Source organism: Labrus mixtus, chromosome 11 (assembly GCF_963584025.1).
Source record: "Labrus mixtus chromosome 11, fLabMix1.1, whole genome shotgun sequence".
Lineage (NCBI taxonomy): Eukaryota > Metazoa > Chordata > Actinopteri > Labriformes > Labridae > Labrus > Labrus mixtus.
The window spans coordinates 19,173,166-19,308,769 of record NC_083622.1 but is presented as its reverse complement, the minus strand read 5'-3'; the positions used below and the strand labels follow the sequence as shown (position 1 = coordinate 19,308,769).

General features: G+C 40.2%; 12 protein-coding genes across 20 annotated transcripts in view; 8 read left to right on the top strand and 4 right to left on the bottom strand.

The window, feature by feature from the left end:
- Positions 1–12,964, top strand: part of ptpn3 (protein tyrosine phosphatase non-receptor type 3) — a 15,253-nt gene extending 2,289 nt beyond the window's left edge. Inside the window, exons 4-27 of the mRNA XM_061050587.1 lie at positions 242–376; positions 535–577; positions 749–830; positions 2,208–2,252; positions 2,347–2,399; positions 2,546–2,663; positions 2,767–2,854; positions 2,938–3,026; positions 3,117–3,180; positions 3,534–3,739; positions 3,828–3,953; positions 4,140–4,301; positions 5,208–5,310; positions 5,417–5,494; positions 5,645–5,701; positions 6,253–6,409; positions 6,533–6,708; positions 6,885–6,975; positions 7,165–7,226; positions 7,349–7,495; positions 8,212–8,340; positions 9,796–9,941; positions 10,074–10,209; positions 12,328–12,964. Of these exons, the coding sequence (XP_060906570.1) occupies positions 242–376; positions 535–577; positions 749–830; positions 2,208–2,252; positions 2,347–2,399; positions 2,546–2,663; positions 2,767–2,854; positions 2,938–3,026; positions 3,117–3,180; positions 3,534–3,739; positions 3,828–3,953; positions 4,140–4,301; positions 5,208–5,310; positions 5,417–5,494; positions 5,645–5,701; positions 6,253–6,409; positions 6,533–6,708; positions 6,885–6,975; positions 7,165–7,226; positions 7,349–7,495; positions 8,212–8,340; positions 9,796–9,941; positions 10,074–10,209; positions 12,328–12,387 (2,553 nt within the window). The 3' untranslated portion in view covers positions 12,388–12,964. The remainder of the gene's footprint in view (positions 1–241; positions 377–534; positions 578–748; positions 831–2,207; positions 2,253–2,346; positions 2,400–2,545; positions 2,664–2,766; positions 2,855–2,937; positions 3,027–3,116; positions 3,181–3,533; positions 3,740–3,827; positions 3,954–4,139; positions 4,302–5,207; positions 5,311–5,416; positions 5,495–5,644; positions 5,702–6,252; positions 6,410–6,532; positions 6,709–6,884; positions 6,976–7,164; positions 7,227–7,348; positions 7,496–8,211; positions 8,341–9,795; positions 9,942–10,073; positions 10,210–12,327) is intronic.
- A 1,093-nt stretch (positions 12,965–14,057) lies between these two features.
- On the top strand, positions 14,058–33,819 carry epb41l4b (erythrocyte membrane protein band 4.1 like 4B). Of its 2 annotated transcripts, XM_061050585.1 has the most exons (23): positions 14,058–14,951; positions 17,961–18,065; positions 18,151–18,193; positions 18,736–18,814; positions 19,103–19,147; positions 20,721–20,773; positions 21,622–21,742; positions 22,418–22,505; positions 22,588–22,676; positions 23,514–23,583; positions 23,685–23,854; positions 24,545–24,654; positions 25,343–25,376; positions 25,847–25,880; positions 25,993–26,096; positions 28,254–28,396; positions 29,178–29,299; positions 29,398–29,511; positions 29,592–29,647; positions 29,739–29,891; positions 30,040–30,160; positions 30,335–30,468; positions 31,798–33,819. In XM_061050585.1, the coding sequence occupies exons 1-23, from the start codon at positions 14,670–14,672 to the stop codon at positions 31,859–31,861; spliced, it is 2,334 nt and encodes a 777-aa protein (XP_060906568.1). In that variant the 5' UTR covers positions 14,058–14,669; the 3' UTR covers positions 31,862–33,819. The 2 variants fall into 2 exon arrangements, with proteins under 2 accessions (XP_060906568.1, XP_060906569.1); XM_061050586.1 differs by lacking the exon at positions 30,335–30,468.
- A 908-nt stretch (positions 33,820–34,727) lies between these two features.
- Positions 34,728–47,363, bottom strand: esrp1 (epithelial splicing regulatory protein 1). Of its 5 annotated transcripts, none has more exons than XR_009674895.1 (16): positions 47,008–47,363; positions 46,399–46,569; positions 46,175–46,291; positions 45,673–45,784; positions 44,978–45,193; positions 44,361–44,415; positions 44,143–44,253; positions 43,481–43,613; positions 43,303–43,345; positions 42,444–42,763; positions 41,440–41,664; positions 40,733–40,985; positions 39,133–39,313; positions 37,811–37,952; positions 36,727–37,363; positions 34,728–36,390 (listed from the first exon to the last, which is right to left on the bottom strand). XR_009674895.1 is itself a non-coding variant. In XM_061050580.1 (16 exons), exons 1-16 carry the CDS (start codon positions 47,137–47,139, stop codon positions 35,978–35,980), a joined length of 2,436 nt encoding a protein of 811 aa, XP_060906563.1. In that variant the 5' UTR covers positions 47,140–47,363; the 3' UTR covers positions 34,728–35,977. The 5 variants fall into 5 exon arrangements, 4 of the variants coding, with proteins under 4 accessions (XP_060906563.1, XP_060906565.1, XP_060906566.1 ...); XM_061050580.1 differs by having other exon boundaries at positions 34,728–36,112; positions 37,274–37,363; XM_061050582.1 differs by having other exon boundaries at positions 34,728–36,112; positions 37,274–37,363; positions 40,745–40,985.
- Positions 47,364–48,426: 1,063 nt separating this feature from the next.
- Positions 48,427–63,517, top strand: virma (vir like m6A methyltransferase associated). Of its 2 annotated transcripts, none has more exons than XM_061050578.1 (27): positions 48,427–48,528; positions 48,992–49,104; positions 50,729–50,815; positions 51,956–52,004; positions 52,103–52,265; positions 52,408–52,527; positions 53,389–53,595; positions 54,154–54,884; positions 55,218–55,355; positions 55,449–55,675; positions 55,773–56,303; positions 56,400–56,554; positions 56,647–56,729; positions 57,259–57,352; positions 57,918–58,306; positions 58,413–58,568; positions 58,672–58,907; positions 58,997–59,246; positions 59,333–59,550; positions 59,633–59,765; positions 59,954–60,094; positions 60,181–60,335; positions 60,527–60,623; positions 60,936–61,102; positions 62,132–62,481; positions 62,851–63,000; positions 63,113–63,517. In XM_061050578.1, the coding sequence occupies exons 1-27, from the start codon at positions 48,466–48,468 to the stop codon at positions 63,334–63,336; spliced, it is 5,427 nt and encodes a 1,808-aa protein (XP_060906561.1). In that variant the 5' UTR covers positions 48,427–48,465; the 3' UTR covers positions 63,337–63,517. The 2 variants fall into 2 exon arrangements, with proteins under 2 accessions (XP_060906561.1, XP_060906560.1); XM_061050577.1 differs by having other exon boundaries at positions 53,389–53,625.
- A 915-nt stretch (positions 63,518–64,432) lies between these two features.
- Positions 64,433–70,321, bottom strand: rnf41l (ring finger protein 41, like). The gene is made up of 7 exons (XM_061050579.1): positions 70,224–70,321; positions 69,188–69,447; positions 68,891–69,097; positions 68,646–68,785; positions 67,314–67,476; positions 67,097–67,217; positions 64,433–65,423 (listed from the first exon to the last, which is right to left on the bottom strand). Exons 3-7 carry the CDS (start codon positions 69,094–69,096, stop codon positions 65,019–65,021), a joined length of 1,035 nt encoding a protein of 344 aa, XP_060906562.1. The 5' UTR covers position 69,097; positions 69,188–69,447; positions 70,224–70,321; the 3' UTR covers positions 64,433–65,018.
- Positions 70,322–70,399: 78 nt separating this feature from the next.
- Positions 70,400–84,916, top strand: rad54b (RAD54 homolog B). 3 transcript variants are annotated; one of them, XM_061050574.1, is made up of 16 exons: positions 70,400–70,547; positions 71,096–71,243; positions 71,373–71,550; positions 77,437–77,676; positions 78,439–78,738; positions 79,021–79,183; positions 79,371–79,596; positions 79,844–79,930; positions 80,032–80,152; positions 81,059–81,198; positions 81,293–81,583; positions 81,703–81,866; positions 81,940–82,201; positions 83,419–83,485; positions 84,029–84,226; positions 84,400–84,916. In XM_061050574.1, the coding sequence occupies exons 2-16, from the start codon at positions 71,097–71,099 to the stop codon at positions 84,639–84,641; spliced, it is 2,826 nt and encodes a 941-aa protein (XP_060906557.1). In that variant the 5' UTR covers positions 70,400–70,547; position 71,096; the 3' UTR covers positions 84,642–84,916. The 3 variants fall into 3 exon arrangements, with proteins under 3 accessions (XP_060906557.1, XP_060906556.1, XP_060906558.1); XM_061050573.1 differs by having other exon boundaries at positions 71,093–71,243; XM_061050575.1 differs by having other exon boundaries at positions 71,069–71,243.
- On the top strand, positions 72,805–76,628 carry LOC132983990 (fibrinogen silencer-binding protein). Its single transcript, XM_061050576.1, has 2 exons — positions 72,805–73,966; positions 75,499–76,628. Exons 1-2 carry the CDS (start codon positions 73,560–73,562, stop codon positions 76,064–76,066), a joined length of 975 nt encoding a protein of 324 aa, XP_060906559.1. The 5' UTR covers positions 72,805–73,559; the 3' UTR covers positions 76,067–76,628.
- Positions 84,917–92,092: 7,176 nt separating the features above from the next.
- gem (GTP binding protein overexpressed in skeletal muscle) lies at positions 92,093–94,616 on the top strand. Its single transcript, XM_061050572.1, has 4 exons — positions 92,093–92,868; positions 93,234–93,310; positions 93,426–93,630; positions 93,716–94,616. Exons 1-4 carry the CDS (start codon positions 92,514–92,516, stop codon positions 93,997–93,999), a joined length of 921 nt encoding a protein of 306 aa, XP_060906555.1. The 5' UTR covers positions 92,093–92,513; the 3' UTR covers positions 94,000–94,616.
- Positions 94,617–95,882: 1,266 nt separating this feature from the next.
- On the top strand, positions 95,883–110,999 carry cdh17 (cadherin 17, LI cadherin (liver-intestine)). The gene is made up of 20 exons (XM_061050571.1): positions 95,883–96,008; positions 97,681–97,737; positions 98,248–98,343; positions 98,476–98,613; positions 98,706–98,841; positions 99,830–99,988; positions 100,340–100,492; positions 102,569–102,774; positions 102,894–103,025; positions 103,116–103,266; positions 103,861–104,067; positions 104,160–104,236; positions 104,482–104,670; positions 106,168–106,412; positions 107,521–107,651; positions 107,868–108,092; positions 108,199–108,309; positions 109,921–110,037; positions 110,128–110,342; positions 110,610–110,999. Exons 2-19 carry the CDS (start codon positions 97,690–97,692, stop codon positions 110,214–110,216), a joined length of 2,610 nt encoding a protein of 869 aa, XP_060906554.1. The 5' UTR covers positions 95,883–96,008; positions 97,681–97,689; the 3' UTR covers positions 110,217–110,342; positions 110,610–110,999.
- Positions 111,000–113,976: 2,977 nt separating this feature from the next.
- On the bottom strand, positions 113,977–121,562 carry pdp1 (pyruvate dehydrogenase phosphatase catalytic subunit 1). Its single transcript, XM_061050570.1, has 9 exons — positions 121,426–121,562; positions 119,324–119,588; positions 119,073–119,240; positions 118,344–118,555; positions 117,895–117,976; positions 117,145–117,239; positions 116,874–117,042; positions 116,570–116,788; positions 113,977–116,059 (listed from the first exon to the last, which is right to left on the bottom strand). The coding sequence occupies exons 2-9, from the start codon at positions 119,573–119,575 to the stop codon at positions 115,679–115,681; spliced, it is 1,578 nt and encodes a 525-aa protein (XP_060906553.1). The 5' UTR covers positions 119,576–119,588; positions 121,426–121,562; the 3' UTR covers positions 113,977–115,678.
- Positions 121,563–122,414: 852 nt separating this feature from the next.
- tmem67 (transmembrane protein 67) lies at positions 122,415–132,558 on the bottom strand. Its single transcript, XM_061050569.1, has 28 exons — positions 132,340–132,558; positions 130,269–130,357; positions 130,039–130,129; positions 129,818–129,917; positions 128,434–128,497; positions 128,264–128,335; positions 128,107–128,169; positions 127,847–128,001; positions 127,632–127,746; positions 127,418–127,504; positions 127,158–127,223; positions 126,904–127,057; positions 126,710–126,830; positions 126,495–126,600; positions 125,599–125,655; positions 125,405–125,503; positions 125,212–125,310; positions 124,821–124,907; positions 124,636–124,735; positions 124,396–124,535; positions 124,156–124,296; positions 123,974–124,054; positions 123,768–123,884; positions 123,541–123,657; positions 123,325–123,456; positions 123,027–123,129; positions 122,780–122,922; positions 122,415–122,698 (listed from the first exon to the last, which is right to left on the bottom strand). Exons 1-28 carry the CDS (start codon positions 132,542–132,544, stop codon positions 122,618–122,620), a joined length of 2,985 nt encoding a protein of 994 aa, XP_060906552.1. The 5' UTR covers positions 132,545–132,558; the 3' UTR covers positions 122,415–122,617.
- A 2,962-nt stretch (positions 132,559–135,520) lies between these two features.
- Positions 135,521–135,604, top strand: part of rbm12ba (RNA binding motif protein 12Ba) — a 2,293-nt gene continuing 2,209 nt past the window's right edge. The window contains exon 1 of the mRNA XM_061050564.1: positions 135,521–135,604. This exon is cut by the window's right edge and continues 101 nt beyond it. The gene's annotated coding sequence lies outside the window, so the exon portion shown is untranslated.

Below are 135,604 nucleotides of genomic sequence, written 5' to 3'. Positions count from 1 at the left end.
TAACCACAGAGAGTGGTGCAGCAGATGGTCTTTTGGAAATCCTATTATCATCTGAATATATTTATAACTTTTTTAGATGTATTACAATTTGTATCTTTCAAATTAAGCACAGGGAAACCCACAGATTCTAAAATTCCTGTCTGATATGGCTTGGTATCTTTAGATGTACAAGTTGTCCACGGTTAGCTGCCACTCAAGGTTTTGGCTGATACTGATGTTGTTTGTTGTCTCCATCCTTCAGAAGCAGGATGAAGGTGTGGTTCTGTTGGACCAAGTATGCAACCACCTGGGCCTGCAAGAGAGGCAGCTCTTCAGTTTGCAGATCAGAGAATCAAGCACAGCCATCGCCTCAATCGCAGCCAACACACACTCTCCGGTGAGCTTGCTGTTCATCTGCTGCACATTTGGGCTGAGATTGTTGTTTGATTGGTTGTTGTTTAGAGGATGGCACCACAGGGCAAGCTTATATGAATGCTTTTTTTTTTTGCGCCAGTTAGTGTTTACACTTAATGAATCTCTCTCCCTCTCTGTCAGAGATGGTTGGAGCCTGAGAAACCCTTGAAGAAGCAGATAAAAGGTATCCTCTTGAGAATGTACTGTCTTTAGCTAGAATCTCTTGACAAATGCATTTTTAGTTAAAAACATTATTAAAGGAGAGTTGTAAAAGAGAAGAGTTCATGTAGATGAATATGGGGAACTTACAACAAAAGATCTGTTTCATTTCTAACAAGATGACATTTCTTTGCAGGTCTTGCTTCTCCCTTTTATCTGAACTTCAGAGTAAGATTCTTCATCTCTGATCCCAACTCTCTGCAGCATGAACAGACAAGGTTAGTATACCTGTACCTCTCTGTTATTTGGGTTTTTGTAGCAGTGATATTTCACCAGATAATTTATCTGAAGAAATTGTATTCCCCAGAAAGGTCCTTTTTTCAATGTGATTATGGAGGAAATTAAGGATTTAGTGTTTTGTGTCTTATTTATTGAACTTTCATTCTCTTGCTCACCTCTTGGTTAATTTATTAAATTTAAAAAAAGCTGTTTTTATAACAGTAGAAGCTGTTAATGAAAGCTAAACCAGTGTAGCTGTGACGCAGTCGTGTGAGGCTTTACTTAAGAACTTCAGTGCTATAAGCTGAATGCCAACATGCTCATAATGACAGTCTTAACATGTTAGTAGCCTGTTTAAGTTTTGTCTCATTAGCATGCTAACAAAGCTCCTATTGCTCTATAATCAAAAATTATGATCGACTGATGGGGTCAGTATTTGCATGTATTTTGTTATAAACCACCACAGTATTGGAATATTTCAAATTCTAATGTGACAGAAGTCAGGGGATCATCAGTGTTAATGCAAATGATTCTGAGGAGGACATGAATGTGTGCGCAAGACTTCACAACAGTCCATTCAACAGTGGTTGCAACATTTCACTCAAAAACCACAAATGTCAGCCTGTTAATGGAGCTGTGGCTTCAGTCAGAGATCATTTATCCCCTGGGAATCTTAAATATATGTTGAAAGTTTTGAGGTAATCCATATTGTAAATGTTGAAATGTTTCTCATTGTAAGTGAAACTTTTTACTTGCTAGTTGAACAAAATGAAAAATCGAGGGATCATCAAATCAAGTAGAAAAGATCCTTTGTATGCCATGCTTGACTTTAGATGTTTTCAATACAATTAATTCAGCTGATTTTCAAACCAGATAAAAGTTGCAGAGTAACTTACTGACAAACTGATTTTGCCATCCCCAGAGCTAAGCCACTAGCTTGGGAAAAAAAAAACAATATGAGATTGGGACACAGGATGTTTTCATTCCCATGAAAGTTGCTAATGAAAGGTGCTTGAAGCTATGACGTTCAACTTAGATGCACCTTATGTATGCTTCAACTTTGTGTTACCTATTGAGCGTGTGCACTCGGATCTTCCCCAAATACTGTTTCTTATGTTTGTGGTTATGCCTGTTCAACGCCCTCTAAGTTCTATTGAAGTGTTTTTACTCGGAGCTTGATGCACCTAAAAAAAGAACCATCAGCCTTTTTACCTACCTCTCTTTTTCTATGTGAGTAAACATGAAAGGTCTTTTTAAACCGCTGTGCATCACATTAAGCACCATGAAGTTGTAATCACAAGGTTTTAGGACACTTTCAATGACCTATTGGAGCTTGGTTTGAGTTTTGTAAAGTTCCCCTTGTGTTTTCCCCACAGACACCTCTACTTCCTCCAGATCAGGAGTGACATTAAAGAAGGGCGGTGAGTTGAGCACAAACATGAATTCTATCACCCATTCACTCGGTACAGTTTGTATTTATCTGTTTCAATATGTAATCATGGAGTCTGATTGCAGGTTGCAGTGTCCTCTGAGTGCAGCTGTAGTGTTGGCCTCTTACGCTGTCCAATGTAAGTCCCTCGTTATAGAGAAGGAAAAAAAAGATTAAATAACTTTTAAAAAAATGCCTGTGAGCAATCATCCCTGATGAGGATGCTCTCAATAAGCAGCAGATGTCAGTGTGTGGGTGCTCAGTGTTTCTGTTAATCACCCGCAGCTGAGATGGGGGATCACTGTCCGTCCCGCCTTCCCGGTTACCTCTCAAAGGGCTTCTTCATTCCTGAACAGGATGAAGACTTCTTCTCTAAAGTAGAAGACCTGCATCCTCAACACAAGTAATGCAGACATTTAATTACCTCTATGTCACTAAAAAAAAAAACTGGTTTGTTGTGTATTTGGTTGCTGTTGTTGCATGTGAGAATCTGGGTGTTCTCTTAGGGGGCTGAAGCAGAGTGAGGCAGAGCTGTGTTTCCTCAACACGGCACGGACGCTGGAGTTGTATGGAGTGGAGCTGCATGCTGCCATGGTACTCCCTTGATTAAACTTTGATTTAATACTTCCTTTTCTAGTTGAACCTCCTCTCATATATGACACTTAACTGTTTCTCAGGACTCTAACAACACCCCTCTGATGGTGGGTCTGACCTCCAGCGGTGTTGCAGTATTCTGTAATATGATTTGCTCCAGTTTCTTCCCCTGGTGAGTGATAATGGTGTCACTAATTACATCTTCAATGCTTATATCTTGTATTTTCTGGAGTCTTTAACCATGAGCCTGCTTCACATGCAGGGGGAATATCATCAAGATTTCATTCAAGAGAAAACGCTTCGTTATACACCTTAAACGCAAACATGTGAGTCTATCTATAGTTTATTATTTTCAAAACTAATTCTGCACTGATTTTATCGACACACAGTTTCTGATTGCTTTTTAATGACATCTGGTGTATTAATACCCAATATTAGAGCCGTAGATTTTTAGCTCATTAATATTTTACAACAAAATTTCACAAATACAAACTTAGGTCATAGACGTGACTATGGTATGACTAAAAAGGTGCTCCTCCAGACTTTGGCATTAAAGAAGTAATAAATCATTCATGAAAGATACGGGACGAGGCAGTGTGTTATTGCCTGATATTGATTTAGTTGTGTAACAAAGATTTGACCCTCAATAATTGACGTACACTCCCTGAACATGTTGCAGGGGGAGACCCAGGATTGTGAGGTGTCCCTCATTTTGCCCTGTCCCAAGACCTGTAAGAACCTGTGGAGGTCCTGTGTGGATCACCACTCCTCCTTCTGCTCCAACCGGACCGCGTGGAGCCCCAAAAACAACAACAACAGCACAGTGCAGTCCTACAGAAAGCTGATCACACAACACCTAGGCCTCAGCAACAGTAAGACTGAGAGGTGAGAATGTGCTGAGACATTTATGTTCACAAGTTTCATTTGGCATTTAGACAGAATAGTTTTACATCATATGCCTGTTTATTTGCAGTGGTCCAGTCTGCCACAGAGTGGTGGGAGGGATGGTGTGGAACCCAGTGATGCGGAGGTCAATTTCATCAGAATATCTCGAAACCAAAAGTCTGCCTTCTAGATCGCCCCCATCCACCCCAAACTGGTACGACCTCAAGGATCATCCACAACTACGGAGGGGAAATAGAACTGCTGTAGCTTCTATAGCTCATAGAGATGCTGCAGTTTTCCTTTCCTTATAGTATAGTTATGATATAGTTATGTCCTGTCATTTGATCTAACCTTGTTTTGAGAAAAAAATATTCTGTCTTCTGGTTTGTCTCTCTGTTAGGAGAAGTCCTCGAATTCGCCACGGCATCCGCAAGCCTCGGCCATCCTCAGTTGAATTGACCAATGACTTGAAAGATATGTCGGAGGGGGAGGACGTCTTCTACACATACAGGGCGTCTGTGACCAGCAGCAAGGACAGTGAAGGAGACTTCTCACCACACTAGTTAGTACCAATTACAGCAGAAATGTCTCTCTTCTTCTTAAAGAAGTCATTTTGTCATTTCAGTGGGCTTTGTAGGAATGATGTATGTTTATCATTTTTTTATTTAAAATTTGACCGAAGCATCTGTTATAACATCGTATTAGCTTGGTATTACAGCTGTTGCTTGCCTCCAATTTCACAAAGATCAAGCTATTAACATGAGTTTCATGAGTTGGCTAAACAGCCATAAGAAACTCCCAGCTGTTTCTGGTTTCATGTACACTTCTAAAATAAGTAGCCATTACCAAAGATGCTTTATTAAGACTAGAAAATACACCACCCTGTATAAATTGGTATCCTAATGTTTTGACGGACAAAAAGTGGTTAAGTTGTGATTCCTCAAAGCACATCATGTTAACACTATAGACAAGAAGATATTCAACTTTTTCCCTGAATCATTTAGCCGTGATGTTTGTTGAACAACATATCTGTTACAATTCTACAATTCACTTAGCAGACGCTTTTATCCAAAGCGACGTACATCAGAGGATAAGTACAACACAAGCAAGGATCTAGAAAAAGGAAACAATGTCAGTAAGAGCAAACGATCAGCTTTGAGTCCGATTGGACACACAGGTGCTGACAGGCATTGCACAGAGGCAAAGCACAACATTGACGGCAGTTCTTGAGAGCTCTAATCAGTATAGAAACCATCTTATAAGTCGTCGTTATCAAACAAAAACCATCTTCATTACCATCATCATCATCAATAATATGGAGACCATCATCATCAAGTTAGTAGGTATTCATGAAAGAGCTGGGTCTTTAGCTTTTTCTTAAAGGTGCAGAGGGACTCTGCAGATCAAATGGAGTTTGTTAATCAACAATAAAATAATTTAAAGAATGTCTTCAATTAAACTCTTTCAGCCTTCCTGGCACTAACAATCATGGAACAGACGAGGCTGTGTTGCAGACTGACGACAGTATAGGAGAGGAGGATGGTGACCACAGCTTAGAAATTTACAACAAGGTCTGTTCTTTCATTATTAACTCTAAACAGGTGTAATACTTCTTACATATTTGTTCAGGTGTGTGCATAATAAAGGAGTTGATTCTGAGCTCTTGTGTCCACACAGGGTGCCCCGGGCGACGGTGACTTGATGCTAATATGTATTAACCCTGATCACGAGGGCAAGTTTGGCTTCAATGTAAAAGTGGGTCTCTTTCTTCCACTCTTTTCTATTTCTCTTATCCTAATATGATCCTCATGTTGCATATTGATAATATATACCTGCATTATGTTTGTGTTGTCACTACTCCTCCTCCTGATCTATTGCCCCATTTCGTTTCCTAACTCCTGTCAGGGTGGGGTGGATCAGAAGATGCCATTATCCATATCCCACGTTAAACCTGACTCTCCGGTAAGAACAGACTCTGACATGTTTGTGTTTTGATTATCTGGTCCAGGTTTTGTCACAATAACCTTGTGAGGAAATAGAAACACAGTCTGGACAAATTGATTAATATAAAGCAGGATGTACTGGACAGAAATAGACTTGTATTGATAGGTCAATTCAAGTTTTTAACTGTTGGTTGGATAAAACAGACTTTTTGAAGATGTGACATTTGACTTCCAGACATTGTGGCTCAATTAAGACACATTTATGGATGAATAAGAAAGGATTGTGCAACCTGACTGAAACTTTTTAAGGAGATTTGGTGTACAAGTGATGATGATTCTTATTACAGTTAAAAAAACAAAGTATTTAATGGTGACACTGTATCTTTAAGTATCTGAAACCTAGTTTAGAATTACTGGAATTTCATGTTACTTATCGTTTGTCATACACTGACATACTGATGCTGATAGATTTGCAATCGGCTAGTGATCAGTTGTTGCTGTCAGTACTGTGACATGGATTGTTGATTCATGTGGAGAAGTCAGCATTGATATCAACCTGTGATCTTGTAGGCAGGTCGATGTGAGCCCAAACTCCTGGAGGGAGACCTTGTGGTACTCATCAACGGTCGAGACATTTCTGAACACACACACGACCAGGTTGTCATGTTCATACGCGCCAGCAGAGAGTCGCATTCCAGAGAGCTGGCCCTGCTTATCAGACGTAAAGGTGCGTGTTTGTGTGTGGGAGACAGAGAGATGAAACCACTGAAGCTGCGTGTGATTCAAAAGTGCTCACTGTCAAGTTCTCTATGAATATTCATCATATCCTTCAACCGTTCTTGTTCTCCAGGACCTGGCCGGGTGGCGCCTTCGCTACAGTTGCCTCCTGCTCTCACGCTTAGTGGCGAATCACAGGGAGACAAGTCGCTGTCCTCTAGCCAGTCGGAGCGGGTCACTACAGTGGAGGAATCCATGAAACAGCTAGAGAGAGGCATACAGTCAGGCACACTGTGTTTCCACTTTGAGGTACTTACAATTATTTTAAGTTTAGATATCAGGACAGATGTTGGCTTTAATCTTCACTTAGACTCCTGACCGTCTGAGACAAAGAGGCTGTGATCAGCCTTGAATTTGTATGTTTTGTTTGTGTATGTATGCATGTTTTTACTCGTTTGTATGTTTTTTGTTTTTACAATTTATAGAATTTATACAGGAGAAAGCCTGGTCTGTCTATAAGCTGCGCCCGGCTGCCTGAGAACATGGATAAGAATCGTTATAAGGATGTTTTACCCTGTAAGTGCTTCATATTCTGACTGTCTCTATACCTGAGCCCTACCTGCTCCCTCTCCTCCACCCCCAGCTCTTTGCCTCCTTTCTAACCTTGATGTGGCGCTAACGGCTGTGGCATCTCATGAAATTTAATTGGTGGAGCCTGCAGTTCTGTTATGACCCTCACACACTGATGTCCTGCTCTCCTTTCAGACGATGCCACCAGAGTGGTGCTGAAGGGCCAGGAGGACTACATCAATGCCAGCCACATCACGGTGTGCATCGCTGATATAAAAAAAAATGACCCTTTGACGTCTCCCTGTCCGACATTTTCATGTGAACTCATCCTCTGTGTGTTGCGTGTGCATCTGTGTGTATTTATTTGTCTGTCTCTTAGATGGCGCCCCCGGTGTCTGGTGTGTGTTTACGTTATGTTGCAGCTCAGGGTCCGTTACCACAGACCTGCACTCACTTTTGGCAGACTGTTTGGGAGCAGCAGACACATACCATCATCATGCTAACAACTCTGACAGAGAGAGGACGGGTATACATTCTTCTACACATTCACACTTTCACACAATAAACAGCAACATTTATACAGAAGAAGTAAAAGAGTAGGAGAAACACTTAAAATCACACAGCTAAATATCAGGAGTTCATTAACAGAAGTATTACTGCAGCACTATTTTCACATTATTACGAGCTGCTTCATGTTATTTGGTATTATTACAGTAATTACAAACTTCTATGGTGGTGTTTGCACACAATAACAATTAATTGGCACCGTTGTGAATAATTAGAGGGTTTCAGAGAGGAGAGAAAAGCTAAATATGAAGCGTGAGCAGGATGTCGGTGAGATAAATCATCTGAGGGTGAAAACACATCGACAGAGACAGCGAGATATCAAGGTCTTGTTGCATGAATATGTCTCTGTCTCAGTTGCTTAGTTACCAGATGCTTTCATTAATTGATCATTTTCCTGATGATAGTCAAGTACCTTGAATTTCTCTCTACTTCAGGATCACACACACACACAGAGACATACGGAATAACACAAATAAACTGTGAAATCAGTTCACATCCTGCTCCTGATGTATTGTCTTTGTTCCTCAGACAGCCCCGAACCTACAATGCTGTTGAATATGAGTTGATTTCATGAGAATTGAGCACAGCGGATACAGCAGGGGCAGTAAATGGTTTTCTGACTGATGACTCATGTCAGGTGAAATGTAATTTGTTACTAATGTCATACACTTTCAGACGAAGTGCCACCAGTACTGGCCACATCCGCCGGAAGTGAGGGATTATGGGCACATGCGGGTGAAGTGTCACTCAGAGGAGTGCAACCTGGCGTACGTGACGCGACAGTTCACTCTGACACACACACAGGTACAACAGCAAATAGTGCTGCATTGATAATAAGTTGGTTAGTCAGTGGAAATTAATTTGCAACTATTCTGATAATTGAAAAATGCAACAATATTGAAACACTATCTTGTCTTAGCTTTTCAAAAGTGAAAATGACCTTGTCCAAACATTGTAATAAAAACAACTAGGATGTGGGGGTTTTGCAAAGAATAAAAAAACCCCTTCTGACATCACTTTTGGCACTGTTTTCTGATCCTTAATTGGCCAGACTATTTTGGGACTGGGGGAAATAGTTGGCAGATTATTCAATTATGAAAAAATGTGGCCCCTGCTGGCAAAGTTATCCACATAAAATATGAGCACATCTTGAGTATGGCCACAAAAAAACGGAGCTCTTCTGTTTGTATGTGTACAGTGACATGTACCATGTTTATGCCATATGTCACATAACAGAGCTCACCACAAGCAGCAAACTCTGCAGCCAACATACAGTCACTTCTGTGTGGTTTGGTGTGTGGGTGGCTGGGTGCTTTACTGTGTATAAACAAATTCTTTTAGCACACCTGTAAGCAGGTGCATGTGTAGAAAAACATTGTTTTGTTTTGTGTTTTGTTGTGAAGCTCTTTCTGTCTGATTATTATTATGTTAAATAATTACCTTAATTAGGGGCTGCTTTTCATATGGTGGACAGGTAAATAAACACCTAATGTTCAAGGAGGCATGAAGTCAGAATGCACACACATGCATACACAGTTACTGCTGTGTGTCCATCTGTTCTTCTGGCGGAGCGAGTTAATCCCTGCATGGAATAACAGGCCACATGACCAGTATGAACTCTAAAATCAGCCATTCTCCTCCCTACCTGCGATTATTTAAACTCCAGTCTATCCTCTCCACACTGCAGCGTTTTTTCTGTTTTCATCTCACTGTGTACCTCTCAGTGTCCTAATCTCTGTGACACCTACTGGTCACGTGCACTTTTGTTCTGCTTACCTGCTCTGTTATTCAACTCTGGATTTCTCTTTTAAACCACATACTGAATATTGTCTGTTTAAGCTTGCAGTGCTGCAGGGAGTCTCATGTGGGTTACATGTTTTTCACTTTAAATACAAGTTATGCAATGCCTTAAATCTCCTTGATTGTCTGCCCTTTTGTGTGTGTGTGTGTGTGTGTGTGTGTGTGTGTGTGTGTGTGTGTGTGTGTGTGTGTGTGTGTGTGTGTGTGTGTGTGTGTGTGTGTGTGTGTGTGTGTGTGTGTGTGTGTGTGTGTGTGTGTGTGTGTGTGTGTGTGTGTGTGTGTGTGTGTGTGTGTGTGTGTGTGTGTGTGTGTGTGTGTGTGTGTGTGTGTGTGTGTGTGTGTGTGTGTGTGTGTGTGTGTGTGTGTGTGTGTGTGTGTGTGTGTGTGTGTGTGTGTGTGTGTGTGTGTGTGTGTGTGTGTGTGTGTGTGTGTGCGCGCGTGTGTGCGCGCGTGTGTTAGCTGGATGAGGAACGTGCAGTCACACACCTGCAGTATGTCGCGTGGCCAGACCACGGCGTACCCGATGACCCTTCAGATTTCCTGCTGTTCATCAGCTCAGTGAGGGAGAGGAGGAAAAGTGAAGAACCACTAATGGTACACTGCAGGTAACATACACACACACACACACACACACACACACACACACACACATACACATTCACTATAATTGAACATTGCAAGCTTCTACATTACCTACCTCTACTATGCACTGAATCTGTATTTGAATCACTTTTCAGCGCTGGAATAGGTAGAACAGGTGTTCTTATCACCATGGAAACGGCACTGCGTCTGTTGGACGAGGGTCGGCCAGTGTTTCCGCTGGACATCGTCAAAACACTGAGAGACCAGCGAGCCATGATGGTTCAGACCACGGTACAGAGACACAGAAAAATGATTCAGGATTATACATTCAGCTTCAGTGGTTGTTTTATGAAATAATTTGTAGCTGGAGTCAAATAGTGTTTACAGGAGTAGCACCTTGTAATGCCATTAGCCCTGCCCAGGGGAAATACCTTTATCTCATTATTTCCAATGTGACATCTCAGGAAGTCCTGGAGAGAAATTCTTCAGATTTCGGGCATACATACACTTAAATGAAAGAATAAATTGATTCACTTAATTGGATGAAATAATGAAGTGGTGACATTTTTTAAACCAAGGGCTAGCAGGTCAACTTCAACGTGTCATCCAAAAGTCCTGGAAAATCACTTTTCTGGCCGTTATTGTCCTAAGGTGATACCTCGGGAACATTATGAGTGTGCATCTTCAGATTTTGCACTACATGTGTTCATATAGACTCAGGGATTAATGGATTTTGTTGTTCAAAGGTCAAGGTCACTGTGACCTTGTGGCTGTCCCATTCTTGTGAATGTGATCAGCCAGGGGGAATTTTATTACACCTTGCTTATTCTTATTTTTCATCATGATGGTTGAAAGATGCCATCCACGATCGATTAGTGAGAAAAAGCACCTCTTGTTCTACCCCTCGCATACCTGTTTGTTCTGCTATCGTTTACAATGTTAGCAGAGAAAGAGTGTATTGTTTTTACATATTTTGACATACCAATATAACGCTGTATCAGCCACAGTCACACTGTGAGACACGTTGGATAGTTTATAATTCATGGCTTTCATCCTAGAATTAGGAATATCTGTCGTGTTTTTTTTCTCCACTAAAGGGCTTGACTTTAGGTAAGATGTAAGAAATGACTGATTGTTGTGGGCTACTGTTTAAAAATGTTCCATCAACAGAAACGTTCAATTACAGATAATTTAGAAATACTGGGTAAAATTAGGTTCGATACTTGTTATCTTTCTTTTTATATCTTAAGAAATGAACGTGTGTGCTGTATTTGCCCTTTTCGTCTAACATGTTAGCCAAATGATGAGTATGTGACAATACCGTTGTTTTAAATTGTAGAACACTTGATTTGATCTCAGTGAAGTGAGTGTTTGGTTTCTAGAAAATAATATTTCTGAAAATATTAAGAGAATTTCATGGAGACCCACTAGGCCAAATTAACTCTGCCAAAATGTACTCTTTTAGAGGTCAATGTCGCACTGTTCTACATACCATGGGTCTGGTCCTCCTTGACCTTAATTCATTTGAAGACACATGACTGCGGCAGGCTAACACTGAGGGTTGTTGAGAGAATGGATGGCGTCTGAGGTCTGGAAGCGGCGCTCTGCAGCCGCTCGGTGGTATCTGTCAAGGGAGAGAAAAGTGTTACTCATTGCTTTGAAACGAGGTAGTGCTGGGAACATGGCAGCCCTCCAGTTAGCAGCCTGCTTCTAGGCCACTACTACCAACACTTTCACCCTTATTTTGAAAGGAGATCCAGTCCCTGCAGGCTTTTTCTCTCTGATGTTTTTGTGCTGATGGAAAACGTCCTCAGGTTTCCCTGAAAGCCAGGAATAAAAAAAAAACAAGCACAGGTAGAGGACAAATCTTCCCAGGTATAAGGAAGAGCCCGGCATTATTCTGTGTTCTTTCTTTTTTTTAACAAACCCCATAAAAGACAATGTTTTGGTTTCATGTCTAAAAGTTTCAGGCATTAATGGTTTCAAAATTACAAATTCTAATTCATGTTTCGATCATCTGACTTTACCTTATGTTGACACAAACTATTATCAGTCAAAATTAACATTTTCCACAATATTCAGTTTTCCCACGTTAGTATTGTCATTGCATGTTAGTGGGCTGACTTCAGCACTAAGCTCAAAGCACCGAGAGCTGCTAGGTGCAAATTATTTTTACAGTCACCATTTTCATTCTTCCTTAAGCATCATCATAAGAAAAAAACAGGTCTAAGGTCATTTATGTGAAATGTTTTCAGTAACTGTTGTAAATGTTTGTACATTTCTTCGTTGATTTCTTCCTTTTATGGACTATTAGTTTACGGAAAAGGATACCCTTTTATCCAGTATTACCATTTAAAAACAACAGTGTTAGCTAAAAGCTAATGAAACTTTCCTTATCATGTGTTTCAGTGTCAGTTCCAGTTTGTGTGTGAGGCTGTTCTCCGAGTCTACAAAGAGAAACAGGACTGACCTACAGTGCCATAACCCAAGTCAGCACCAGGACCAGAACAGACTCACGCACCGTTTCTGCCTCATGTCATTTCCGGTAACCTCCGCAGAGGGACTGCCAAATATTAACCTCTGTCAACACCTGTGGGACTCTCGGAAAGACTGGATAATGAGAGTATAACTAGCTTTAGAGCATAGCAGTCTGTGATCTGTGTAGCCTAGATTCAACGTGAGAGTATGAATCTCACACCCAGTTGGCCTTTGTTTTAAACGATGCTTGTAGAGGCTGCAGTCTCCATAGAGACTGATGTGAGATGGATGTGAGCTGCTAATTTCTGTCCACGAGGCCACAGGTATATAGTCTCTGCGTAACAAGCTATGTGGGCCATGCCACTTCCAGAAACAGGGCAGCAGAGGCAGAAGGCCAGGATTGTTATAATCTCCGGTCTATCTTTGCGTCAAAAGACGACGAGCAAGGCAGGCTTTATTTTCTCTACAGATACTTTAAGGTTTGTGGTGGTGCAGCCAGAGAAGCATCAAATGCTCTTTCAAACCCTCTTAAATTATTAAGACACTAAATAAACACACTGATTTATAATGATGTGTCTGCTTGTGTCATTTCCTCTGATGGTAAACGTTATAAATTAGATCATTAAACGGGTATTTGTCACTTTATTTTAAGAGTCTTTGCTGTCCTAGAGGCAAAACAAGCCCCTTTCACACTTTCCTGCAGAGTGAGGCTGCTCACTGAAGTGAGAGTAGTCTGCTGATTTAACCTTTAGCTGAGTGCCTCTAAAGCTGGCAACATACCAGTGACACTATCTCAGTAACATAAATCAACCCAAACTATCAAATGTTAACTTAGAGGAAGACACTCTACCAAAGCAATATTGCAGTGAGGGTTTAAGTATCTTGGCAACTTTATGATCTGCTAAGATCCTGTGTTATAATATGTTGTACTGTGAATATAAATGTTGTTCATTATGTACTTTAGAGAAACAATTCATGTACATTTATTTTAGAGATAAAAAAATATATATATATATATTGAGTAGTTTATTTTTGATTATTATGTGAGAGAAACTTTTTTTGGCTGAACTCATTCATTCCCCTGTATGATTACGTTATCAGTTTGCACATAGGCTATTTTTTCATTCAGATCTACAGAACTGATTCTGAATTTCAGGATGTAAAAATGTGGAGTCAATTAAACAACTACAACATTTTTTTTAATTTGCTGGCCTATTTCTATATTTACTAAAAGATGTAGCCAATGCAATAAAAAACTAAGATATGTTTCGGGGCACAATTGAAGGCTACCTCTTTCAGCTTGTGAAGATGATGTTCAAAATATCACTGAAAAGCTAGAAAAATACATTTCAGTGTAAAGATTATTCATTTTTTAAATGAGTCATGAAGGGGTGTTTGGGGAATAGACTCCAGTTAAGACACATAAAAAAAAGCTTACAATATAAAAGACACCAAATACAAAGCACTGTATAAACTAAAACAAATAATTCAACGGGCCTTGGGGCACCTTGGACCACTTGGGAACCACTAATCTGCCATGAAACATTCCCACGGCTGACGGGCCCGTGACAGACAGGTGGCGCTGCTTGTCAGTCTCTGATGGGTCGTTTTTTTTTTCAGTGAGGACCAGAAGTTTGTTCTGCGCTGTTTACGCAGGCGCAGTTCACTCTGTTTGCCCAGTTTCGTTGGTTGACTTTTTACCTGAGAGGTAGTCTAGTTTCGGTTTGCCCAGTGTGGAAAAAAAACAACCCAAAAAAACAACCACCACGGAGGTCCGGCCGGGGTCCAGAGGTGTCAAGACTTTCCTCCTCCCTCCCCGGACCTGTGTGATTCTGGAGCTCCTGCTGCGGAGCGTCGTCCGGGATTTCTCCGGGATTTTAGAGTCGCAACAGCGAGCAGAGCAGGAGGCAGGTGCATGGGAGAGGACAGGACAGGGGGAGGAGGAGGAGGGCTGCTTGTATTTCCGTAACAGTCCTGTCGTCCACACCGCGGCTCAATGATCAGAAATCAACTGGTTGGCTTCACGGTGGTCGATTTGTTTTAGTTTCATTAGTATGCGGCCGGAGTGCCCCCGCTGTTGCCGACACCCAGCCTGAGGAGCGATCGGAGCCCTGAAGTGTCCTCCGAGCCAGCTGAGAGACTCCTCGCCCTGTGGAGGACGAGGGGGAGGAGGCGGCCGCAGCAGCAGGATCAGGACCCCGGCTTCACAGGCTGTTGTACGGAGCCGCTTTCACGGACACAACGCGGACCTCCTCGCCTTGTGGATCAGGAAGATGATGGGCTTTCTGCGCCGGACGTTTAGCCGCCGTTCCCGGAGCCGCTTTCAGACTAGAGAGAGGGACGAACGGGACGGCAAAGGGATTGGAGAAGGAGGTGGAGCAGGAGGGGTGACCGGGAACCCTCTGCTCCTGGCCCATCAGCAGCAGGTCGTTCACGCGCCCGCCGTGGTGACAGGGGGGGCGTCGGTCCACATCCCGGCAGCAGGGACCGCGAGGACCACCATCACCTGCCGCGTGCTGCTGCTGGACGGATCGGATGTCAATGTGGATTTGCCTGTGAGTGCGCTGAAGCCTGTCCGGTGTGTTTACACTGACCGGCACAGTGTGTAAACAGAGTGCATGGAGCAGGACTATAGGTGGTAGTCTAGGTCAGTGTGTGCCCAAGTGTGGCCCCGAGACCCCTTTAGTGACATCACAGGGGTTTCTGGTGGTCCCGCGCAAGTAAATGAGACAGGATTACTGCTGCTGGAATTTAATTTGCCATACTTCCCCATTTTATTTCCCTTTTCAATCTGAATTCTAACAACTACATTTTAAGGATAGTAAAAGTTGAGTTGCATCCTGAAGTGGGTACATGTAAGGGAGTACTTTTTTCGATCACTACTGCAGTTAAAATAGCTCCTTCTTGCCCCTGAAATGTGAAGATTTTCTGCATGTCTCCTTTTAATTTTGGAGTTGTGGTTTGATTGCAAATAAATTAAGAAACTTCAGGACCTCTGATTAGGCTTGGCTAAAAAAATAATCAGTGATACAGATCTCTAGAAGTAACATCTCAACTTTAATTCAGCAAAAAAAAGTGTGTCTGAATTGCATTTGTCAGCAGATAAGATGTCACACAGATAAGGTTAAAAAGTTGTGCCATGGTGGCCTATATTGCATTAGTGTGTGTTGGCGAGTGGGTCTCTTCCGGTACAGTAAGAGGTGCAGCTCCAGATGGCGTTATGATCAGCCAATCCGTCACATTACTTCCCCATTCTGACTGCAGGGAAATCTGAGTACCGGGAAGACAGACCTGAAGCTGCACCCTCGTGTTTGCTCTCCCACAGCATCTCCCTCTCACTTTTTTTCTTTCACTCTCTATTTTACTGTATCTGATCCTCTGCCAGCAATCTCTCCCCCCCTCTTACTCCACTCCTAATCTTCTTTCACACCCCCTCTGTGGCCTGCTCCCCTTGCTCATCATCTAACTCTTTCACACTCTGCCTTCTCATCTTCCTCCTTCGACATTCTCCTCCTCCTTTTTTTTTTCTTTCTTTCTCCCATCCATCTCCCTCTGTCTCCCTGAATTCCCTAACTCCCAGATCAGATTTTTCCACTGTGGGGACACTGTGTCACAAACGAGCGCCACGAGTGTGCGAGGGGGCAGGTGGGCTGATTAGCGAGTGTGTGGGCATTCGTGCGTAAGTGGCTTCTCATAAAAAGGTTGTCATTTTGAAGGTTGTGTGTGTCACCAAAGCTGTAGCATGCATGCGTCACCTCCGGCCTGAGTGTATAGTGTTCTCAGGGTAGAGAGTGTGTCTCTTACCTACCTACAGGGAGATTACAGCAATAACAAAAAGCCACAGCGTCTTCTGAGGTGTTGCCGTTTCAATAATGAAACGACAAAGAGCTTGTCAAGCTGGCCGGCTTAGTCACAGGTGTGTAGGAACAAGTTTGTTCATGTCAGGTGCAGTGAAAAGAGCTGAAACTCAACTATAAGAGCTCATTAGTCTGTCACTTGAGGCTGAGTGAAGCCAAAACACAAGAAAGGAAAGGGGAACAGTTAAATATCAACTCTCTGTTTGTGATACTGGCAATGATTTCAATCAGCCTGCTGCAGAATGAGCAAGCGCATTCTGTTGTTTTTTTTTTTTTGTTTTCCTTCTGTCTCCAGTCACTTAATACCACTGATTTCCTCATAGTTTTTTTTTACACAAGTTTAGGCGGGCTATCAGGAGCTAAAGTACAATGTTGTTATCATTCTACACACCCACTGTGTGTTATATGGGTCAGACCGGGGTGAGGTCTTCACAAAGGGCAAATGAGAATGATCTGCTCGTGTCTGCTCGAGTTTGGAACAAAATGTTGCTACTGCCGTTCTGCTTTAGTGCCGTGACTCAAGTTCTTGGTTGTGTGTCTGTTATTGCCAAAAGCTTGAATGATGGCCTTTACCTTACGGGTTGTTTCTTCTCATTATGACCAAGATGTACACCCACAATCACACAAACAAATACTTTCACATCCACCTCAAATCATTTTGCTTTTGGTTTTGGACAACAAGTCTGCTTGTGATTTGTTTTCATGGCTAATTTGATGGTACATCCAGGATCCACCTGACTGGTTTACAGATTCAATTAATTTAAAGAGATCAATTCTCATCTTCAACCCTAAAGCCTGACAAAGTTTGCCAATTTTTAGTCTGAAAAGAATTTAGAGGGATTTATACACCTACAGGAGATCTGGCAGCTGATTTAAGCACTTTCGCACAAAACTCCTGAGTATTTATCTAAATTTTCCTGGATTGAGCTTCAAGGTTTCAGTCCATTTATTGGTATATGGACTTTTTACTACCAGCCACACTGAAAGAAGTTGGAGTGAACTGAATGAATGCAGCAGGTAATATCCAGGAAAAATGTACCGTGGTTTCATTTCCCATCCTTGATATATTGTTATTGTCACACTGTGACTTCTGCATCGTCCTTTTAACCTTATATCCTGGCTTTGACAGACTTGTGAAAGAGCAAGTCATGAGGATTTCAGCAGCAGGCCCTCCTGAAACTCTCTTGAAATTTTCAGGAGGGCATGTGTGAAAAGGCCTACAAGGAGTTCATGAGCTTGAATGAAAATAGATTTTCTTGGTGGGTTTTACACTGATATGACTTTGAAAAGGTCCTCAGAAGGCTGCTTTCTTAAAACGTATCGAAGAGTATTTGAAATTATTATATGCTGTCAACTAGTTCTAGGGAATCCATTAATCTGCTTAGCTGTGATGCTCTGTGACATGTGCTCCACAGAGAGTACTTTAAGCTTGTGAGTTGGCGTGTGCTCAAATGGAAAAAACTGTGTAATGACAATATTTCTCACTCAATAAGTCACCCCAAACATTCTGCATTATTCCTTATGGGGGAAAAAGTTTTCACATCGGCACATATCTCCAAAGATATATGCTAACATAAATATATCTGTGATAGGCGTACTGATATCAGGAAACTGATATTTCTGTCTGGCTCTGGTAACCATGGAAGATAGATTTATATAAACAAACAACCAGCTCAAGCTTTTGGTCTTTTATTTGTTCTTTTGCAGAGTAAGTGTAAAGGCCAGGACCTTTTTGACCAGATCATGTATCACATAGATCTGGTTGAGACGGACTACTTTGGGTTGCAGTTCATGGACACAGAACAAGTCTCGGTGAGTAACAAGATCTTAATTCTGTCGTATTAGACCTTAATGTGATCTCTCATTTTCACCTTATGTTTTTCTTTCTCTCTTTCAGCATTGGCTGGACATGACCAAGCTTATAAAGAAACAGATCCGAGGTAAGGCCATGCCACCTGTTTTCAAAGTGAGCCATTATTGTGTTGTGTTGTGTGTGCTGGAAAATCAGCAGCATGCTGTATATGCATGCAGTAAGTGCATGTAGAAGCAGGTGAGTGGGGATCAGGTGTTGCATTATCCACTGTTGACATGGTAATTAGCACGTGCATTAGGAGCCGAAGCCTTGTTTGCTCACCAGCTCCTAACAGGGGGCATGAATAGATGGGTTAATGATGTTCTACTTGTCCGCTGTTCCTTTTTTCATTGTGAGAAATTCTCTAAAAGAAAAGGCTGATTCATGTAGAAGTGAAACAGAAAAGCAGCATAAAAAAGAAGGGTACAAAAATGTGGTTGAATAAGTCAAATGACCTGGTGGCCAGAGATGGTAAAAGAAAAACTAATATAAAGTGGATAAAATAATCAAATTAGGTTTGATCTGATTGATTTTGATAATATACTTCCTAATCATTTCATGTCTTATTGACTGACTAACTTGTTTTTTTACACTTCTCCCCATCTATCTCCCCATATTTCTTTATTTCAGATGGGCCTCCATACAGACTGTTCTTTAGAGTGAAATTTTACTCTTCAGAGCCAAATAACCTGCGAGAGGAATTTACAAGGTAAAAATCTCAAACATGCACACACATACACACACACACACACACACACACACACACACACACACACACACAGAGTAAAACACACAGTTTTCTCCAGGGACCCATGCAGAGGTCCAAGGGGGATGTTGGGCTAATTACTTTGCTGCTGTGGGCAGATTCAAATCAAGGCCGAACGGACAGAGACTTGTTAAAACAAATGATGTGTTAGAGAGGAGGGTAGGCCAGTGATACTTGAATTGATTTATGTCCATGTTCAGCCTCTCACCCTTTTTTCCCTCACACCAACAGGTATCTGTTTGTGTTGCAGCTTCGACAAGATATTCTGTCTGGAAAGTAAGTTCCTTTATCGATTTTAATGCACTTTAATCTGACACATAAAAACATACAGTAAAGAATAGCTTACCTTTTTTTAACAGACTGGTAAGAAGAAGAAACAGCTAGCATTTCTCTAATTTATGTTACAAAATTCCTTTCAGTTCCTCAAAAACAGAGGCTTAAAAATGGAAAAGTTTCTGTGTTACATTAAGTCAACTGTCTGTCATTTCATTATGAGCTTTTGTAAAGAGCCTAATCTCTGTTTCTAATCTTTGTGCTTAGCTAATATAACTGGTTTAAAGCTCACTGGACAGACATTAGGGTGATCTTGTTTTCAGAAGTTAAAACTAAGAATTTATTGATGAGGGAGAGGAGACTCGAGGCTCTTTGGAGAAAGTAGGTAATAAACAGATCAGGTACAGGTTTTAATGGAGGCCTGGAAGAAGATGTGTCACCTGAGCTGATCATGAGCCCCTTGATAAAGGAGAGATATGTTAGGTATGCTGGGTGTGAATGTGAATGAAAGAGAGAAAATGCAGGCAGGAAGCTAAAAGGATTCAAGAAAGAAATAAACAAGAGAGGAAGGGTTAACAAAGCATTACATCAGAATGTCTGACAAATAGCACGAGGTGCTTTTGTCAACATAGTTCCTGGATCTAATAAACAAGTAAGGCCATTCCTCACGAATAATCAAGATTTACTGGTCCAAACAAAAAGAGAAAATGGAAAAAAAACACTGATGTTGCATTATTGCTATTAATAATTCATCATGGAGACAAAGAGTCTCAGACTGCTTGCTTACGTAAAAAGTAAATAATTACTTATACCTGTAAGTCTTGTGAAAGTGAAAGTGTAAATAGAATGCTAAAGATAGGTTTTAGGAGAAAAATATTTAATGCCATCAAGCTGTGGCAAAAATGCTTTAATTTGACCTTGACATAACCTAACTGGAAAAGAATAAAACATCCACATGCAGTTTCAAAAATGATCTCCCCATGAGTGTGAGAGAAGTGCTCCCCTAATCTATGAAGTCTTCCAGATCTCCCAGGTAGAGTCAAACCAACTATAGTCACACACATACCTGTGGTATTTTCCACACAGGTCACCTACATTACAGTTTTTCTGGGGACTTCTGTACAGTGGAGCATGCTTTTTCACGCACATAAACACAAACCTGTGTGCACACAAACACACACACACACACACACACACACACACACACACACACACACACACACACACACACACAGACAGCATGTTACCCCACTCCCTCCTCCCGGCTTTATCTGGGCCATGGATCCCCAGAGTCCAGCTCTATTATAAAGCTCAAGATCAGGAACAGGAGAGGGTTGCTTATTTTAGGAAAAGGGTTGCTCCTCTCCTCCTTGACACACACACACACGCACACACACACGCGCACACACACGCACACACGCACACACGCGCACACACACACACACACACACACACACACACACACACACACACACACACACACACATGCACAGTGTAGGGCATTCAGATACTTTTATGCCTTTCCAACACGTTTATGAATGCAGCTCACCACCTGTGTCTCTTTTTCTTTGATCAGGCTGAAATGTCCGTATGATCACTCAGTTGAGCTGGCAGCATATTGTTTACAAAGTAAGTAGAGTTCATTTCACTCATTTATATTTACTTATTTCATTTTGTTTTTCACTAATGCCTATGAATCATGCATCTTTCACATCACTGTGAACTGTTCCAAAGCATTTTGATTAAATTTTGATGTACCGAGAGGGTATTAATCAACATTCATTACGCTGTGGTGTGAATTTTGACTTGAAGAATTGAAATCTAAAACTTTTATACATTCTGATTATTTATTTATTATGAAATTTGACATGCGCTGGTAAAGCAGTTGGGAGCAGAGACTTGTTTCAGAGCTCTTTCTCAGAGTGTAGGCTTTTTTTTGACCAAATGGTACAAAAGAGTTTGATCTGAAATCAAACACAAATGGATGACGACAGAGCTAAGAAGGATGCAGGGTCGATTTAGCGCATTGAAAAGGTTGCTTGTCTGTAGCCGAACCTCAAATCTTAGATGTCAAAGTGTCCTGGGATGCACCAACACAAGAAACTGTTGCTTTTAAGTAAAACCAATGAAATGATTGCAGTGGATTAGCTACAGTTTCTTTTATGTAAAATGCTATAGCATGTTCATATGATTGCTGCAAGTGAAAACTACTGCACTATAGCAAATGGTCGTGTTACAGCAAGAAATGTAAGGGAGAAATGTACAGTCCAAATTTCAAAGCATGACAGTTACACAGCATCTTTAATTCCTAAGAAAGCTACCAGTATTAATGATGTGATTTGGATTATTTAAATGGAGATTGTGTCATTTCATCTTTAAACCAAGTTCATGTTGTAGACTATATAGACTTCTGTTTGGCGCTACCCATCTGTTACTTGTTTGTATCCGTTTTTGTGAACTTCTTGTTCCATTTTCAGGTGAGCTGGGAGACTGTGACCCCTTGGAACACTCTCCTGTGCTGGTGTCAGAGTTTCGCTTCTCTCCCAAACAAAGCGAGGCCATGGAGGCAGCCATCTTCGGCAGGTGGTTGGACCTCAGGTAAGTTTGTAAGTTGTCATGAATTATATTGTCAGGCTACATTTCTGATTTCAGAAATTAGACCAATAAAACAGAAAAAAACATGTTAACATTTTGATACTTCATGGTGGGCGTCCAGCAGCGATTTGACCTATGGCAGGTTGATCGCCTCAGTGGATGAAAATACTGGGGCAAAAAAGCAGAGCACAGAGCAGGGAGAGAGTCATTCTGCTGCTTACTTCCCACGCCAGCGTCCTCCCTGATGAGGGCGTCTAAATTTCACTCTCCCTCCCTTCCTGCCTCCTCCTCCTCTGCCTCTCTCTCACTGGCCTGTATGAAGGATTAAGGGATTAATCCCTGGAGGGTCTTGATTGATTCGGAGCAGTATTTAACCCAGTCTGATTGCTCCCATCTCGGATTAGATTACATTCACATATGCTGCGCTCCACTGGGCTGACTGAGCGACACATTGATGGAGCCATGCTACATGCAGAGTCATCCTTACACACAAGAAGTCTGAGTCAGGGAAGGTTATACTCTCAGCATGTCCCTTAGAGCTAACACCTTGTACCAGCAGAGGTCATGAAGTGTCGTTTATGATACATTTCTTTGTCACAGTGTCAGTGACGAGGTGAGGGAGGGAGTGATGTCGGCGTTGTGAAAACTCATCGTGGTGTCTTATTTTTACATTCACAGGGGACAAAGTCCATCGCAAGCAGAGATCTCGTTTCTCAACAAGTGCAAGTGGCTGGAGCTTTACGGAGTAGATATGCACTTTGTAAAGGTGTGTTTCATTTTTAAGAAGTGTCACTGTGTTACAGGTGTGTTAGAGAGTGTGTCTCTAAAGATGTGCGCTGTGTTTTCAGGGCAGAGATGGAGGAGAATACGCACTTGGTCTCACTCCTACTGGCATCTTAGTGTTTGAAGGCTCCAACAAAATCGGCCTTTTCTTTTGGTAAGAACTCATCTCTGATCTAAAGCTTCCTTAAGTGAGAACCTTTAAAAGCTGAGTTAAAACAAATAGTAAAGTGCATTTTAACATGTGTCTTTAAAAATGGCAGTTAGGGAATGACTTGTGAATCCTGATTTCAGATGAATTAACCTGTATTGAATGTTAGCATATTGTTACATATAAACAGAGATGACCCTGCTAGCTAGCTCGTGGGCCATGTGCATCATAGGGGAGGGGCATAACACTTTTGTTGAAGATATTCTTCGGACGCAACAATTTTCATACCCTCCTCCAAGGCAGGATGTGTCTTCAACATTTTTCATGGATCTCTAGAACTATAGAAAAGGCCTATCATTAAGAGGACCTAAAAACAAGCAACTTTTGTCATTGTAGATTAAAATCAGTCTTTAAGTATTGTAATTCAAAATAAATCCTCTCAAATCTTTTTTGAATTCCTTGACATTTAATTTTTGTGGCACTACCTAAATAATAATTGTTTTATGTCTCAAACACATAACATGAAACAGTTAACACTAACATTTACAATATCCTTATTTTAACATTTAAAACAAATACTGAATTGTCAAAATGCATCATGCCATCTGGCTCCTGACCTTTCAGTGTTAACAGCAGTGAAAATGAATTAGTTTAACATTTTGTAGTTCATCCACTCATCAATAAAACCATAAATTGCTGACTACTTTTGAACAATTGAAGGAAGAGGTCTTACTGTATGTCTATGTCTGATGTAGGTAGACAAGGTTGGGAGTACAATGAAATATCGGTCAGACTTTGAGGCGTAAAGGATCTTTGATTTGTGTGTCTCTGTGTGTGTTTCAGGCCCAAAATCACTCTGCTGGACTTTAAAAAGAGTCGACTCACGTTGGTCGTGGTGGAGGATGATGATCAGGTTTGTCCTATCCTCTCACAGGCTCATCTTTGACTGAAAAGAAGCCCATGCACACAAACACACACATCAGGTGGCTAACAGGTTGTTTCCTGACCTCACAGGGTCGTGAGCAGGAGCACACGTTTGTGTTTCAGCTGGCCAGTGCCAAGAGCTGTAAACACCTGTGGAAGTGTGCGGTGGAGAGCCACGCGTTCTTCCGGCTGCGTCAACCAACCACAGGCAAGGCCGGCCACAGCGATTTCACACGGCTCGGGTCACGTTTCCGATTCAGGTAGAGCACTTAAACAGACCAACACCTGCTCCTTATACTTTATTGTGTGTTATTGAGTGCTGAAAATGTGCTGAAGAAGTATAAAAGTAGTTTGCTCGCTCAGGTAGATGGGGCCAGGACTGATACTAGCACAGGGGGAAAGTGTGTCACATAAAACCTTTGTATCTATGGATACAGTGTATCCATGGTTACATGAATCTGTTCCTAAGGCGACTGAAATATCCCCTTCATATTGTTTGTTTTCTTCTGACAATTATTAGAGACGGTCAAAGAAAGTCTTACACCTGACCGGCACTTCTTGTCATTTGTCGGAGCAGCTGAGCAAAAGCAGTGTGAAGTCTGTTTTACATTCAAGTTGGTGGATTAAATACTACAGGTGCTCTGAGTAAAAACTGGAACAGCTGTAAAGTGTAATATATTATTGTATTAAAAATACACCAGTGCCACTTTCCTGGAAGTGGAATAATTATTTCAAATATTCCTGACTTGTTTTTTAACAACTTTATTCACGTTTTTTGGTATTTTTTTAGCTTCAGGTGTGGGCTCATTTATTTTTAAACATATATATTTTTACCCTGCAGTAAACTATGACTGCTCTGATTTTGACATGTAAAATTTACCTGAGGTCATAGTGTATTGTGCTCAAAGTACAATAACCCTTTCACCTTCGGATGTGTGTTTATTTCTCAGTGGTAAGACAGAGTATCAGGCCACTCATGGAGGCAGACTGAGGAGAGCCAGCACGTTTGAGAGACGGCCGAGCAAAAGATATCCCTCCCGCACCCAGTCGCTGGGCAAAGGTGAGTCTTATCACCACGCTGGCAACAGCACCTGTTCATGCACCTGGGTGTGTTATATCATGAAGGTCACTTACCGTTTTAATGCATTCTAATTAATAACACATTTTTAGTCCAAAGTGGCTGTTGAGCAAATCATTTTAATTGTAAATGAAGAAGAGCCTGTAAAATTGACAGCCTTTTCTAACAGTTTTTATCGAGAAATATCTCAAAATAAAGGATGGTTCAACAGGTTCAGGAAATTCAAAAAAGCTATTTTTCTTTAAAAAATAAAGTGCCCGGTTGTTTCACTTAAGTGTCACCCTTCTACTTTGTCAGAGGCACCTGCAGCACTCGTCACTCCTCCACACTTGCCACCCTCTGTGATCCACAGCAGCTTCACAAGCCCACAAGCCTCTTTCTCTCTATTATACATGAATGATCAAGTGCAGACTGTAGACTGTATTTACTTCAGGGCTGTTAGTGCTGACGTCCACACACCTTCTATTTGTCTTGACGGTTTTGTCTTTGAGCCCTGCTATAAAGAAATGAATGAAGATTCAAGGGCTGGGGAAAAATGAGAATCCAAAGACTGGTTTTTAAAAAAAACAGCTGGACACTCAATAAAAAAAAAAGCAGATCAAGATAAACAGACAAAGCGGTTTCCTTTTCTCTGCTCGTCTCGAACTAATATTGCGTCTTGTTCTTTCAGATGCCCGTTCACCAGCAAAGCCATCACATATCAGGTATAACAAAAACACACAAAACACCCACAACTATACATACTATAGTACATACATGAACATTGACATTATTTTTTTGACCCTTATTCCTTATCCTCTTACCTTGACCTTTATTTTTTTTTTAAAAGGCTACACAACTTTGATGATATTGATGAATGTTGTCAGGTTTGCTCACGTCATGGTGAATCCCCTAGTTATCTGCTCATTTATATAGGTATTTTATTTGTTGAATAGTTCCTTTTTTTGTTTGTTAGATAAAACAAAGGTGCACACTGTAAGATGCTTTGAACCAGTTAGTCTTCAACTCAAAGATAATAAGAAAAAAACTGCTTAGATATTCTGACATCTAAGACTAAAATAGTCCTTTGTTACTAAAATAAGAAGTGGTGATCAGTAAACATGCTCAAACTAAAGAAATGCTGACAGTTATTGTTTTTGTTCTGCTATTAGTGATCATTCTCATTCTTTTCCAGCTCTCACGCCAGCCCTACACCCAGCCTACATCCAGTGAGTGACTTCAGATAACCCAAATATATCAGCTGCTGCTGATCTGACTCCGGCCTTGTGACAACATTTAATTTAAGCTGCTTTTCAATCTGTCTTCTCTCCTCCCCTCCAGTACCAACACAACATCCCTATTGGTAAAGAGTCGTGGCACCCGCCCCACCCTGCTCTTACACCTCCAGTGTACCTGCAGCCCTCTGGACACACACCGCCACACAGGTAAGAAGACCCGCTTCTCGACAGAAGGGCAAGTTTCTATTTAAACACTCATTTGCGTTTTTTCCTCCACAACATTGTTTATTATTTCACCATTTGTCAGATCACTCATACACCTCACGTGTCTGTGTCTTGTCTACCACTATGTGTGTGTGTGTGTGTGTGTGTGTGTGTGTGTGTGTGTGTGTGTGTGTGTGTGTTTGATCCTCATCTCCCTGTCATACCCAGGCCTTCTGTTGAGGCAGCAGGTCCCATGTCCAGTCATCCTCCCGCCCCCGAGCGAACCAGCGGCACCTTCCCAGGATCCATCAGTGTGGTTTACAGGGATAAGGTCATGACTGCATTCTGACCCCTGTTTGAGCTGGGAATCTGTTTTCAAAACCCAGACTCTTAACTCTGAGACTTAACACAAACTGGTGTCCCAAAAAAGGAAGCTATGCTGATGGACTTAAAGGAAGAAAAAATACTTTGTTCATCCTCCTCATAACCTCTGTCATCGTCTATTTGTCACGTCTCGTCATGTGTTTCAGTGTTCACCTTCACCAGACAAACTCCCTTCATGTGGGACCCAGGGAGAGTTAAAGGGGGGACACTAACGATGATACGTAAGGCAAAGATACTGCATCAGATGAAAGGGACGGACGCTTAATAATGTTCTGAAACAACCTGTAGCTAGTGATTGTACTGTACCCAGGTGATCACAGTGACCCATAGCTGATGGTGGCAGTTGAGGATCTCTAAACCCTCAGCACTCCCTCTCTGGGTCATAGCTCAGTCAAATCTGGACAAACAGATGTAATAAAAAATAACTTGCGAGGATTTACTTTATTTACTTTTTCCATTTGAATCAAGGCCATACATCTGGTGGGAAAAAAATTGCACCCTATAACTACAGATCCTCTCATAGAAGCATAGTTTCATTTTTAGATTTTCTTCGGCATTAAAGCAATCTGGAAGTATATGTGTTTTTACATCAATGGGTACATTGCCAAGAGGACCTACTAGTACCTCATTTAGCATGTAGTTAATTCCAAATTACTAATACCTACATGAATTTGGGCTAAATAACGGATCAAGTTGTAGTCCACAGCAAACTCACCAATACAATGGCATCATTATACTTCCCCAAAGCCCCCCAGTTTAAGGCTTGGTTCCAAAAGATGGAGCATGATTATCCCGGATTATCTCGCAAATCTAGTCGGTCAAATCCTAACACTAATTCTGAAATACCCACTCATTTATTTTTGTGTGATGCACAGTCAGTTTCTTTTGCCTTAATGAGTATCTGAATGTCCACTCAACCTGTTTCACATCCCTCCAACACAAATACTCTCTTTTATTCCTTCATATATAGATATACAGTGTAAGACTGACATACACTTAAAAAACAACATAACACACGAGAAACTTTATCTTGGTTTGGCTTGAACATTTCTGTGTAGGTGTGATTTATTTTCCAGTGCCTGGATATGTAGACTACTCAGAAAGTTTGTGACAACTAATTTATCCAAATCTCTTTAATTTAGGTGAAATTGAGTGATTGTAAGTGTCAATGAGGTTAATCTCAGCAGGTGAAAGGGATGTTCTGTTTGCTGGTTTAGGGATTAAGCTGCTTTAAGACGTATAGCATATAGTTCAGTGTGAAACAGAAGCATGAACTAGACTAGAGTCATATATGGTGTTGTGCTTTAAAAAGTAAGGAATCTGAGTGAACTTATAGCAGGTTACGATATGAGAATCAACTGTTTACAGACAATGTGGCCAATGTATGTAATTTATGTTAATGTGTGTGTGTTTGTGTGTGTGTGTGTGTGTGTGTGTGTGTGTGTGTGTGTTGTCTTTTACTTTACTAGAATCACAATTTGCCTAGGGATGTTGCCATTTTAATTTGTGAATAAACTGAATATTTTTCATTGCAAAAATAAAAAAACAAAGATCTGTCATTTGTTTTATAACTTAAGCCCAATTTGTTTATAGTAATATTCTCTCTTATTAATTTCTAGTGAATTTTCAAAGAATATGCTCCTTAAATCAAGGAGTTAGAATGGTTAGACGTTAGTCAAAGAGGATTTAGTTGGAACACACGAGCATGACACAAAGAGACAGTTCAAGTTGAAGGTTTGTTGAAGGGTATTTGTTTTGATCACATGCCATCTTCAGTTTCCCTTTGAGTGGTCCTGCTTCAGACCATCAGTTCAGTGTCGAGGAGAATGAGACTTCGTATTCCAGCAAGATCCACCACCATCACCGCCGCCACACACACACCCAGGACACGCTCTGCCACACGCACACGCATAAGAACAGTGAGTACTCTCAGTGTCTGTCTGCAGATCTGTGATATGACTCTATAGTACACTGATGCACTTGACATGTTTGTAGCTGTATGCTGGTTAGCAAATCACACAAAAACTTTTATTTCCCACTTTAAAGAAAGATTTTACATCGAGTCAAGGTCTCATTTTACTCTTACACAAGTTGATTTAGATAGATCTGTTAGGAATCTAACAAACCTACTATCTTGTCATCTTGGAAGTTTCTTTTATATTTCACCAGATTGTTTCCTTTCTCTGATCCCAGGCATATCTAGCCATGCAGACAAATTAGGTTAGGCAGATATGTAAATATACATATTGCTAGAACTTTGACCATAAACCTAATGTAGTGGAAGATTATATGAATATGAATATTTTGCTGCAGAAATTATGTCATTTTTTAATGGGGAGTGTAAAATCTGTGAAAAGCTATATGTATAGCCAGAAATTCTATCTGAATATCACTGCTGCTGCCGAGTTTGTTGCTGTTCCTGTGATCTGACCCTGTACCACTGGGGTTCAATGGGAAAATTATGCTTTTGGCATTTATATGATTGACCCCTTTTTTACCATTTTATTTCATCTTCTGAGATTGTTTCTGTCTTAACTCCTTTGTTAAGTTTGTGTACCAAGGCAACTGTTGATAATCTTACTTATTAATTTAACACATAGAGACTGTTGAAAGATGTAGATACTAGTTTAGCTTTCCCTAAAAAACGAAACAATTTCTTCTATACCTTTTTTTTTCCTCATGAAAATGTGTGTGTATCAGAGTGTCGAGCCCCTCCCTGCCCTGCAGATGAGTTGGACATCTCTCAGTCTCTGCTCAAGGCTCTGGAGTCAGACAGTGATTCTGCCCCGTGGCCCTCACTGCACATCAACATGGACAACAAGGTCAACCACTTTACCCACATGCTTGTTTTCCCATTTTGCTCACAATAAGAACTTGCGCCAGTTTCTTAACCTTCTTTCCTGCTCTGTTCCGCTGCCAGGGAGAAGAGAAGCAGCTGTCAGAAAAATCTCTGCACCCACCTGCATCTCCGGCGATACACCCTGACCATCTTAAGTGTAACATCCTTAAGGCCCAGATGGAGGCAGCTTTCAGGGTGAGTAACAAACTTTCATCTAACTCTAATCCTTCTGCAGAGTAGCTAAAAGCAATGTCCTTCTCTCCTACGTGATGCAGAAGGAAGCACCAACGACCCCTAGAGGCAAGAACTCAAACCAGACCCTGAATGACAGGCCAGTTTTCTCATCATATCTACACCTTTTTACTCAAGTCTCTATTCGTGCTTATTAAAACTAAATGCTCTTTTTAAACTCTTGTCTTCAGATATCAGAGCTCGTCCCAAGACTCGGCTGCATCCAGTTTGACTGCAGACAAAACACCACATCGGCATGACCGAAACCTCACCTCAGAGACACAACAGTCAAAGTCCAACACAAGCACCGCCCGCCGAAAACGACTGGTCAGACAGTTCAGCTTGTAAGTACACACCACCTATGATGACTGATATTGCACTTTGGACATAAATCTTTCATGCAAAAGAAATGCTATCTCCATTCTGACATTTTTCTCACAACAGTCTGCAGCTCATGTGAGACTCATTCTCTCTAAATTTGATGCTCATCAGTAACCATGAAGATGAGGATAATCTCCCAGAAGCACTTGCAGCCATCTCTTCCCAGAGTACAGTGAAGTCAGGGTCTACAAGCTCATTGGACAAACAGATCCAGCCATCAATATACCCACAGGTAACACACACTGTATTTCATGCCTACACACTTTAAAACATTTTTTTTTAAATGCATGTATATTTTTATGCACAACGCTTTACTTACTTTACATCAGATTAGTCTTTAAGCATCACCTGTAACTACACAAAAGGGATGTGTGTCTGTATGTGTGTACATTGATGTGTATTCCAGGCGGATAATATGCCGGCCCTGGAGCTGGGTGGTCCATGCTGTCCCTCTCCTTTGCCCTCTCCCCACTTCTCTCCTTCATACTATCGTAGCTCCATCCCTCACCTGGTCCCTTACCTTGCTGAACAAAATGACAGGTAAACCCTCCATGTTTCATCAGAGTCACACAGTTATTCTAGCCTATCAAAAACTGTTTAAAATAGGCAAGTATCTTCGGCTATCCTGGTAGCCTGATGGTTCATATGCATACCAGATATCTGGCATCAATTAACTTTATGCTGTTCTAATAATCTATGAATCTCATTAATTATCAAAAGTAAAAATTGGCTCTTATGATACCCCACACACCTGATGATGTCTTAAAGTCCTCCTCTTTTGTCTGACAGAGAGTGAGGGATCAGAACTTTATGTCAGACAGGCCGAAGCTATCCCAAATTTGACATCTGAGCTTAGAAAAATACTAAAACAATTATTTGTTAATATAAGCCTATCAAATGCATGTAACCTTGCCTACTCCATAATTTTAACCAGTTTCATTCCTGTAGAATAATAAACAAAGAAAAACATTAAAAACTTTAAAATGGAAATGCATTTGATTTAATCGTAGCCTATTGTTTTTGGCATTTTTCTAACGCTTAGATTGTTATTTTAGATAAGCCTAACTTAAGTATCTCAACTGGATAGTGCAGGCCTACGCTATGCTATAAAGCTAACACACAAATACTTGTATTTATAAAAACAATTTTTTAATGAAAATGTGTAATTTGTGAAAATGTGAACTTAAGCTAGCACTCTTGCTTGTTATGGGGATCTAGTGCTTTGCCTGCCCTGTCTTTCCTCTAGCAAATCAAGTTTGATGCTCCAAAACATAAAGAAATGTTATTTGTGCACAGTAGCCTATAGACCATAGCCAAATCAAACCATAATATTGAAAACCAACACAAGGTAAGTCTTGCTAAAGGCTAACATGCCTAGCTTAGCAGAGGAGCAATAGACCTACTTGGCCATCTCTCAGCAGAAGATTAAAGCTGTAAATGATTTGAGGTGGTAGGTCAAAATCATAGACTGTAAATCGATGGTCAACATATTTAAACACAAAGTAAATTTCTAAAAGCCTTTAGTTCAATCAGATTTGTATTGGCTAGCCTCCTTAGTTTGGCTAACCTTTATGCTTCACATTGTTTCTTCTCATTTTCCTTTTTTTTATGATATATCTCTTTAAAACAGTTGAACTCTTTTGCTTTTTTGTGTGATCATTTTTGTTTCCAACATTTAGTTAAACTGAATTTTTGTCCATTTCTCCCTTGAAAAGGAGGATTTCCCTCTCAGAGAAACCGTTTACATTATAGTGAATGACATTTAAACAGTAGGACTACTTTTTTTATCTTGTGACATTTAAACAGGAGCACTTATGTAGATTTATAACTTAAACATCTGTAACAAGATTATGATCTTTCTGTTTACAGTGGAGAGGAGATGAGATTGGACAGAGAGAAGATACTAAGAGCCCTCCTGATGACAGAGCTCTGAGCCATTGATCGTTGACCCCTTTGACATCTTTGCCAGGCACAGCCTGATCCGGTGATAAATAAGGAAACGGAAGACTCAAAGTTGTTGCCTCTAATCAACATTTGTATATTTACATAGAACACCCTGCAGCTATAAATATATATTTGCATAAAGGCAATTGTTATATTTGCTCAATTGCTATTCAGAAGGACATTTCTTTATATTTAAACTGAAACTGTTAAAACTATAATGGAGATGAAACAGATGGACTTAAATGGCTAATTGACTGACTCACACACTTTACAGATAAGGTACAGATGTGACTGGTGCTGCCTGCATGATAAATATGTTACATGATAAAATATTTATCTGATTTTCTTTGGGGTTATGAATAACCATTTAAGTTAATCAACACTGTGTCTAAGCTAAACTGTGTTCAGACAGTGACTGTTGAAGCATTGATCTCTACATTGAAAAAAAAAAACGGGCTGAAGTAAAAGTATTTTTAACTTTCAAGACAGTTTGTTCAAAATGTAAGTAGACGTTGTAATTAATAAGCTGACAAAATAGCTTCCTCATGCCATAGATCCATTTTGAGAGGCCGTAAACTTTTCAGCAAAGGAGTTTTAATACATTTAATGAAGAGAGTAAATTGAATGTGAACTCTGCGTGACTACAATATTTACAGTCTATGGTAGTTACAGACTCAATCCAGCCACTAGAAGGAGACAAATCTGCAGCCACAGCTCCTGTTGCAGGTGAACACATTGATCCTGTTGTCAGATCATGGATCACTTTAGCTATTTTTTTGCACACCGTTTTTTTCATCATAAGCCTAATGCACAACCAATCTCAGAAGTCATGTTTTTGGAACAAAAGCTTTTGTTTTATTCATAACCCTGCTTCTTTAACAGCTTTATTTCAGCTCATGTTTTAGCACAACCACACCTGATGCAGTGTGTGTTATGCTGCTGTTCTGTATGTGTTGACTGTGTTTTTCCTGCCCCTGGTTGGGTCATAATAAAAGCCTCATCATCTGTTTGACAACTACGGCAGCATCTTTGGTGTCTGCGCTGACAGTGGAATGTGGATTAGCCTCGCCCTGCGTGCCTGAGTGGTAAGTGTGTGTGTAAGCCTCTCCCACCCTGTGAGAGAATGTAGTTATAAAAGATGTTACTGAGTTATCTGTCTCTACACACCTCCCAGGTACAGTGTAGTGAGTAAGACTGTAATTCCCCCTTTGTTGTGTCCTTCAACGAACACCTTTACATGAGATAATTAATCTTTAAGATTGCAGATTAAGTGCAGAAAGAGGCTCCAAAATGAAGGCTGCAAATGACTTTTAAAGCATCACCTACTATTCGTAGAACAAGGGAAAATATAGAAAGGGACTGGCTGGAAAAGGGGCTGACTCATTTAGTCCAGCTTCAAAAAGCAAAAACAAATCTCTTTGACCTGGATCCTGCAACCTCTGCCTTGTAATTTTTCAACTGATCACAAATGTTAATCTTAAAATCTCAATGGAAGCAAAAATTAACCTTCTATATCTACTAATCTAAATAATTCCTTACATACATTTTGGAGTGGATACGAATTTAAAAATGATGCATCTGTTTAGCATTCAGACTGCTCACTACGTTTAAACTAAGCACTACGAAATGAAGATTTCATCACTGTTAGTTAAAGTTCTAACAAGATAAACAACCCTAGGTAAGGTTGTATTTAAGATACAAACAATTGTGCCTGATATATTTAACCACTGTTATAATGCAGGTTCAAGTAAATGTTTTTTTTTACACTGGAAATTAATTCTTCATTCTAAGGAGACAATGTTTTATTTCTTCTAACTTGACATCTTGGCTGTCATCTATCATCTATTGCTCCTTTGACAGACCTGATTTTGAGGTTGCTCTTTTGGTGTATATTATTTGTTATTGCTTTAAATCTTGCATAAAAACATGAAATGATGTCATGAGGCATGAGTCAAAAAAAACAATACATTGGGCAAACTGGACAAAAATATATAATTTTCCCTTTTTTCTGACCTCACTTCTCCTCTTTTAAGTTTCAGACCATCACAAATAAGCACTGGTTTGTATTTAAGGAGGAAATTATTTGTATTTACTGCCACTCCTAATTCCCAAAAACTGTTGTAGCCTACACTCTAAAACTTAAGAGGCAATTGTAATCTAAAAACTTAAACTATTTAAACTAGGCCAACAAGGTTGCAGTTCTGTCGGACACAAGGGGAAATATCGTCTTTCAAAACTATGTGGAGTCAAATTGTATGTAACTAGTTAAAAATGAATATATTTTTTTACGGAAATCTTGAAAAATTAAAGTGATTAAGATTTAAGAGGGGGAAAAAAACAAGTATTTAGGGCTTTGTTGTATGGGTATTAAATGGTATTGCTATGCTGATTTAGACTGTGTTTTTATGTGAAGGAGAATGAGTGAGTGCATTTAAAAGGGATCTAGTTGGGTGGGGTGCACAAGATTGTATTACACAATGCCAAATCTGCCCTGAGGGGGTCTGCCATGGTTTTGTGTGCCTTCCGTCTCTCTTCCCCCTTCCTGCACTCTCCATTCTTCACTTTTTCAGCCTGTTGAAAAAAAAGGGCTATCCTCTCAGATAATGTGTTTAGTGTGTCTGAGTGACAATAGCTTCTTTGCTATAGCATGTGTGTGTGTGTATGTGGGAAACAGAGGTAATCACTGAGGACGGTGTGAGGGAGTTCTCACAGTTTCGCCTCCAGCCAAATTCTGTCATCAGACAACTCCACCTGTGTGTTTGTGTTCCTGCATTTCACACACCCTCTGTAAGTACAGAGACTCACAGTAATTGCACGGCAAAGTAAAATGAAATTAAAAAAAACAGGTCGAAGAGTGAAATCAAACAGGTGAAGGATGGCAGACTTCACGTTATGTTTATTGTTCTTGTTTTTTTGTTTTTTTTTCAGCATGGCCATAGCAGGATGTCCTGAGCAGCAGGAAGTCCTACAGTATGACATGTTTACAGCAACTTTGGAGGGCACAAACAACAATTCACAAGATGTATGTCAGAGGTGGCTTCATTACCTTTCCTTTTCAACTGTCCCTCTAATCTCAAGATGATTTAATTTATATCATCAAATGACAAAGGGATTTCTACAGGGAGCATGTTTACCTCGCTGCATTAATCCAGCATAGATGGTAGAGAGAAGGCAAGAGAAGTGTGATGGACATGTAAGACTCTGTGGAGCAAAATGTGTAATAAAATCTTTTAGAAACCCCCTTTGGCTGCTCAGATTCACTCAGTTAACTTTGAGCTTGTGACACGAGTCCTCTTAATGATGGTAACTCTGGTCAGGTTACAAAGGGCCGGGACGGTCCTCTGTTCAGATGTTGGTCGAAAACAAAAGGCAAGACAACACTGGCATTACACAACATGTACACATGACATATAAAGGAGGGAAAGTAGGGGTAGGTGTGAGATGTCACATTTTTGTAAGTGAAACCTGATGCAAGAATTAGACTACTGACAAACTCACAGTGTAACAAAGATACTGCTATGATATACATTAGTAGTCTTGTTTATTAACAGTGCATTGATATTTGGCATACTGTAAACATCTTAAAGTTTAACTACTTACTTCATCATGCACTAAAGCTTCCAATACAATCACTGTATACTGTATCAAATGTATATAAACACAGTGTTTTGCATTAACAGATTTAAGTATAAAGAAGCATCGACACAGCTATGCATAATACTCACTTTTATCTCTTTCACACTAAAACACACTCACACACACATTCTCTCTTCACAGACTTAAGAAAAGAAGCTTAAGGAAAGGTTTGCGCTCAGATTCTAAGTCATTCTTCTCTAGTTTGGCTAGCAAATATATCATATTAATCACAATATCATAACATGTTTAAAAAATCTCTATAAAGCTTTTAAAATACAGACTGTGCAATATAAGACAAAACAGCTATGTTTGGCTATAAGGCCACAATGATTTTGGTATAAAATAGATTAATTTCTGTTCTTAAAGATATAAATATCACATCTAAAAGACTACTTTTCAAAAGCCTAAAAAACATTAAAAGTCACTGATGTTTACCAAATTGTCACATGACCTTTATGTATTTGCATCTCTACAGCAGGGTCAGGTCCAGGTACTGCCCGGACGGCTTGGTCATGAGAGCGGGGAGGGACATGAGAGGAGCATCACCTCTGCTGGACTGACCGATCAGACTGCTGTTCAGGAGAGAAATGGACTCCGCAGGACTCTGGAGTGGGTGGGTGGGGGTTGGGGAAAGGAGAGAAAAAAGAGACAGATGAGTATTATCCTGGTGTAAAAGCATGAAACACAGAGCCCTAATACCAGCACCAGAGTTACCCATCACCTTCTCAACCACCTGAAGGATTTACCTGTTATTACCCATCTATTATTACTACCACAACAGCAACTGACTGTTAGCTTAGCCCTCCAGCCCAATAGCTACTGGTGCTATGCCTGTCAAGCTTTTTGTTCTTACACAGCACATAGTGCCATTTACCATGACAACTGTGGCGGATCGACACCTCAAAGTTGGAGGTATTTATGAAACAAATAAACGATTTCATTCTTTTAAACTTCCAGAAGGAAGTTACATTTTTAGTGCTATTCATTTGTGGATCGTGAAAAAATAAATGGCTCAGTTTCATGAAAGGGAAAAGTGAAAAGGTGTGGTGTTGGGTACACCTTGAGCCGCCTTACATACAACTCAAGTACAAAATAATTATAACAATGAATAGTAATTTTTTTTTTTTTTCGCACTTATCAATAGGATAGCTGAAGAGAGACAGGAAACATGGAGAAGAGAGAGAGGGGCAGAGAGTAATTGGTTTCAAGAAAGTTGACGAAAAAATTCACCAATGTCCACACTCCTTAGATACAGATTACAGCTAATCTAAGAGAGCAATTCACAATGTTTTGGAATTTGAAGAAATACAAAGCTTGACAGGCCTGCTGTACCTTATTTCAGTTGCTTAGCTTTCATTAGACAATCGCTTTTTAAAGGCCGGCTAAAGCAAATTCTCTACAAGCCCTGTTTTTTTTATGTCTAAATAACATATTGATAGCACAGAAATGTTGTAGTCAGTAGTTGTTAAAGTGTGTGTCCATAAATGGGTCTTATTCTGTCTGTGAAAGAAAAGAACACCATATCTTAAATCATTCAGTAAATCCAGCCATAATTAAAATAAAAGAAATAACCCAATCATCAAATGTGCCCATTCTTGTAGTTTGTGTGTGTGAATAGGAAATGCCTTGCATTGGCCCATATTCCCCAGTGGGATGATCAAAGACCCAAAACCAGTGCTATAGCCCCGCTCCAAACTAAATCCCCCTCACAGAGCCCTCAGCCAATCCTTACCTGCCACCTGCCTCAGACACCTTAAATACACACCCATTCTTTGGGATGCGTAAGCAATGTCCCGGTCGGGTCGTGAGCATGCACAGGCCCGTGAGCGTGCATGAGAGCATCCTCGGGGGCATACTGTTGTGTGAGGAAGGGGGAGGAACAACAGAAACTGAGAGATAATCAACCTTAGACACTACCCTAGAGGCTTCATGAGCCTGAAACTCCAACATGGTGGTAAAAGCAGACTTGTAACTTCTTAGTTCACGTTTGTCTCCTAGTTTTGTTACATTTATCATATCCATTTGAGTCTTAACTGTCCTCCAAGTTTAATTTAGTCTTGAGTTCCTCCATTTCAAGTCTAAGCAAGCAGTAGAGCATGTGTGACAGAACAGGGAGACTAGACAGGATAAACTTGTTTGATGGCCTCTGGGCAAACACAGTGGATACCTGACGATACACACCCATAACAGGAGGAGATTTGAATACAACACTTAGTGCTACAGAGAGATATGTGAACTCTGGAGGCTTGCACTTGTGAATGAGAACTGTACTACTAATCGGTGAAGAATATACAGCTCTTACCTGGTAACCCTGCATTGTGCTAATGAGGTCCTTGACTCCGGAGCTGCTGTAGGTCAGACCTGGCATGCGCACCAACCCCCCTGGGGTGGAGAGGGAGGAGGGGGAGGGGTAGAAACCTAAGGTGGTAGGTGAGCCAGGTGGGCTGCAGAAAGGAAAAAAAAGCATCAACAGTATGTTATTGTGAAAATATCAGAGACACAAAAAAGAACAACTTAATGACTATGCTGCATGTTTCTCAATAAACCAAGCAAATGCATGATGCACAGAAGTGGGAATAACCTAAAGGCATTTTCTTAATGACAGAGGTCTAAGAAGGTATACTCAGAGGTCAACAATGTTTACCTGTTCCTCTGATACCACAACGATCAGTTATTAACTAACCTTGTAACAACCTTTCTCCTGCGCAAGACCATGCAAAGTGTACCACTTTTTTCCACTTTAAACAAGAGTCTTTTTTTTATTGATCAGCATGCAATACAATAAACAATAAAAACAGTTGTATAGCAAACTAAATACATAAAAAGAAACACAACCCTTGAGTGTTTTTAAGGCAGTCTAAATTATGTAAATTGCAAAAAATTACTCTTTAGGGCTATTTTACAACAGAAAATTTGGATTGTTCACGAAACAGAGTTTGCGGCAAAAGTGTGAGTGTTGTTATGATCCACTCATCACATAATTAGATCCTTTAAAAAAAATGCTGGCTTGTTTAGCTGTATTCCTGTTGTTCAAGCCACCGTTATAATAACTATGTAAACAGAGGCCTAAGAAAAGCAAACGTGTAAACAACACTGCTTTAGTTTTCTTATTCACTTGCACAGCAGCATAAAGTTAACCTGCAAGAGTGATTCATTGTATGTACCATGTGCTGTAAATGTAAAGAACAAACACATCTAAACTATTTATAGACATGCACAACCGCAAACAATATCACAGCTTTTTTTCAGAATCAATATGGTTAATCAGTTTAGAATAGTATAGTAATTGATGAAGAGTCAAATATAACAGTGATCCCATTGAGTAAAGGAAAAAAAATGACTTTTTTCCAGAGCCAAACTTGTAATTTCCAAAACATTCTCATGCTGAGACAGATGTTGGTAAGCTGTACATTTAGTATTCCTTCTTTTTTTTGTCTTGATACATTAATAGGGTGGATAATTACAATATCCCAATCACAACTAATCTGAGGACTGATGAGTATTAGTTGTTGGAAAACTATAGAAAAACAAATTAAATAAAGTCCAGAAAATTTAAATAAAGGCCTGTATTTCAATGCCAGCATGTGTCCCTCTTTCTGTTCATGGGAAAGCATGAGTGTGTACCTGGGATAGTAGGCTGTGTAGTTCATGTATAACTGAGCTGAAGCGGGGTAGTAGGCATGTCCTGTATGCATAGGGCGCGGGGTCAGCAGCATCTGACCCATGGGAGGATAGAGTGCAGCAGCAGCCTCTGTGGTCAGGACAGGATGAGCAGGGGCGAAGGAGTAGGAGGGCGGAGATAAACCTAAAGGAGAGGATGGAAGAGGAAACATCATATTTAATAACTAATAATAATAATAATAATAATAATAACAGAAACGCAAATAGATATGACGGTGAAGACTGGTCATTGTTTGTCTGTGAGAGAGGCAATCGTACAAACAATGTCCATCATCCTACACTGACACATGTACAGTGTGTATGGGTTACATAGAGAAAGTTTCTCTATGTGGGATACGTTGCACTGACTGATTGAGTTTTTTGGTGAAACCATTCCTTCAATAATTCATAAATTATGTCATTATCCCTGCAAGCTTACTCCCTATAATGCAACAAATGTTTAGTTGAAATATAAGTTAATAAACTTTGTGTATTTGTGCATTCCAGAAAAATTTACTTTTTAAATCTAATTTCCCAAAAGAAAGCTCACACCAAACTGACAGCTAAATACATTGATACATCTATTCATCCAATATAATCAAAATAATAGACTTTATTAAAATCCCAAAAGGAGTTGTAGGTGTATTCTGGTGGATAGAAAAGGTTTGTGATGTAAGACTTCATTGATACAGATACACTAAGTGCATTCATCGTTGGCCTATCAGTTGTTTTTGGAGTGTCGTCTGACCATTTACCAACCCCCAAAATATGTTTTCTGGCTAAAAGCTAAAAAGTCCTATTTCTTCTGTTTATAAGTTTGTTTTTTCCCAAAAGAAGAAAAATCATTATCATCTTATCACAGTAATATGTGTTTAGCCTTAAACCTTCTAATGTAAACATCTGCATCTCATGTCAGTGATTTAAAAATATTTAGTCCCTTTTCTTTTACCTCTCTATCAAAACTAGGGGATGGCCAGTGCACATTTACAGTGAGGGAGACAGAGAGAAAAAAAAAGCACATTTCTACACACCAGCTCTGCCCACCTCTCCCACAGCTTTACTGATTGGACAAGCACAAGGGACGCACACACCAGAGGTGTTTCGTTCTATTAAGGCTAAATCCCACAACCACCACTACCACTCAGATAAGACTGAAGAGATGTAAGCCAGTATTTATTATTATGGACTAGCTGTTTTGCTCACATTTATTCAACCCTTTCAGATTTAGCTAAAGAAGGTGTAAGGGAGTAAAATTAAAAATGAGTATTAAACATGCGACTGAAGAAGTTGTACGATAATAAGGATGTGTGAACACAGGTGAAAAGGTGGATTAAACAATGAATTTGTGAGGTTTTTCTGAGCATGCAGATGGGTAATTTAATCAAACTTAATCACAAAGGAGGTACCACACACATCAAACACAAAAGTTTTGACTCCTCCTGGTTATGTCCCTGACCTCGCAAACTACAAGATTGTAGAAAAACCCAGCAAACCCTGCCCCTGAACGGCAGGAGCCCACCTACCCTGCAGTCCCAAAGCACCCCCAGCTCCCAGCAGGACTTACGTCTGGACTTACATGGCGGCGGGCTGAGCCCTGTCCCACTCCTACTCCTGGTGTGTGTGAGTGTATGTGTGTGTGAGAGTGAGCCTCCCATCAGCACCAGGCCCATCTCCTCAGCACTGCAGGGGAACACCTCCACATAGCGGCTGTTGGCCCCGCGTTGGCTGGACATCACATGCTTGTGGAGCCGCTGTGAGGCCTGAAGTGCTCGCTCTGCTGAGGTCATTTGGATGAAGCAGTCACCTGATGGGCGACCCTGAAAACAGAGACAGTGAGATGTTACTCTTCTGCACTGTGACAGGAAACATGCATGTTTATTCAACTTTTTCACAAGGCTGTTAATCAAAGGTTTGTGGATCATGTCCACTTCTTAATCGGTAGACAACAAAGAGAAAAAAAATCACATTGGAAATCTGGCCATAATTCAAGGTAAAACAGCATATTTTATAACTTTATAACCTGTGGCAACAGCAAAAACAGCTTATGTTAGCATTTAACTCATTTTCTAGCGGATATAATTGCTCACCAGCTAACATCACCTTGAGCTAGGACCATATGTCTATCATATCATATCCTGTAACAATATCAAACAGTAAAGTTAGCTTGGAAGTGTACGAATGCCACGTTTAAATTATTGTCTAACAATAGCTAATGAGTTTTCAAAAATATGAATATGGCGAAGGGTGTGTCTGTACTGTGGTTGCATGTACCTGCTGGTTAAGGACCATGTGCACACCATGTGGTCTGATATCATGTGTAAACTCGCCCAGGAAGGTGAGGATGTCCTCTATGCTCGCTGTGTATGGCAGCCCCCTCAGCCTCAAACAGTCCCTTAAACCACCAGGAGGGGGCAGAAGAGGGACTGAGGGCAGCATGGACACCAGGGGGGCAGGGGCCACAGGGATCAGAGGGGCTGATGAGTACCTGTTCAATACCTAAAACACACACAGTCTTAGATTTTTGCAAAATAAAATAAAAAAAATGCATAAAAGAATACTCTCAAACCGCAAATGAAATACAATTCAATTAACAGTTATAATTCAAAGATCAAAAAAGTGTTTACCCACTAAAACACAACCAGTAGAGGCCAACTTTTAGCAGCCAATCTGTGTACAAATATTAAATATGTGTTGCAATGGTAGATAGAGGCTTGTTTGCATTTCTGGAGAGCACCAATAAACCCCTTTAGTTGGTTATACACGAGTGTCCGAGGAAAAGTGTCTGCACAGATATGTATGAGGGCTGTTAGCTTATCAGTCAGCTAAGATAAGAAAATAAGTCAACATGTGTTCATCCCACAGGAGAGGGAGAGAGAGCAACAAGAGGGACAGAGAGCCCAGTAATGCTTCACAGTGTTTGTGTGTACCTACATACTTAAGGGTAACACATACAAACACACAGTCCATCTTGCCATGCAGGTCCCCACCCAAAAGCCCTTCTGCAATAATTTCAACTAACATGGGACAAAAGGAACACACCCACACAATGTCACACTCTGCTGTGTGCAAACAAAGAAACACTACATTCCTTAAAGCCTCTTTTAGAAGACATAAGAGGATTACAAGACTACAAATAAATTCAACATAAGGGGAATGATAAAGAAGACTTCCTAGTTCCTATAAGTTGAAAACAAACACACATATCCACATTGTACAATAAAAACTGCAGACAGAAATGACAAACACATGCAGATCAGGTGGACAGCCTGACGTACCTGTTGGACCTCTGCTGCTGTGCTTTTAAACAGCTCAATATATCTCCTCCCCAGGATTTCTTTGTGTTTCCTCAGAGCACACTGGGCGTGCTCCTCACAGGCAAATAAAACAAAGGCGTCGCCAGTGGGACGCCCATCAGGATAGCGCACAAATAGGATGCCGTCTTTCTCTCCACTGACTGGACAAGTCTCTTTAATCCCCTCCTCCGGGGAGAAAAAGTTGAGCACCTGCTCGTGTGTGGCTGTGAAAGGAAGCCCTCGCATCCTCACTATGATCTGGTCCTCACGCGACAAGAACATGGCTACCTCATTGGAGGTACCTGGAGGACACAAACACAAATTTGAAAATGACTAAGAATGATCACACTGACGTCAACACAAATCAGTTTTCCTACCTTTAAGCCCTTTTATTCCTCATAGATAAAAATTCACTTGACTTTCATTTTTTCATGATTATGCTGATTATCATCAGCACCACTAACTAAAAGGTTTTTTTCTCATTACTTTCAGTAACAGCTGTGATACCATTAATGAAAATTCTACAACTGAAAATTTGTCCATAACCATTAAAGACTGTGCTTATAAAAGGTTTAAGTCAAAATGTTTACATATAGCTTTATGGTGATTCAACTTTTTCAGATCCCCCCCAAAAAATATAAATAGGAAGACACACAACAGCAGAATATTTGGTTTTGTCACCAAATAATCATTCATATTGTTGGTTAATGTTCAGCACCACCAGAGATTATGGACTAAATGAGGTCTTTTCCATCAAAAAACACCAAACATTATCCTATAACTACATAGTTAAAGTTAAAAGTTAAAATATAGTACGATACTCATTGATCTATCTTCTCACCTCCTGCTATCTTCAGGAAGTCCTCCCCTGTTGCTTTATAAACCTGTTATTAGAAGAGAATGAGGCAGAAATTAAGAATAGTTATCCAAACAAAGAAAATACAGAAACGATAACATCATGTGTATTAAATGTGGCTGGTTCATTTAATCAGCACCATTTAACTGAGTTCCCAGGTTACCTCTATATATCTGCTGCCCATATGGTGTTTGTGTCTCTTCAGCGCCAGATCTCTGTGTTCCTCACTGACGAAACGAACAAGAGCTTCTCCGTTCCTCCTCCCCTGAGCATTTAGACACAATGCAGCCCCTCCTCTAAACAACACAACATACAGAGCATTATAGAGGCAGTACATCTTTTGTCAACAGCACATTTCACAATCAGCTTTATTGGCCTTGTAGTCTTACACATACAAGACATTTGACTATTAAAAAAAATCTTCTCTTTATGTACAAAAGTACAACATTAATATTAATAATAAACAAATAAACAAAGACTTGTATGTTCAAGACAATGGCACAGAAGTGAAGAGTGAAAAGATGCTGAAATAACATGATAATAAATGATGTAATTAGGTACCAGATGGGTTCATTTACATGAGGAAGGATTTTTTTTAACAGTATGTACATTAAGGCAGTGTGCATAGATTCATGTCAGATAAGGAGGATAACAACATCTACAAGATCAAGTAATGACCATAAAAAGTGGTCAATGATCTTATTTACATTCACAGTGGGTGTTTTGTTACAGGGTTATTTCACAGAGACAGATCTGATGCTCTGTGCCTGTTTAGTGTTCTTTTCAGTATTTGACATTGACAAATCAAATATAACTTCAACGTACTTGGCAATGTTAAGTCCCCTGAAGAAGCGAGCAATGTCCTGGTCAGAGGACTGCCATGGCAACCCTCTGGCTCTGATCACTGTGTTGTCGCACACTTTCTCCATCTTACTGCTGCACATACACGCACATACTGACATTAGCACAGAAGGAGTGGACTTGCGGGTGATTACTGAGGCAGAATACAGAAAGAATATTTATCTTGAACAAACTTTACTTACCAAGTGCCTGTCTCAAACTTCTCACTGACTCTCTCCTGGCAAGAAAATGTGTGGCCTTTGATGAGGAAGAAAGAGAAGTTATTAGATAGTTAATTAATAAAATTGTCTCCAGACTAAAAAGGACGATATTTTGTTATCATCACAATAATGGTTTTAGTCTTAAGGTTAAATGCAGAATATATTTTGTATGTATGAAATTAGTTTTCTGTTATAGAATTTGACATTAGGGTAAAAACTGAAATTATTGTCACTGTAGATTAATATATCAATAATAATCTTGATTGTTTAAACTATGATTCAGAACACATTAGAAGGAAATGGCTATTTAGCCTTACACTTTGCCCACGATGAAAGTTATCTATTCAGATGTTTCTATTATGTTGAATCAATTGCCTAAAATTAAAAAATAATCAGTTTACTTGTAAAATTAGACACAACAATGTTGTTGATAAATTTCTCTTTTAGTCCTTATTTCTTAAAACTATCAATGTTCTTGAAAAGCACAAACTTAGTACAACTTTCCCCTTAAACTCTAACGGGGCATATATCAATCTTAATAGCTTATTCTTGAATCTGTAACTTTGTCTTATTTTATAAAAAACATATCTGATACTCACAATTTGGCTCAGAAAGCAGCGCAAGGACAATGCTGGTCATGGTCTGGACCTGCTGTACTGCTACCTCTGCAGGTAATACGGCTGAGGGGTCCGGTGATGATGAGGGGTCTGGTGTTGCTAAGGTTTCCATTGTGGCTGAGGGGTCCGGTGTGGCTGAGGGGTCCGGTGTGGCTGAGGGGTCCAACATAGCAGGAACATCCACAGGTATACTAAGAGCTGAGGAAGGGGCCGTCAAAGAAAGCGAACAAGAAAGAGCCAAAAACAGCAAAAAGGTGTGGTTCTATCTGTATGTTTGAGTTTCACTGATATAAACTAAGAAAATTTAATATGTGTTTTTTTTTTTCAAAGTGCATTAAGCTAGTTGACAAACACACACACACAAGAGAAACTCAGATATTTTAGTTATCCTGTTGCAGAGGGAGTGTGGGGTTGGCCCTGTTGGCTAAACACACACTCGTTCCAAGAGCGCTTAGCAAGGTGATGCCATTGTTTCCCTATTTGCATTTCAAAACCTCTAGTCCTCCAGGCAACACCCCTAGGCTTATAACTTCTTGTATGTGTGCTGCATTTGCAAGATCAAGCTAAATACAAAAAAAAGAATCTGTGTTGAACATGAAATCAATTACATGTCACAATGTAGTTTACAGTCATTCACTGTCACACCAAATGTAAACACTAGACGTTTGGAAGGATACCTTCTGCCATATCGTGTATATTCAGAGCCTTGAGGTCAGATGTGGGGAAGTGCTCCTTGAACTCTTTACGAAGGTCAAAGAAAGAGAAGAAACAGTCGGGGACCAGGATGTACTAGAGAAGGAAGAAATAAAATGAAAGGATGTGAACATGTGGCCCATAAGCAGCTGCCATTTTATTGCCGTCATATTGCTGTTTGCTTAAGCCCAGTAGTGTAGTCCTCTCTAAGGAACACACACACAGACATGTGTGAAAATGTCATCAGCTTTCATTGTGTGCTGCTGTTTTATGTGCACAGGTATGTATGTGGGTGTGTCTAATTAAACTGGTTTTCTGGAATAGCTAACTGCTGCAGATCAACTCTCAGAGTAGCATGAAGTTTGATCAGGAGCTGAGTGCTGACACATGACATCCCTTTGTGACTGTGTGAGCGCCTAAGGTTCCTGCATCAGCGAGGGAACATCCGCCCTGGCTGCAAGGCGTTCACCCAACCAGCTTGCTCACCTTGCTGGCAGCCTCAGGGTGAATCACTTGACGGATGTGAAGCTGCCCGTCTGTACACAAACACACCGACGTGCCTGTGCCCGCGCTGTTCACCTCATTTGTCAGTTGTAGATGAAACTAAGGAAAGAAATAAAAGAATTCAAAAGTTTGCCTTCATCATTTTCACAGCAGTAATAATAACATGTTACTTAAAAGCTAATATGCTTAATTATTTGGGCTATTACCTGGTTCAATGCTGACTCAAGACTTGAGGCTGTAAAGACACTGTCGGCTCTGGATCCATGCTCCTCTTCCACGCTCTCTTCCACAACATCCTCCTCCTCCTCCTCCTCCTCCTCTTTCTCCCGTGACTCTGAGAGGTCAGGCTTAATAAGGAGCTCATTCACCTTGCCCAACTGGTTCAGAGAAGATGAAAAAAAGAGACTTCAGTGTTGAGTCAGAAGTCTACAAAGAAATTAAAAGGCCAATAGAATAATGTAATGGCATAAATAGCTTTAATGTAGACTTTTTAAAATGATCAGGTATAAACAACAAAAGATGGATTCTGTTAAAAAATATTTAATAATGACATCATTAATTCAAATTATAGGCTTTATAGGCCTATATTTACATTAGATATGAAAGAAGAAACCTACAAAAACTCAATTTACACTTCATTTTAAATACGAATTTTCTAGCCTAGTTTTTGTTTTTCTATTTTCAACCCGAGTTTAGTTTACATGCCCTCTTCTTTCTTTACCTCTATTACCTGCTCCGATGTACACGTCACAATGTTCAGCTCTAATAAGTCGTCTAGTAATAGCCTACGTTTTGTTTTATTTTGTTGTTTTTACCTTTTTGTTCTTCACATCCACCAGCTGCCAAACCAACTGCACGAGCTCCTTCTCGTCAGATCCCAGCAGCTCTCCGCTCGCGCCAGATGTGGCGGTGAAAACCACCACCAGGTAGTCTACCTGCGCCGTCATCTGAACACAAACACAGCCCCCAAAAACTAATGTACTGATACTTTACTAAATCACAGGTCACTAACTGAAGATACGTCGGTGACGGGATACACGCGGGAGAGCAATGAACACCTTTACTTTGACACCTGAGCGCAAAGGTGAGCTTCGTTAAATCCAAGTTTCGACGCGCGAGAGATTGTACGTGAAGCCTCGCGCAGTCACCATCGCGGAGTAATGGCTGAACGTTCCCCGTTTTTGTATTGCACCTACCTGTCTGACCACGTGACTCTCCACCTGCCTCCTCCCTCCTTCAGGTGCATTACCTATTAGGACGTGGCAGGCCGTGGATGACAGAAGTCGCATATTTGTTGATGTAAATTACTTTTAAAGGCTACTTTTATTTCTTTAGGCTATATGAGAACAGGTTACCTGTTGCACGAATTACAGAATCAGCGCATAGACTCAGAAGGTTTTCCAATGGGCCCCATAACAGTGATATGATGTAGCTAGTATGAACGATCATTTTCAAAGATTTGTTGATAGATATCTATTTAAAAGTTATAGTATAAACACTTTGAGTGGAAATTCTCATCAAAAGAAAGAAAAATAACTTTCCTTTAAAGATGCATGAGTAAAATTGCAAGAACTGCACTTGTTAACTTAAAATTGTCTATTTATTTATTAATATTTATATATATTTTAAAAACTATTGTTAGATTAAGATAATATATCTTACAGTTATACAAATATAAGATCAAAGAAAAAAAATGACCCTCCACTTACTCATAACATAGACTAAGTTAACTTTAGGCTGTATTAAATCCGTCAATTTCACGACAACAACAGTAATAGATTTTTAATTCTAACGATATTCTCAAACAGGTTAATTGCGTTAAGTAAAAGTAAGTTTTTATTTAGGCTACCAGACATCTGTTATTGAGTTATGCACATCACTAAATAGACCTATAGTAATAACAAACAAAGAAAGAAACAAAAAATACTTCATAAAGCGTTGATATTTAAAAAATGTAATCAATTTAAAAAAAACATGCAGGGTATAATATATCTGAGGCTATATAGCTTATAATTTATTTAATTATTTAATTATATCGAATACGTTAAGGTTAATATAATATTTACTTTATTAACCAAGCAATTTCATTTGGATCAACGGTGATTTAACTTTATCTTCATCACATGATTACTAACTTATTGCAATTCTTATCCTACATTTAAATATTGTATGTTTATCGCATTATCGATTTATTTGCACAGCGCTCGATGACCTGCTCCGGAAGTACTCACCAACCCGGAAGTTTACCCCCGGCCTGACGGACAGTAAAAGCGATGGCGGGGGACACTTCGACGGAGCTTCTTTTTCTAGATACATTTAAGCATCAAAATGCGGAGGTAATTCCCTGAAGCCTCAGCCTTCTGTGTTTACACCAGAGTTGTCAGCATGATGTATAATTCTTTAATATGTTACATTTAAGAATTATGGAGAAAAGCTGAACTTCCAGGCTAACGAAGTCACCGAGGCTAACATTAGCATGGTTCTTATAATAACGTTATATTTCACAGCTTTTATCGTATAACACACCTGCCCAGTTGTATACTTTATTGTACAAAACACTCTTAAATAGAATATAAATAAGTATTTCAAGTAACACATTTGTTTTCTTTTGCTTCCTCGCGTTGTTTGTTTGTTTGTTTGTTAGTTAGCCAGGTTGCTAATGCTAACTGTGCAGCTCATCCCGGTTCATGTTTTTCTTCACATCAGCTGCAGATGTTCTGGTCACATGTGTCGGTGTGTTCAGTTGAAACGTTGTTATTCTGAATATCTGCATTAATTTATGATGTATGTGCACCACAGTTAACCAACGTGGATGTGGTGAGGTTTCCCTGCGGGGTGCTGATCACAGAGGTGAGGGTCATTCCTCCAGGGATCAAAGCTCACAGCAACCTACCTGACAACAGAGCTTTTGGGTAAGGACACATTTCACACACTCATAGACACATTTCAGATAATAAGTTAAACCCACATGATGACGATGCAGATGAGTGAAGACATCCTGGTACACATTTAGAAGTGTTGGTTGCTTTTATGTTGTGATGTTGTTGATGAATCATATTAAGGTAAACTAAGAGATGTTTCTTTTAAAATATATATAAAAAGGAAATAATGTATAGGAAAAATGTCTATTACTATATATGTATAATTTGTAGCCATGAAGGCCTTTTGAGTATTTGGTGGGTCAAAGCAAACTAATATTTATATTGTGTAGGGATGAATCAAACTGACTATTCTGGATCAGTATCTGTTGAATAGAATATAATTACTTTATTGATCCCAAACTGGGAAATTGTGGCGTTACAGCAGCAGGTTATCCAACACACAATATGAGTAAAAAACACAATCTGTTGAAGTTGATACATCATTTTAAGCAGATCAGAAAAATTACCCGTAATTATTAAACGTAATGTTTCAGCCGATGTTTAGTGGTTACATTACAGTGTTTCCCCTAGGTTTACAGCGTTGGGGGGGGACAAGCCGACACGACGACACAAACACTTGAAGGAATCTTGGTGTTCATGCGTTACTTTTAATGACAGATGTCCTTTTCTATCTGAAAGGTATCCTTAAATGACTTCTTTCCCTGATTTACGACTCTATCCACTATCCTATCTCTACAATAAAGGCACAAAAAGCACAAAAATAAATCTTAAAAATAATAATAATATATATATATTTTTTTACTTGACCTTCAGGGGGATACTACATCAACTCTGGATACCTTTACCACAGATACCTGACATGTATGTGTGTGAAGGTTGTTTGACACCAGAGCTCCATTGTTGTTTTTGATATGAGTCCAGGAGGCATGTTAACACTCGGACTAAAGTTACAGCGCTTGAGGGACTGTAGTGTATTATGTAATTTCAATGAAGGAATGGGCTTAATGTTAAACAACACACAAACCTGAGCACGCCATGCCCTCTATGTAGTTTATACATGTAAAAGTTTAAGTAAATCCTCCTATCAAGTTATTTGACATTTTATCAGGCAGCATTCATAAACTGGGAAATCAGCAGAGAAACTGTTTGTGGGATTGTGTCCTTTTTGGTTAATTAATCAAATGATTTGAAAAAAATCACTAAACAAATGTATTATTAGGACCTCTCATTAATTGAATACAGTTTGACCAACCAACAGTTATGCTCATTTGTTTTCCACATTACTTACATTGATCTGATACAATCAGTTTGTTTAAGCATTATTTACTACAGTATAGATCATGATATGGAAAAAGTCTCTTACACGCTCTACATACTTTGCCATACCTAACACTGCACTTTTGATGCCTAAAATGACATATTTAAGTGATTGATAATGTTGCAGCAGTGAGGTTACAGTTCAAACTGCTGTTATTCTTAAACGATTTTATCAGCGTACCTTATTAGATTGCCACCGAGAGTAAACTGTCATATTGCAAAGGCATTTGGTGATGTATAACTCCATATATGTGAAGGAGCCTTCTGCACACATGGACTGAAACAGATAATCACTAACTCTGTATATATATATGTGTGTGTGTTTTTGTTTTTCCAGGGAGACGTCTCCTCATGCCTTCCAGTTGGAGCTGTTCTTCAACAATGTCACCAAACCCAATAACCCAACGTTCCACCGACTGGGCAGGTCAGGATCATTTTTTTCAAAACTCTTTAAGATGCTGATATCTGTCTCACCTGTAGAACCAGTCACAGCAACATCTGAGCCCTGGTCGGCTGCACCCTACCTTATTCAGGTCTCTTTGTCCTATGCTGGTTAACTGGTCTTTCCAGAAACTGAGCCCCACCCAACTTAGAGTCACCCCAAGTGACACAAAAACTAAGAAGACAAGCAGTTAAATGATTGAGTCACTATTTTGCACCAGAGCATAATCTTCTATTTAAAGGTGTGCAATGTGTAAGAGTTTTTGAAAACTGTAAATATGACACACCCAGGTTATTATCTCTGCTGGGAATGTTAGGAGTAGTTGTTTTTCAAACCATTCATGATGCTCTTTAGGTATCTAACAAATGTCAAAAACAAATTTGATTGAAATATTTCCAAACAAATAGCCCAATGATCCATATGATCAGCGAAGGTGATAAAGACCCTGGTGATTAAAATACAACCAGCATGTTGCTGTGTATTTGACAAAATGAGTTTTTTTTTATTTATTTTTTTATTGGAGGTACTGAACAGTGGATAGAGTTGGAAATCAGGGAGAGGGAAATTGGGTAATGACATGCAGGAAAGGAGCCACAGGTCAGATTCGAACCTGGGCCACCTGCTTTGAGGACTACAGTGTCTTTACATGGGGCACGAGAAAACTAACCCCTAGGATCCACTTTAGCATACTAGCCTTTTGTGTGTATTTGCACTGATACGAAAATCTGGCAGATCTGACACATCATAATGAGCAGCCGTTTTTTTAACTGCTTTGAATTACTGTTTTACCTGGTCGCACCTCCTGACAACATTAGTTGTAATGACAGGATAAATGCTGAATAAATTGTTAGGAATATTATAATCTTTGAAATTGTAGTACAAGAAACAGAAGGGTACCAGGTGTACCACATTATTAAGCTAATATTAAGAAAACCAACTTAAAGATGACCGCTGTCTTAACTGATTTAAATGTGGAAACTTGGTAATCAGAATTTTGTGTGACTTGACTTGATTCTGACTGCAGTGACTTGCTTGAGACTTGAAGGTTGAGACTTGAGACTTGCTTGTGACTTGTACATGTGTGACTTCTGCAATCTGCCATGTCTCATATTCTTCCCTTAGCCTGGAGTATGATGAGAACAAGTCCATCGTGTTCAGACCCAGTGGAAAGGTAAAGGAGCTTCAAGGGACAACATTATGTATATTCTTTCTCTTCCCTTCTTTTGAATGTTGATATTGAATTGAATCTCAATCTTTTTGTGTGTGCAGGTGAACACAGACGGCCTGGTGTTGCGTGGCTGGTACACCAGTCTGACAGTAGCAGTGTACGGGACAGCAGAGCGCTCACATGGACACGACCAAGGCTCACCCCCTCCTCCTCCACCCCCACCTCCTCAACAGCCAGGTGGGCCAAAGAGGCTCATTAAACAAGGTGGGCATCATTCAAAATTACCAATAGTGCTGTCACATTCACTTCCAGCCCCTGAAACTGAAACATCAAATGAACAGGTTACCTTTGATTCTCTCATCTGTTTCTTTACCATCAATCTATTGTACTGGGTTTCTTCTTCTAGAGTGGGAAAAAGAGGACCAGTACAATGGAAGCCCACCTAGACCAGCACCCAGAGGGCCTCGAACTCCTCCTGGCCCTCCACCTCCAGATGATGATGATGAAGAGCAGGTCCAAGTGACAGGTAAGCAATGTGATTCTTCTGGATTGATCTGCAATTCCGGATGTTTTTCCTGGGGAGGTGACACACTCTCTTGCTTGCTCTTTCTTTCTCCCTCATGGGTATGATCAAGTTGCAATGGTTATGAGGAGGCTGTGTCTGTCACTGAAACTTTCACATTATGTTCACTTAGATGGGTAACATATAGTAAGTCAGTCTCTGCAGGCTGATTATCAAAATGCTCTGAAATTAGGGGGAGGGGAGGGGAGGGGGGGAATTGGCTGCCTGCCAGGTTGTAACATACAGGAGTAGCTCATGTAATTAGAATATCTTGAAAAGGTCTTTTTTCTAATTAAAGTCAAAGTGAAACTTTCATTAATTCTACATTCTTTAGACATAAAGGGAAATATTGCAAGCCTTTATTTATTTTGATCCTGATGATTACGGCCTACAGCTCATGAAAATCAAAAATCCAGGATCTCAAAATATTAGAATATGACATAGGACCAATTAAAGAAAGGATATTACAGAAAGGTCACCCCTTGTAAAAGAGTGTCACTGCATCAATGTGGCGTGGCATGGAGGCAATCAGCAAGTGGCACTCCTGAGTTGTTATGGAGGCTCAGGTTGATAGTAGCCTTCAGCTCATCTGTGTTGTTGGGTCAGGTGTCTCTCATCTTCCTCTGGAAAATGCTCCATAGCTTCTCTAGCTGCTCCTGTATATTTAAGAGAAGAGTTAGGATTTTGCTTATAGTGAGTATTAACTTGAAACATGATGAAACATGCAAATCATCAGTATGATCCATATAAACCTATGAATGTGTTGTTAGCTTTAATACATGTGTCTCATGATGATATTTACTGAGTTTCGCCCTCCATCCACAGTGGGTGTGAACAAAGAAGAGCCATGCCAGGGCAGAGATGACTACCTGGAGGCTGTCTCACCTGAGAGATCGCTGCCTGCCAATGAAGAATATTCAGATGCTGAACAAGAGGAAGAAGCTGAGGAGGAAGATGAGCCAGAGGAGGAGGAAGACGCACGGACCGAGGGGAGCGTCCCTGAAGACGAGGAGGAAGAAGAGGAAGATGAGGGTGAGGACGAGGAAGAGGAGATGGAGGAAGGTAGGGGAGTTATTTTGTGAGAGTAGGATAGTCTACAATCCCAAATGGATGCCAGGCCCTGACACCCCTTTGGTGCGACAAACTCATCAGATTTCCTCGGGGGTCACGGGAGCAGGGTCCATTTGGGACTGAGTGACAGTTGGAGTGTGTTTGCTGTGCTCTGGCATGCTGTCTCTATCTAAAACAGCTGGATGCTCCAACCTCTCGGCTAGCCTGAGGCGACTCTGAAGGCTTATGGTCAACCTTCATAAGCTGTCATGTGCAGGTGTGCCTCACACAGTGCTGTGGCTGATGCTTGAGCTCACATCCTGCATGTCAAACTAACCTGCATGTTTGGACTGATGCACCCATGTGTGAGTGGACCTTTTTAAAAAGAGCAAGGGTACATGAAGTAGCTGCTGGCCTCCTCGTTTTTATTCTTTTTTCACAGCCATACTAATGAATATTTGTTATATCTTAAGTGTCTGGTTCATTATAGATTAACTTTTGTGAAATTTCCCCTCTCTTTTGCCTCCCCTTGTCTCTCAGGTGATGACGGCTATGAGCAGATCTCAAGCGATGAGGATGATCTTGACAATGGTAGCTTTAAGCTTCCCAGCTTTGACATGGACTACACTCCTGAAGACCTGGCATCTGTTCCACCTGTCCAGTATGACCCATATGAGCGAGAACTCAGACCCCTGCTCTACTTCACGCCCCCATACAAAACCCGCTTTGATACCCAGTTTGAAAAGGCCACTGTAGAGGAACCCAGGGACGCAGGTGGAACAGAAGAACAAACAGATGGAGAGCCGACTGATGCTGTCTCTCAGCTGAAAGAGCTCCTAGCTGGCATTGGAGAGGACAGAGATCCTCGCTGGGTAACTGCTGTGGAAGAGGCTCCTGGACTTTTGGCCAAAGGCTTGGCTCACTTAATTAAACAAGGGGAGCAAGAAATGGAGGGTCCTGTTGGGGTTTTAGCCCAATGGGCAATCCAGTCTCTCAATATGGAGATTGCGCTCACCCAACCAATTGCAATTAATCTCAGACAGTTGAAAGCTGGGGCCAAGCTGGCATCATGTCTAGCAGAATGTCCACAGGGCCTGACAGCCCTGCTGCGTGAAGGAGTCCTGGATGTGCTGCTGGAGCTGCTCCATGCAGACCATGTGTCCTCCACACTGAAGCTCAGTTTCCTGAGAGCTCTGGGTGCTCTGATCAGCACTCCTGCTGGTGTAGAGGCTTTTCTGCATGCAGGAGAGTCGGAGAAGAGTGGCTATCAGGTACTACAGTGTGAAAATCTAAGCTTTGTCGATACGTTTTATTATTTACAGGAATCAAAGATTAAAACATTTTCCCTAGAAAAATGATATAAACAGACCTTGATCTTAAAGACAATTCTTCACCTTGCAGTTGTGCTCAAACTGAAAAATATAACTATAAACAGAACGGTGCCTGTCACTTAACATCTGGTTGTTCAAGAGTCAAATCAAATCCCCTGCATAGATGAAGAACTCTGTTGGTCTTTTATGTTTGCAGAAAATCTTATTATTTCAACATTGTGATGATTTGTATTTCCTTTTCGTAACTGACACATAGCTTTTCATTCTCTAAAGCGCTTAGTCCAGCTGTTCCTGCGAGAAGAAACAGTCAGGGTCATCACTGCAGGCAACACCATACTACAGAAAAGTCACATGTATGAGGTCCTCTTGGATCTGCAGAGAGCAGCAGCAGCATGGAGTGAACCACAGCAGGTAGATACATTAAATAACTCAACATTTCAAAGTGTATTTGTTGCTTCCTTTTAAAACTTATTTTTATTAATCATAACTGACTGTAATTCTCAGGAGGAGATGGAGGAAGCTGACAGCCCCATGGAGGAGGAGCCGTCACTAAGCCCCTCCCCTGTGAGTGAGGCAGAGCTCGACAGACTGGCGGGGGTTTTGGAAGAGTTGCATCACCTGCTAGAGACGGCCCCTAACTGCATGGTGCAGCCGCCCGGGAAAGCCTTTCCCACTTCTTCTAGGATAACAGGACCGCAGGAGAGGGACGACCCATACCCAACACTGTACAGGTTAACATCCAAACACCTATGACCTCACACCTCACCCATATCAGAAGCCCAGAAAAAGTTTGAATGTAGTGGTGACATAATTTCCCCATTTTTACAGGTACATGCATGCATGCCGTTTTCTGGAGAGCACATCGGTGGTTTTGTCAGCAGCCGCAGCAGCTGGTCACCTTGGTGTCACCCAGTCAGTGAGAGACATCCTCCGCTTTCTGTCGCTCACCCAGCCAGGCCTACTGTTCCTCCTCGCCCAGCCTACTCCTTCAAATCTGCTCCTGCGCCTCCTGGCATCAATGGCAGAAACAGAGATTGAGGAAACAACCTTTACAGGGGGAGAGGGAAGTCTCACGGGACCAGGGTTTGGTGAAGAGGGCTTTGGCGTGTGGCTGATGCAGGCACTGCACGCCCTTCAGGGTGTCTCCGAGCTTATGAGCCACGTAGCCTCAGGAGGAGACGGAGGAGTCGGGCTAGAGGAGGGTGACAACGCAGAGGTTCTGAGCATGCTCCATGGGCTCTACCTGATGACTTTCACACAGACCGGTCGCAGTGCTGTGGCCCATGTTCTCAGCATGGACAACCACCTGTCCTGTCTGGTCACCCTGCTGCAGCATCACAGCAGCAAGGACGGACAAGGGTACGGCTGTCTCCTCCTCGTTTCTTTTTCAAAAACTGTTTATATTTGTTTCAAGCTGGGGTGCACTGATTTATTTTTTCTCTCCGCTTCTTGCAGTGAGACCAAAGCTCGCAAAACAGTGACCTATAACTACGCCTGTATGCTGGTTTTAGTGGTGGTGCAGAGTTCCAATGAACTGCGGATGATGGAACAATATGCCGCCCCACTACTCACCATAGCAAAGGCTGATGACACAAATGCTAAGCTACAGGGTAAATAGTTCAAATCTAGTATTCAAGTTATTTGCTTTACGTGTTTTCTTGTTGATCACTGATGTTTTGATGTTCTCTAATTTGTACTTCAGAGCTTAGCAAATGGCTGGAGCCTCTGGACAAACTGCGCTTTGAGATTGGTAGCATTCCCACCCTCATAGACTACATCAAACAGGTACAAATCCCTCTCTATATATACATATCAATACACTTTCATTCTCAATGATTATTTCAGCTTTCATCTTCCTATATCACCTTGAGGCTGTCTTAATTAGTCTTTTGAATTCAGTGAAGATAAATCCCTGAAATTGGCAGTGTCTGGGCAGCAGCGGATGAGTTATCTCTGGATCGGAGTGCAGTTCAATCAAGATTTGTAGAACTTTTCAATATAATTAAAAAAAATGTTTCTGAGCAGTTATAACTGACCTTATGATAAGATTGGTCATCATAAAGACGCAAACATTATAGGCTTTGTAACTCTTACCACAGCTAGATGTCATCTATCAAATGACACATTTTTCTTTACATTTTCTTCCACTTTTGTATCTTAAAACCACCACAGATACAATATATATGCAGAGCTTCACCGACAAGTCTGAACTGATCAAACATGTACCTGCTCTGTAGCATATTTCAGTCAAGGCTATATTTTCATTTAAGAGTGCATTATGTCACTGTAAACATTTTGTCTTACCTTCTTTCAGAATGTGGAAAATGTGTTGACTGCTGATGGGACTGGACTGGTTACTGCTCTCAGGGTCCTTAATCACATTGCCTGCCCCCCAACTACTGCTGAGGGTAAAGACACCAACCACGATTCTGATATAGTTCAGCTCATAGACAACTCAATGCTTTATTAATGCTCATATTAACCTCTATTTTACTTGATTATTTTCTTTAGTATTTTATTGTCATATTGCCTTGTGGTCCTAATAGCACACTAAATGTATGCTGTACTAAGAGTTGCTTATTTGCTGGTGCTTTTTTTTTAAGGTCTGATGAACATCCAGGCTTTCAAAAGCAAATTCCCTTTAAAACATATTTTAGATACTGCATTGTTTACATACATGTTTATTTTCCACCTCTTGCTGGCCAAAATAACTTGCTAGTTCATGCACCAGTGAACCTGTTGATAAGATGATTAGTGAGCGATCATTTGCAGGAATGCAGTGTGCACAAGACAATCAGTACACACATAGATAACTGCAAATTCAAGCTGCAAATTCGTAATACCTCCCCAGGCTATCTTCATGCCATTAAACTAGGTAATGTGTTCTGTAATGTTAATTGCAATGGGCACAGAAGAGGTTGCTGTTGTGGAACATTGGTCACATTTTTCACTAAGTCCACCTCCTTTCTACAGCTCAGCAGAGGGATCTCAAGTGGAGTCTTGCAGGGGTCCAGCTCTTCTCCGGTGAGGGTCTTGATACGTGTGTGCGTGTCCTACAGAAGCTGTGCAGCGTGCTGCTGCAGCCTTGGCGTGTGCACGGACACATGGGCCCCACGCCGCAGCGTTGCATGATCCTCAGCATATGCATCAGCACGCTGCGGTTGCTGCGCACCATGCTGATGGAGTTACTACGCGGAGGAGCTTTCCAATTCAGGGACACACGTGTTGCCAATGTGTTAGTGACACTCCACATGATAGTATGCTCCATCCCTGCGTCTGGACGTCTAGACGGAGAGGAGACCAGAGTGCAGGCCCTAATCGTTGATGTATTGCTTACGTTTTCGCAGGGCGTCAATGAAGAGGTGTGTGAATTTCAAACAGTGCATTCATGTTTGTTAAGCAAAGTACTCTAATTTACAAAGTGTACCTAGTTGTCGTATTCTGACTCGGTGCCTGTGTTTGGTGCAGGTGACTCATACAGAAGAGACTCTGGCCAGCAACACCTGGTCTCTGATGCTCAAGGAGGTTTTGGGATCACTGCTGAAAGCTCCTGAAGGTCTGTTCTCTGGTCTGACGTTGCTTTCAGAGCTCCTTCCTCTTCCGCTGCCAATGCAGAGCACTCAGGTAACTTATCACTGATCCCCAATCTGTCTTGTACTTCCTGCCCTCATCTGATGATTCTCTTGTTGGCATACACATTAATATGAATTTATGTCTCACTCAATAGGGGATTTCAGTCCAAGATGTGGCTGTAGCCTTAAACACAAGGAAGTTGTGGAGCATGCATATACGAGCACAGTGGAAAGTGTTTTCCGAGGCTTTTAGGTGTGCGTGTGCCACCAGCTGCCCTCCTCTCCTGGCCATGCTGAGGAGAATGTGTGTGCAGCTGGCTGATCTGTCTTCACCCAGCGCGACTCTCATCATGAAGACTCTGCTGGAACTGCTGCTGGAGGAGCTGCAGCCGTGAGTTAAAAACACATTCAGCTCACATCCTTGCTGCATATGCTGTTGAAGGTGTTGTGTTTAAAGTGTACATAATTTGCTGACTGCAGGGTGGAGGGGAAAAGTGTTTGCTGGGGCCAGAGCCTGCGTCTGCTGTCTTTGTTGGATGCTCTGGTGTCGCAGAAAGCCTGTAAAAGCGCAGCACTGCACCTGCTGTCCGGCTCTGTGTCCGGAGATGAACAACTAGCTGACCTGTTCCCGCTGCTGCTGTCTTTGGCAGTCCCTCCAACTGATAACTCCTTACAACAGCAGCAATGCAGTGAACTAGTGGGGACAATATTACAATCACTGTGTGACCAGGTAGGCAGTATAGTGCACACGGCAAGTCAACTGACCCAATCAGGGAAAAGGTTAAAGCCTTAAATATGTATCTGCATCTTCTCCAGGACATTTCTCTGGTGGCTTCTCCGAACGTTGAGAGCTGTGTGTCAGAGGTCGAGCAGCTTGCTAATGCACTCCCAGGGAGAGAAATGATGTCGTCAGTGTGCAGCACCCTGATGGACATTTTGGGGAATTCTGACAGCAGTGTCCCGCTCCTAATCACCTGTATCAGGACTTTGACATTCCTCACTGAGCACGACTACGGACTCTACCACCTCAAAGTGTAAATGCTCACTCCTCGTTTCCCTACAATTGTCCTTTTCTCAGTCAAACTAGACTTTGATGGTACTTTTTCTTTGTTTCAGTGCTTTGAAGAAAAATGGTGCCGGTCTTAGCTCATTGTTGAAGAGATTGGTGTTTAACTTCAATAAGGATTCAGCAGATCTGCTCTCAGCTCTGCTGGACTTCCTCAGGCAGATCGTCAACACAGACACAATGGTCAGTACCTTTTTTTTTTTAGCTGATAATGTTTAACATGACAGTAATTGTACCAAAAGTGTATATTTTTAGTAAGTTGTAAAAAAAATTGTTTTTGTATTGCTCTTTGTTTGAAGCTTATTTCAAGTGTAATGCTTGCAACAAAATATAATATGATCATTTTCTTTTTGAATCTGTCTGTAATCCAGTGTGTTGAGGAGGGACAGGGGTCCAGTGAGGAGCACGCTTTCACTCCTCCGCGGCTGCTGTCCGGCACTGAGATGAAAGCTCTGCTGCAGTGGGACGAGTCTGAGTCCCATCCCCTCCCCACTTTAGAGAAACAGATCACGGTACAACTCATACACAGATTTATAGATTTAAAGTGCAAACTGATATTTTTGCCTCTGTAACTTTGTTTCTGGGCTTTTCACCACAGAAATTATGTAAGGAAGATGAGTCACTAGAGACGTTGTTGGAGAATGTCATTTTTCTGAGGCAGACGCTGGAGACGGCCACAGACACGCCTCCTGCAATTGACACTGAACCCACTCTGCCAGCGCCTGAAACACTCGGCGCCCAGTTTAATCACAGGTGAGAAATAACTTACATTAAGAGTTTGCTGTAAAACAAAATCAGGAAACACAAATGTACATTAAAGCTTAAACTATAACTAAACACACTACAGATAATAAAGAGAAGGCCTATGAACCACTAATGTAAACCAAGAGCAAACACTGGATGTAATAATGACTTTTTCATGCTTTTTGCATTGTTATCTGTAGGACTGTGTTCATTCTATCGGAAGCTTTGGATGAGCAGCTGAAGACTCTTTGGTTCTCTCCTTTCCAAACTGACGACATAGAACCAGACCTTGACATGGTGAGTGAACATGTGGGCATTCACTTTCAAGACTAAACAGACTCTGCAGTATAGGGTTGGAAAGAACCAACATCGATAACCCCAACGGGGCAAAAAAAACTTGATCTGTACTTTAAAGAAAAAGTGGTTTAAACCAGATATATGTTTAAATATTGACAGTAATTTACTCTAAATTAAACCTACTATCATGTTCAGACATGACCAGACTCCTAAGATTCCCCTGGTCTAGGAATAGTAGTTTGAGCCACTCCAGCCAGAGTTTTATTAGGATGTCTATGTATGTCTCTGATTGTCACCTTTTCTGTGCTGCAGGTGAAGGTGGATCTGGTGGGTCTGGCTCAGGAGTGCTGCCCAGAACTGGACCTGAAGGCAGAGCTGGAGCGCTCCTTCCTGTCTGAGCCCTCGTCTCCTGGTCACAATAAAACTACAAAAGGTTTCCGGCTGGGCAAACACAAGCACGAGACGTTTATCACATCAAGGTACTTGCCCGGTGTTTGTACTACGTGTTCTGTGAAGCATACAATCTAGAGTCTTGTTTTAATCAACCTGCTGGAGATAAGAGGGTCCTCGTCGCGGATCGTGGAATTAGGTGGAACTGAATAAAAAGATGGGTTAGGAAGTAAAACCCCTCCATGTCACTTGAATGACTGTCAGTTTCAAGGAAAAATGTCTTAATGTTAAGTTAGATAGGTAAGGAATTTACATTTTTCAAATGATCTTTTCATGGCTCCTGGGTGTTGTGTTTGTGCAGCTGGGATAACTTTCCATTTGGAATCAGATAGTGGACCTCTTTATATCTGAAAAATGAAGATTAGAGTGAAGAGTTTAGTTTATAGTGCTTTAAATGGAAATATTTGATAATAAGTTTTTTCTGTTACCATTGTAAAGCGGCCTTGGGTTCCTTGAAAGGTGCTATATAAATCCAAGTTATTATTATTATTATTATTAAATGATGTAATAATGAAGAGCTGCTTACCGTAATTAATTTATTGTTAGTTTCCATCATAAAGGATGCCATATTTTTAGTCTTTGCAGCTTGGATGCTTTTTAACCTGAAAATACAATTAACTGATTCAGGCTTTTTACAGTTTGATAAACGCATACGAGTACATCGAAAAGCAGAGATCTGTTGAAGACATAGTGCTTCAGACAATTATAGGTGCACCATTAACTGTCCTTTTATTTCATCTGGGCATTTCCAATCAGTATATTTTTTTTTCCCTGAGCAAAAATAAATATGGTGCCCTGATTGCAGACAGTAATATAACAATAATGAATTCACAACTTTGAACTTAATGACTAAACAATAGAGATTTTTAAAAATAGCCATACTTTATATATGGAAATACAGGTTTATAATTGTACTTCTTGCATAAAGAAGTTCCCAAAAGGATAGGTTCTCATTTGTACTTCTTGCACTTACCTAGGAAAGCCCATATCTGCCCCTGCCCCATTCAGTGTGCTGCCAGGGGTTGTTGCTTAATATCACTTCATTCTTTTCTCTGCAGTGGTAAATCCGACTACACTGAGCCGGCCAAGAGAGCCCACATCATGGCTGCTCCTCGCGGCCGCGGAGGTCGAGGAGGGTTTGGACAGAATCTTTGCCGACCTCACGATATCTTCCGCCAGCGTAAACAAAACACGTCACGTCCTCCCAGCATGCATGTGGATGACTTTGTGGCAGCCGAATTTAAAGACATTACAACCCCTCTTGGACTTATGCTACCCAAACGTCTCCCTAAGAGCTCCCCAAAACCCCCCACCAGAGGTCTGTTCACTGGAAACAGAGGCAGAGGCACCTTCCACAGTCAGACGCGCTTTTTCACTCCACCACAACCTAAAGGTGTAATGCTGTCTGGTAAGTACACAAAGACACATACAATTATATATTATGACATTTTCCTGTGTCAGGTTAACAAGACCAGTTTGTATTCGTACATATTGTTGTGTTCACCAACATTTTTTACAATCTCTTGTTAGTTTATTATTTTTTATTTAGATATATCGGAATCCGGATCACATCACTCTTTCAATTGAAGTGTTTGCATTTTGTATGTGATTGTGTTTATACGGCTTTTATTCAGAATCATTTGTGTTCTTTTAAACATAGCTTCAGTACTGTTTCTTTGACACATTTCTACTGGAACATGTTTGATATCATTTTGTCAGGTCAGTACCACATGTTGACCAGCAGAGGGACATACATGCGTACTTTTCTGTTCTGTAGGCAACTATGCTCGCAGAGAGGGAGGCCGTGGTGGTTCTTCGTGGAGTGGACAAGTTCCAGCAGTGACCCACAGAGGAACCTACAGTGAACCCCGCGGAGGCCAAAGCAACTTCACACGAGGACCAATGCCCTCACGACAACCACCAGCAAGTAAGATGTGCATTCCCCCCACACACTTTTGCTCTATTTTGCTTTTATTTACATTTAAACATTAACCTTCAATACAACTCTTCTGTCTTTTCCCTTATTCTCTTTATTGAAGGTGCATATCGTCTGGCTCCACGTGACCGGGCCCCGAGGGGCAGAGGTGGGGCTGGACTGTCATGGCTTAACGCCGGAGGAGGTGGTGGAGGTGGTGGAGGTGCTGGAGGAGGCGGTGGGGGAGGTGGAGGAGGAGGAGGGAGAGGATCTCAGGGGAGTAAGTTCAGTGGCGGGGGAGGGAGCGGAGGTGGGAGAGGCAGACATGTTCGCTCCTTCACCAGGTAAACTCACCTGGGCAATGACTGCAGCCTTTCATGGCAACATACGGACCAATCAGGATAATACGTACTGTCTCCATGGAAAAGTGGTGGGATGATGTTGTCATGATGATGTAAAGACTCTGTGTTGATGTTTTATGTTTTGTTTTCATGAGTTGTATTCAGATAATAAAGGTCATAGAAGCCTAGACTGGGCTTTTTGTTTCTGATGAAATAATGAAGGGATGCAGAACACGATAGTTTAAGCAACTGTCAAAATGTTATTTATGAATAATTTTTTTGTTTTGCAAGTGAATTTAGTCAAATAGATCCAACTAGTGCATCATCTGCAAGATGAGTTAAACCCCAAATATTAAACCTTTAGCGATACTTGCAAAGCTTTAGTACTGGTGCAGCCAAATGAGTTTCACCATTCACTATATTACATGAAAGCTGGTTTTGTAGGTCTAATTTTTTAGCATGAAATAACAACAAAATGGCTGTCTTTGGTTTGAGACCAAGCCTTGACATAATCTTTATGTCCCCAGCGCTTTCTCCTCAATATTTTTATATCATATAATGAACCAAAAATATCCTTTAAAAGTACGAGTCAAATATCGTCTCCTACATCTACAATAGATTATTTCGATACCACTATTTCTGGATTAAAGTCGTACCTTTACGAGATAAAAGTTCTAATTATACAATTTTAATTCAATTTTTTATTTAACCAGGAAATAAACTTGTTGATATTTAATTCCTCTGGCCAAGACATGCAACAGCACAACAGTTTCACACAAACAACTAGCAGCCAACACATACAAAAAGAAAATACAAGATTAAAGTAATACATTTAGGATATTACATTTGTAAATCGAGTTAAATTAGGTTATGGTTAACATTATTCTGAAAGGTTGTATCAGAAGAGCAGCCATCTGCCTGTGTGAAAACCTTTGAAGCCATTTCTCTGCAACAAAAGACAATGTCCTTCAAGTCAAAGTGGTTCTCTAATGGGATATTTTGAGGCCTTGTCAAACTATTGTGTTAAAGCAGCTCATTCCACAGACAGTTTATAGTCTACTCAGTCATTCTGTGTTACACTGCACAAGGTTATTTGTGAAACCTTTACTAAAGTAGAACTTCACAAGATGCTCCACGTTCCTCATTTTTGTACAGGCGGCTGCTGCTCTTTTTATATAGGCCGAACTATAGACTAAAATAATGACTTTAATCTTGTAAATCTACGACTTTATCCTAAATACTCCTTCATATACATCTTCTTGGACCTCAATAATAATAAAAATAATATTGTAACCAGCTTCACATGGCTCTGAATAAACCTTAAAACACACATGTTTGTTCAAAGGAACCTAGAAATAATTTGGTCCTGATGAAATCCAGTAAATCATTTGAGGTGTTTTTTTTTTATTGAAATCAGATGGATACAAAATGACACATTGATGTAACACATTGATGATGAGGAGTGAGTGTTAAAAATGTATGAACATCTAGATTGAAAGATAGATCAGGGGAAATTCAGGTGTATACTATATCCCCTTCAGTTCTATATAAGCTTAGGGTTAAATAATCAATTTAACTTCTGAGCATTTTCTGAGCTCATGCAGGAATCAACATAACTTCTAGTACATTCAGAATGTTTTCATTACTTTTGTCAGAATAAAGTTTGGCTGATCTGCTGGTTCAGTCCTCTCAGATGACCGTCACCTCCCGACTCTTCCTCTTGATGCAGTCGAGAGTCAGGCTCCTTGTCCCAACCTTGCGGGCCCCCTCTCCCAGCTGAGGTGATTGAGGTGGACCTGAGATATTCATAGCCTGAGCTGAATGTAGTGAGAGGCTGGAGGCGTGTAAAGGTGACTCCCTCTGCTGGTGTCTTGTCACTTCGACATGTGGGTCCCATCCAGTTGCGTGCAAGTCTCCCTGAAGCTGCTCCCTGACTGCTGGTTCTACAAGCTGCTGACTCCTGGTAGGATGCAGGTCTCTAAAGAGCTCCAGCAATTCCCTCTTCTCCAGCTCGGCTTCTGCCAACTCCTGTCTCCTGAGACGCTCGGCTCCTAACAGGGCTCTCATGTCGCACATTACGCGGGTCAATTGATCCTGATCAGAGAGAACGTAAAGGTACAAATCATGCATGAACATGATGTTGATGGTGGAGGAACAATTTGGATCCCACACGTTTAAGAAATAAAAGGAATGAATTCCAAAGTGTGCAGAAAAACTTCCTCTTGTATGCATTGCCTTGTTACAACAAAAGGCTGTTTTTTAAACCAGAGCCAAAGTGAGCCAGACTGCTGAGAAAAATAGAAATAACAAAACATTATTTCACAGAAACAACAAATGAGTACAATTTTTAAATGTAAAAGCCCTAGTACAGGGTGCTGATGGCAGTCCTCAAAGTAGGCTGTGGCACCTCTTCCGTGTGTCATTCCCCACTTTCTCTCTCGATTTCATACTCACCCCACTGTCGTATCAAAAAAAAAGGCAAAAGTCCCAAAATACATTTTAAAAAGCCCCAGAATGAATGCTGTTTAATAATATGTAATTCTGACACCTAGCGTTTGAAATGGTTACTGCAGTCCAAATTCAAAACATTGGAGAGAGCTGCCTCCCCCATCCCCTCCTCCCTAGAGCCGATACACACCTGTTTAGCCAGCTCTGCATCGGTCTAGAAACCTCCCTGTGGTCTAACCTCTCTCTATTTTTTAAACGCATCTCCAATATTTATCCTAGTTTTACCAGGTTTCTGTTTGTGGAGCTTATTAAAATTATGCTGTTTAGGTTGAGTAGAATCCAGTGGTGATTGTAGTCTGGTGGGGCCCCAGGCAAATAATTAACAGGGGGCCCCTGCAACCAGCGTTCATCTCTATGATGTCATGATTAATTATATAATACATCTTCCTCGTGACTGTCATTGACAAACATTCTCACAGTAATAATGATGCTTGGTAGTGCAACAACATGCTGTCAGATGGGGCGCCCTCAGCGAGGTTTCTTACTGTCATTGCAAACGTTGCACATTTTTTTTGCCACTGCTGTGGTTTAAAGTTTGTGAGGCTTCAGGGGGCGCCCTACTGGCCTGGGGCCCTAAGCAGTTTTCTGCCTTGCCTGTTGACAAGCAGCACATCTGGTAGAATCAGTTATATTCTGTACCAGTTCACTTACCAGCTTTCATCACCGCAACACCTGTTTGTTTGTCATTTGCCTGACTACTTTTTTTTTTGTATTTAATTTTTTTGTTTCAATTCAGGAAGTTTTTTTGGCAAGAATGTGAAGATATTGCCAAAGAAACAGAAATACAATAATATGAATGATTAATAGTTATAATTAATAATTAAATAGTAACAATAATAATCAATAATTTCATTTTAACAATAATCTGGTATATATATTTAAAAAATCCCAAATATAGTACAAAACAAAATCAAATTAAATGTTAAGTGTTTTTATTTGTTTCGAAGGTCAATAATTAGCCAGACTTTTATCCTGAAGTATTTTTACATTTAAGTTGCAGTATAGTAAACAAGTTCTCAGTTTAAATGTCCTAACACTTAAAGAAATGCTTTATGCTTGCCTATGCGTTTTATTTACAATCATATCCTGAAAAGTACTTTGTTGTTGTAAGATGGAGTGAAGGCAGTGGCAGTGCTGTTCTGTATTTTTTTTGTAAATGTAAAGGTAATGTGACAGTACAACAAGTCTTCGCTCCAGCCCCTTTCTTGTGACAGCAAAGCACAGGAGTTGAATAAAAAAGATAAGGAGTGACGGGTCACCTTGAGTTCCTCCACATCGTTCTTCAGCTGCGACTCTTTCTGAACCATGTGTCTCCTCTGCGAGTCCAACCGAGACTCCATCTCTCGTCTCACCTCTTCAACCTTGCACAGCATCTCTGCCCTGCCGTATAAAATAACTATGATTTAAAAGAATGACAAAAAATATGAAGTTACCTCCATGTAACACACACACACACACACACACACACATAGATACCTGAGCATCTCCACCTCTGTGCGCAGCTCGGCCACACAGTTATGCTGCGATTGATCAATGGAGAGAAGGGTATGACCACAGCCGTTTGGACACTCCCTGCTGCGGAAGTTACATTCTGCCAAGTGAGCCTCCAAACCCCGCCTCTCTACCTGCACAGGACAACCTGATAGGACAGAAAATAAGAAATTGGTGAGGCCTCACATGAAAGGATTGTTGTTCTTTGAATATTTAATATTTAATAGGAATGATGCAATTTAACATAGTTTCAATATAAGGCATGAAACTGATGTGCCGCACAGAGAGCTTACAGGTGTCACTACAGGTGTGTTTTAAACAGATGTTGCACACACACACACACACACACACACACACACACACACACACACACACACACACACACACTCACATATCATACACCCACATATTTACACACATTTTCTGCTTTTGTTTTTTATTGTTTCTGTATGCAGCTAATACATTTTTCTACATATCTGTACATATGCTTTTCTGCATCTTAATTATGTTTTGTTTAGTTGTTTTTTTAATTTGGTGATATTTTAGCATTATTTAGGTGAAGGCTTCAAATAAGCTCATTGAGTTTTCTGCCTCTTCCTGCACTGAATGTTGTCTATTTTGTTATTTGTTTAATATGTGTTTTCCCTTACTGTGCAAATAAAAAAATAATAAGGTTAAGTCCTTGAAAAACTATATTTTCTCTATAATGAAACTGGAAGTAGACCTATTTATTTAATTTTTTTTTAAATCCCCTAAAACGATTTCAGAACAGGAATCAGTGTTTGCTGAATGCTGAACATACTGTATAGACCATGCAAATCTACACTTCTCAATGCAACCAATACTCACAGACAGCAACAGAAATGGTAGTGTGAGTCTTGTGCAAACTTTATTTTCCTCTAAAGGTTCTCAACACTGCAAAAGTCACTCTGCATGCACAAACTCTCAACAAATCTGTACCTACCACAGTGATAACAAATGTACTCTCCACCTGCCAACAACAGGCCACAGTCATTTTGTGAGCACAATATATTTATACACATACACACTTTTATATTGCTCATTAACCAATGATGGAAAGCCGACCCTGAATGCAACCTGTGGGAGCTGAAAGTCACATAGGTGCACTAGTTTGAAAGGCAGCTGTGATAACAATAGAACCCACCTGGTGCTCCCCCACACTCACACACAAAGGTGTCATATTACCTCTGCAACACAAACTTGCACCAGGAAACCCATTTAACAACCAAAGACACTAAATGAATAAACTCATCATAAAAATGTCAAATTATATGACCTCAGTATGAGGTTCCATACCTGTGTTAGAGCAGGAGACGAAGGCAAACTCACACTCATCCTCATGTGTGTGCAGGGTCTCCAGAGAGCAGACCACCTCACAACCCTGCCCTGCATTCACGCAACGGATCTGCAGGCGGTTCAAGTCATTACGCATATACCTGTTGTAAAAAAAAGTAGTATCAGTATCATAGTTTACTTGTTTATTGTATGATCTTTAACATGGGAAACGTCATTATACTTATGTAAAGGGGATGTAGACAAACCTGTACAGGGGTTTGAGGCTGCCAACATCCAGTGGCAGTCTATCCTCAGGGCAGGAGTGGTGATGGAGCAGCCAGCTGCTGATGCAGGCACTGCAGTAGGCATGTTCACAGGGGGCCTGGAGGGGGCGATCCAACACGTCTCGACACACACAGCACAGCAGCCCTTCATTCACATAGCCCACAAACCTCTCCAGTTCATAGCCCATTCTGCAAACAAACACCATTTAAACATTTAGACAGTTACAGAAATTAAACTGTTGCCATGCTTAATTGTATCTTACCTTTTTGAATTCTTACCTGACAAATTCACTCTAAATTCATGCAACTTTTCTTTTTCTTTCCTTCAGTTGAATTATACTCTTCTCGTGTCTCCAGTGTGGAACTGTCTCTAATCCCTCCACCTTTACAGCCTTTCCTTCTTCTTCCTCTTCCTCTTAACTTGTTGCTCCATCAAGGTGAGGGTCTCCTTTACCTTAAAGCCCTCCTCTCAACCTTTGGGAATGCGTCTCCATGGAGAGGTAGCCCTGACAACAAGGGTTCAGGACACAGGCGAGCAGCTGTCAGACGAGATCAGATCAGAAAGACAGACAGAATTACACTCTGAAAAAGAGACAGTAGTAGTGTGTGATCTGCTGTGTTGTAGTGTAGCCTTCAGAGATTACTGCTGTCCTTCAACTGTTTCTGGCTCTATTAATGAAACACTCTATTCTAGGTTTGTCTCTGTCTCTATAGATGTGGGATTAACATGGATTACACTCTCCCTCTGCCTGATTGGATTAGAGACTGCATGACATCAGATGGCAGAGACCACAGAAATCAAAGAGCAACCCAATACCACGAACTCATCTAAGATCCCTAATATTGTTTTGAATATAATTTATTCAAATACGGAAGAAGTATTCAAAGCTCAGGCCCTATTTAAGAAAGAACGGGCAAAAACACCTTTATACCATAAAAAATAACCTCTATAAAACATTTGACATTTTAGTAAAATTTGCAAATGCAAATGTACTTGCTCATGTTAGTTTGATATTAACATTAGATTATGGATTTTAGAATTCACAGAAAACCTAAGACACTATTTATTGACTGTTATAGACTACGACATATTTTAATGTGAGGATTCACATTTTCTCCTCCACATAAGTACAGTAGCCTTTATGAGTAGGCTAAATGTGCCCATCAATACAGTTCCAAGTTCAAATTGATATTACATCTATAAAAAGGAGGCAAAAAAATATTTCAAATCAGCGAGGAGCAAAAAAAAACATCTTCAGAACCGAAATATCTGAATATCCCTTTAAATCAACGTTAATCACAAACATGTACTCACCTCTACAGTTATTATAGGATAAAACCTGGATTTAATATTTACAGTCTATGGATAAAACACGTCACTCTGGGAGAGCTCGATGTATAACTGTGCTGTATCTATTAAACCTCTGTGATGTCATAAAACAAGCGCACCCCACTCGTTTAGGCCACGCCCACATTCAGTGTTCAACCACTCACATCGCTCGGGTCCATTCAGCGGGAGAAACTGAACAAAACCAAGAGTGCTAGAGAAGAGAAATAGACAAAAACAAAGTTAAGAAACGTTAAAAGAGGGACAGTCTGTGGGCTTAACTATTTGAATCAAACATTTTCTTTTCTTCGGGTATGTATGACAAGTTGTTACACGTAATTTAAGAATTACATTTCAGTGGGCGAGTGTTTTTCACCAGCGGGTTAGCTAGCTAGCTCGCTAACATGCCACAGTGAGGTTGTTGTGTTTATGTCCTCTACGATAGTTAGGATAGTGGAGCGGTGTCGCAGGTAAAGACTGACATTAAGTGAGCAAATAATTGGATTACTGTCATTAGGTAAAACTCATTAGTGACATGCTTTTGTTAAACAGAGCATCTGTATGGACTGAATGTCCCTGTGGGATTAATAAAGTATTTCTGATTAAGTGATTTTAACAGAGAAGAAGTACATCAAGGCTGGAATTAATTTGTATATGATCAAAAACATCGGTATCTATACCAAACTAAACTTAGATACCTCCTGTTGTGGACAAGGGCAACATGACAGATACTACAATATTATTTTCACATTTAGCTGGGACTCCTGCTTTTCAGACTTTCTGGGCCACTTAGTTTTCTATTTAGTTGCCAGTTAGCTCATTTCTGTCTGTAGGGGATAATTGTATGTTGTGATTAGAAGAATGCGTCGCTCTGGAGCTCCTAGCCAACTCTCTGGCAATGCAATGAAAAAGCCTCGTTTTGTGGCCCCTGGAGGATCTACTTCATGTCCATTGCCTCAATCCAAGCCCCTTACTCCTAAAGGGGGTTTAGGCAATGCACTGGAAAAGGTAAATCATTTGTAGCATTAAATCTAAAGGGAATCATTTAGTGTTCTTTCAATTTCTTTCAATTTAGTTCTTCATACGTTGTTTCATCCTTAGATTGTAACTTGTGTGTTTCTTTCACTTGTCTTGCAGGTCCAGAGGAGTCTAGCAGCACCAGATCAGAGTATAACAGAGCATGATGTCAAATCTCCAGCCTTGTCACGGGCTCTGGCTCTTGTTCTCAGTGCAAGAGAAAGCAAGGAGAATGATAGTGGGACAGACCATCCTGACACTGGCTCCAAAGAGCACGACGAGGACAACAGACCAGCAGGTAAAAACACAAAGATTTGTTGTTATGATAGAAACTGGTATGGCTAGAAATAGTCATGTAGAGTTTTTCCACATCTACAAACCTCTGGGGCCTGTGTGTTGGATATACAGACTAGCTATTTTATTTAGTAATTTTGATATTATCACATACATACACTGAACAAAAATCTAAACCCAACACTCCAAGTTTAAAGCAAAGCTCTAAGACCTTTTCTATGTACTCAAAATACATATTCCTCTCTCATTTTGTTCACAAATGTGTTAAAATCTGTCCATTCTCCTTTGCCTGAGATGATCCATCCACCTGGCAGGCGATGCATATCAAGATGCGGTTTAAACAGCATGATCATGTCACCATCGTGCCTTCGGCTGGCCACTCTAAAAATGTGCAGTTTTATCTTAAAAAGAGACATTTATGGGGCGCTGGTGGCGCAGTGGTTAGTACATGCGCCCCATGTATGGAGGCTGTCGTCTCAAGCGGGCGGCCCGGGTATGTAAATGTATACATTTAAATATGTTTATTTTAACCCTAGAATACATGTTTTCACATACAATAAATGGCAAGTTAAATTGCTCATAAAATACAAAATATAGAAATGTTTTGATAATGTCTCTCTTCTAAATGATGCTGCCTTCATAGATGATTAATGTAACCTTAAATTACAGCTAAAAAAAATCCATTTAGATCAGGACACCAGTACTTTAAAGCACCTACTTCATCATCTCCATTAACAATCAACACACTGAATAGAAAGGGTTGCCGAGTCCTCCATTTGCAACTAATTACCGATTAAGGTGTTTGAATCTCCACATATATGTTCTTGTATCCAGATTTATTTTAAATCAAGCATATGTTTTGCAACGAAGCCAGACTTGTAAGTCATTGATTCAGTTGCTTATTTTATGTCGGAAACAAACCGTGCGACGCGTTGAATGGTGACGCGGAGCTGACTCGCTCTCTCATTTTGAACAGACTGTCTTTTTTGAGGCTAATAAACACAAATGCACACAAAAGATGGATTTTTAAACCGGGTGCTGAGGCTGAGTGACAGCAGGTCCAGCATTATGTAAATTAGCGGGGTAGTGCAGCGGCAGCGTCGGGCAGATTAGGACTGTGCTCAGGATCAGTGAACCACCGCTCTCTCCTCCTGCCGGAGCAACTAGTGCCTCTGTTTTTCACAATAAAAAAACACGCTGCGGACACTGTCTCTGCACGAGCTCTGAACACGTGTGTTAATCTTGTGAATGAATATACCTGCTACAGAGCTGGGGTTTTATTTTATGCATTTAGCGTACACGGCAGAATACAAATATAAGCGATCTGCTTTACAGCCGTGCTGAGCGCGCCCAACCCCCTCCTCCACGGAGATAGTTAAACCAGCGCTATTTCCAGGGGTTTTTCAGGTTGAGGGGAAAAAGGCCCATAACCTCTCAATATCGGTAAATACACAATTTAAAGAGTGTTTCCCTCCTTTCTGCAGAAAACAGGGTCTCTGCTGTCTTGCTTTTCTCATTTTATGGAGAGACTGTGCTCTGTGCTGTGCTGGGTTTGGGGTTTAGAGAGACCGAGCTGTAAGTAGGTCGGGCTGGGCTTAAGCGGCTTAGCTACGTCAGCCTAAGCTGGGAGGAATTCATCCAAAGCCCTCCGCGGTAGGCGGGGGCCTAAACGAGGCTGGCCTAGTTAAGCCTGATTCTTATTGTGTGCAGCACAGCCTGTTTTTTGTTGTGCAACGTAGCCGAGAGGGACCTAAGGAGGAGTGTATGAATCCATGCACATGTTAGGCATAGCTTATGTTTGGGTCAGAGAAGAAGGAAGGTAAACTGAGAAATATGTGGGAGTTAAACAAGTGTTAGCTTTGTAACCGTGGACCAAAAAGAAAAAGAAAAAGCCAGAAATAGGGACAAGAAAAGACAGGTGGGAAGAGTAAGAAGCCATCGTATCAAGTGTTGGGGCTGAGGGGTAGCACCCACAGGCCTTACTTGGCCAGTGTGAGTCCGCTATGCCATAAGATGGCGTCCAGCTCCGTCTTTCTGTCCAGTATGGTGGGCAAAGCTCGCTCCTCCAACTTCACCCTCTCCGAGAAGCTGGACCTGTTGAAGCTAGTCCGCCCTCACATCCGCATCCTGGAGGAGCACACCAACAAGCATGCGGTCATCGTGGACAAGAACAAATGCTGGGACACTGTGGCCGAACAGTACAACGCCCTTGGAGGGGACAGACCCCATCGCACTGCTCAGGGCCTCAGGACCCTCTACAAGAGGCTGAAGGAGTCGGCGAAGCAGGAAGTGATGCAGCGGAGACACGCCCAGCCAGAGTACAGAGCCAGCATCTCTGAGCCAACCAGGAGAATTATGGAGATGATCCCTCACCTGTTTCACCATGTGCCGATCCACGAGAAGGACCAGGCTTTGCGCAGGTAAAGTATAAACAAGCACAGACACCCAGTTTAACGCAAGTGAATGGATAACACAGCAGTAAGCTGAGAATGTAGAGAGCACACACGTATATCATTATTAAAAAAACGGTTTGATTCATGACACTGATTCATCTGTTAGTAAGGGAGGAACCAAACTCACAATCCCAAAATCCAATCAAATTACACACACAGCCTGCACATGTTCAGACTAAAGAGAAGAAAAAACAGTTTATCCTGCTAAAATGTACTGTTGTTTACATTCCTAATACTCGGCTCATACTTTGGTAATCTTTAAATGTAGTTTCCAGTTCCAGAAGTCAGACATCCCAACATAGTATGTATGTATTTTTTTAAAAGGTCCATACCTACCTACCTATGGATTCCTACCACATATTAGAGCTCATTAATTGTGCTTAAATTTGTTCACTGTCATGAGCAGATAAATAATTCAGACTATTTCTTATTAACATCAAGGGGCGTTTTTTTGAAGTCTTAGCCAGCGGAGGTTTTTTATTTTTCTTATTTTAGTTTCAAATAACTTAAAACTGTCCGTTCGGAACTTCAGTTGGGTAAAAGAGCATCATTGCGCACACAGCTCAGCAACAAAAGCACACGCATATCAATAAAGTACTATCCTATCCTATATCAACACCCAAAGTGCACTCAAAAGGGCACTGAGTAAGTGAAGCTTGATGGCCGTAACAAATGATGTGTACCAGATCAGCAATAAATAATGCAAAAAAATATAGGTAATAAATGATTAATTGTTATAACAGGTTAAAAGAGTGGTGTTAAAAGTAAATAAACAAATAGATCAGCTATTCATGAGCCTGATGGACGTGGGCACAAAGCTTGACATGGCTCTCATAGTCCTGTGTGTGTGTGTGTGTGTGTGTGTGTGTGTGTGTGTGTGTGTGTGTGTGTGTGTGTGTGTGTGTGTGTGTGTGTGTGTGTGTGTGTGTGTGTGTGTGTGTGTGTGTGTGTGTGTGTGTGTGTGTGTGTGTGTGTGTGTGTGTGTGTGTGTGTGTGTGTGTGTGTGTGTGTGTGTGTGTGTGTGTGTGTGTGTGTGTGTGTGTGTGTGTGTGTGTGTGTGTGTGTGTGTGTGTGTGTGTGTGTGTGTGTGTGTGTGTGTGTGTGTGTGTGTGTGTGTGTGTGTGTGTGTGTGTGTGGTCCCTTTATTTTTGTCCTCATGTTGTAAATGCTGATTAGTGGTTCTTGCTGCTGTCCGATTATTTTACTGCTCATTGTTATGATCCTGTAGAAGGGATTGTGATGAATGTTAGACAGAGACACAAACCAGGTTGTCATATTGAAGGTTAAAACTGATTCAATAAAACATTTGTGGAATGCTGTCAGGACTGATTGGTGAACTTGCAATTTGTGGAGTTCATCACTTTATCAGCTCAGATTTGTTAACTGATCATTAATTGATTTATTAATTGTTTATTATCACTAATACAGGTCGTCTGACACCTTACACCTCTCAGTGTACTCTGTTGCACCTTTTTTTAAAATCTGTCGTTCCTTTTCAGATTAATATACAACAAGCACAGCTCTCCAATTGAACACCCTGGCAGCAGCTCCTCTCTGGCTGGACTCCAGGATTACTCAGCAGCTGTCCCAAGTATCCCTCATGAGGTGGTCCAGCTGGACCCTGAAGAGGATGTGAAACCACCGCCAGACCTCCCCCTCCTCTCTGCACACACAGGGCCAGGGCTGGACGGAGGCCAGGAGCAGGATGGAGAGCAGGACGGAGAGCAGGACTTGGGCAGTGTGCACGACTATGAATCATCATTGTCTCCCACCCCTTCCTCTGTTAACCTCCCTCTCTCTACCTCGCCGCTGCCGCTACGCCACGACCTTTACCCAAATGACATCTACCCCCATCATGAGCCCGACAGGTTTCGCCCTCTGCACCTGGCCAAAGAGGAGCACGAGATGGTGCTAGCCAATCACCGGAAGGTTGCCATGTATCTGGAAGAGAAGAGGGAGGGGCTGAAGAGGAAACAGGAACTGGAAGAGGAACTTCTGAAAGCCAAGATCAAAGTAGAGAAACTAAAGGCTGCTCGTCTAAGACACGGACTGCCAATTCCTCTATAACAAGAAAGAACACACACATCCTTGGCCTCTGCTAGCAACGAAGAGGCTCTGAGGAGTTTTAAGTGTGGAGCAAGAGCTGGGGAGAGGTTTCATGTTCATGAGCCGTTTCAGAACTTTAAATTCCTTTGGAAACATAGTGCCTCGTACAGACACTTCATACGTGCCGCTTTGCATTTAGCAGATTAAGGCTGAATCATGTTGCCACAGTGCGTGTTAATACTTGTCTGTAAAACTGTCTTTCATTTTTCACGTATGGACATGTAGAAATAATGTGTGAGGCCCAAATAGGTCAAATATATGTGACAAGTCAGGTTTCTGGAAGGGAATATAAATATAAATTAATGTTTTATACCATGATGGTACTATTCCTGCCCCCAATAGGTAGTGAGGGGAATTTTAGCGTAGTGTTAATAATAGATATTTTTCAGGTTTGAATTTGTTTCTAACAGCATTTACTGTGATGATGTTCTGAGGCGAGACAAGAATGAGGGTCTGCTAGGCTTATATTGTAGATTGTGCTCATTTGTTTATGTGTAAAGAAAATTTCCATTTGATAGGAAGTCGGGTAAAAAAAACACAGATGTGATAAAATAAAGAGATATTCCCTTGCAGCACTTCTAAGTAGCCACATTAATAGTAATACAATTACGGATTAGGCTACATAGAAGAAGCACCTCTCAAAATGGAAAAAGTAATACTTATTATTAAAAGTGAAAGACGTTCAGATCTTGAGCCAGGAGTGAAGCACGTGTCAAATTGTTTGAATGCCTTAAATATGTGGTGCTGATGAAGACAACTCCTTTTTTGTGAGTTACTGAATTCACACAGAAGAGAGTCGAACATTTACAAGTCCGAGATTCTTTTTGCTGAATTGGTTGCAAGTGATGAAAGAAGGGAGATGTGGAGTTGGTTTTGTGACATTAATGTTATTTAATGTATGTGACAACAACATTGATTGTAATGTCATGTTGGTATACCAGTGTTTGTCCAAAATGTTCTTCTTTTTCCATAAAAAAAAATGTCAGGTTGATGTGTTATTGGTTTTGTTTTTATTGCATCTCCAACAAAACGCTCTCATAATCTCAGACTCTTATCTACAAATTTTGTTGTCTGCACTTGCATGTCTTTGTCATCCTTATGTCAGAAATAAGGACACAGAATAGTGAAACATGATTGTTTATTTTATCTTTTAACTAAAACATTGCATGATAGCCGTCACGTTTTCTTCAGGTTTGTTGGTGGGGGAGTTTGACTGTCTTCATGCAGGTCCAGTGTGTTGTGTAGACTTGGTTGAACAGAGACCTCTGCTGGTGGGTTTGTCTAATAGCTGTCTGTTCGTCTTTTTCCTTGTTGTGTGTCTTGTGTTACAGGAGGAAATGGTTTCTGTCAGTTGACCCCTAAACGTCCAGAGCCTTCTGTACGGGTAGGCAGTGTTTCTAAACCTGCAGGCTCCGACTCTGGCTGTAGCCAGGAAGGAGCGCGTTACTTTAGCGTGATGTGGTGTAAGGCCAGTAAGAAGAAACACAAGCGCTGGGAGGGAGATGCAATCCTGGTTACAAGAGGACGCACAGCCACACTGAAAGATATGGAGGGCAAAGATATTGGAAAGGGTGAGACAAAGATAATGCTGCTTTCATTTTTATTGTCTGTATTTTTATAGTTCCATATCTGGTAAGTTGAGGAACACTTACAATGAAGGAAATCTTTTACATAAACATCTATAAAATGTAATCTACAGTAATACCAAGTCCACTGGCAGGAAACTTATTTACTGAAATATAAATTCTGAGTGTCCGATAATCTTAATTGTGCTTCGTTCCAAATGTAACCACATCAAACAGTATACCCTTGTTTATTTTTATAGCTAGGTAAACATTAAGAATGCATGTTGTTTAACTCTTGAAAGAGGCTGATTCAGTAATTTCCTTATTATCTACAGTCTTTCAGCGTTGTGCTCTACTGTGAAAGGGGTTGTTCATTTTTTGTTTTGTTTTTCTATGTTCAACAATGCGTGGCTGTTAATTTTTGTCCACTTTTTAGGGAGAGGAAGAAGCTGTGAGTGTGAACACAATATTCACATTATCTCTTATGTAGAGATTTTAGAGAAGTTTTTCACTCCCATCAAACAAAGAGCAACATTAAAGTTTACTGTGGGTTTCTGTCCAATTGATGTTTTTCCTCTTTTTAGCTCTTTTGGTCACCAGAGATAAAGGATATCTGGCTGTTCATATCTGAAACTTTGATTTAACACTATTTTTGATGCCCACTTTTTTTGCGCAGGTTGTGTACAGTGGCTTTTGATAGAGGATTTTATTTTTTATTTTTATGTGGTCGTGAGTAAAGTGGGTATTTCTTTCCTTGTTGGTGTTTAGGAAGTGGCTACAAGGTGTCCACACTCGCCTCCTTGTCAGAGGGAGAGACCCTGATGATTGGAGGGAAGGAGGTGGAGGTGATGGGGATCATTTCGAATGAGGACTTTGCTAAGGGACGTTGTTTCCAAGAGGTCCAGGTAGAGAAAGATGAGCCACACACACAGTCTCGTCCACCTCCTCCACACCGTATATCAACCAAACCTTTCTGCCCCCCGACACTGTTGGGGAGAGGAGATCGTCCAGGATCTAAGCCAGAGGAGGAACAAACCTGCAGGCCTCGCCATGACCCCCTGGCACCAGGTATGTAGATTTAAACCAGAAACTTTGTTCATCACAAACGGGAATTTCATGGTTAGGAAAGTTTCCATCAATGGCTGTGCTTGTATATGTGTTTTAAGATGTTCTTTGTGGGAGGGAATTTAAAATCTTTTCTCCAGAATCAGTCCCAACTGATGAAATTGTTGACACTAATTCTCATTTAAAAAAATATGTCCTTATTTTGTGTCTTTTCACATGTATCTTTGCAAACATTGAGGACATACACCAGTATATTCATAGTTGGGGGTTCTGGATCTTTTGCAGGTTCTCTGGTGATGCCTCGTCCCTCTCCTAACCATCAGTGGTCCAATAACAAGGCCGGCCTTCCTGTGGTCGATGTTGTCATTGACCCACACCTGACCCATCAACTGAGACCTCACCAGAGAGACGGCCTGCTCTTTCTGTACGAATGTGTCACGGGCATGAGGTAACTGTGTTCACTTTTTGTCTGCAATCTTTGCTCCTCGCTGCTGTAACAATGTAAATTTCCCCATTGTGAAATAAGTAAAGGATTATCTTATCTTATCTTAACGGAGTTGTCTTAGCTTCATAGCAGTAAAAGTAATAATAGCCAGCATTAGCATTCCTAATGGATGTTATTGTTGATGCTTCAGAGCTGTGGGGCGCTATGGTGCGATCCTGGCTGACGAGATGGGTCTCGGGAAAACCCTCCAGAGCGTTGCACTGTCCTGGACCTTGCTCAAACAAGGACCGTATGGTGGGAAAGCGGTAGCTAAACGTGTCCTTGTGGTCACTCCTGGCAGCCTCGTGCAGAACTGGGGTGCTGAGTTTAACAAATGGCTGGGACGTGAGAGGATCAGTGTTTTCACTGTGGATCAGGTGAGTGGAGAGATTTGTATTGTGGGGGTACAATTAATGTGTGCATGCAGAAAGCCTTTTTTACTTAAATAACACACAAGTTAGCACTTAATATTAAAGACAATTAATGGATGTGTAAAATGTAATAAATGATAAAGGTTATACATAAAAAAAATCACTGATTTGTGACTTTCATCAGATTCATTCATTTACTTTATTTAATCATGCGTTAATCTGATTATGCATTCCTAATTTACTTCTTTCATAGGATCACAGGATTGAGCAGTTTGTGTTATCCCCTCTACACAGCGTTCTTGTGATCAGCTATGAAATGCTGCTGCGCTGCCTTGAGCAGGTACTGTATGTTCAACTTGTGTCTTGCTGTTTTGTGTTACAAATAAATCAGGATATTTCTGCTCTTTGTGGAGTTGTAGCACCATTTCCTTGTGCTTTCAGGTACAGAAAGTGGAATTTGGTCTTATAATTTGTGATGAGGGTCACAGATTGAAGAACAGTACCATCAAAACATCCTCTGCCCTCTGCAGTCTGAGCTGTACTCGCAGAGTCATACTAACAGGTACACATATGCTGGATAAATAAATCAAAAAAACTTTCTTTAGGCTCTGACTGGCAACTACAAACTAGAAATGTGTTCACTAACCAGCTTGTTTTACATGTGAAAAGAAAACTGAGGAGATTACTTTAATGATGGTGTTTGATCCCAGGGGAGCGGGTGATCAACTACCAGTGAATGAACCCATCACACAGTTCTGCTCATTCAAGTACCTCGGGATCATATTGACACCACACCCAACTGGAGAACCCATGTTGAGAGTCTCTGCTCTAGACTGCTACCAATGTATTTTTTCCTCAGACTGACTGTCTTTGGATTTCAGCAGGAGCTTATGTTATTGTTTTAAACTGCAGTTTTAGAGAGTGTGATACAATACACGATTATGGTACTATATTACTTTTTACAGCCTGGTATGGTCACTTGTCTGCTCAGTTGAAATCAATAATAACTTGTCTTGTGCAGACTGTCATGACATTCATAAAATAATTAAAGATTCAGTGTAAATAAAAGATACAGTCTGTGCTTAGACAGGCACAGAAAAGAGTGTGTGATCCGACACGTATTCTTTACTTAAAGAGTTTGAGCTTTTACCCTCTCGGAGAAGATTCAGGCTCCCTCAGACGAGGCAACTGGAAGCATTCATTTGAGCTTATGTCCATAACGATTCTGCATATGTGCAATATGTCAAATTAATATATCGCTGCTGCCAGAAGATGTTTATGTGGAGATTGTCACATGGTGTTGCTGCTGTTTTAGGTTATGTGTTTTTTATGATTCCTACTTTCTATTCTCTTTGTAACTGCAGGACATAGTCCAAGACAAATTTACTCTGGGACATTGAAGTATATCTCACCTTATCATTAACTTTTTGCTTATCTTATATGATGAATTATCTTTTGTGTTTTAAAGGGACCCCAGTACAGAATGATCTACAGGAGTTCTATGCGATCATAGAGTTTGTTAATCCCGGCATCCTCGGGTCCTCCACTGCTTATAGAAAAGTTTATGAAGAGCCCATTCTGCGCTCCAGACAGCCCTCCTGCACAGAGGTAAAACTGAACCATCCTTGATGCCTTTCATTGTAGATACTCTATTTTTAAGTTTATGATCTAGCATTAATCCTGATCATGTATCTGCCAATAGGAAGTGAGAGTTTTAGGAGAAGAGAGAGCAGCAGAGCTCTCTCGCCTCACCGGTATGTTCATCCTGAGACGAACCCAGGAGATCATCAACCGCTACCTCCCTCCTCGTCTTGACTGGACATTGTTCTGTGAACCCTCCCCTTTGCAGCTCGAGCTGTACGAGCAACTTCTCTGCCACAGAGTCTTCAGAGCCTGCCTTCAGGGCTCCACACAAACACACACGCACCTGGCCTGCATCACTGCCCTGAAGAAGCTCTGTAACCATCCCGGTCTCCTCCACTCTACTGTCAAGGTTGAGTTTTTTTATTAGTCCACAGGGGGTAGTGATAGCTTGTAGATTGTAGTTATTTATTGAAGTATGAGCCTCAGTTGATTTGGCCAATATGTGACATCTGCGTTGTGTTTTTTCAGGAAAGAACAGATGGCGGTTCTTTAGAGAGCTCTTTATATGATGGCCTGATAGAACTCTTCCCAGAATCCTACTCTTCAGGTGGATTGAACACTGCAGACTCTGGAAAGCTCCTGGTTCTGTCGGACCTGCTGACTGCCATCAGACAGCTCAGCCCTTCAGACAGGTGAGTGCGGTTATCAATTGCATTTGAATGTAAATGTTTAATTCCATGCTAACAAATTGTGTGTTCCCTTCAGGGTGGTCGTAGTGTCCAACTACACTAAAACACTGGACTTGCTCCAGGACTTGTGCGCACACATGGGCTACACTTTCTGCAGACTTGACGGACAGACCCCAACCAACCAGAGACAGCGGCTGGTGGACAATTTTAACAGTCCTTACTCCAATCATTTCCTGTTTCTCCTGAGCTCCAAAGCAGGCGGGGTGGGACTTAATCTGGTGGGTGCCTCCCATCTGGTGCTCTATGATATTGACTGGAACCCTGCAAATGACATTCAGGTAAGATCAAGGCTCACAGATATGCCTACGGAGTTAAAATCTAAAGCAGTTTTTTTTTAAACACAACTGGCTTTGTTTTCAGTCTTTATGAGTTCTTTGACACTCCAATTGTCTGTTCATTGAAAGTGAACTTTGCTGGTTTTAATAGTTTGGTTAATGTTTTTAAAGCTAGAGTGAAGTCTAGCCATCCAACCCTAGTGTGGAATAAACCCCTGACAGAGACTTAATAGATCCTGTTCTTGGTTCACTTCCATGTACCTGGGTGAACTTTGTTTGTGGTCAAAAAGCAGATTAAAGGAGCAATATGTAAGATATCTACTGAATTAAATCAGAAAACAAATAGGCGATCTCCCATTGATCTGTGTCTTTGATGCATGTTTGGGCCAGGGTCTGAAGAAGACCTCTGGAAGTGGCTGTGGAAGTAGGCCTTGTGAGTTGAGATGCTCTCTGGCCTGTTGTGTCTCAGGTTGTAGCCTGAGATCTTCCACCTAATCAGAGCATGAGCTGGGTGTGGTTTGTCAGAGCTGATGATCCTCTCTGCCGTTTTAATTACCTGTTGAAGTGTTTTCCTCTCAGCCAGTGCTGTGTTTCCCAACCACACAGTGATTACACAGCAGGGGATGCTTTCAATGAGTCCTATTTAGGCCTGGGTGAGGTGCTGACTTCTATGTCCAGTCTTCTTCATTGTCACAGTGTTTCCCAACCACCTGAGGTTGTCGGAAATGGGAAGACCAAGGAACTTGTAGCTGTCAGACCACTCCACCAGTCTCCCTGATTGGGAGAGGCTACAGAGGGGGGCATTCCTCCTGAAGTCCAGAATGAATTCCATTGCTTTGTCCAAGTTGCAGACGAGTTAGGTGTCCTCTCCATAGACAGTGATTTTGTGGACCAGCTCTCTGTATGAAGACTCATCACTACCTCTCATGAGGCCATGTATAGATGTGTCGAAACAATATGATGCACTTTGTCCCCTTGGGGGAATTTGCATATTTGTCTTGTTGTCGTCACTGAAGACGTGTCATCACACATCCTATGAATGAGCTCTTGGTTTGTAAATATTTTTCTTTAATTTATTTGGACCAAGTGAATGGAACTACTGGTGAGAAAGCATTAGTGGTGACATCACACTCCTCACCACATGCACATCCACTAGATGGTGCTGCGTACATATGTGTCATTCTGTCCTGCTGCATGATGTCCTTCTCTATTGTGTGCAGGCCATGGCTCGAGTATGGAGGGATGGTCAGAAGAAGACTGTGCACATCTATCGACTCCTCACTGCAGGTCAGAATACAAAGCTCCTATCAGGAATATATTAGGAATAGTTGTTACGGACAATTTGGTAAGCCTAATACATAAATATAACACACATTGAGTCAGAATGTTATTGAAATACACTTTTTAAAGCTTTCTTAACAAAGTAACAAACAATATCAAACAATTTAATTATTTTATTTTTATTGTAAAGATGACATCCAAAATATTTTATACTAATAAATATCTTTCAATAAATGACAGTAAAAAATTATGCTAATGATTTGTCCTTTATGTATAATCTAGACTTTAGGAACAACCAGTAGCACTACATCCACTGATTTCTGAGAATCCCAGACACATGAACGGTCAATAACTCATTTACTTAATTTGGAGCAAGGCCATTTGACGCATTAAAAGCCATCAATACAATTTTAAAATCAATATCAAATGAAACAGACAGACTGTGGAAGTCGGCCATGGACTGGAGTCATGTTCAGGTGGATGTTCATTGTACAGTTAAACCGGACTGATGTTGAGTTTAATGTCTTGCTTTGGTTTACTTTCTCTTAGGCACGATTGAGGAGCGTATATTCCAGAGACAGGTGTCCAAACAGGGCCTTTCTGGGACGGTGGTTGACCTTGGAAAAGGGGCAGAGCACACCAGCTTCTCCTCCAATGAGCTTCGAGATCTTTTTAGCCTGACAGACACGCCCTCTCTGACCCACGACCTGTTAAACTGCAGCTGCAGCATGGACGGTTCACAACAGGGTATGAACACAGCACACTGATGCACATTTTCACTTCACTTAAACAAACTGTATCATTTTTCTTGTTTGTCTAAGCACTTCATTTTACTTTATGAAGTTTCTGTTTTTAAAGGTGCTATATAGATGATAATATTACTATTACTGTATTTATTAACTTTTTTCCTTCATTCTCAGCTGTTGCAGAGGAGAATGACGAACAGGTTTCTGCCAGGCCGTGCCAGCTTGGTCGTCAGGGTGACCGCAGTGTGGCAGCGCAGAAACACCTCAGCATGTCCGAGCTGATGCAGTGGAGGCATTTCTCTGGTGACACACACACCTTCTCAGACCCTTACCTCGATAATGCACGAAACCATATCACCTTCGCCTTCCAGACCACCATCTCGCACACAAGCAGTGAACCAAAGCACACTGGATGACTCTCTAGATACACACACACACACACACACACACACACACACACACGTGAATCATCTTCTACATGTTTGTCTTCAGGCTGTCTGGGCTTTGTCTGCAGCCTGGGAACAACGCATGACTTAGACAGTCCACAGTTGCTGCCAATAACAGCATCACAGTTCCAATCTGTTTTAAGTGACATTGTTTGTGAGAATCGTTATCTTATTTTGAACATTTATTTATTTATATAAAGAAAGTAACTGTACAAATGTTTAAAATAAATGAAATTCAGAAGGAATGAGTAAAAGAAACAGGTCTTTAATGAGTTGAACACTTGTTATTCTTCTGGGGGAAAGAGGTTTCTGTCTGCAAGGTTTGTTTTATATCCACATACTGGATATGAGCGTGCAGAGAGAGGTACCTCAATGTCAATCTGCAGTATTATTTACAGTCCAGAAGAGAATTGATGTTGTTCTGAGGCATGTTGAGGTGACATAGAGCCTGAGTGGTGGAGAACGAGGATATTTCACATGGAACAGTGTTTATTGCAGTAAATTGAAAAAAGAAAGAAACTCATTATCCCCTGCTTTTGTGAAACATCATCACTGTTTATTAGTCTTATGTAAGAACCTTGAGCACAAGTTTTGAGTGAATCGGCATGAGTTTTTTGATGAGGGCCATACTCCAGTCTGATCAGTCTGTTATTTTGGAGAATACTGCTCTCTTCATTCTCTGGAGCACAAAGCTGCTGCGTGGGAGTTATGTATGTGTGTGTGTCAGAGAGAGAGAGCGCCCTGAATTCACATATGATTTGTGTTCCTGTCTGTCACACTGACTAAGCTCCAATACAATGCATCTTTACATAAACAGTTATTTATTATTTAATGGATGATCACCACTCTGCGTGATTGTTAAGAAACTTTGTTGTCTAATAAATGGGTTTCTAGGAGTTAAGCCTCCTTTTGTGCGTGTGTGCGTGCGTGCGTGTGTGTGTGTGTGTTGGAGGCAGCATAATGATAATGCAGACACCTGTTTGCACCTGAACAGAACTGTAAATAGCAATCTCCCACATGCATTCAAAATCTTTTTTTTCAGTCTATGAAATATGAACCTTACCTAACATTCAATATTAATATTGCGTATCTTCAGTTACAGTAGAAGTCATTTAATAACATAACAGTTTGTATCAGGATACTCTAAATTGTCTCTGAATTCATTTGAAGTATTGGCTGGAAATAAACATTATTTTCTTCATCACTTTCATAAAAAAACTTTCCTGACATGTCACAGAACTTGAGTAAAAATAAACACTCACAAGATGAATCATAGGTCTTGTCTTGGTAACCATATTTCCAAATGTCTATTGTTTGGCATATTTATTTTTTGCATGGCATATGTCATCATATCCCTAATTCAAAAATATACAATCCATCACACGAAACCACATGTTTAGCTCTTTGTCCTGCATACCTTCAGCTGCCCTGCCAAATTTGAAGCAAAAGCTCCCGAAAACAAATCTTGAGAAAAAAACAGATGAGCAAAACCACATTAAGATTTATTCTTTGGCATATGAAGGGTTACACAAATTAAATGCAAGTCTATGATGAAGATTTTCAGGTATTTAATTGGATTAGTCTGACAAGATGAAGAGTTATTGGGTCAACACAATTAGAGGGATAATTTCCCTGGGGACCATGAATGTTATTATAACATGACAAGGCAACCCATCGAGTAGTGGTAGAGATTTTTAATTCTGGACCAAAAGGATCGAGGATTGATTAAAAGAAAACAGACAGCCCCACTGTTGTAGCTGTTACACAGCATGTTAAAAATGGACTGTAACTTTGCCAATAAGACGTCCTGACAAGGACACAGACATGTTTCCGCCTCTGACAGAAACTAGTGGTGGCATAGCATCTGTCATCAAAGCAACTTTCTCCAGCTTCTGTCCCGCCCTGGCGCTGGTCATGTAAGATACGGTTTGTTTTCCAGAGCAATCACATTTTGTGGCAGAGCGCTTTGGTATCGGACACGTGCTTGGCAGACGAGTGTCACTCGTCCAAGTGGGATATTGATCCAAATCACTTCTCTTACAGTCTCAGAGGCCATGTGATGGTGGCTGCATTAGATGGAATTTGTCTGTCTGTGTAAAGCTCTAACTGGCTGCGCTGCCAATCCCTCCTTTAAGCCGCGCGTTCAAGTCCAATGGCTTCGAAAAGCAGGCGTATGGATTGAGTGAATGACTTTCCACTGCTGGAGGGGGAGAAAGAGATACAGCTGTTTTGATGGAGAGGATGAATCACAGATTTACTCCCTGTGATACCAGCACCTCTGTGGAAGATCTGAATGTACTGTGAAGCCTGCATGGCTGAGGCTTGGGTATTAACCCTCACTGACATCACAATGCTCATGTTTCATTCATAATCTATAATCCAGCATCATTGAAGTTTAAGTTTCTCATGGTTTTAAATGAGATATTAAGATAATTGTGAATCCATTCATTCAATCTGTCAGAACTTCAGCGGCCCTGAGCTGACCTTTCTTTGCTGTGCTTTCAGGATTGGATTTGATTGGACATTATGTATCTCATCCAAATGATGTCACATGTTTGTGTGGACAAAAACACACCATTTAGATTCTTCTACTTCTTCTTTTTATTGTCTTTCTTCTGGTCTGACTGTTACATACTAAGATGCACACATGATTTTTCCAGCCTGTAAAATGTGAGTTTAAATCTGTATATTTCATCAATTACATAATACAGTATATGAACACTAAAATAATTGATTATGTATTATATTATGTATTATATTTTGCAGCACTAGATATGATAACAAATCCCCAGTCGATAAGATGAATGACAGACTTTATTTTGAACCAGATATTCAAATAATAATAAAAAAAAATAAAAAAAACTGGGTCCAGAAAAGTAGTAGGTAGATGTAAAACTTATAACTCCCCCCCACCCTTTTCAATCTTTTGACTAGAATTTGCAGCAACTACTGAAAAAAGGTGAGCATAGAAAAATCCACAATTACTTGTACAACTATCGGACGTGTTTTGTATTGACATCAGAAATAGAAACTAAATGAGTCATGGGCACATATACTGCAGGAAATTGAGTACAAGGTTTGATGTAAGAGCAAGAAATCCTACATACATCTATATATCACTTTGTGCAACATTTCTTGTATAAGCTGTCATAGTCTACTTACTGTTATAAATCCATAGTGTAGGTACTGTTTATGAGTGCTCTTTGACCTGTCTCTGCAGTGGTCTTTGCTATTGAACTGTTTAAATAGACTAAGTAGCTCAAGGCTTTGGTTGTCTAAATACCTCCTTGGCCCACATTGGAACCAAAAGAAGTGAAAGAAACTGAAACCAGAACACAGGAGCTAAAACATCAAGGCCAGAACGTGAAGATACAACGGCCTTGACTTCTCCAGTACACTTTAGACTTCCATGATAAAATGATAATAAAAAAAATATGAACAGATTTTTATTCAGCACATTTGAATAATCCTGTTCAGCTAGTTATGACATCTTTGTAAATGGGTCAGGTACTTGCAACATTAACACGACTACACGCTTGCTCTGAGTTGCCGAGACGTCAAAATGATTTTTTCCTCTTAGTGACATTTGAACTCATTGATCGACTTTTGTGATAGCGTAGCATCCTGATCAATCAATCTTTATTTGTATAGTTCCCAATCATAAGAATTCTTATCGCAAACACACTTTACAAAAGAGCAGATGAAAGATCTTACTCTTTGTTATATTAATGATGTCCACATGATGCACTTTTGGATGAAACACAGTAAAAACAGGATACTAGTTACCAGAAGATGATTAATAACTCAGGTTGGCCTTTTGGTCTAGAAGGTGTAATAAAGCACCCATTAGTTTTCCCTGAGAATTGAACTCTGAAGTGCCCTTCCATTGGTGAGATGCTTAGTATTTAGAGCATGCCCTACATAGTGGACAGCTGTCAGGCAGCCTCGGTGCATCACTGTCTCAGCTGGTTCTTGGACTGTGTCCTGTATAGCTGGACTCTCCATGTAGTGCATTGACCAATTTTTTAGAATTGACCCACATTTTTGGGGTAAATGGCTATTCACTGCTCAGTGAGCTGCTGTGTCTGCTGTCCTAGAAGTTGTTGTGTCAGCTGGATGGATTGTTATATTGTCAACAATTGCCAAAACAGCATCCAAAGGTTTTTTCAACAGAGGGGGAAGCAAACATAATCTAAACGGTTTATATACAGTATGTTTAAAAAACACACAACATTAGTGAGGACCAATGCAGAACTTGATGGTGTCACAACAAAGGGAGTGATTCTATGAAATAGCTGTAATGAAAAATGAAACCAAAGTGATATTGTTGCGGCTTCTAAATGATTTCCTGTTTGAGATAGCCGCCCACAGACGACATAATGTAAGACACGATCAAAGTATTGTATGATTACTCATGGTTTGATGATCCGCTCTGATCCCCGGTCGTCTAAAATTTGTTTGACGGTTTATTCGAGACTTTTGCAGTTTACGTTGAACTGCTTTGGCTGACTTTGGCTTAACCAATAAAAAAAAAAAAAAATTACATTAGCCCCCCAAAAACAGATCTTTACAAAGAAATCAAATCGATGAGGAATAAAACAAATTAATCTAACAAAAAAGTTAAGTTAAAACAACTAAACACGCCATGGTTGGGTTCCCTTGGCGTCTTCCACTGATCCACTTAGTCACACACCTGCCTTCATTATATTGCTCTTGAGAGGCGAGGTCAGGTGATGCTGTCTTTTAGCACCAAAACTACCACAGGGGCTGCCAAAGTGTTCACACAACAAGAAGTTGAATGGAAATGTCTTAACAGAAAGTATGCTGTTTTTGTTATTGTTTTGTTTGCCTATATATTTTGTTGTGTTAGAAATGTTGAATGTTTTACTTAACTACTGTCAAACCACTGTGCCCCTTGATGTAACTGCAACAACAAGCAGAAAATAAAGAAAATATTTGTGGTTGATTTTTGACAGGGTTTCAATAAAGGTTTGGTCTTTATGGAGACATGTTTGTTACTAACTTCTCAAAATCTCAATCTCTTTCGAAGGATTTCAACTGTCCTACCTGCATTATGAGACAGAGTATGTTTCATTGTGAGCGAATAGGAGGCAGACAGAAAGAGGTCACTTTGAACTCCTGTCTATTGTAATGAGTATCACCCTGCTGTTCTGCATTCACTGAACTCCCACCTCCATCCATCCATCCATGTATCCATCCGCCCTCCTACTGACTCTGGTCCTGCTCCAGCACTTAACAAGGATTTAATGTTGCCCAATCATCTGTCAGGCAGATCAGATCAGAGCTGTAATACACAGCAGCAGGTCCCGCGGATGAGGCCTCAACCCAATGCAGAAAAGTCCTGAAAAACAACACCAGGCGAAAAAGCAGCATAATCCCACAATCAGCGTAATAACTCTCCCTCTGCACAATAAAGTGCTCTGGCAAATGAAAATCTGATGTTTAGAGTATGTGATGTGATGCAAAGTCTCTCAGGACATTTGTTTTTAGATGGATCATTCACAAAATGCCAACTGGTGGTTTCCAGCCCATGAACAATATGCTGACAGGAGACCTCAGGCTGACATTCTAAGCCTCTTATGAAGCTTTTATTCAGTCATTCCTGATGGGACGCTATGTTTAGATATGTTGTCCTGACATTGAAAGTAATGTATCAGAAAAGCTTGATAGCATTGTTTTAACTCTTACAGACATGAGACCTATTTGTCTGCCAACACACACCGAGGGTGTGCTTATTTGTTTGATATAATTCTTCCTTATCAGATTTTAGACACACCTTGTATCTTTCCCTGACGTCTGTCTCACACGTATATGTCGAGTGTTTGCGAAACAAGAAAATGTCCTTGTCTTTTGTCCTGGAGATATCAAGTTGATAGTCGTGTCTTGCATCCTGCATTCATCACTTGTGTTTAATTCTCCTTGATGCTGCAAAGCACGATGCAGCAGAAAATGTTTAAATGATGAATCAGTGCAAGTGGTGGTTCTGTGATTTTAAATAACCTGCAACATACTGTTCTTCTTACAATATCATCTTTAACACTTGTATGTCAAAAAAAAGGATGCATGATTGGAAAATTATGATTTGGGAATAATTCATAATTTGTTTTCTTTATTGGCCCTAGATTCACTCAAGCATGTCTGTTAATCATCTGCCAGGTTGCAGAGGCGGCTGCAGAAGTTGGGATCAGTTATTCTCAGACACAGGACTCATGCCAACATTTTAAAAATGATTGACTTGTTTCTATACAAAATTATTCGGTCTATCTTAACCTATTACAAATGCCATAAATTGTAAGTGAAATATATTTTTAATTGCATACAATGTGGAAAAAGACAGAATAGTAGTGTATTAAAGGACAGCATGTTCCAGAATAGATTTTTTTTTTTGGTCAGAATGAAAGCTGCTTTTCAGTCAAGAGATCAGCAGCAGACACATCATGGAAATGACCTTGCTCTTTATCGCTCTGTTTTCCTGTGTATTTGTGCCCTCTTTATACCTCTCAGACTTATTCAATTAGAATATACAACTAAAGCAGAGGATTGGGTTACTATCCTTAAACCTGTACATGCACTCGCAAGGCACCTCAAATAAAGAAAACTTTTACAAAACATGGTTTGCTTTTTTTATTTAGCTCAAAAATTATAAACATCAATTTATATCACTTAAATGATATATTCAGACTTTTGAATGTTGACAATTAACAAAAGAATTCATAAACTATTGATAACACTTTAACAGATTCTTATTTATTTACAATCTAAATGAGAAATGGACAGGCAATGTAATTGAATTGTCTCTTTTGCAACAATTTATGCTCATTAAACACCAAACTGTGCCAACTACAACATCCTACATCATCATTTTTTTATTTTTCTGTGAAGTTAAACATCTTTAGCTCTTTAGCCCCAAACTAACTTCTTCACTTTTTTTCATTATTTGAGGCAAAGTATGATCAGTAGTTTGTAGTTGAATATAAAAGTGACAGTGATGATTCACCAGGCAGAATGGCTCCTGTAATACTGGTTTAATTACAGTTATGCCATGTAGTGTAATTTCGTTTTAGCACTGAACCTAAGTACTTAATTTAATTGAGAAAATGTAGGCTGCTAAATGTCGTATTAAACTGCTGCTTTCTAGTCGGTGTCTCTGAGATTATGTATTTTATGATTATCTATTCTACATTTATAAAATAAGTGAATTCATGTGTGTGCTACATCCCTGGTGCCCTTTCAGTGTTAATATATTACCCAAGCAGTGGCCCATTGCCGGACCGTGTCAGATCTGAGTAAAAACAGTAAATACACTTCATCACAGTAAACACTCATGCTCCACTTGTGTGACCCTCCCTCCTCATCCTCCCCCTTCTCTCCCTCCTCTTTATATAAAGCTTAGGGAAACCCCATCCGAGCATTAGGCACACTGTCAGCTGGAGTTTACAGGCGACAGCAGACACATCAAGGACACACCATCCAGGATTTACCAACCAGATGTTTTGCTACCAGTGAAACTTTGCTTTTCCTGCGTGTTTTTTTTTTTTTTTTCGTGTCTCTTTTTCAAATTATAGGTTATATTTTTGATCAGCCTCACTCACTGAGGGTGCTGTAATTCACTAATTATCTGTCTTTTTAATAACTGTCATCAAGTGACTCACAGAAACCATACGACTCCTGTGTTTAGCTAAAGAAGATGAGGAGTTGTTAAAGGGACCTGCCTCGCTTTATTTTACCTTCTGCTGTGTTTTTCCGGTGAAAATCGAGTTTGAAGCATCAGTCCAGCCGCTGCTTCTTAATCCCGTTCATCCTCATTTATTCCCCGGCATCATGATGTCCAGTGTGCGCCGGCACAGCCTCCGCCTGCAGTCCGAGCTCCATCGCTGGAGCATCTGTGACCCGGGCAGCCACCTGCTCCCGGATAGCCTCCTGACCCGGGTCCCTGCCTGCATCTCCCGCTCCAAGTCCTGCACCAACTCCGCAGGGGAGTCTGACGGCAGCCGCGGCAGCTGGTCGTCCTCAGACTCTGTTATCTCCACCGACTCCACTGGGGAGTCTGCGGAACCCGGGAGCCCGTACCGGGTTGTGCTGTTGGGGGCCAGCGGGGTCGGCAAGACGGCTTTCGCCAGCATCTTCGCCGGAGCCGCGGACAGTATGGACAGTGACGACTGCGAGCTATGTGGAGGTGAGCAAAAAGAAGTGATCTCATGACTCTAGAGCAGATCCAGATTCAGCAGATCAGATTTTTACATGATCTAAATAATGAGATCAATCAGTCAGACCTCGAGCAGAACCAGATTTAGGAACCAGAGATAGGAAACTGCAATAACCAGAAGGCATATTTGTTTTTTTAAAAAGATGCTAAAGATGACCATCAAGTCTCAAAAAGTACACTCAATAAAAACGTACTTTTGTAAACTAAAATATTTAGTTTTTGAGGGTATAATTTTGATGAAAGCATTGGTCTTTTTTTTTTTTTTTTTACAACACAAATTCACAATCTTACAAATGTTAATGTTTTTTTTGTTCTTGTCCTGTAAATCTTTTCAGATGAAGTGTGTGAGAAGGAAATAGAAGTTGATGGGGAACCTGCGACTTTGACTGTACTGGACACATGGGATTCAGAGGTGAGATTAAAAACAGCTGCATTGATTTGTGTGAGTCAGAGAATCAGAGGTCAGCCTGTTTTGAAGCGCTCACATTATAAAACATGTGTCTCACTAGGTGCGTTTGTCTTTACAGACTGATACTGACGGGGCTCAAGAATGCTATATGCAGACAGGTGACGCATACCTGTTGCTGTACTCTGTGACTGACCGGGCCTCATTCCTTCGAGCCTCAGAGCTCAGGATAACCTTGCGCCGCTTCCGTCCTGCCCAGCACACACCGATCATCCTGGTGGGGAACAAATGTGACCTGGTGCGACGCAGAGAAGTGTCAGTCAGCGGTGAGGACACACGTTTTTACGTCTGTTTGTATTCACTGTGAGGTTCTCTCTACATGCATGGACTAAAGTTTGATTTCCATTACAGAGGGTCGTGCCTGCGCTGCTGTGTTCGACTGTAAGTTTATTGAAACCTCGGCCGCCATGCAGCACAACGTCTGGGAGGCTTTTCACGGCATCGTGCAACAGCTGCGTCTGCGCCGTGACTCCAAGGAAGCCAACAAGCGCCGCAAGCACACACACTGCAAGACACGCCGCGAAAGCCTGCCTATGAAGGCCAAACGCTTCCTCGACAAGTTGGTGGCAAAGAACAATCCCAGTGTGGCCTTCTGGCTGAAATCAAAGTCCTGCCATGATCTCTCTGTGCTGTAACAGCCTGATAGACACTTGTGTTTTTTTTTAACTCCAATCATTTGAGGATGTGAAAAGGTTTCAGCATACTACAGAGCGGGAGCTGTGGCTGGATATTAAGCCTGCCTCTTGAGGCGTAGAGGTTGGATGGTTCCAACCCAGACATCAGTGAGTCCACAATGAGTGTGGCGCACACAAGAGGTGGCTGCAGCATTTCAGTGCTTCGTCATGTTGCAGCCTGAACTACACTGAGTGAACTGAGCTCAGTGCGTCAGCCTATGAAATGGACTCCAGTATGAGGTGACATTTCCTTTTGCGAAGTGTCAGTGCGGAGAAAAAAAACATTTGAAGTGAAGATGGAAACTGACAGAAAGATTTGTTGTTTGTAGCTCCTTTCTCTGTTTCTTCTCACCTCTCTTGCTCTCATACCTGCCAATTGTGTCGACGGTCGATCCCAAAGTGCTAACTCTACCAGCTGTAAGCTATGATCATGTTGAATGATTATTTAGCCATTACCTTGAGTTGATATGCTGTGTTTTGTACTTCTTTTAAATAAATACTATACTGATAATGTAGTGTGTTTTTGCTACTTGTATGTAGATTCATTGTTGCCTATTGAATAAAGTCACATAATCCTGTTTGTGGGGGAAAACTGTCTCTTTTGTCTCTCACTTCAACGTCACTGATGAGATGTTAGCAAGCGTGACTCAGCTACACGAAAGAGACACACTAACACAAACAGGGTTTAACACCAACACAACTGATCTGATGAGAGATGAGTCAGGCTGTGACGTTAAAGCTCAACTTTCAGAAACAAAATTAGCCCATGTGTGAGTGCAACAGAGAGGGCTAATGGGAGTGCTGGGATTCAACTGCTCGGGGGGGTTGGTCGAAGTTTACATTGAGCACTGCCAGCCCTGATCCTGAACTCTCTCTGAAAAGCAGCTTAAATGCAGGAAAATGTGCTGCTCATGTAACACTCAGAGGAGACCAGTCAGAGTTGTGTATGTATAGCATATTTAATAGGCTACATACATAACAGAGTCTATTTCCTCTGAAAAAACAGCGTCATCTGCTGAAGCTTCAACACCACACTCTCAGGTTCTGGTTAAATGGTAGTCGTGTGAAACAGTGACGCTGGTTTTTTTCCCCTTCAAGTTGTAGAGACAGATTCTGTTTCTACACAGCCTTGAACAGATTGTTAAGCTTACTTTTCCATGCCAGGATTATAGCGTGTACATCAGGATGTATGGAAGATAATCCCATCTATATGTACGATAAAGTACGACACAATGGCACAACAGGTCACAGTTTGTGCACCAGTTATGTTGCATTCACTCATACAGAAGATGTAAAAAGAGCAAAGGATGGAAGCAGTATTTCAAAGCTTCTGGGTAAGTGCATTAAGCCACTGAATCTGCTGATGAGTGCATACTTTTACATTGTAATGATACATGGGATTTTCAGTAGACTCTGTTACTCTCATTGTGTACACACAGCTTCTTATCAGTGACTGTGTTACTAATGGAAATCTGACAGGAAACAGTGCAGAGGTGCGGAGGTCAAAGTCTGACTCAAAAGAAGACGCTGAATAGCAGATTTGAAGAATGATGGCCCATTTGTTTCGTTTTTCTCTATTTGTCTGTAATTCATACAAACTATTTGACAAATACAAAACATTATGATACAACTTCTTCAGTGAGTTTGTTTTCTGCTGACTATAGCCCAATGACAGGACCAAAACTATAAGCGTTTTAGGATTTAAGTCGAATCAAAGACTGGTCATCCAGTTCCAATGGATTTGCCTTTTATAATACTATCTTTTCCATTGTCCTGTTCTTCCTGTCTCATTCACTCCGTCAGTTACTTCCCTCATTGGCTAGCCAGCCTTGAAGGCAGGGTTATTAGACAATCATTAGATCCAATAAAACATAGCTGGTTAACACTTGGTTAACGTTTGACCAGACAGGATGGAGCTGCTCAGATCACTCTGAAGTCTGAGGAGTGACTCACTCGATCTCTCCAGCGAGGTAAGTCTCTGCACACTTCTGTCGTCTAGTTTTTGATATATTCTGTATTTTCCATGCAGATTTGTGGCTGGGAAAAAGGACACTAACTGGATATCCTCTGTGGCTTTTACTTGGTTGAGTTCAATATGAGGAATACTTTCAGTGAGTTGGAAATGTACTGTGATCTTGACGTGACTTTGCCAAGGCCTTGTTACAGGCTGACGGCATACCGACCTTTTGTCTATTTCATGGCTTCCTATATTGTTGTCAGTGTCTGGTTTTGGGTGGGACACAACTTAAACAAGACACTTGACATTGGGAAATAGCCGCAGAAAATACGACTAACAAAGGTCATCCAGTTGTCGGGCAAAACAGAGACAGGAAGGGCCTGCAACACCCTGATCATGGTGATCATGGTGATCATGGTGTCATATGATTGCCACTTTTTTCATTAATTCTTTGTTGGAAAAAATGACATTAGATAATTAAATGTACAATATGATTACCCCATGTAAGTTAGTTTAAATCATTGTACATATATATACAATATTGGTATTGTTAGTAAAAAATATGGCAGTTAGAATAAATTAGGAAAATGTTGTTGGAAATAAATGAAGTTAAATGGACAAACATAAGTCGAACTTGTCTTGTTTTAATAAAGACTATAGATGGGCGTTGACGTTTAAGTGTGCTGTGCTACAAAGAGGTCATTAGCCATGACTCAATGTCACCTTCACCTTTCTGACGGCTGACTTTAACCTTCGTACTCTGGTTCTTAAACTCTCTCAAACATGTTCATTTACAATCACATTCTCATATTTGTATCTTTCCATGCACGTGCTGTTACTCATCTTCGACGGTAATATCTTATTTTCCTGTTGTTATCCAAACAGTGTCACGGTTGTGTTGATTCAAACGGAAGCGTAAATATATTCTGCTGTCATATGAATACAACATTGACTTTATAATGTCCGTCTGAGACTTTCTGAAGTTTCTGCTATTGAACTGCACCGAAGTGTCTGACGCATAAAAATATAAATGAATGTTCAGTGCGTCATTTTTGGGTGTAAGAGAAATCTAGTTAGCATTGTTATATACTCACAAAGCTTCCTTATAAAGTTATTCTTCACTCTTGTGTAAGCAACAGGGTTACACACTTCTGGGTAGATTTGTCCCACTGACATCCACTGAAACAAATCTCAGTGTTTAGCGGTGTGTGGTAGCTCTGACTTTCGTTTTCTGTGGTAGGTACTTTAACTGCTTGTGTAGCTGGAGCCACACATATATGGCTCCAGCTACATATATGTAGCCATATATATACATAGCCATACATATAATTAATATATATATAAGGACTGTTCCTTTTCAGGTCATAGCATAATGCAGAGACTAATAGCAGATAAATGAGTGGAAACTCAAGGACGAAAGTAAGAAAGAGTCTTGTGTCTTTATGAAGCAATAACTCTGAATAGAGAAAGCAATGAACTGGTGGTTTAATTGTTTCTACAATAATAATAATAATAATCTAATTGTTGAGCTACAGCAGAGAAAGGTGAAAATAATGTTCTGTGTTATGTAAATGTGTGACTAAAATCTTCCTCATAATGTCTCTGTCTCCTCCTGCTTTCTTCTTTGCCATTTTTCTAACCCTTATCCCCCATATCTCTCCCTCCTCGTCCTCCTTCCTCACCAGACTGTGATCATGACTTCCATGGTGCATCTGTTGTTGCTCCCGCTCCTGCTCAGCATTGTGAGTACATAACACCTCTGACTGCTGCTTCTTTCCATTTATACATATTCATAGTAAATGCTCAAAATACACAAATCTGTTAAAATGTTTGTTTTTTTTAACAGTCAGTGTGGATTAATGCTTTGATTTATTCATGTACTTTATGTAATATGGTAATTCATGAGACGGCTTTGTTGGTGAATATTTCAGTAACTGTCTACAGGGTTAAAGTGTGCAGGGAAACCGTCAGTAACTTATTTTAAAAAACCAAAAGGAAGTCCTCTCTCTGTAGACTTTGCTCTCCTTTCCTCACAGAAGATACAAGTTTATCCCCATTTGTCGTCTCTTTTTGGTTCAATAAATAACTGAGCAGTAAAAACCTGCCCCCAATGCCTGACTACATTCAGTTACAGTAACAGGGCTGAGGCAAAAAAAGGGCAAATGTAGTGTATGAGTGTGACAGGTTCAATTAGATCTCAGTGTGCACTTGTTGTTCAATGATCTTGGACCTCTACCTCTGTGCTCTGATAGGCTGCTGGGACAGATCTGGAGGAAAAGAAAGGCCCGTTTGAGAACATCGAACTGGATGTGCCAGAAGGGACTCCAGTGCCTTACGCCATCTACCAGGTATTAAAAATTAACAGAGTAAATTAGAACCAGTAATTTACGAGTTCTCATAAGACTGTACTTTTATCGGTTGTTGTTTGTTTTCACAAGTCTCTAGGGTTTTCTCTCATCCCCCCATGTTTCACTCTGTAGTTTCAGGTGACCAATTCAGAGGTAAATAACTTCCGGCTGAGTGGAGAAGGCAGGGAGGACATTAAAATTTCAAAGGACGGGTGGTTGTTTCTGGACAGGCCTCTGGACTGGTCTCGAGATAATCATTACATACTAGTGGTAAATTGGTATTGTCTTGTAACAGAAAACATATACTTTTATAATAATAATGATGATGCACTATTCATAAACGTGTGTGTGATCATATTCAGGTGGAGGCACTGGCAGATAATGAAGTTGTGGAAGACCCAATTCACGTAACAATAAATGTGTTGGACGTCAACAACAACGCTCCGTACTTCAACCAGAGCGACTACACAGCCGCAGTTAGAGAATACAATCGGGCAGGTATGTGTGTTAGAAATATTTCATTATAGGAGAGGAAACACCTGAAACAAAGACAACGCTATTTAACAAAAAGCATTGCTGAAGAAGTTTTTAAGTTTAAACACCTTTTGCAAAAATGTTCAAGCTTAACAACAGCGTCTTGGGCACGGGTGGCCTGACCTTTAAACGACCTTTAAAAAAACTGGGGGACTGTTATTAGAACATCTCAGCTTTATCCTAATCATATATTGCAGAACTTTGTACTGAAATGTGTTCATTCAGTTAAAGCTCATTTTAGAGACATTGTAGTGAAGATTCATTTTTCTACCTTACAAATCATTGTGCCAACATTACTGAACACATTCCCTTGTCGGAAATATATGTTTAAGGAGCAGCATGTAGAACAAAAAGACAAACGTTTCAATGCAGGATCATGCAAAGAATTTGACCAAAGTCCAAAAGTCTGTCTTCCTTGTGCAAAATGAGTGGAACACAAACATACTAACTTCATGTACCTTTAATCATATGTCCAGCACTCAGCCAATGGATGTTAGGGCTCTCTAGAATCAATCCACAAGACCGTATTTTTCATCATTTTTCCTGTACTAGTATGAAATTTTCCCCTATTTTGACTTGACATGAAAAATGTTCTGTGTGATGAACAGTCTGATTTTCATACTGTACTAAAAATAACAGCAGTCCGTCTTCAAGCTGTCTTTCTTAAGCTTTCTTTATCCAATGAATGCAAGATTTAGAATAATTAAAACAATTTGTGTTTTGAATGCTAAGATATCTCCCTAAAACCCTAAACAGTTTTGCTTTCGGATAAAAAAGATGCAGCATCTGTGTATGCCATTGTGTGTAACAACTGCACTTGAATGATTCCTAGCGTACATATAAAAGAAGCAGCAAAACTACATGTGCACTATGTTAAATGAATGATCCTTCCCTAATTTGAAACTTTAATATGTAACTGAGGTTAAACATTGGTATTGTCTGTTTTATCCAGGTGTTGCATTTACCCGGGTGTTTGCATCGGACCGGGATGACCCTGAGACCCCCAACGCTCGTCTGAGCTACAGCCTGGTCAAACAGATCCCCAGCAAACACAATACGGCAATGTTCCAGATCGACTCCAGCACTGGAGAGATCTCCACCACTGAACAAGGTGATAACACACATACCTGTGCACAGACATCAACAAACAGAACATGGTGCACTGTCTGCAGGGAAAGTCTGTTGTTTTTTTCCATATCTGCCTGTAATCTGACTGTATAGTGCCACTGCAAATCCAGATTACACAGCTCATCTTCTGTGCTCAAGATTAACACTGATCGGAGGCAGATTGCCTAAACGTGTCGCGTGCTGTTGATCACAGCTTATGCGGAGTGGGCACGGATGTGGTTGAGTTTTACATCTGTGAGAAAATGCTTGATCACATTTCTCAGACAGCAAACTCCCTTGATTCAGTTTATAACATGTTTTAATGTGTGAAAACATGTATGTGTGTTTTTAACAGGTGAAACAACCCTTAAAGCCAGAGAAGGCATCCATTATGGCAGAGAAGAAGACAGGAGTATTGAAGCCCTGAAGGAAAAGTTTACTGAATACTGTCCAGTGCAGAAGATCTCCTTTGAAGACAATCCCTTCTTCACCTGTGTGGAGAGAGCAGGTTTGTGTCCAGATATGTCAAGTGTAAAGCTGCAATGAGTATTTTCTTTTGATAAGTAACTGTGATCCGTCATCAAAGTGATAAGTACCATAAGTAAGTCCATTATAAAGCACCTTTCAGGAACAGATAGCAAGAGGCAATAAAAAGGTAATGACATAAAAGCAGACATGGACAGATCAAATAAAGGAGAGTCTAAACTAGAGACCGACTCATAATATCAGCCGATATCTGCGTCTCCAGAGTGTCAAGCGGTGAGACACTTATATTCACAGTTACTTTCCAGTTGAGTGACCATCTTTTCTTTATTATACATCTTTTAAACAAGTGTTTGATAGCTGAATTTAAGGGATCAATACAATCAATGTGTAAATCTAAATCTATCTCTAAAGATCGAAGATAGATCTGAGAAAGATATCTGCCGATATATCGTATCAGATTTTTTCCCCTCCTATCGGTATTTCCCCTACCTATCGGTATTGGCCCCAAAAATCCCATATCGATCAGTCCAGACAAATGGGTCTCCCAGAGTTCACAGCTCTCATGTCTGATGTGAAACAGGTCCAGAGTTTAGGAGCTACATCCTCGAATGTACAGTCTTCTTCAGTTCTGAGTAAATAACAGAGACAAGAGTCAAATACATATGTAAAGGCAAGATTAAACCTTATCTGAAATCTATGGGCTAATTGATCAGAGTGCAAAATCCCATGCATCGGAATCACACTAGAAAACAAAACTCGATTGTGCACAGTAAGTGTTTGAATTACTTAATGCCTCTCTGTAGAGCGCCTTTACACAGGATGCTGCAGAGACACAGTTAGCCTGTGCATCGTGTTGAACTCATGTCTTGTGTTGAAATATGTGACTATTTCAGGATCTGTTAGTTACACTTTATTGACAACCCGACCTGCTGCAGTCTATGAAGGTTTTAGGATGAACGTTTTATATAGAATGTTGTCGTGTGACATTTGTTAAGTCTGATTAATTTTGAATATTGAATTTATTTTGTCAGTGTTGAATATTAGAATCGACAAAGCCCATAGGTTGATTAAAATGCTGGAGATCATGTATTATTTATATCTTTGCAGCACGTTTGATGTAAGGCTGTCGTTTTAGATTTTTGCAGAACGTTTATTTGATTTGCAGCTTGTTTCAGTCGCTGCATTTGTTTTGGATACTTGCGTCTGCTTTTTAAATTAATGCAGTTTCTGAATTTGCTGCATGTTTTTTTCCTAATGCATGTCATTTCAGCTGTTGCAGGTCAGTTGCCCTTGTCGACCACCGTATTTTCCCCCAATTATATTACTTTAAAATGTAAACAATTCAGCGGTGCCGAATAGCCTCGCAGTTATGACGCGTGCCCCATGTATAGAGGTCACAGTCCTCGTTTCAGCGGTCATTGGTTCGAATCCTGCAGACCTTTGCTGCATGTCATCCACCACTTTCTTCTAACACATTTTCCTATCTCTCTTCAACTATCCTATCCAATAAAGGCAAAATCGCAAAAAAAAGATTTATAAACAATATATGGATTGATTGAAAAATAAATAGATTGATAAAAATTTGAATAATTGTTCATTTCAGCCCGAAAAGGAAATGAATCTAACAGTCTGCAAATACATTCTGAGTGGTGAACACACAGCGAGAAGACTTAAATCAATAGGTTCATATTTTTCAGATGAAAACTTTTATTAACAATATCACAAAAAAAAAACTTTCAAGAGGAATAATTAGAAAATGTTCACATGTTGTTGTTTTTTGTTTTTACAAACGTTTCTAAAGTCAAAGCAACAAGTAATTTAAGTTTGCTGATTTGTGTTGGTTAAGGCGTGAGCTTGTGATGACACAGAGGGAGGGATAGTGTCAGTGTAGATAAACACAGTGTAATCACTGTCAGAGATTAGTGCTGGTTGGGTGTTATGTTGATGAGTTCTAGAAGAGAGAGCAGCTAAGCCAACCCTGATTTGAAGACCCTGTCCATGTGACTTAGTTTTCTGACAGAAGTTTTCTTTGTGTTTAGCATTTCCCAGAACTGTTTCTTGTTGTCACTCTTGCATGACTCAACATCTCTGGTTTCAGAATTGAGAAGGAGGAATGTGGACCCCATGGAGGACCCAGACTACACCCTGATTGTGCGCGTGGAGGATTTGGGGGGAGATTCGGCGACGGCGCTGAGTGGAAACACCAGGGTGTACATTGTTGTGCAGCAAAATCTGTGGGTCAATCCTGGTCTTATAACTGTGAAAGAAAACTCAGATGGACCTTACCCTCGGGTCATCACTCAGGTGTGGGGGGATGCACATGCTACACAAATGTCACAAAAACGATTAAGTACAAACATTCACTACACCTGCTCTTTATCTAACATCCCTCTCTGGTCTTTTTATTCTTGTTTTCAATCCAGGTCCAGTCTAATGAGCCAAACGCCATCTACAAATTAGTTCAGAAAGAGCGAGAGCTGCGATTCCCCTTCGAGATCTCAGAAAACGGAGAGATACTTCTGACAGACGTGCTGGACAGAGAAGACAAGGACATGGTACACGAAACCAGCCTAATCGATTGACCTCTCTTTATCTCGAGTAGAAATAACTTACCCCCTGTGACCATTCTTGATCTTGTGTTTCAGTACATCCTGGTGGTTCTGGCTGTGGATCACACCGGTTCAGAGGTGGATCCACCCATGGAGATTCAGGTCTTAGTAGAAGATGTGAACGACAACAAACCAGTGTGTTATAACGAGTTGAGTGTCTTTGAGGTGCAGGAGGGAGAGCCAGTAGGTAAGATGTGTGATTTTTACATAACCCATTCACAACACCAAGGCTGATTCATGTTCCCTCGTTCAGCCAATGTTTTTCTCATTCTTCCATTCTGTGATCACATCATCACTTCTTCTGTTTGCTTTGCATTCGGTTTATTGAGTCCTTATTAAAAATACAATTTGTCAAGAGGTTTAGGCGAGAAAGGGACCAGAGCCAGACAAGAGGAGCAGTCAGACCCTTTATTTAAGTAAAAACACAGCAGTGTAGAGATATTCTGTTACAAGTAGAAGTCCTGCATACAAAATCTGCAAGGTAGCAAAAAGTTGATATTTCAAATACAGCTAAATACATTTGAAAGTAGCATGAAATTAAAGTAAAAGAAGCTTGAGACAAACCATAGAAGTGTAAGACAAACCTTTAGCTCCTAAATGTTCACACAACATATGTCTACCTTAACGGAATTCCTTATACCTCGTGAAAAAACAAAAACAAATAAACAACAAACTCTTGTTTATAAGATAAAAAACACAAACGGAAATAGATCAGAAGCAGTAAACACAAGAAAAATCATTCACAGCTTTTATTCTTAACTTGGTGTTCTTGTGGTCTCAGGTAGCCTGATCGGTCAGCTGTTGGCCCAAGATGACGATGAACCCGGGACACTGAACTCTCAGCTGACATACACCATCGTGTCCGAAGATCCTGCAATTAAATCCGCCTTCTCAATCGACGATGCGTCTGGAAAAATTCAGGCTTTACGCATGCTGCAGAGAAAGGACCAGCAGCTCTTTACATTCAATGTCAGAGTGAATGATGCAGGTAACACCTATGCTGTATGAAGTAACACACCTGTAAATACTGGTACTTTTTCAGTTCTCAATGAAGTACCTGTGTGATTTGTTGTTTCACAGTTTTCAGCGAAGAATGTAAGGTCATCATCAAGGTCATTGATGTCAACAATGAGATGCCTCTGTTTGAGAAGAAGGATGTGAGTATGTGAGCAATTGTTAGTCTTGTTTATTTCTCATGCTGTCTGGCTGATTGTCTCCATGCTTTTGTGTGTGTGTTTGTGTGTGTGTGTGTGTGTGTGTGTGTGTGTGTGTGTGTGTGTGTGTGTGTATGTGTGTGTGTGTGTGTGTGTGTGTGTGTGTGTGTGTGTGTGTGTGTATGTGTGTGTGTGTGTGTGTGTGTGTGTGTGTGTGTGTGTGTGTGTGTGTGTGTGTGTGTGTGCAGTACGGCACTCACACTCTGGCCGAGGACATTGCTGTGGGAAACACAGTGTTGACCATCAGTGCATCAGACGGTGATGATCCAGACAGCGGCAGCTCCCTCATCGAGTTCCACATCTCTAAAGGCAACGATGATGAAGTTTTTGCTGTGGAAACAGACGGAAATGGTGTCGGTCATCTTGTCATCGTTAAGGTATGGTATCAACGTACTCAACATCTACACATAAGCTCACACAGATGATTGTCATAAAACTCAGTGATTTTTGTCTGAAATATGTTCCCTTACAAAGATCCCATTTAATTGTAATTGCTTTGTTTTTTTTTTATAGCTTTATTATCTTTTAATAAACGTGACGCTTAGTCAACAAATGTCAAAAAATAGTGAAATGTTCCTAAACATTTGTGTCAAAGGGTTTAATTAAACATCTTATTTTCTCAACAAACAAACGGTCCTTAACCTGAATTTGTATTTTTGAAATAAACACAAGATACTTGTGTCCTAATGAAAGAAAAAACACTTAGTCAAGGAACCCCTAATCCCAATTATGCATTTATACCACAACCCAAACAGCATTGCCAACTTCAACAGACCCACGTGCCATTCATGCAACCTCCGGGTAGTGACAACTCTGATACTACCTACCTTACCACACAAACAAGTTCCCCCTACAAATTTACTTGCATCTCTCAATCTGTAGCACCCTTCAAGTGGCCTGGCTGTTGCCTGCTTGAAAATCGACCTCCTAAATATTTCTCTCCCTAATGGACAAATTGAATCGCTGCATACATCCTGAATTTGCTTGTCGCCTTCTGAACACAATGGGCACAATGGGCCTCCTTCTACCCAACACTTTAGGTTCTTGGGTGATGGTAGCACATCATCATTAGCTATCAGGAAATCAGGAAATGTATGTGCTTATCTTCTATACTCCACAGGTCCCTCCTACTAACTGGCACACACCATACGTTTTTTTTATTATAACCCACCTGTTTTGATTTTATGATTGATAGGAGTTATTCATAATATGGCGCCCTGACTGACAGACGGGCGCAGTGTAGCCGTTTGTCAGGATGCCTCATCTCCAGCTTTTGTTTGTTAGGTTGACCAAAAGTTTTTATTTGAGACAGCATTTCCATTGTGGATTCGACAGGTTTCACTTCAGTAACCAATGGGTGACATCACTGAGTCTTTGTCCATGAATATTCCCAGTCTATGGTCTTGACCAATTGCAATGGATTGTAATGACATGAAGGCTGAAGATAAGAAAAGCTGTCAGTCCGTGTATTTTAGAATCTGCAACCAACGAAAGGGTTTCATCTTTTCTTGATAAATGACTCCAATGATCCATTATCAAAAAAGTTGGAAATGTAAAAACTTAGAGGATCAAAAAAATTAATATTTCTTTGATTATATCAAGAAAATTGCATTTTCAAGGGTGGAAGCTAATTCTGTAGCTGCTGGACTTCTTACTATTGGTAATGTGAAATTATAAAGACTTGTGAGAAATGATTCCTGTATTACTGCCTAAGTGACTTTGAATTAAAAAAAAGACCTGAATAAGGAGATAGCAGAGTGTGAAACCTCCAAGATACATAACAGAATCATGACTACGTAGTGGCCTTCATAGGGCCTTGAACATATTGGTTGCTTCTCCTTCTGTCTCTAACCAGCCGGCTTGTCTCTCTACAGCCTTTGGACTTCGAGGCCTCTCCCGTCTTCAATCTTCAGATTGACGCTCGTAACCCGGAGCCGCTGATGAAAGGTCTGGAGTACGGTGCTGAGTCCACAGCCTTCGTCTCAGTGTCTCTCACAGACGTAGATGAGGCTCCAGAGTTCAGCATGGACATCCTGGATGTGACTGTGCCTGAAAACACCACCAAGGGTTCAGTGCTGCTCACTGTGGAGGCGAAGGATCCAGAGGGCAAAGACATCATGTAAATACGCTCTTTTTCTCTTCTTCTTTAAAATGGATACAATTGTCTGTGCGTATTTATTTACTACATATATAAAAGAGAAAATAAGAAGAGTAAAAATATTCTTAGAGCTGCTTAGTTTCTAGTCAGGAGTGCTTAAATTACAATATCTTCAGTATACAACAGATAGATACGATGCAACATGCATTCATAAAATGTGACAAAGACAAACAGCCATAGTGCCTAAAAAAATAATTCTTAATATATCATATATTTCCCTCCAATGATAGCTGTACTATTTGTTAGATAATACCAACAAGCCAGTCCAAAGTTCCCCTTCAAGTCATGCTCATTTTTCTTCAGGGCCCCCCATCATGCTAATTTCAGTCCATTTATAGAGAATATTGAGTTAGACTGCAAAATATGAATTATTTATTTCTTCAAAATTCTTTGTGTCCACTTTGCATTCTTATGACTAAACCTGGTTCTTTCAACACTTACCCATTCCTTTTTTCTATTCAACCATTTATCTACAGTAACTCTACTTATATTAACATTTAAAAATCTCCATAAAAAAGGCAAACAACTGTTACATGTGTTGTCATTATGGTAAATGAAATTAGTAGTATGCATATACATAGTTGCTGCTGTCTGCTTCTTCAGGTTAATCCGACACTGACTGCACTCCGTTAGGATGTGTGTCTTTGTTTTGGTCTTTTATCTAGATGCCACCTGCACATTCAAAAAGAAACAAGAAAACCTCCTCTTACGGAGACAACACTGACATTAAGTCATGTTCCTCTGAACTGAACACAAACACACGTGTGGCTGTCATGGCTGAAGGACTGCTAAGCTCAGTACTGGCTTCATCTGTTACATTAATGGTTCCCTTTGGCAGCTGGTTTGGAGTTTCATCTGTTAGGACCATCACGTGTACCTAAAAGAGACTATGGATTTGTTTTGACCCCCATTCTATCCCCTGGGCCACAGGTCAGAGACTGGTGTTTCATGAATGATTTCTACTATCTGCCTTCCAATGTGTGTGTGTGTGTGTGTGTGTGTGTGTGTGTGTGTGTGTGTGTGTGTGTGTGTGTGTGTGTGTGTGTGTGTGTGTCTTCGTGCTGTGCAGTTTTAAGTTGGATGGTGACACTCGGGGCTTGCTGGAGATCGATGCTGCCACAGGACAGATCAAGACCAAAGACAAGCTGGACAGGGAAATCCTGGAGGCATTCGATGTCACTGTCACTGTATTTGAGAAGGGTGAGACATTACACTCACTTCACAGCTTCAAATTATTCCAGCTGTTGTTGAAAAGTAATCAACAATCAAGGGCAAACCTATGCCGAACAGAATTTGATTATTTGTGACCTTTGATCTTTAAAATCGGTCAATTGTTTCATGCTATACAACAAAGTTATGTTCAAGCAATGGCCCTTTTTTTTTAATTCATGCCTTCTGATTTCCCTCCATCCACAGAGAACCCCAAAATGTCCTCTGAGCGTGTCCTGTCTGTGACGGTGCTGGATGTGAACGACAACGTCCCCAAACTGATGGAGAGTCGGTCCTTCATCTGTATGCAGAGACCTGAACCTGTCATCATCAGAGCCCAGGACGCAGACAGTGCCCCCTTCTCACAGCCCTTCACCTTCACCCTGGGTAGTGGCAAGAGGTCTCCCAACTGGGATCTGAAAGTTGTGGATGGTACGCTGGCATGAAGTGATATATCAGAACTTGGTATCAAACTGAAAGTTTTACACTCATCTACAGATTAAAATACCCCTCTTGTTTCCTTTTGTTTGTTTTGCAGGGACAGCAGCTAAACTGACCCTGATTAAAAAATCAACTGAGGAGAAAACCTTCAAACTTCCCATTAACATCAAAGACAATGCAGGCATGGGAGTGACACAGATCTTTGAAGGTGAGTTCGTTCTTTAATATAAACTTAAAGGCTGCATCTGGTTACTATTGCCGTTAAACTACGAAAACAACTAATTCAATTATTCTGTCTCTGCAGCTACAGCCAAATATTGTTTTTCCTCAGTGCCACAGACATCCATAGTTTTCCATTTAAAGCCTATTACCATGTACACAGTCACTGTACTCATATTTTGGGGTCAATCCCATTCCATTTGCCGCCTTGCTGCTCTAAGTACTCACTCGTCCTAAATGTGTGTTGATCAATGGCTGAAAATAGTCAACAACAAACGCACCATTTATCCTTGTTTGGGTTCTGTAGTATATCATGCTGTTTAGAAATTGAGACTTCGGCTATTTAAGTTTTTTAATTCCATTTTTTTTTTATAGATTCATCTTTAGTAAAACATAGACATTTGAGGTATTGTTACACAGAAGTAGTTGTGTGTTTAGAGGCTGTGTTTTTATTTTAAACAGATTTTTTAGCAGGGTGAATAGCAGAACAATTTAAACCATTAGCCTCAGTGGGTGTTCCTGCTAGCTTGCTGTTGACAGTGATGGTTAGGAATATGACTGCTCATTGACAAGAATCACAGCGGACAAGTAAAGTTAGAAGTTATACAAAAACTGCCTCTGTTTAAGAGCTGAAGGACAAACTGCTTTTTAAAATTGGAAACCTCCTCTTGATCCTTTCCCTTTCGCTAACGATGTCTTTGTTTATTAAATTCTGTGGATTACGTTTTTTCTGTTACTATTAGCTCACAAGTGATCTGTTTATCCATTTCTTTAAACAACCTTTTTTCTACTATGTCAACCACTCATTTATTTATTTTGCTAACTATATCACATTCGTATCCTCTCTTGACTTGGCTATTTATTTATCTTTGCTATCTTGCTAACTAGTTTTCATGTATGCTCAATGGCAACGCATCATTGTAAGGTGTTACAGCTGACTTGGTGGAAATAGACAGTTTTAACTGAGTTTCTTTATATGTGTCATAAATGTTAACAAAAGCATAAAACACATGAAATAGCATTTTATAGCAATTTGAATCCAAAAGATTTATATTTTCGCCTATTTTAAACATGTACATAAAACAGTGAATAATCAAAAATTTACTCTTTAGCCAGTTTTCTACATTTGCTCAGAAATATCAAGAGTGGTTCCCAAACCCTCATGAAGGTATCTTGCTGACCATAGTCCACAAGTGTTATCTTTTGTGTTAAAAAAGTCAACATTCCCAACCGCCATTGGTCAATATGCTGCAGTCTATTCACACTTTTTCAGGCAAGAGCTATTCAACTTTTTGTTTGCAAAGAGCAGGTCTATAAGGATCTGTACTTTGTTCTTTAGATTAGGACTGGTCTGGTTATAAACCCAGAATAAACACTCTGATGTAAAGGCTTACTGACTCTCTTTAGGATATCACACGGGATACTGCCATCCTGACAGGATTTTTTGTAAAATTGAAAACAACAAAGAATATTTTGAGATATTTAAAGAGACAGAGCACAGAATAGTTCAAACGCTTATAGTTGAAGATGTACTGTCACATTGTTGGTTTGTGTCTTTTCATAACATACATGTGTGTTTGCTCTTGATCCTCTCTTCCAGTGAAAGTATGTAACTGCACAGAGCTGGGCTACTGCTACATTGCACCAGAAGAGCGCATGTTAAGTTATGGAATGGGACCCACCATCGGGATCCTAGCCGGCACTCTTGGATTCTGCAGTAAGTCTGACAGACTTTATGCACCAGTCTGGTAAAACTCCGCTTATGTTCTCTTATTGAATTGACTTGATTTTTGTTGTCTTGTTGCAGTTATCATCTTCATCGTAGTGATCAGAAATATTAAAAAAGACAAGAAGAAGGCTGCGGCTGGACAGGAGGAGAGGAACGCCATGATGTAGAGACAATGCCCAAATACACACACATTTGTTCTTCTATACTTGAGAAGATGACATCCATATTCCTAAAACCAAGTTTGTATTCTATTTCAACGTTTTCCTTTTTTTTTTTAGACCTTAGATCTGGATTATTAACAATCCTTTTCTCTTTTTTTGTTGAAAGTTAATTTCCAATAAACAGATACTTTAAAATAAGTTAATAAACACAACATTACTAACACTGGAACAGAAGTCAGGAATTGACAGTTCGACAGTGTCGTCTATATCAAGGTGTAAAGGTTGAGTTCCATCTCACAAAGTTAGATGCACACACACACACACACACACACACACACACACACACACACACACACACACACACACACACATAAATTTACTCCAGCTTATTTTTATTATATGTACAAAAGAGAGTGGAGCTTGATTAATAAGTGAAGTGCTAAATGAAATTATGGTGGCCCAATGCTAATCATACATTTATGAAGCTTGATTGTAATTTATTTAAATTACTCTCTCAGGCACAGGTGGTTTCATTAGCAGTTTTTTTCGTCGTCATCATTAAGCAATTTGTTTCAAGTTTTGTGTTTTGCTTTTTTGGGCCTGGTTATTAATCTGCTAAAACCGTATTGAAATCTTTGCAATAGCTTAAAATATCTTCACAATTATGAAACATCTTTAACTAAGAACATCACTGAAGTCAAAAACTGCAATGAACAACAACTACTGTGTTTTGTAATGAGCCATTATTGCTCTATTTCCAAATAAACAAATAAACAGGGAAACACTTTTTCACATTGTTATTGTGTGTGTCTGTTTGAGAAATGTTCTGTTCAGATTTCTGACTCATATCATCCCTCTGTTTTTCGTCTTGGTCAATGTCGGTCTGTTGCTGAGCATTCAAGGGCCACGGTTGCGTTGCAGAGAGTGATGTTGTTAGTCACCTCTGAGAAAAGAGGATGTAGTGATTGTGTTCTTTTATGCTACCCAAAGGGGCTCCAACACTCACAAAGAAACACCCCCAGACACATGAGAGTTGAATGTGTGGGTCACATGTGCTGCCACGACCATGCATTCTTCAAGTCCATGTGCCATGTTCGTGGGTGTGTGTGTGTTTGTGTGTGAGTACGAGATGAGTCATCAAACAACCGGTTGCACTCTCCAAAAGCAAAATCTTGAGTAGTGTCAGAGCTGCAGCCTCATATTGACAAACTCACCAACGAGCTTATCCAGTGTTTATGTCTGCACTCTCTCCTCGCCTGTATCCTAGCAACACGTCCCACAACAATGGACACACAGACACACACAGACCTAGAGAACTATTGGTAGACCTTGACGGGTTGAAGGATAGAGGAGAAGAGGCTGAAGAAAGACAAGTAAAGTAAACTGTGTGATGGATGATCCAACCACCTCAGGAGATGAGGCCTCAAAATCACTACACACACACCAGATTGTTTTTGGCAGGTGTTTACTGTTTAAACCTTTATCCTAATATAGAAATATTAGGAGTGACCATCAGAGCCAACAGTGATCAGGCTTGTTTTTGAAAATGAAACCAGATGACCAAGATTTCTTTTAAACATACTGTAGGTATACTTCACAAAATAAGGCACTTTGTTAGCCTGCTGTTTGCAACTAAACTCATCCAAAGGATGTGTGCTGTGGGGATTTTTTGTTGTTGCTGTTTTTGACCTCAGGAGGCTCACCTTTTTGTTTGTTTGAACAGTATCATTACTACTTTATAAATCAACATACTTTAGAAAAACAACAGAAACACAGTGGCCACATGGAAAACAGCTAATTGACAAAGTGAACACAAAGTAAGTTTATAATGATAGCTAAAAAAAAAAAAAACAATTGTGAGGATATGTAACTGAACAAATATAACCAAATCCATAGATTTAAAGAAACAGTCACATTGCAATCAACAATGAGGCACCAAAAAACATCCAGACAGACAGAAAGAAAGAAGGGAAAAATATTTAAATATTACATCAACATTATTTACTTAAAAGTTAACAACCAACCTTATTACCTCAAAACATCACTTCTCTTATTCTACTATCTGCCAGTGCACTTTAAAAACAAACATCCATTCAACCTTAATACCGTGTGTTGGGTATTCCTAAACTTTATGAATCATTACTTTTTTTCAAAGATGCATAAGACAGTTTATGTTCTTTCTAAAATATTATTTTAAATCCAACAAAATGTGTCACTACGGTTAAACAGTAAGTGAATCTAATGATGTCAGAAAAACAAATGTTTGTATTCTCTTAACATTGGAAAGTCTGAGGAGTAGTGACTGCGCCTTGTGATGTGAAAATAACTGTGTTTATGTGGGATGAAATTTATTACACATTATGTGTCTTCATGTCTCTAAGCAGTACAAGCATGTAAATAAACTCCATAAGCAGATGTCACTTCAGCCTGCTTTTACGAACTTGTCCTGGAAAAACATCCTCACAGCAGCGGAAATGAGGCACAAAGACCAAAGTGATGTACGGAAGTTTATTTCCAGTAAAGTTAATGTCACTTCTCTAATAATACAGCAGCAATTCTGGACGCCTACAGCTTTTCAGTGTTATGGTGACTAAAATCTGACGCGCAAGTAAAACCAGTTTCTCCTCTGACTGAAAGTCTCCTTCAAAACAAAAAATAAGTTACTTTAATTAAATATCCTTACAAAATCTCTGTTAATGTGAATTACATGGTTCCAGATAATAACACATCTTGTAGTTAAACTATGAATATTGTAGCCTGTAAATAGTTCTCTACGGGGAAATTATGCCAATGAGATTTGGTCAAGTGAGATGAACGCTGGCAGGATAAATTAGCTTTCTTTAATCTAATATTTCTTTAAAATTAGTTTGAAATGTTCCAGAGTGGGAACCAATAAGAGGACGTTTTTTTGCCTTCAGTTTAATAGACTAAGTTACAATGTCACTAAAGCACATTTTTTAGGTGTTGTTTTGTTATGGACATGTGAAATATGAAATATCTTCCAGGTCCTGTTTGAGTGGTTTAATCTGTAATATCAGACTCTTTGTCCTGTTTGATACAACAGCACCATCTAGTGGTGATTCACTGACTGTCTCATGACGAAAACCTCCAAACACGGAGCTGGAAAAAGTTCAAAGTTTAAGTAGGAATACCACACAGCTAATACACACCAAACAAAGTAAGCCTTTTATTAAGAATGTTATTGGATGAAGAGTATAATCTGTAAGTATTCCTGAATGTACTTTCTATATCAAAATGTCAAAAATTCTGTTTAATTATTGAAGTGCTGAAAAACAAATACATTCTAAAATTTCTTCCTGAAAAAATTATAGATATTAGTTTACTCAAGGAAAAAACCTCCTTAAATTGGAGAAACTAAAAGCAATAATTTCTAATTAAAATTACTTTAACCATTGATCAGCTACTTTAACAGCCATTATTCACTTCACTTCCATCATTTCAATTTAAAAAAAAGGTGGTATAAAACGTTTTTTTTTGTTTTTTATTACAAAGCACAATATTATATAACAGCACTTTATATGTTATTATATAAATACTTAGTCTTAAAATAAAGTACTTAATATAGCTGTTGTGCCCTGTTAGCACAGTACAGTTCCCCTCCCTTTTAAGTAGTGGAAATGAAAATGTTGAACTACAAGTATCTCATATTTGTAGTCGGGTTAGTTAGTGGTAGGGAAAACCTGCAGCAGTCAGATCTTCTCGCCTATTTGAGTCAACCAAAACACAAAAGTTCTTGACCAACCAGTGTGCATTCAGTGTTTTAATAAACCATTCCATACTCAAAACTTAACCCACATAAGTTACAATTTATACATTTGAAGATAAAGAAATGTAACATAATGCTAAAGCTGAATAAATAATCTTTAATATGTATTTAACAGCTTCTTTCTGCTCATATATTTGGGCTTGAACACACTTCAACACAGAGACAAGCCCTGTCATTAGTGTTGGATTGGAGAGAATCAAGAGCATGGTCTGCTTCTGCTCTCTATGTAACTGTTATGAGATATTAAATATGTAACCAACATGGTGAATGACCTGTCAGCAAAAAAAAAGAAAAACATAAGGCAAGATCATCTTTCCAGAGGTGTCCCTTTCAACCCCACAAAGTTCTGTAAAAACAACAAACTTTCATTTGACTCCACCACAGCTGTAACCAGATGTGATGACTGTGTTGGAAATGAGTCACTGTGTTTGCTAAGAGGTTTGATAAATAACACACATACTGACTTAAATAAAGAGATACAGTCAGAGAAGAACAACAGGTAGATATCGGTCCACCTTCAATTCGGCACAATGTAAGTCTTCAAACAGTTATTGACGTATTAATCTGTGCAGTCTGTAAATATTTGGATAGTTTGGATTTGCTCTTTTCTCCAGCAGCTTCGTTCTGAAATGAAAACATCATGAGCTCGTTTTAGCACACTTCTTTGCCTTTTGACTCTTTAAAGGATGAAATATGTTTTATATTTTTTAAATTGTTCATGTAAGGAAAACCTGAAGGGGAAAGTATTTATTCAAAGAAGCGAACATTAACAAAAATAGATAGAATCTTTCTGTAACCAAAGTATTTGATCTATTTTTACATCAATCCTCCTTTGAATCCTGAGATTCATCTTGGACTCCCACAGAATTGGTGTCATATAACGTTGAGGTTTCAGTATAAATTTGACAAGAAATGATGCACATCAAAAGCAGCTAAAATTAGCACTTGAAGCTAATACTGGAGTAAACATCATCATCCAAATATTGACAGGTTGCAGTGTAAATACAGAACAAAATAAATGTGTCTTTGAACAAGTAATATCTCATACCACGGCATGTACAAGTAAAAACCAACAGAACCATTTGTGTTGTTACATCAGCCTCAGAAATGCAGAAGCCTGGAAGGATACATGAAAACAGTTACAGTATATATTTAAGGACAGCCCAGAGTCCATATAAAAAGGCATTGAGTCAGTGCTGCGTTCACAAAGAGCTCTTTCCTTGTAAAAAAAAAAAAAAAAAAATTAAGTCCCCCTCTTTGGAATTTCTATAACTTCATCCCTGTTCAGTCTTTCAGCAGATGATAGGGTCGGATGTTTTGGCACAAAGTCAGTTTGTAACAGCATCTAAACAGCCACGAAGAGAGGCGAGTATGACATGGTAACCAGAGGAAATCTGCAGCTTACAAAACAGGCTTTAAAAGTGACCTTCATCCCGTTTTAAATGGGGAGCTTCTCACTTCATAAAGAACCAGTTCAAATCTTCCTTTGCTCACAGATGTACAAATATGTTCTATAAATAGAGTTAAAACAATTCATTTTGACTGCTGGACAGATATTTTCTCTCTGCTGCCCGTTTGTCCACTGAGTGTGCTTATGTGAACATCAATAATAGACAGACACAAATGTGTATGTGTGTGTTTGTACACCTGAGTGTAACATTAGTGAATGGCTTTGTTTATCTTAGGACTGCCCCTCCTGTCTCTGTGCACCAAACACGTGAGGGTTGAACTGAGGGATTATGATGGTGATGTCATCGCGGTACATGCGAGCCAGCTCCTCGGGCAGCGACAGCATTTTAGACAGCCTCTCGTGATCGACTGTGCCAAACTCGTTGTTTCCCACAGCGTGGCGCATCAGGTGGGTTGCTGAGTTCTGATCCTCGAAAGCTGAAGACACACGAGCCTTTCTCTCGTCCAGCAGCCCCTGCATCTGTCCCAGAGTGACCCTGTAGCCTCCGACTTTGAGGGGTTGACGCTGGTGCATGCCTGTCAAATACTCCCCCACGATGCGAACCACTTCCTGCCTGTGGAGGGTCTCCCAGAGGCCGTCTGAACCAATCACCTGCAGGGAGGAGAGTTGAGATAGACAATCTGCTTATAACATCAGATTTGGAAAGTTACTCAAATATTCTAAGTTCATTACATGGGATTCATTCATTTATATCATCTTCATACCTTAAACTTATAAACAGATTAGGAAAACAGTAACTGTCATCACAAACACCATCTTTGTCTGCAAAGGTTAAAATGTTCTCATGTCAAACCAACCAGAGAAATCAAAAAGTCATCCGTGCAACAAGAAAAATCACCAGCCTAGAGGCTAGATGAGAGAAAAAATTATTCTGGAAAGAGACTTAATTTTCCTGGCTAGATACATAGCTGCATCCACAAATAGTGAAAGACACATGGCTACAAAAACACACAAGGTTTTGATACATTAAACTTTTAAAATGTGCCGCATGAAAAACTAAATTCTAAATCCCTTCAAATATCAGAATACTCATTTTTCTTTGTAAATGACAACAAGCAAGTCCGGTTTCTGTAAGTGATGACCCTGTGTCTCCTCTCTCACCATGAAGCGGTCCTGTGGCCGCAGTTTGTGGTACGTGATCTCAGGCTCAGCGGTCAGGTAGGGCGGCGTGTGGTAGTTTGGAGGGATAAACTTGGTGTGCTCGTTCTCATGGAGCTGATCAGGTCCGGACTCCAACACACGCTTCTGCAGTTCAATACTCCACTTGAACTTCACATCCCCAAACGCACGTAACGGCATGAGGAGGCCAAGCAACCGGTCCTGATAACAAAGACAACGAAAGGAGGAGGTTTTAATGAGTGCTTCATGAAAACAGTTCAAAGAAGCACATTAGTAGGTGCCATACCTGTCGGATAACCGTCTTTCTCTCCGATGGAGGGTGTTCACCCCGTATCCGAGCCATCTCCTCATCATTCTGGGCGCTGTGGTCGTTTGAGAGCGTGTGAGCAGTGAATGAACCATCCTCTTCCTGGACCCCCAACACCGCCCGAGCATCTCCTGCATTGGCTATATACCTTCAGCACCAGAAAGCAAAGAACGAGATTCAGATTGTTCATTAAAAAAAACTGTGTCAAATGTTGAAGATCCAGTGATATGCATGTATTTATTCTCCATACAGGTCTTGCCCATCGATGTGAGCCACACAGGCCGTCGCTCCAGAAAAGGCCACTCTCAGAACCCAGTAGTGCAGGAAAGCATTGGGGTCTCCAACCTGCATGATAAAATGTCACTGTGAGAATTCAGGCAAGATATGACTCATGGTTTCAATTGCAGAGAGCAAATGACACATGAGCTTTGCTTTAGTCCATAAAAGCTTAAATTAGGATGCTCATATGTTTTACACTGCTGCCGTCAGGATATGATGTTCAATATGTTCCATAATAAGTGACACAGCACTCAAGCCCTGCGCTCACTATGACGCAGGGGATCCTATTTCAAAGGATTATATTGGACCTGTTCCTGATCATGAAGTCGTTTTATAACTCAGGCTTTTATCACATGCAGACAACATGGAAACCAGCAAATCTGGTTTCACTATTTGTAAAGTTTTCGGTTAAAAATAATGTTGGTTGAGTGTCAGAATAAGCCTTTATAAGAAGACTTACATAAAACAAGGGCCCACATGTAAACTAAGATAACAGAAATTAAAGGAAAATAATGTATATCAGACAAAAACTAAAAAGAATCCTTAAATCTGCAAACATGGACTAATGTGTAATAAGTCATGTTAAGAAAATGACTCATGAGAGAGACACTCAACATGTTTATGGGTTGCTAAGGACAACATCTGAGTATTTCATAAACACAAAATGCTTTAACAAGAACAAGTAACACTGTTTCAAATCCAGATGGAAGAAAGTTCCCACCTGAGCCTCCAGGGAAATGTCACTGTCCAGCCTCTTAAAGGCATTCAGTAAGGCCTCATGGGTGTCAGGAACTTCACCTGGGCTGCAAATAGAGACAGAGAAATATGAGTGAAACAGAGAGAGAGAGAGAGAGAGAGAGCAAAAGGTCAACCTGGGAACAACAACACCACTATTGGCAAAACAACAGATAGGCCAGTGTGGTGTGGGTGTGTTGCCAGAAGACCAGAAAACCAGTTTCATATCCAGTTTGCAATGTTAACAAAAATTATTTTCTGACTTCACAGTTATTGAGAGAAAAGGGAAGAAACACTTTTACACATATTTTTGATGTATTCAAGCAGTGCATGTTGCAACATATCCATCTCCCAGAAATCAAGAAAGAAGCCTTCCTGTTATACACCGTGCTGCAGTTTAGACTGTCTCCTGTAAGCTAGTTTCACAATCCTCACCTGGTCAGATCTATTAACTCCTGCCAGTATGTCCGTAGGCTGTTGAAGTAGAGCGTTTGAGCCTCCCTGCTGAAGTAGTCGTTGGGGTGTTTGTGCCACTGAAGGATTGGACTGAGCGCCCTGCCGGCCTCCACCGCTGCCTCCAGCTCACACAGTGTATCGTGGGGGAGCAGAGACACTGCTATGTAGTAAAACAACCTCTCACTCAGCGCCTGGCAGAGAGGAATCATTCATAATCAGGATACTTGTATAATACAGATACTATTATTCAATCTCAGAGCTGTCTCTGTATTTATGTAAAATCTTCTATGTTCTGTCTGTATTAATGAAAAACGTTTGTTTATATTGTCTTTTCCTATTATTACTCAATAGTTTGTTCAATATTATATCATTAATTTGTGTCTTTCATACCTTTGCAACTCTTTGCACTTTTGGTTGGATGCTAAAGTTGAGTCTGATCTAATCTCACTTTTGACAAATGCTGCTGGACAGGCCTTAAATGTTTGTCGACTAAACAAACAAATACTGTATGTTGCAAGTGTGCATTCTCAGTAAAGCACATTGTCAGGCTTAGAGAAAAATACTGAGGCTTGTGGAAAGTTATTTCAGCTAGACACAATAAAAAGTAAATATAACTTTTTTTTTTAAAAAGAATGATTCCTCTGAGAAAAGTACATGTGACACTACATTATCATGACATATAGCATACAATAACTGACTCAACTTTACCTGTGCACAGGCACAGCCTGCATGGCCATCAAACACACCGAGCAGCATTCCTCGTGTCTGCAGGCACGTGGCCGCGCTGCGACGGTCTTCTATAGGAGCGTTTGCTGGCAGCTGATTGCTCTCAAAACCCATCACTGATGACACGTTCTTCCCATCAAACTCTGGCACCTGGAATCACGACAAATACAAACAGATGAAATACTGAGATGCAGAGATGGTTAGAGGAGTTTTAAATGAACGATCTGACAAACCTTAAAGCTGTACTCGTTGGCTTTCAGAATGGAGTTGACCTGCGGGGGGGTGAGGATGTAGCTGCGGAGCACTGAGGCTGTCTGGTAACTTCTCGAGTGGCTGTGGTTTTGCCATAAATGAGAGGGCCGTTTCGAGGCAGATCCATGAGTGATGGGTCCTAACTGGGACTGGTGGTATTGGCATGGTAACAGACTGGAGGTGAGGACCTTGGTACAGGACAAACGCCTGAGCAGCTGAGATGTCACAGGCATGGCTGAAGGAGCACTGTAGGCACACACACACGTAGCAATGATGTTTACACAGCTATTGAAGAAGCATTCATACTGAGCTCGTAGGCAACGTAGTAAGACAGCAACAGCTGCATGACGTGCAAAACAAGGTTGACAAGATGCATTACATTTGAGAGTGTTCTCTCTCTACACCATTAAGCTAACAACGTGAAAGCAGAAATACATTATGTGGTGAAGTTAAAGTTAAGGTAGGCTGTAAGTATCAGGGCCTTAAATTGATCATTTTAAACACTGGATGTCTAAATAACCAGAAACAACACGAGAGTGACTTACGACATCGAATGAGACATTTGAATATATATTCACTTTCTAGTATTTGGTATTTGATTTCCGCTTAGGCAATTTTCGGCTGAAAATGTAGCCAGATGGTTTCTATCATCTTAATCAGATGTTGGTTGTAAGATTCACTTGTTATAGCTAAAATAAATTTAGTGCAACAATTCTATAGTTGACTTAACCATTAAGAAGATTTGTTACATTGTTTCGTATTGTAATTGTGAGATTATTCATTCATCATTTTAATTGTGGCGCTTTGGATTTGCAATTAAATATTCTGACAGGTGTTATTATTCTTTTTTTGAAGACTATTTATACTGTAACAGTGATGCTGGACAATAGTGAAAGCCCTTGCTGTGAGTACAATACAGTACAACAGCACCAAAACTATTAAACTAAAAGGACAGAAGAAGGGTGACTTTTAAATGTTTTTCAAAACGTTTTAGTTTGTTGTGCCATAATAATGTGCAACTGAATGTATTTGTACAGGCAAAATAAAGTGTATCAACTTACATTATTGCAAATATGCAGCACATATATGTGAATTCAGTGCTCGAATGTCATACCAGGAGACAATAGTAAACATTGTAAATTGCTGACATCTAGTTATATAACAGAAATAATACAGCTGGCTGACTGTTCCTGAAAGTTTAGGACAGTCCACATTGGTTTCTTACCCTGAAGAAAGAAATGTGTGTCAGCAGAGGACACCAACAGAGTATATTCTGGCATGACTGTGTAGTTAGGTTTGTAACTCTACTCTCCTCTACACCGATGGGTCAGCAGGACAGCACGCCCCCCCTCCCCCCCAAAATAGCTTTGGCAAGAATCTCAGCTCTGACATTCAGATCTTGGCTAGCGGTCTGATCATAGTGACCCACTGAACTGGAATCTGGCTGGGTCTCCCTATATAATCTGACCTAATTGCATGCATAGTTTTAGTGCCTCTACTCCTCAGAGTGTACTCACGTAAGAAGGAGCACAGGTGATGACAGCCCAGGTGAAAATATGCTAAAATGTTCAGCGGAAATATCCTTCAGTCTGACCTGCTTTAATGGAGAAGACCGTGCAGCCAACTATCCACCCAAACTCACACTGTGTATGAGTCACACAGACCACAGAGGGCCCGTCCCAGCTCTGCAAGAAAGTTGCCTTGTCTGTTGACATCACTAGCCTCTCCTAGCCAAAAGAAAAGCAACGCTACAAACCTGTAAGCTAACCTCTATCTGTTAGCAAGACTCATAAAGTATTGCAACAAAGAGGATAAGTCTGATAACTGAGAAAGAGGACGACCAAACACTGCCTTCGTGATATGACATTAACAGATAACGTACCGTTAAATAGATAAGGATAAGACGTGCGTCAGTCCAGCAGGCAGAGCAGCCAAATTCATGCTAATGGTAGCTAGTGGTATTTGGGTTACACCCACCGACTATTTCAAACAGGATAATGTCTACTAACATGTAACATAGCAGCTCAAAACCATGCAGACGTAAATGCCTAATGATGATCTGCAACGTTAAATGTAGACTCACCTTGACGGGAAGACAAAAATAAGTTATTGCCGTTCATAGCTGAACACCGACCCCTCTGGTCTGTATCATTCAGGAGCGCCGCACCACAAAGTGAACGATGATTGGCTGAGCTGCGACAGTCCCCATGACGTCAGATTAAACCCACACGCGCAGAAAGGGCCTGAGAGAGAACTTCAGTTTTTATATTCCGGGAAGTTGTTATTGGATTTCTTTTTTTTTTATATCCATGATACTATAAAACTGTGGCAACATATCTTTTATCTGCAACTTCTAAAGGCATCACATTTTAAAATATATATTTTTAATCACTTTCAAAATAGGTTATTTTCCTGTTCAATCAAATTATGTTCAAAGCTGTTTGCACCTTCATGCCATGTGACTAATAAAAAAAACAAAAACGGCCAGGAGCATTTTGGCATATTCTGAGCGAGCACGAAAGCCCAACGGCATGACATACTTTAGGCTACTATAGAATAACTAAGCTGTTCAAACAAGCCTCTCATTATATGACATTTCGCTGGAATCGTCTTACACTATTCAATTATACACACATGATTGCAGAAACAAAGTATAGCCTTAAAGAAAGACAAATAAATAAAAATCTTTGGTTTTAAGATAATTGCTTTTCAGATGGAACAACAGAGAAAGACACAGGTGACCTTATATATGTGTTGACTTGAGCATATTGGGTTGGCCCCGACACCCCTGCCTTAGGGTGTATTGCACCGACTGAGAAGTTAAAGTCTGTCTTTCTGTTTAACAGTCTCTCCACTTCATCTGAACACTCAATTAATATGTATGCAATTTGTATATCAATGTCTTTAAAAATCCTGGAATCATTTTTTATATATTTTTTTTTGCTCTGTGCTTTGCAAAATTATCTTACCTTACATTTTTGTTTCAAAGATATATGAATGCAATGATTATCAGTATACATTTGAAGAAGCAATTGTGTTTTATTAACTTAAAGTAAAGAAAAACACCAAGGCTGTCCATATATCAAAATACTTTAATTATTAAAAAACATTTTAAAAATATTGTTAAAATGATCATATTTACATCATGAAACAGAAGTGAAAATGCTGACTATTTATAGAAAAGTAAAAAAGAAAGCTGCGCAATCTGTGAACAGTAAACACTTTTGAGAGAAATGCCACTAAACAACACTGACACTACTTGTTAACAGGTCATTTCATATCAGAAACCTCTCATCCACCATAGTCTTGTTGACAAGGTTCTTCCTTCCGAGAGTGTTACGGAGCAGGCGGAGTATCTGTAATGAATGACACATTTTTTAATTCATGTACTTTGAGCATCCCGAAGGCCACTTTCCACATTAACACCAAAAACTTACCATTTGCTGTAAATATGTAAGAACAGCTGCAAGCACAAAGCTCTGGGATCCCAGGTCGACGACACAGAAAAACAAAGTGTCAAAGATCAGCAGTGTTGCCTCGTTTCCATAATACAGCACATCACTGAAGGAGTGGGCCTCATCTACAATTTTAAAAAAAGCAAACAGACATTATGCTCAAATATTTATACATGTACAAACAAACAGAAATGTATGCTACAGCCTGTATGTGCTATGTGGTCATTACCTGTGTAAAAGATGCTTTTATCACTGGGTTCAAGGAACTCCATCCCTATGACCCTCTCAAACATAAGCTTGTCCTTTACTATGAAGTCCATATCTGGGTAGGCCTGTGGTAAATAATGCAACATGGGAGACAGAACAGGCTGGTGTGTACAAAAGGTTTCAGATCAATGAAATCAACTCTCACATACACACACACACAATTCAACAAATGAAAAGACATATAATCACATGAATTCAAACTTCACCAGGCATCAGTGTGCTTGTGGGAGTTTTTTTTGCTGATGTGCATCTGCACTCACATGGTCTATAATGGATCCCAGGAAGTAGTTCATGGTGTTGTAGGCTTTGGCTTGCTGCTCCAACCCATTACAAGAGCCTGCGTCCATCAACCGTGATGGACCATTCCTATGAAGTCCAGGAAACATGTTACCCTTAAAAAAAGAAAATTAGGAGTTATATTGTCTCTTAGTTTTACATTATATAATTATGACAAACACAACAGAGTGTAAACACACCCTGCTGAAAGGCTCCCGTATCCTGTCGTACTGAACCCGCAAACGGTTTGTGATAGACACCTGAAAGGTCTGCAGCTCTGAGTTGGGAAGTAGACCTCTTTGACTACACAGAGACTCCTAGAGACGGAAAGATGGACAGAAGAAAGAGGATGGATATCATGTGTAAACAATCATTTCATTGATATGCTACAACTACTAAAATAGTATGTAGTCTGTTGGTGTTTTACATGTTCTCTCCTCAGATTGTTGTTCATTTCCTCCATGTTTGTATCTGCATGTCCATGTACTGAACGCCCATGGATGTAGTAGCCAAAACAACGGTGAGACAACAGCAGCACAGATATCTATGTAGAAATAAAGAGAAAAATATACTTAAGAACAGCAAGCCAAACAAATGACTAATTCTCAAAAATATTAATTAAATAAAACTTACATTACTGATGGAGCAGAGATCTACAAACTGACGTACTTTGTCCTCCACAAAGTGCTCATAAAACACGGTGAAGAAAATCACCTGCAGTGATAAATGTTGATCTTTTAACTTAGTTGCTATGCTTGATTATATATTACTCACATTTTATAACAACGACAGCAGGACGAAGGTGACAGTTTTACCTGCAGAAGTCCAATGCAGAGCCACAAAGTTGCTGCCACGCCGTAGCGGAGAATCAGGCTGTAGGAGGGGGTATACGCCTCTGGGGAGCGCTCTAAGGTCGGCCAGGGGTCTCTCAGGGCTAGGTTGGAGAAACCCAGCACCTGGGCAACACAGGGTGACATGTCAGCTATGAGGACAAGGTTGGAAGGCTGAAAAAATGATCACAAAACAGAGTGTAGTGTATGATGTACAATATGTACCTCAAGAAAGAAGAGCACAGCTATTATCTGGAAAGTTGGGCTGATCTTGCGGATGGTCTGGATCTCGTTCCATTCATTGGCCACAAAATAGGTCCTCCAGATGCTGACCGGAGAGGGCTCACGTTTGGACTCACCAGCCGCTGAAAGAGCAGGGAAAATTGTGAATTGAGTTCAACAGCTTGATGACTTCTAATGAACAGCTTGATGTATGAGCTGAGAGAGAATACTGTATTTCTGCACCTTGCACAGTCCTGCCAGCTTTGCTTCTTGGCCTCTCCCAGTCCATCAGGAAAACATCGACTGACACCTGAAGGATCAGCTTGTGGAGAAGCTGGAGAGCCTTGATTCAAACACACAAAACAATTGTTTTTCTATGGAAGCAAAACCCTGACGCTTTCAATACAGCTGATCTTTCATTGTTTAACCTTGAGGGCGAAGGCACAGCCGATGTAGGTCACAAACTGCTCCTCCTGAGCAGGCAGTGGTAACAGCACTGATACAGACTGCTGGGCCTAAACAGACAGACACACACACACACACAAATAACTCATGTGAAGCAACTAATAACAATCAATCTTTATTCTATAAATTAAAAAAATGAAACAGTGAAGGCTAAGAAAGAAAGTACTTGCCTTAAACGTCTAAAGCGTGCAAAGAGGAAAGGTTAAAAACCCAAAAGACAAAAGAAACACTTTGAGTTTGGAATACAAATTAAGTTAAAAAAAGAAAGAAGCAAAGGAAAAAGCTACAGAGGGGAGATATCGATTCAAACGTTAAAGACCACTCATGAATGAAAATGAAAAGATTTAGACAAACCTTGTAAAAGATAAGCCAGTAAAGTCCAGTTCCAACGGTGACGGTGAAGAAAACATTGGCCAGATCTCCGGCATAAAACAACAAAAACTTCATCACCGTCTTAGGCAGAAGGAGGGAAAGACAAACATTACTTCCAAGTGTTCAATATGTTGATGGAAGTTCCTTAAATAATGGCGTGCAAAAGAAGAAGTACCTCCACATCAATGAGCGGAGACGCAATCCTCCTCTTCCAGCTGACCGTCTTCAGTAGAGAATAGAGCACAGCCACACCACCCATCACACCCAGAGCCGTCTGTGCACACACAAAAACATCAGAGCTACAGGTGATACTGTACCGCTGTCTGCTGTAATTTAAAATCAAAATATTCCATTCATGCTTCTACTTACATTTGTCTTCATGCGGGCCTCATTCTGATCCATCTCATACTCCACAGCAAATGTTATCTAAAGACCAAATAATCACAAACCAGTTAAAAGTGTGATTTTGAGATAATTAAATAGAAAGCAATTCATTTGATCAATTATTCACTTTATCAGAGCAAACAAATACAGTTTGTTCGTGTGTATTGCTTTATCTGTGAGGACATCATATTAGAAATAATAATAACAAAAGTACAGGTTGATACTTTGTCTTTTTTCCTCTTGTGCATCCTAGCAGGCCTGAAATTCTATTAGTAGTGAAAGCTATGACTTTTGGCCTTCAACTTTTTAATCTCAGAAGAGGCAGAGATACAACTTCCTTATAATAGATACATACAGTAGAAAAAGGTTGTGAATGAAGGGCAGGAATATTGTTTTTAAACCAATATAAAGAACCATCATTTGACTCTCAGCCTACCAGAAGTTACACATTCAGATTTATATTCATAAATGCACTTCATACCATATCCATCAGGATAACAAGCTAAGGGTCAAATTGCAAATAATTGATTGAATATTGAAGTAAACGACAATCCTCTGGTTCCACAATTAATCTTTACTGTACATAATATGCATTGAGAACCAAGCCAAGGTCAGCAGCCTACCAAACTAAATGTTTGCATGAATAAAATGTAGGATTACTCTACAATGAAAAGTTTTGAGATCATTTAAGTACACAACTCAGCTTTAAGGCACATCTGTTCTTTTCTTTAGATTCTGTAATGTGAAACTGTTATGTACAATTATCTTAAGGTTAGAGACTGCATTACATCATTGGGTGTCCCCATAACCCTTGCCAGACAAACATATATATGTGTGTGTGTGCGTGTGTGTGTGTGTGTGTGTGTATGGGCTGTACTCACAGACACAGTTTGAGTATCGATATCTGTGATGGGAACGTCTCTGTAGGTCACGATTATTAGAGGAGGATAAACCTGTCCCTCAAGTGTTCGTGGGACCAGCTGGAACCTACCAAACACACACATTTGATCAACAAAAAAAAAATCAGCACCCCTTCACAAAGCACTTTGCATCCATCATCCTTTTTCATGGTAGTGTGTGAAAGTTAGAAACCCACCTTATTTTAACACTGCTGGTTACACGGATGACTTTAGGCTGGGCACTTAAGCTCTTCTCTCTCCCGCTCAGTCCATCGACAAGAAATATTCGTCGGGACAGGTACCAGTTCTTCATGCTCTCTGTAAGAAGACAAAGGATTTTGAAGCAATGCACACACATATATAATACACACACTTTAGTATGAAATCCCACCTTGGTTGATGAAACGTCCATTGTATTGCTGGTTATTGACGAGTGTAGGCAAGGGCAGAAGTTTTTTATTCTCTCCTCCACCAAGCTCCATAAACACATCGTAGAACACCGGTTCTGGATACGTATCCAACAGCTCTTTTACTGACAGATCACACTACACACACACACACACACACACACACACACACATTTTATAATACAACTGGACTTTGCAAACACATTGATCCACTGTGCAAGAAAAAAATGCCACTCACACTTTGTTGGTAGGCGGTTCCAAAGCTGAAGGCTGCCACCTGTTTGGTTTTTGTGTCTGGACAAAACTAAAAGAGTAGAGCAGAAGAAGAGGGTGTGGTGGAATATTTACCAGCCTTTTGTATGTCTTTGGGTTTTTTTTAGGATATGAGAGTTGTTGGGAAGCAATTGTCCGTACCATAACCCTATCTGGGTAAACTAAGCACAAAAGTTACAATCCCCTGCTTTATTCAATCTCACCATCAGTTGTTTTTCATCTCACCTGGATATTTTGTCCTCCTACAGGCTCCCATCTAAGGAACTCTCCTCTGACATTATAGACAGCAGCAATCAGCTTTATGTCAGTGTTCTGACGAAAACAAAAACAGAACATTTCATATTTAAAAAAAAATACTTTTGGTACCAATTCTGGTTTACTGCTCAATTTGTAGTTTAAAAAAAATAAATAAAGTGGGTGATTAAATGTGATCACATACCGGTACTTTGTTTCTGCCTCTGAAACTGAATCCAACGGGAACGGGATCAGTTTGAAGCACTCTACCAGCCAGTCCTGGTTCTTCCCCATAGTAGAGCCACGGCAGATTAACTCTCCTGGAGGAATGGTCAACAAAGTGCTTTGAAGCTAAAGTACACTTGCAAAGATATCACAGTAGATACTGTATGTACATAATGCCTTGATGGAGTTGTTTACCAATATGAAATGTCTTGAGTTGAGCTCAGAGCAGCCCTGGATCTGTAGATAGTGTTAAAGAGGCCGCAGGCATCAGTGGACACGCCAGTGAAGGAGTGCATGTTCATCACACACATGTTCCCAAGTGCCTGACATGCGGTTAGGTTTGAGAAAACCTGCAACCAGACAATTTGTTAATGCACAGCAGCCGATTAGATGCATTTGCATGACAACTATAAATAGAATTCCTGTGGTTTGAGATCAAAGAAAACTGGAATTACAAGGCATGCTGCCGATGCGGAGTACAGGTTCTGGACAAACCAGGCAGACTGCACACTGAACTTCTGCAAAGGGAATAGAGCACAAAAACACAATTGAAAACACTTCCTAATGATCCTATGAAATTAGATTAGCAAGTAAACAGAGGAGAAGACTTACCAACTGAGCAAAGTTAACACTGGGATTCACATTGGTGGAGAGGCTGCCTGGAGGGAAACATAACCCTCCTACCTATAAAATCATATATTCTTCTATTAGTCTAATATATAGTGGTGTGTGAGAGATCTGTTGAGATGAGGGTATGAGAGGAGAGGAAGGTCAGAACTCACCAAGACATTAGGAGGTTTACACAAACAGGAGGTGTTAGTGAAAGAGGCCTGGCATCGCTCGCACCTGCAAAACAATTTTGGAGACTGTTTCAGCCCTTACATGTTTTCCAAAGTAAAACCTGTAATCAAGTCATCCTATTTTACACTCCTAGGGCAAATCTTTAACACCCTGAAGTGACAGTGATGCCAAGAGAGAAAATGCAGGTACAAGCCAAACCTCAAAGCAAACAAAACAGGAAATTATGTCACTGAAATATTCTAATCTGTCCTTGCAGTGATGAAGGTCATGAGCTCGAGGCACAGAGGGATGAAGGGCACGGAAGATACTGTGGATATGAGAGGTGTTAAAACCACGAGTCAGTGCTCTAATGGTGCAATTTGCCAGGGAGATTAAAAAAAATAAAAAAAAACACTACAAAAAATATCTGTTTCAAATTATGTTATCCAGCTCTCATATTTTCTTAACAACTTTTGAACTATATCCAATAATTTATCTACCATCTTCCCTGTTAGTTTTTGGTGCGTCTTCTATGCTGCTGATAACATGACCTGTTACAAGAGGACTCAAGTGATTAAGTTGTGTTCTCCTTTTTGTTAAGTTTGGGGGGAGCAGATCAAATAATTTACACTATGATAGCTCTAGTAGTCGTCTTCTGATTGAAAAACATTTATCAAAATGTTCTTTCAAACTACATGTGCATGTTTGTACGGTGCTCCTCAGTTATACATTTTATTAGGTTCATTCTTTATTTCTTATTTCAATTCATTTTTTGGCATGAATACAAGGATCTTGTCTTAGTAAGGACCCAAATATAAGGTCTGTCTCTCATATGCTGACCAGGGGTGACAACAAAATCCAAGCAAATTGTCTTATCCTTTTTGTTAACTCCAGGGTTTGATTGTCCAAGTTTTAGTCTAATTTATTGTCGCATAGATGGAAAAAGAGAAGGTTCTCACAGGGAAACAAGAGGAGGCTTGATTTAAGTTCTCTACACACTGCAAGTTAACTGAGCTGGACACTTCGAGCAGATGAGACACAGATTACACTCTAGCATTGTTCTCACTGTTTTACCAAATTACTCTAATAAAAATATTATATGTTGTTTTACATTTACATAAGCAATAAATATGGAATGACATAGTATGTTGATTTGTTGTGTTACTGTACTTCTTTAATAGAACCATTTAACACATTTGACTGGATTGGACTGTAAATCTATACGCTCTGATTCTTTTAATTTGTTATATCCTGATGATTTTTATTTATTCAAGGAGTACAAAATATGGATTTTGTTAGAAAGCATCCTTGTCAATGAACTGTTCCAGATGATATTTCTAAAAAGTTTTAACCTCAGACGTGGATCTGCATGTTACTGCTACATACCTAGCTCCACTGTTGTTTGGGACAGACAGAGCAGGGGAGTTTCCATTACACGTTTCACATCTTGCCTCATCCAAAAGGTTTCCACTGACATCTCTCTCCACTGGAAAGAAAAGAGCAATATTACAGACAATCATATGTTGGGGTAAGGAAGGCCAACACTTTCAACATTACAGACAGGCATTCTTACAGTAAATAAACTAGACCTGGCATTGGTCACTCACCCAGGACACTATCTTTTGGGCACTGGCACTTTCCATCATCACTAAGACTGCCTGGACAGCGAATACACCCAAACCCATCAGCAGTTACTGCCTGTTAGTAAAGACATTATGTCACAAAAGCATTGCTACAAATGGTATTTGTTGTTGTCTTAAGACTGTGGCATGGGTTATATTCAGTATGATGTGAGATGAAAGGCAAATAAAACGTATTCTGAGTAAACACCACATACTGGTTTGTCTGTTGAACATTCCTGACAAATTATGGACGCCTTATCAGTGGTGAGGGTTTGGTAGCCGATTTTACAAATGCATCTCAGTCCTGTAGAAGAAGAAACACAAAGTTACAATTCAAGATAAGTTTCACACTCTTCTTACATTATTATGACTAAAGTACTGAGTCCGTCACAGCCTCGCAGCACAAATAGAAAGACAGTAAATACCCATGTAGATGGCTATGCGTTGGTGCATATGAACACTTATTGTGCTGTAATACATCTCAGAATTAAAGGACTTAGTTATCCAAGGTCATTTAACAAATGAGGTTTTGCGCATGGAAATGCGGGAGTTACTGCTTACTGATGCGCGTGTGTTGACTCTACTAGAATCCTGATGTCTTGTAACAAATTCATCAAACAGAGAAGGTGCCAGGCCATGCAAACAAACAAAGCTAAACACATTATGTTTCTCTAATTCGCGACAATGGTGCCATCTTATAGCTTTTTTGTCCATGATTTTCATTGTCTGGTTATACAGAGATGAAAGGCTTTAAAGTCGTTTGCTTGGGACCTGGGATGGGATAATATTATAACATGCATATACAGCTGTGTTTTACTAAATTAGAGATTCAATTGAACATTTTCCCAAATAAAATTCCCTTGTTTTATGAATCATAGGTGTGAGTCTCTAGACTTCTTCAACCACATTAATGGTCTCATTATTTATTTTTACTGAAAATGTTTCTTTGCTTTTTTGTTTAAGAGTAGAAAAACAGGATATTTAATGTTAAGTGAGAAGACCCAAGCCATTTTGAAACTAAGCGCAAGGAGTCATTAAGGTGGGCAGCAGCTTTCCTTTTACACCTTTATGCGTAGAAAAACATGCTAAGACCATTTTTTTTATGTTAAAGGAGAAGACTCAAGCCATTTTGAAACAGAGTGCAATGAGTCATTAAGATGGGCAGCAGCTGTCCTAGCAGATCATGCAGATGTGTATATAACCATATCATTGACATTCATTTTGCAGTCAACTGCAGGACAGATCTCAGGTAGGTCTTTGATATAAATGCTAAACAGCATTGGAACTTGAACTGACCCCTGGGGTATCTGCATGCTGTTAGCAAGGAAGGTGGACTTATTGCTCATTGACTCTGAAACATTGCACTCTTCCACTTGTGTATGAGTCAAACCAACGGGAAGCCTGATCAGAAAATTTTAATTTAGGAAGTTTGGACAGCAGCACAATTGGGTTAACATTTTTGAAGTCTTTTTTGAAGTCTAGGAAAACTGCTCTCACAAGATAAAAGTTTGCAGTCTCATTAGAATGTTTGGGCCTAAATCCAAATTGTTGTTGATGCAGTAAGGTGTAATATACTTTTTCTCATATGTAAGACACAACTGGAAGAATGACAATGGGTCTATAATGACATGTCAAGTCTGATTCACAAGCTTTGTAAATTGGATGATAATGGCTTTTTTTTGCCAGCTCTCAGGGAAGGTTTTTGTTTTAGTTGACATATTCAACAGATGTGTTATTGGCTTAAGTAATTGAGTTCTATGTTTTTTTAATCAGATTGTGAATCCAGTCTTTGAGTTACTAAGGTTGCTCATGATTTTACTCACTGTTTCCAAAGTTTTCCTACCCTAACCCTCTTTGATGTAAATAAACATTTGAAGTGTTCTGGCTGATTGGTTTGGTATCAACATGAAAATGTGAATTACATAATACATATTAATACTAAAATATTAATTTTGGCCAAATTGTCCAACCCTGCTGTTGTCTATGGTAGTTGTATGTATTACCTTTACATAAAACCAATTCATCCAAAAAGCACACTAAGCATTGTGTTTAAGGTGGCCTTGCCCCTTAATTGCTTTGTAAACAGGGTGTTAGCTAGCTAGCTAGGTTCATGCCTAATTTCAAAATGTCTTAGCCATATGCACCTACCAGGGACACCCAGTTCATTTGAGTTTCTATTCGTAATGCGTAGCTGACAACCTCATAGCTCAGTCATTGTTCTACTCATAAAACTATTGACTATTGTCTGCACATTAGTAGATAAGAAGCTGTGTGATGGTAACAGACCTGTTGTGCTCCGTAGTTGATTTGGACCGCACCTCACACATGAAATACTCGAGATATCGAAAAATTCTTCCACATTACAATCTGAAGGAGCCGTATAGGGTATGATAAACTGCTGACAGGAAATAATATCTATGCAAATTATTAGAAATAATGGCAAAAGCACTTTTAGTCTCCGAACAGCAAACGGTGGCGTCCCCGTCGCCATGGTAAACAACGGTCTTCTTTACCCACAATCCTGTTCACCTTGCGTGATGACGTTCGACCTAATTTAAGTGTGCGTGACAACAACAAAAAAGTCAAGTCTTTTGCATATCGTTTAATTTTATACGTTTGTCATATCCTCATGTTTGTTTGAAATAAAAGACACTTTCGAGATAATGGATTATATGATACAAACATTGTTGTAAATGGGATGACACAACAACTCGAGTTGCCAATAATCAAAAAAGTAGCCTAATGATTGAAAAAGTAATGATTTATGTTACTAAGTTTTTCAACCCTAACATTAAAGAATTTACTTGGGGCTATAGGAACTTAACCTTAAAATCGAGAATTGATCTTTTCTTAATTTCTTCCTCTGCCCTTCATGTTGTGAAAGAGGTTTATCATATGCCTCTTTATCGGACCATAAACAACTCATTGAAACATGGTGCTAACAACGAAACTTCTCGTTTGCGATGGTATTGGAAATTCAATAGGCCTAATTGTCTCTTAAAAGACAAAATTTTCAATGACTGTTTAAATTTAATAGAGGAACTTAGAGAGACTAGTAAATCTGGGAATTTTTCAAATATAAAGTCAGATATGTTGGCATCAAAAGAAGTAAGGAACTAAATAATGAAAAAAGGATGAAAGCAGCTAATGCATGAACTTGACCTTTTACTTTACTTACAAAAGATTGGAAGAAGAACTTGTATTGAAGGACCTGCAGCTACAGCTGGATCAAATGGATCTTGACCTTGGCAAAGGTGCCTTCATTAGAAGGTTAAATAAGAGGAGAAAACACAAACTACTTCTTTGTTTTAGAGAAAATTAACTTTAAAAGGAAAGCTTTAACAACTCCATTTCCCTTCTAAAGACCCTATAAGTCAATTGCTAATTTTGTAACTGATTTCTATGTAAAATTATGAATCAAAATTGAATGCTGATGAGAACGATTTCTGGAAAAAATTCAAACATAAATAGGCCTACCTTCTGTTGATGAAGACCTCAAACTTCTCTGTGAGCTTAAACTAACTACAGCTGAAGTTAAGGAGGCATTATTCTCAATGAAGAAAAGCAAAGCACCAGGTATTGATGGTGTGTCTGTCCTTATTCAAACATCATATCATAGATCATGGAGAGATGGCAAATATGAATGCCTTAGTTTAATCTTAGTTAATGCAAACAGATTGATGAGGTCTGGACTCAGTTATTGCTGAAACTCAGACAGGATTTATGAAAAACAGACACATTGTAATAGCCTATAGGCTAAGACTTATTTTATACAGATTTCTTCTGCAATCCCTCAAGGCATTTGGTTTTTAACTTTATCAACATTGTCAATCTGTTTTACAAAGATATTAGCAGCTTAGTTGTAATCAATTTCAATACATCCAAGAGATTCCGAATCAACAGTAAGCATGTTTGCCGGACATTTCAAAGAAATAATAAATTGGTTCCCAGAGGAAGGTTTTTCTGGAGGTCTAAAATGGAGCACATTAACTGGAGAAGGGCTTGGCTTTTACCTTACAGATTCTGTATTACAAACAAGGGTTTAGAGGCTTCAAAATTCAACATAAAATATACCTGATTAATTGCCTTATTGCCAAGTTTACAGATATTGATGTGTGTTGCACTTTTTTGTAAAAACCATACAGAAACAATCTCCCACCTTTTTTTGAATGTAAATCATCAAAAAGATTCTGGAAGACCTAGAGTCTCATTTTTTTCTGGCTGCTGACTGTCCTCAAAGACGTTATTTGTTACAATGAAAATAAAGGAAATATTGCTTTTGAATATGTAACTTCATTATACTATATGCAAAAATGTTCATCCACAAAGAGAAATTCTCAGAATCACTTCCTAAATTTAAAAATTTTCATCTAGAACTACAGTCCCTACTTAAATAACTCCTTTTAATTAACAACAACAACAAAAATAACAAATTTATGAATTTCTATAAAACCTATTTCCCAGAGACCACTATTCAAATAATGATTTCTCTTAAGTATTCTTATGTAGGCTATACTTTTATATAGGCTACGGGCTATTCACTTTGTCAGTTATAATTTCCTGTACTGTATGCAGTTTTATTATCTAGCCTAATCTGCCCTTTACCTGATTTACATGTGTTCCTGTTTCGTTTGATTACATTATTCTTCTTGAATAAAGCTATTAAAAAAAGAAATGACAAAGAGTTGCCAATGATCAAATGAACAGACATTTTTTGTGCAACTCAACTTTCCTGAAAAAAAAAAAGAACCCCCTGTCTTATGCTGTCAACAGAAATGAACTGCACATGATTATAAATCAACATGAGCAGAGTTCATTTATTCAGTAGGCTACATCTACCAAGTGTTGGCCTTTACTTTTGTGATTTAATGGTAACTGCATTTAGCAAGTAAAGCAGGTCACAGTCATAAATCGTTTGGAAAGTGTGGGCGGCTTCAGAGGGAACTGACAGAAATCGATTAAATTACACTAATGTTGTAAATTCAAACCAAAATGAAGGTAGATACAGGTCTGATACAGGTCTAAATGTGTTTGATACATCTTTGAGGAAACATTTTTAAAAGAGTTGGTTGTGAAACGGCTGGGTTCTTGTGGGCGGCTATTTTCCATAGTGTGGTTGTGTGTGTGTTTGTGTGCATCATAGGGACTTTTGGCAGGAAATGTAAGCAAATATTGTAGCTGTTAACTTCCTCTTTTCACCCGCTAGGTAATACGATTTCATATTCTGCAATGAAGGGGAAACCAGTGCTAAATGATTTGTCTTATCAAGACATCGACCTTTTGAACCTGTAGCCTAAGCAGTTCCAAACTCAGGTACGTTTTTAACTCTTCATACCCTTTTTTTTGGTTGTAGAATCATGTCTTCTAGGGTTTACAGAATGAGGAGTACTGTCCTCACTCCGGTCCAGTAGTGGGCGGTAAAGCTCGGCTCCCTGCTGAACTGAAGCAGGTATTTGAGCAGCGGGAGTGACAGAGGAAAGTCCCCGCTGAGCCGACGCGCTGATTGTTGATCAGACCCGAGGCGGATCGAGGAGTCGCTTCAGACCTCAGT

Coding starts and splice junctions, on each gene's coding strand:
- epb41l4b (XM_061050585.1), top strand. CDS start 14,670: ATGATGGGCTTTCTGCGCCGGACGTTTAGCCGCCGTTCCCGGAGCCGC. Junction 18,194..18,735: donor TATAAAGAAACAGATCCGAG/GTAAGGCCATGC, acceptor TCTTTATTTCAG/ATGGGCCTCCATACAGACTG. Junction 25,377..25,846: donor GCAAAGCCATCACATATCAG/GTATAACAAAAA, acceptor ATTCTTTTCCAG/CTCTCACGCCAGCCCTACAC.
- esrp1 (XM_061050580.1), bottom strand. CDS start 47,139: ATGACGGCGCAGGTAGACTACCTGGTGGTGGTTTTCACCGCCACATCT. Junction 43,614..44,142: donor AGGGGACTTAACATTGCCAA/GTACGTTGAAGT, acceptor TGTGTTGTTTAG/AGGAGGGGCTGCATTGTGTC. Junction 39,314..40,732: donor GCCGCCATGTAAGTCCAGAC/GTAAGTCCTGCT, acceptor CCTCTCCTTTAG/GTTTATCTCCGCCCTCCTAC.
- virma (XM_061050577.1), top strand. CDS start 48,466: ATGGCGGGGGACACTTCGACGGAGCTTCTTTTTCTAGATACATTTAAG. Junction 59,551..59,632: donor GGACTCTACCACCTCAAAGT/GTAAATGCTCAC, acceptor TCTTTGTTTCAG/TGCTTTGAAGAAAAATGGTG. Junction 62,482..62,850: donor TAAAGGTGTAATGCTGTCTG/GTAAGTACACAA, acceptor TCTGTTCTGTAG/GCAACTATGCTCGCAGAGAG.
- rnf41l (XM_061050579.1), bottom strand. CDS start 69,096: ATGGGCTATGAACTGGAGAGGTTTGTGGGCTATGTGAATGAAGGGCTG. Junction 67,477..68,645: donor CGTCTCCTGCTCTAACACAG/GTATGGAACCTC, acceptor CTGTCCTATCAG/GTTGTCCTGTGCAGGTAGAG. Junction 67,218..67,313: donor ACAGAGGTGGAGATGCTCAG/GTATCTATGTGT, acceptor TTTATACGGCAG/GGCAGAGATGCTGTGCAAGG.
- rad54b (XM_061050574.1), top strand. CDS start 71,097: ATGCGTCGCTCTGGAGCTCCTAGCCAACTCTCTGGCAATGCAATGAAA. Junction 77,677..78,438: donor GGGCAAAGATATTGGAAAGG/GTGAGACAAAGA, acceptor GTTGGTGTTTAG/GAAGTGGCTACAAGGTGTCC. Junction 81,199..81,292: donor GACAGCCCTCCTGCACAGAG/GTAAAACTGAAC, acceptor ATCTGCCAATAG/GAAGTGAGAGTTTTAGGAGA.
- LOC132983990 (XM_061050576.1), top strand. CDS start 73,560: ATGGCGTCCAGCTCCGTCTTTCTGTCCAGTATGGTGGGCAAAGCTCGC. Junction 73,967..75,498: donor AAGGACCAGGCTTTGCGCAG/GTAAAGTATAAA, acceptor GTTCCTTTTCAG/ATTAATATACAACAAGCACA.
- gem (XM_061050572.1), top strand. CDS start 92,514: ATGATGTCCAGTGTGCGCCGGCACAGCCTCCGCCTGCAGTCCGAGCTC. Junction 92,869..93,233: donor CGACTGCGAGCTATGTGGAG/GTGAGCAAAAAG, acceptor AAATCTTTTCAG/ATGAAGTGTGTGAGAAGGAA. Junction 93,631..93,715: donor CAGAGAAGTGTCAGTCAGCG/GTGAGGACACAC, acceptor TTTCCATTACAG/AGGGTCGTGCCTGCGCTGCT.
- cdh17 (XM_061050571.1), top strand. CDS start 97,690: ATGACTTCCATGGTGCATCTGTTGTTGCTCCCGCTCCTGCTCAGCATT. Junction 98,614..98,705: donor ATAATCATTACATACTAGTG/GTAAATTGGTAT, acceptor GATCATATTCAG/GTGGAGGCACTGGCAGATAA. Junction 100,493..102,568: donor CACCTGTGTGGAGAGAGCAG/GTTTGTGTCCAG, acceptor CTCTGGTTTCAG/AATTGAGAAGGAGGAATGTG.
- pdp1 (XM_061050570.1), bottom strand. CDS start 119,575: ATGCCTGTGACATCTCAGCTGCTCAGGCGTTTGTCCTGTACCAAGGTC. Junction 117,043..117,144: donor CACATCGATGGGCAAGACCT/GTATGGAGAATA, acceptor CTGGTGCTGAAG/GTATATAGCCAATGCAGGAG. Junction 116,060..116,569: donor GGCCACAGGACCGCTTCATG/GTGAGAGAGGAG, acceptor TCCTCCCTGCAG/GTGATTGGTTCAGACGGCCT.
- tmem67 (XM_061050569.1), bottom strand. CDS start 132,544: ATGGCGACGGGGACGCCACCGTTTGCTGTTCGGAGACTAAAAGTGCTT. Junction 126,601..126,709: donor ACCAGCAGTGTTAAAATAAG/GTGGGTTTCTAA, acceptor TGTGTTTGGTAG/GTTCCAGCTGGTCCCACGAA. Junction 124,908..125,211: donor ACTGGCTTATCTTTTACAAG/GTTTGTCTAAAT, acceptor CTGTCTGTTTAG/GCCCAGCAGTCTGTATCAGT.